Genomic DNA, 107762 nt, shown 5'->3' on the forward strand with positions numbered 1-107762 from the left:
TAATACATTATTCAAGGGTCTAGACATTTTGTTATCGTTCCAAGTTTGTATGGCGAACAGTGACTGTTTTTAGAAAGTAGATGACACTTTGAAGGGGCTTGGAGGGGGTGACTATAGGATATGTCAGGGCAGTGATCTATATACACGACAGTCATATATTTAAAGAGATCCGGTAACTTTGTCTCAGATTCTGAAACAAAATTCTGGATTTAGCTCATGCTGCAATCATAATTACAAACCTTTAGGTCAGTCAGGAACCCCATGATTTTTACAAGCCGATCGCCTGTCTGATTAGCAAGATATTTATGATTGGAATTACAAATTTTGAAAACCGTTTGCCTGACGGTTTTCATAACACTACAGTCTATGGGGAAAACAAGTATGGTAAAACCGGTCACTCAAAGATTTTTTTACTTTTTTGAGGCACTTCTTGATCATTTTGAAGTGCAATTTTTTTAGGGCTTCAATATTACACCATATCACAGACACTGATAACACGTAGGGCCCTGCATCTCAGATTTAACATTGTTAAACGATGTCTTTAAAGGTAAGGAAAAGGATCAGAGAAAGAGAAAGAGAGAGAGATGTAACGTACAGTAGAAAATAAAGGTCATAGAGATAAATGAAGAGCCCCAAAAGAAAGAAAGAATGAATAAAAGTATCAACAACAAAATAAGAAAGAAATAAAAGAAAAATTGAAAAGAAAGAAGCTGCTCTGGGTATACACATGTACTATTGAAGGAGATGGGGAAACGGAGTCCCCCTTTCCCAATTTGTTTTTGACAGGGTATATAATATTGCTGGAGTTCCAAGAGAGAGAGAGAAAGAGGGGGTGGGAGGGAGGGGGGAGAGAGAGGATGGGGGCGTGGGAGGGGGGGAGAGAGAGATAGAATTTTTTGAAGTTGTTATCACTTTAGGTATAGGCTCTTCAAGTTGGCTGAATCAGTAATGTCTCTGTGATGTAGTAGTGGTATTATTTCCCGTCTGCAACAACACACAAAATCACTAAAATTTCAATTTTTCAAAAAGTTATGACTCAGGAGGGTCTTTTCACTGTAGAGGACCTGTAATAACATGCTATCCATAATGTATATTGAATAGTTCCCGAGGGAGAAGGCGATAAGGAGAAAAACAAAAATTAATCATAATTATAGTACACAACAAACAGGGGAGTTATCCGCAACTACGTCAGAATCCACTGCCCAAACTGACAAATACAGATTCCCATAGACTTAGTGATCTCATATAGCATTCATAACTTTCTTATTAGTGGTCCGTTTTGGTTTGAAATTTTACCATTCTGTTTATTGTATTTTTCTGCTTTCATACAAACAAACTTATTGAAAGGATTGAATTGCCCTTTAAAGATATTTATTAAAAAAAAGAAGACTTGAAACATAAATAGAAAATTGAGGCAGTGCAAAAGTTACAGATGAATGTATTAGCAAAAGAACCAGTATCACAGGGAAATGATCTTACATGCCCGGTAGATATTAATCAATGTCTGATTAAGGGCTAAAACATTCTTAAGGCAAAGATAAGCAAACACCTTAGCCCGCTCCCCCCGAAGCCCTTCCTCCAAGCAAACTAAGTAAGAATATCCATTCACTCATCGGTAGAAAGGTTGCGGCTGGCCCAGGGCTTACCGAGATTGGCTGCCGGGTGATGGAGGGGATTCGGGAGGAAGCGAATATACCTGATACCGGTAGACCGGAGTAAAGTAGATGTATCTACTTACCGGCTCACATGTATTTAGTTGAGATTTGGAGTTGGGTTACCCCCCCCCCCTCACCCCTCCCCCTCCCGTACACTCCAAACCCCTTTCTATAAGCTTGAATAAAGATTAGTGTGGTGAGCAGTGCCGCATTTATTTTCTAGTGGTGGTTTACGTCATGCTCCGCTTTTGACTTGATACATGGATCAAAGCCAATATTTTAATTGGGGATCTACCTTTTCATTGTATTTATAATGAGAATATTGAAGAAATGACTTTTATGAATAATACCTGCTCTGTGAATGTAGTAGTATTAGTTAGTTGTATTATATTTTTTTCTGTTCCATTGAAAATGAGTACAAATATCAAGGGGGAAGTAAGCGGCTGAATAGCCCATATTCAGTCATGTAATTTTTAAAAGAATATGGATAAATGTTTAATCCCTACCATGCCTGAAATCAGATGACAAGTTCATTTATACTTATGAAATATATATATATATATATATATATATATATATATATATATATATATATCAATTATTTGGCATCACCTGTGCCTGGGACGAGAAAAACATAGTGCTTAGAGACTTAAGTTGGTGGTATAATATAAGCACTTTTTAAGCACCGTTTTTATGATTATTATTTTATTAATTGTGGCCCCATGGTCTCTCCTCCTGGTATAACCTTTCATTTTTTAATTTTTTACTTTAATTTAAAAAAAACAGTGTTCTGTGGTATTCAATGACCTTCACAATACATTAACCCATTTGTAATTTGAATTTAAAAGGACAAAAAATTTCCAAAAAGTATTTTAGGAACAAATGAGACTTACGGTGCAACATTACAGAATGTATCACATCGCTTGCCCAGATAACAGCTCATGGTTTCTCACTAGTCTTCAGCGTAAATGCTTACCGTAGTCCTTCTGACTATAAATGATTTAAATAATAAACTATATGACAAGTTTGTGATTATATTTTGTCTTGTATTATTGTATCTTTGAAACAGATGAAAAGCAAGTCCTCTAAGGAACAAGTGAGTAAGAGCAATGCTTCTTTCTCAAGTATGCAACAGTCTCTGACAGCCACTTCTTCAAAACAAGCTCAAAACCAAGTAAGTATATATAGGCCTTTCTATAACTTCATTTACTAAATTGCTTCCGAAAATTGTCTGGGGGATTCTCTGCATGGAATTTCTCAGAAAATTCTCAGGGCAATGTTCTCATTTGAAAATTAAATTCTAAGGATCTGTTTTTTTTCTCAGTACAACATTTTGAATAAATAAATATTAGGCTCATTTATAATATCAAAAACCTAATTTTGCAGTGTATAGTCTAAAGTATAAAATTACATAGGCTTATTTATACTGTCAAAAACCTCATTGTCTTATACCAGCAGTCAAGATTGCTTTCGATCATTTAAGCCTTAATTTAACAGAAATGAAAGGGTAATTCATAGAGGAACATCCCTCAGAAGTTGATATTCATCTACAAAGTAGACTTGTTTTATTTGCAGAATGAAAAAAAAGAGTCATACAAAGTAAGAAAAGAAATATACAGATTTTGAAGAAAAAGTTCCTCTTTCTTAAACAAATCTAGGGTGTAATTTCTAGAAAAGATATGATTGATTGAAGCTCACCACACAAATAATAGGCACAGGCTTGTAAAGCTAACAATTTGAAAACCACAAGTAATTGGAATTATACCCACAGACTCTGCCAATGGGGAATAAAGGAACTATACTCTCCTCCGTTTTGGGAATACTGGTAGCTTTCAACTCGAACTAAATCACGGTCATATGCAATGTAGATGGATTTCAACGATGCGGTGTAAACTCTCGAAACTTTTCTTAATCAGTCTCCATGATGATTAAGCCATCTCCTTGCAATACAAGATTGGATTAAACTTGCCAGGTTCCTCAAGGATATATAGGTCTTTATACTTCAGGGGAGTGTTTCACAAAGACTAAGATCGACTTTGAGTTGGACTTGACTATGGCGGGCTGTTCATGCCACTGTTTGCTCTCACCATTTCCTGGCATTGGTCTCTCAAGGGACATACAAATATTGGTCACAAATCTACAGAATTTACCTTTTTTTATATTTCATTATTGAAGGAAAAAATATTATCTAAAGATCATAATTGAGAGACCAATGATGAGAGTAACCAGTGGCATAAATGGCCTGCCATAGTTAAGTCCAGTAGTGGATCTTAGTCTTTGTGAAACACCCCCTTGAAGTTCTTTCTGGAAGTTTTATCTCTGTTCAGACATGAAAATTCATTGTATTGCTATAAGAAGATAAGTACATATATTTATGTCTAAAGTTGGATTATGAAACCTATGATGAAACAGAGCTGTGAGCACCAGTGTAGTTTGAACAAAAACTCAATAAGAATCCGGTCCGTTTCTGATGTGAACGTTCTATTGTACATAAATCGTATAACTGGGTAGGGCTTAGAGTGTGTGCATGCTGATGATTGGTCAGTTGCTATGTCAGTAAACATATTCAAAACTAGTTGACTTATACAATGTTTCTTACTTTCTTCATACAATACTGTTTTCAAATCACCTTTTTTTACCCTACGATTATAATAATAATAGTGTGTTCTGGTAAAGCACTCATGTCCATCAAACTTGACAGCTCTGGCTCTCCAAATTTATATTATTTTCATATGATACTTTATGAAACATTCATGAGTTTAAAAAAAATATTTTTCGTCCAGTGTGAATGGGCTACTATAACCACTGCTGAAGTTCCTTCTGGTAGATTAAGCTGTTGGACTTGGTGAAACAAATGTCAGCTTTGACCCCATTCTAGAGGGATTTCATGGCCATCGAGATAGAGAGAGAGAGAGAGAGAGAGAGAGACAGCTCCCTGTTGACCACGTTTGATTGATGAAATTATGAATCACGCTTTGCTCCCTGTCAGAAATCTGTAGACGTGATGGATCTGCTCGAACTTGGTTTGTTCTTTGCTCTCCTGTGTATTTCGGGGCATTCACACAGGAGAAATTTTATACAGTATGATGCAATGAAATGTTTAAAGAATCACCTTAGATTGGTATACAACTGGAATAAGAATGCTGTGTAAATTTAGGAACATCAAATTAAGATTAAAAAAGTTACTATTGAGGGAGATCAGCAAATGTTTTGTGTCAGTTCATATTGGGCATTGCTCAAGTACACAAAGTAATAAATAGCGCTGGTCATGTCGGTATGCGCTCTCGGTAAGCCCCAACCATTTGTATGGTTTTTGTTGGATATAATGATCACACCGATGATAATTCCCAAGGTGTTAAAGTCTTCTTTCAAACAACAGTGCTCAAACCTCCATTTTGCATTGCAACATTTTGTTAAACAACAAATCATTTAGTATAACTCCATATTTTTTTGTACAGTTATACAAAAAAAAATTCAAGTCCGAGTGGGGATTTGTTGGTTTGGCAGTCATATTTTTGTACCTTGTCAATATATTGAGTGTTATTTGTGGCAGTGGTGTTTGAACAATGAAATATAAAAACCTGAATTCTTATGATATATGGTTGTACTACTGAGATTATTTGTATTCATGATGATCCCACCTTGAAATGAATATGTATGGAATGATAGTTGGCCAAGAGAGATTGTAGTTAATAATGAACTTTTGTCAATTTTATTTTGTCTGACCTTTACATTCTAACAATTAAGCAAGCTTGTCAAAAAGCAGTATTTCATAATTCATGGTATCTACTATCCAGTCATAATAAGAAATCTTTAGTTGACTTTGTTTTGAAGATGGTTTCGTAATTATCACTTTTGAAACCACTGTTATGTTTATGGTAGGCCTAGTATGCCTACAAGTATGTGAAAGTGATATGAGAAGTTTGTTTTTGACAGTAATAGATTTTAGCTAGTGGAATGTTAAACAAAAACATGATAGTTTTTTTTTAATTTTTAATTTTTTTTTTTTTTTTTTTTTTTTTTTTGGGGGGGGGGGGGGGGGTGTTAGGGGCCCTTGCTGCCCTAGAATGGCCATATTATTTAATTCAGTGTACTTTGTACAGCGGGTGTTAAAGGTAAAGGGATCGTTTAACAATGTTAAATCTGAGGTACTGCATGGCCCTACATGTTATCAGTGTCTGTGATATGGTGTAATATTGAAGTCCTAAAAAAATTGCGCTTCAAAATGATCAAGAAGTGCCTCAAAAAAGTAAAAATCTTTGAGTGACCAGTTTTACCATACTCGTTTTCCCCAATAGACTGTAATGTTATGAAAACCGTTTGGCAAACGGTTTTCAAAATTTGTAATTCCAATCATAAATATCTTGATAATCAGACAGGCGATCGGCTTGTAAAATTCATGGGGTTCCTGACTGTCCTAAAGGTGTATAATTATCATTGCAGTATGAGCTAAATCCAGAATTTTGTTTCAGAATCTGAGACAAAGTTACCGGATCCCTTTAACTCAATCCAAAGCAAAATAAATGCACCAAAAGGCACATTTTCAGCTATCTTCAGGTCACCATGCAGAAGCTGAAGACAGAACTCGCCCAAATTAGACTCCAAATCTTGCAGAGAAAGTCACGTTTGGGGTTCTTTAATGACAGAGTACCTGAGCCCGTTGCCTCCAGCAGTAACAGATACGGCTCATTATGAAGAGCAGAAAAAGGAAGAAAAGAGGAGCCAAGATCAGCTCTCTCGGACAAACTGGCTCTATGAAGTGTATCAACAGGTTTCAAATCAGATTATTAGTGAACAAATCCCAGGTGCTGATAGTCACTGGGGACATGTTTTTGAAACTCCAAGCACTCTTGGGGGTGTTTCACAAAGATCCTAAGTTGAACTTATCTCTAAGTTGGACTTAACAATTATGGAAAGCCGCTAGCATCTTTGAAAATATTTTATTAAAAGATATTTTAAAATGCATAAAATATTGATTCAAATCATTCATATTTTCTATTATCAAGGAAATTCCATGTTCTTGATGTGGAATTTATGAAAAGTCTAAAATACTTGAAATTCTGCTTTTGAATATATTTCATTTTAAGGCTACAAATGGCTCTCCATAATGTTTAAGTCCAACTTAGAGTGAAGTTCTACTTAGAGTCTTTGTGAAACACCCCTGGTTTTAGTAAAATTACTGAAAAGTTACATCAGCATGATTGTAAACACTTTCAAGAAATCCCCTCAGGTGCAAGTTCCACATCCATGAGTAAAGTTGAAAGACTCTTGATTCAATTATTTGTCTGCAGGTGATCGAGATACCTGTATTATATATTTGTTGCCTTTATACATTACTTTATGTTTCACCAGCTAGATTAAAATACCTCCCATTACAATTTCTCCAGATCTTTCAATGGCCAAATATGAGTTGAAAATTTCAATTTTGTCACTGTAGTCATCTAGAGATGCTAATCCTTCACCATTTGAAGTTTCTCAGTTATTCATGGGTTTAAAAATGAAGTTTTGTCAGCAACTGTAGTAATGATAAGACTATAATCCCTCCCCATTTCATATTTCTTGCAGTTATTTCAGTGGCACAGCCATATATATGCATTGGAAATTGAAGTTTTGTCACCATAGTCATCTAGAGATGCTAATCCTTCACCATTTGAAATTTCTCAGTTATACGTGGGTTTAAAATTGAAGTTTTGTCAGCAACTGTAGTAATAATAAGACTATAATCCCTCCCCATTTCATATTTCTTGTAGCTATTTCAGTGGCACAGCCATATATATATATATATATATATATATATATATATATATATATATATGCATTGGAAATTGAAGTTTTGTCATTATAGTCATCTAGAGATGCTAATCCTTCACCATTTTAAATTTCTCAGTTATACATGGGTTTAAATTTTGTAGTTTTGTCAGCAACTGTAATAATAATAAGACTATAATCCCTCCCCATTTAAAATTTAGAGCACAGACATATATGGATTGATTAATTCATATATTGTCACTTCCCTAGTTCTCCCCGTTTATTTCAACAGAACAGCCATTTGTGGGTTGAAAAGTTTACATTTTGTCACTGAGCAGCCATGGAGACTATAATCCCTCCCTATTTCTACATTTTTTCCCTCTGGTTATTTCAGCGGCATAGCAATACTGCGTTGACAATATCCCGATACATGTTAATATTGCTCTTCCCTGGAGGAATAATTTGCGGTTGATATAATGAGACTTTTCTTGGGTGTTTTGAAGACCTTTCTGCCCTTTTAGTCCAAACTCAGAACCTCATGAGACGAGAGGTTTACCATTAGGAGCCAGACTGCTAATTATAGCTTACAGCCAATTCTTGTGATGAGAGACATGTTCTTGAGAAGGAAAAAAAAGAAAATAATTTCTGGAAGGATTTTTAAAGCTTTCTGTGAAATCTTAGCCTATCATGATGAATAAAACATCAGAATAATAGAGTATTTCATGAAAATCCTTGTTTTGTGAATTATACAAATAATGTAGGCCCATATGTGCCGAGCATCTGGCAAAAACTCCTCCTCTATGACTTATTATGTTAATAAATTCTTAGATATTGATTTTGAATTCCTTAGCATTCAAAATCTAGATTGATAAAGGTCTAAATCAAAGGTTTAAACCAGTATTTGATAAGATTTTCTATTCAGATGCCATAAAGTAGCTCAGCAACAAAGGAGCATGAAAACGTGTGTTTGGAATGATGTGCTTCTTCCTCTATGTGATAAAATTATTATTTCCAACAATTATGCATATTGCGTTCCAGACGTGTCTTTTAGTGACACTCCACTTTAACTAAGTTACCTGAATACATTTACACAATCTGACAGGGAATATGATTAAATACAGATTATACTCATAGGATTACTAACACCTATAAAAGCATAAATCACATAAACTATAATTGTCCTCCAATCCTCTAATAAGTCATCAAATCACCCCCCAAGCTATTCAGTATTCTAAATTATAGATGAATCTATCTGTTGGAGGCCAGAAAGGCATTAACTTTTATTAAGTTGGATAGGTCTAATGCCCTTTTGTATTGCAGCCAACAATTTTGAGGGGTCAGTGACACAAATACGTAACTCCATTTTGGCCATTTTGAGAAAAAGTGGTTTATATGTCACTGAGCACTTGGGCCTTAAGGAGTAAAGTTTATGTTTCACTAGCCATTGACTTTAATGGGGTGTTGGGTGAAGTCTTTGTGTTTCCTGGAAAGCCCACATTTTGCTGAACATTTTGATATCAAATACTCATTTTGGCAAAACATGGAGTTGCGTCTTTGTGTCACTGAACCCTCAATTTTGATATAAATGGAGGTGTCATGAGGAGTATGTAAAGGATTACCACCTCTTTTGAAACCGAAAGTTCATTTTGACAGGATAATTGATGAAAAGCTATAAAGTCAAGCTCATGGATAATGACATACTTGTATCGACGATTTATTGTGATTGAGATACAAAAATGTTAATCCATACAATTATTTAGGAAGATTTATGACACAGGTTTATCTGCAGGTGCGTGTTTGGATAAAAAGATATCTATCATTATATGGAACTTGAATAATGGTAGGGAAAAGAAAATAATAAGATTTGTATTTGATGATTCTGGATCAAATTTCTTTAGCTTTATAGTATTTTGGTACATGTAATTTAGTCTTATTGTGTTCATTTGTCAACCTTTGATGGATGGATGTATATAATGATCGTATATTTTTTTATTCATCTGAACATTTGGAAGATAAAAAGTAATACACAAAAGAGGGAGTAGAGATGAAAAGGGAACCGCTAAAGTTTTCTCTTTAATGTGTATCAAATTAAATCTTTGGGGAAAAAAAATTGATTGGTGTCACAAACTTTGCAGTAGTTCCTTTTCACTGAGTACAATAGTGTTTCAATTCATGACAGGAGATTTAATAATGGGGAGGGTGTGTGTGTGTGGGGGGGGGGGCAAAAATTTGCATTACAATGTAGGAGATGGCAAACATGAAAACCTTGGGATATTCTCTTGTAAAATATGAAGTAATTTGTTTGCTTTTAGATAAAGGTTTTTATGATGACAGCCTCCATGCATTGGCATTGTAGTTGACATTTTTATTGCCATGTTTTTACAACATAGCTCATAGATTTCGTTGAAATCATTTTATCTTTCATTTGCAACTCTGGGCAAATTATTATTATCAAAGTATGGGGAGGAGATTTGCATCCTTCATTCCTAGTATCATTGTGCATGAAATATTGTCACATAAGTCTGAATGTGCTGTAATTTTTAGTGCTGTGTTTTTACAAATACAACATAGCTTGTAGATTTCCTTGAAATCTTTGTACCAGTCTGTATATGAGTCATTCTGCAAAGTGGAAGCAATATTTATGTACCACTTCCATCGTAAACATTATGGGGAGGAGAATAGAGTATTCGCATTCTTCATGTCATTTATGATTGTGCATGGCATGTTTACCTACATATTTTCACATATGTCAGGAAATGTGTTGATATATTTATGGCCATGCGCATGTTTTTATAAGAAAGCACCGAAACCGAAATCAGTAGCCTTGCAGATCACCTGGGTTAATGTTGGAGTGCCCTTGCATGGTGGATATGAATGATATAATATCCACTATTATTATAATCACATGATGTCTTACAACATTCATAACCTTTGTATTCATAATTCACAAGTATTTTACTATTCAAGGAGGTTCTGAGTTTTTAGTCAAGTATTCCTTCAGATAGATATGTTTATATTAGTTATGAAAATAAAATCACAAACCCACCCAATTTACCAGTGCAAGTTTGGCCTGCATATATCCTACAATTTCACCCCTGTCTTAGTATTCTAGAGCAGGCCTAAATACATTCACAAAGCAACCATGGAGACATCAACTTCAACTTTATTTCATGCATGAAATGCCAAATTATATTAGTTCCCAATTTCTAACCCCCTTCTTCCTTCAAGTTTTGCCTGCCATAGTGTTCATGTTACATGTTATTTTATTTTAAAATGACTTGAAATAAGAATCTAGGACATCGGATGGTGAGATTAAAAAATTAATATAATGCAATTCCCCCATGCTTTGAGCCTCTGAAAAACATGCACAGGTGAAATAAGATAAGAAATTTAAAAAAATTGTAATTCACCTGATAGAATTTTGATATGCAGGATACAGGAATATCAAATTAAAGAAATGTCAAATAACATGGAACCTAGTCCCAGTTTTCAGCAAAACAGGATGGGAAACTAGCAATTTACATTAATTGGGCTTAGTATTCTAAGGTAAATACATGCACAACTTAACAAACTAGGATATTAGAGAATACCTTTTACTTCATGCCTTTAAAGACCGTCAATACTACTGGACCAGAAGGGATTAGACCACACAGCAAGGTCACTGACAGGTGGCTATCTCATTGATCAGCTCTCAACTAACATAAGAAAAAGAGGATCATGGGGGACCAACAGGCACCGATTTGGGAAGTTTTCTATATAGAGGGAACTAGTAGCTACAAGTAGGACAGTGGGGCTTTAAAGTGCATGTTTTTCAAACATGGAGGTATAAATATCAAGCTCGATTACTCCTAATTAGCCTCTCTATTCAAAATCGGACAATTTATCCGTAATTACTAGGCATCGTGGTTCTGGTATTGTGGTCTTGGTATCCTAAGCTCCGAGGCACAGCTAAGGTTTCACCTCTCTTTTCTGTATTATAAGTCTGTCATCATGAGACTCATTATATGATTGATTTCATTGCAGTATTGACATCGGTCCGCCAATTTCCTGATCTTGTGTTGTTATTCGGCATGGAGGCGTACGGGCCTTCCTCGGGATCCACATTTAACACCGGAAATTCGTCATTATTCCAGATGATCTCAAATCTCTTGAAGCCTTTATTTTGGAAAACTTTTTAATGTGTTTATTCAAGGAGGAAGTCTGGTTACGGGTATACAGACCAAAAGTAATGTTTTCCTTTTCCTTCTTTTATAGAACCCCAACAATTTTGGGTTTTGTCAGATTTCCTATAGTCAATGCAGAAAGCAAGATATTAACAAATAAACTCCTGTGGTATTTTTTTTCTCACTATGCAAAGTAACCACTTATTAGATAGGAAAAGAAGGATACAAATGGAAAGAGAGAGAGAGAGAGAGAGAGAGAGAGAGAGAGAGGGAGAGAGAGGGAGAGAGAAAGAGATTGGGGGGGAGGGAGAGAGATGACGAAAAAGGCGAAGCAGAGAACTAATTTTGTAAAAAGCCTCCATTTCAGACTTCAGTTGAAATTGTTGAAGTCAGAATCTCTTTAATAGTGCAATGACCTGGATAGGAGGTGCCTCATTTTGATCATCGATTAAAAGACTCATCTGAAATCAATCACATTTCCCAGACATTAAAACAAAACAAAAAACAACTCCAAAAGCAGGGATTGGCAGAATAAAATCAATGAAAATCTGTCAATATCCTATTATATTCACAAGAAGGAATCGGACATTGAGTGGATGTATAGATCCTTTAAGTGGATTTTCTCACATTATTTTCTTATTTTTTTTTATCATGATAACAGGCACATAATTATGCAGGTCAAGTGGGAAGATGTGTAGAAAAGATATCTCAAAAGGCCTGTCTTCATCAGCTCAAGTTTGCCAAATAACCCGCTATTTTAACTATCCCGATCGCTAATCATCCAGCTAATTTGCGTCTTCATAATTAGCCCGCAGCTGCAATTAGCGGGATATTTAGTCGAGAAATTATCTATATATATGCATGAGAGTCACGAGAAGTGCATCGATTTGTTGTAGAAGAGTTTGTTTAAAATTTCAGATATGAGTTAACACCCATGTAACTCTTAACAGATAATTGTGAATCAATTAAAGACAGATAATGTCTACTGTCGGCGCAAGAAGGGCATTGTTTCGTTTTGAATTTCTGATATGACTTTAGTGAGTTGGTAGACTTTCTGAGTGGCACTTTGAATCAATAATGTTAGCTGAAAGCCAGAAGGGTATTAACTTTTTGTACATTATGGTCTTTCAAAGGCCTCTTTTTAGCATGGTTTGTTTCTCCTCATGGTTCTTGACCGATAAAAAGATATTTTTGTGAATCGTGTGCCTATGTGAAGTGGCATTTGCGGCAGGTGACAAGGCATGGTGGGTGGGGAAGAGATTGATGTTCAACATTGTCTGCAAGAAACATTAAGAGTTAAAGACACTATTTAACTTTTAAAAGTGTATGCTATAAATCAGTCCAAAAAGTGTTGGGAAGCAAAGTGATGACACTGCATAAAACAGCTGTGAAATTACTCCTTGTGAGGATGATGCCTATGATGTTAGTTTTTCATCATTGTAGAACGATTAGAATTCAATATTGTAAACAAACATAATTTCACCCCTTATTTTTAATATTCATATTTTTAAAGACTGGATTAGAACAAGATGTTCATTCATTTCAATACACAATTTAAACAAAATTGTGAAATACCATTTGTTCAGACCGACAACTTTTTTTTTTTGGTTTTGTTCTTTCATCTAAAGAAACATGTCAGAATTTTGAGAATGTTGAAATGACACCCCCCCCCCCCAAGAATTGAATTTCTTTGTTGTAAATGTGTCTTATAAACTCAGCCCATCTATTCATTTATTATATTTATGATATTTCTCCAGCTGCTCTTTCTCAGGTTTGGAGCCGTATAACTTGAACATGACAAGGAATATGAGAGAGGTGAAAAATAACGATAGAAGGTCTCTTCTCCTGACCCTCTAGTACTCCCCAGTCTCTCATTCCACCCGTCTAATGAACTGGAAGATGCGGGTCAGAACTAACGATCAAAGGGGGACCCTTGGTTGAGGGCCATCTCATTTTTTTCTCCATATTTCAGCGGGGACAAATTATTGATAATGTTTCACGATGTGATGGTTTGATTTATTTATGATGTGGTCATTTGTCATCCTGCATCCACTGGCTAATAAGCTACCGATTGATAAGCTTGGAGCATGCATGCACCTTAAAGCCCCATTGCACTACTTATAGCTACTTGCGCCCTCTATATAGCAAACAATGCCTAATCGGTGCCTGTTGGTCCCCCATGATCGATCCCCTTTTTCTTATGATAATTGAGAGCTGATTTGATGAGATAACCACCTGCGAGTGACCTTGCAGGGAGGTCTAATCCCTCCATGCCAAACTAGTGCAGAGGGGCTTTAAAGGACATTTTAGGCCCATTTACACAGCCTGAAAACCATTTGGAAAACCCAGTTGTTCCATTTTACTGCCACTTACATTACTGGGAAATTTAAAATTTTGGGGACCCCATTTTTCTTCACGCAGAAAATATTCAGCTTGCTTGTTAGCAATTACTCCTGATGCCCCCATTTTCATGATAATTTGTTCAATAACTTATATAGTTTGTGATCTGGTTCTCAAAGAGAAAAAAATATATATTTAGATAAAAAAATTTGGTTAGAAAATTAACTATTTAAAGCCCCACAGCACTACTTATAGCTACTTGCGCCCTCTAGATAGCAAACAATGGCTAATCGGTGACCGCTGGTCCCCCATGATCCACTTCTTCTTATGTTAATTGAGAGCTGATTTGATGAGATAACCATCTGTCACTGACCACATTGGATGGTCTAATCCCTCCTGGCTAAACTAGTGCAGACAGGCTTTAAATCAAGATCTACTAATGAATAATGTGCACTACCCCTTACCCATTTCTCAGTGACACCACTGGCCTTGCATGAAGTAAGATGCAGCTTTTTTTTACAACCTTGGGTTCATAATATTGACTGCTAATTCACCTATTATCTGAAAATACATGAATAACAAACAATGTTAAAAGAGGTATACATGATTTTATATATATATATCAGGGTTATTTGTTTGTTTTGTTATAGTTATTATATAACCTGATAATGTACAACAAAAAACATTTGACAAAGCAATATTTGTCCAGCTGATACAATATGACTTTATGCTTATCCTATCAAATTCATCAATAATAATATAAGCATATAAACATCAGGAATAAACTTTTACATACAAATCTTCTCTCCCTTAAATTTTTTTCTTCATAAGCTGTAATAATTTCTAAGTTGCTTCATCCATCACTTAGAGACTAGACTTCAATAATGACAGCCTGAAGACGTAAATAGCATCTAGCTGGTCATCCCCCATCATGGGATTCCTCTGCGATGAGAATTTCCCCATGTTCCGGCCATTTCTACTTCCATTTGGATTAACACATCAAGGAAGACCCTTCTTGGTTGTGGACTTGGCCTGCATTAGAGTAGCACCCACATGCTTAATATTGTTTTGAATCATCTTCTGTTTGAGTTGTTCGGGGGATGATGTTTTTTTACGCCAACAGTGACACATGAGGTGTAAACTTGATTTGAAATAGATTGGTTTTTACTAACATATTACAATTTTATGCATCAATCAATCAATTAATTAATTAATCAATTAAAGGTTGTTTGTTATTGACAACCCGAAAGCAAGCCTGAGGCTCGCCCGCAAATCAACAAGTAATTTATGCAGATCAAATTCCAAGTCTCATAGTTTTTCAGGCCTGATAATTACCCGATTTTAATCGGTTTCCCAATTTTTAAAAAAAATTCCCCAATTTCGTTCTGAATTTTTTTGTTTTTCTTCCCGATTTCTTCCTGATTTCCTGATTTCTTCCCTGATTTTCTCTATTTCCCCCCTATTTTTTCCTGTTTCCCCCCTATTTTTTCCTGTTTTCCCCCTATTTTTTCCTATTTTTTCCTATTCTCCCCCTATTTTTTGCTATTCTCCCCAATTTTCTTACTCTAAAAAGAAAAAAAAAGGGGGGGGGGGGGGAATGTTATTACCAGTAGATGCCATTTCCCCCCCGAATCCTCTTCTTTCTTTTTTCACTCAAGAGGGGCGTGGTTGAGGGGGGAAAAAAAAATCCTTTTTTTTTTGTAGTGCTCACTATCACCCCTGAGTTTTTTCATTAATAACTCGTCACTATACTCTATAGGTCCCCAAGAAAGAAACATCCATACATTTGAATATGTTAGTAAACTGGACTGTTGGTGTGGAATATTTAAATATCTGAGCCACTGAGGTAAAGACTGTCCTTCATGGATGCATATAGATGTTGAATACTGAGTATGGGATAATTTGAGATATCACCGCACCAATTAGAAAAATGCCAGTAATCAAATGTGAAAATCTCAAACATGTTGTGTACTAAGCCTGAGGTAAAAGATATTAAACCTCTGTATTAATAAATTAATGACAAATTGATTGCCCTAAAGGGCTAGCTGTGGTTTGAACCTGATGTGTTTTCTTTTTTGATTGTTATATTAATGTACTTTTTGTTTGGATAATAAAGTTTAAAGTTCAAACTTCATTTATTTCATCCTAAGAGTTGAGAATCACTTAGTGTCACAGAGCAGTGATGTATACATTCATTTTATTTTTGATGTTTTCACCCAAAATAACCATGCATGGAAGTAGATAGTTAGATGAAGATTGGTGAAAGATCGGGATAACATGTTTTGCTGTGGTTCTAAATCAAATCAACACCCACATTAAAAATGAGAACCGATTTCAGTCTCCAGTGCCCTATTTTCTTACCAGACTCTCCACTTCTTTGCTGTGCAGACATAAATAACTAACCTCGAATTGGGAATGCAAAAACATGTCTGCACTACACTTATTGCCAACCCCCAAAGTAATCGTTCATTATGACAATTATATGTTCATCTGTCTTAGATTATTAGTTCCAAAACTTAGTCAGATAAGTTGTTAAAAGTTGTTATTCTTTACAGTGGGTCATAAACCTTGGAAAAGAAATATAAAAAATAGAAGTAGGAAATGTATTATGAAAAATGAAAATGAGTCTTAAACCTTGGAATTTATTTCCAAAAATATGTACTAGAAACACTTATTATGATGACAAAGAAGCAAGATATCACAACCCTTCCGATCATTACATTACAATTGATGGAAGAAAACAAATGGCAAGAAAATTGGTGAAAAATGACAACTTAACTTCACAGGTGGATTAAATTGGTTTAAATTGCTTCACATTAATTTCTACATTGAGAATTTGTCCTTTCATGCCAAATTCAAGATCATGTAGACCATATTTTTTTTTTAAAGTAAAGTGACATATACCGTTTCACCTCCTATAATATAAACACATTATTTCTGCTTTGCACACTCAGCCATACTGAGATTTATTTTTTCCATCTGGTGGAGAAAATGGTTTAGGAGCAGTTTCATATTTCGTTTGGTATTAAAATCATGATAAAAAAATTAGGTTCAGATGATTTAGTTATTCAAACTGATATATTCACATAATGCATGTTTCTCCAAGCAAGAAAATAATGACTTCCCTTTAATTTAATCTGCAATTTTGTAAGATATTCATTTGCTTCTGAATAATTAGTGTTGTTCAGCGCCTTAAGTTTAATACCACTGAAATGAAAAAGGTTACACTTCAGGTTTTTCTGTTTGAGTCAAAATAAAGTACAGTTTGAAAAAGTTTGAAAAGCTGAGGCCTAATCAAATTGCAAACCTTCACATTTTAAAAATTTTGATTTGGAATCACTTTCAAGTACATTGCATGACAGATTGAAATGAGATTCAGAACTTTAATTCTGCAATTGTATAAACAGAATCTGCGTAATTTCAGAAGTAATCCTCGAAAGTCTGGGGCACTCATACTTTTCCTTTTGAAATGATTTGATTATATTTATAGAAGGACAACCGCCTCTTGAGTTTTGCACATTATATCCAGAAGGCCAAAAGTAATGTCAGAAATGGGTATTTATTATTAGAATTCAGAATTCTCTCTCTCCTCCTAAGAGCTCTTGAGACTATTTTTGTTTGACTCTCAAGGGTAGGGGAAAAAGGACTGGTCTGTTACTGTTTAGGATATACCGAGGGGTCAGTGACACAAAGACGTAACTCCATTTTGGCCATTTTGAGAAAAAGTGGTTTATGTGTCAATGAGCACTTGGGCCTTAATGAGTTAAGTTTATGTTTCACTAGCCAATGACTTCAATGGAGTTAAGTCTTTGTGTTTCCTGGAAAGCCCACATTTTTCTGAACATACGAAATACTCATTTTGGCAAAATATGGAGTTACGTCATTGTGTCACCGAACCCTTGATATGACATTCGGGAGCAAAATCTGGACTTTGTCAGGTTTCTCCAGTGGTTGGTTATGGCTTGGTCTGATTTTAAATTGGGAAGGGAAGAAACTGTAGATATGTTAGTTTGAGCATAGTTTGAGAGAAGAAACAAAATACAGATGATAATTGTGGCTAAGTTGAATTGTCATTTTGAATGTAAATTTTTAAGTCGAGGATTATCATCTAGCATGTAATATTTTGTTTCAGTTTAAAATTGCATGTGATATTCAAAACCATTTTTAGAGCACTGGGAGCTAATTGTGTTGTGTTTGAAAAGTAAAGTTCTCCATTCTTGCAAATTATTCACTAACTTTTTCTGTTTACCCCCCTCCCCTTTCCTCGTTTCTCTGCCTTACTCCATCTGTCATTGTCTTCCAAACATCTTCTTGCCCTTTTACCTTCCTGCACACTCTCTCTCTCCCTCTCTTTTCTCTTCCTCTATTTCCCTTGTATCTCACCCCTTCCCCATCCCTCTCTCTTCCATTCTCTCATGTCCCTTCCACACTCACACCCTTTCTGGCACGCACACCTCCTCCCTCACCCCCCTCTCTCTTTCCCTCCTTCCCCTGGTATATATATCTTCTCACCTCTCATGCAAATTGTCTCATTTGAATTCCACATTCATACTCTTTCTCCCTCCTTCTCCTCCACCCCTCTCTCTTCCCTCCTCCATTCCATTTTTCTTTCTGTCTCCCCCTTCTCTCTCTGTCTGTCTCTATCTATCTCTTCCTCCCTCCCTCCCTCCATCCCTCCCTTCCTCTCTGTCTCTCTCTCCCTCCCTCCCTCTCTGTCTCTCTCTCCCTCTCTGTCTCTCTCTCCCTTGCACATATTTTCCCATTTACTCACCTCCCTTCCATGTTCATACTCTTTCTTGCACACTCTCATCTTTACCTCTTCCCTCCCTCTCCATCTCTCTCTCTCTCCCTCTCTCTCTCTCTATCTTCCTCCCTCTCTCTCTCTCTCTCTCTCTCTCTTCCTCCCTCCCTCTCTCTCTCTCTTCCTCCCTCTCTCTCTCTCTTCCTCCCTCTCTCTCTCTCTCTCTCTCTCTCTCTGATAGGCAAACAAGCAAGTCATTAAGAAAGCTGAATCAAAAGAACAAGTGGACATGGATGCAGCTGTGTTGCAGATGGCATCGTTATAACATCTTATGCAAGAAAAATCATCTGACAGTAAGACATCACCATGGAAACATAACTTTGTAGATGGCATCGTTATGACATCTTACGCAAGAAAACTCATCTGACAGCATATCATTGTTACCATGGAAACAGAACTTTGCAGATGGAGACTTCATGACATATTTTGCAAGGAAACTCCTCTGACAGCTCTGCATGGTTGCCATGGAAACCCAACATCGAAGTGTCAGCCCAAGTTTATAAACATATGGAAGATTATTTATGCCTTTGTTTGTCATCATTTTGACCATCCACATGTTTTTATATGCTTACTTACAATTGTCAAGGGTATAGTTTATGAACAGCATTGACATCTTTGTAAGGCCTAAAAAAATGTTGTATTGCCCTTTAGGTGCCAAAACATGGGTCGGTCGGTCAGATATCTTTTTTTTTTAAACTTTTTTTTTTTCTTCTCCCTCTTTGGGCTGATATTTCTCAATTTTGAAAAAAAAAATTCTCAAAAAAATGTTTTTAAAAAAGCAGACCATAGATTTCAAGATTTTTGGGTAGGTCGCAAAGGGTGACCGACCTCAAAATATAAATGCAGTTAAATTTAAAAATTCAATTTTTGTCTTCCTCAAATGTATAAATTTCTATTAAGATTTGTTTATTACAAATGCAACTATGTTTTGTTTACATTTTACATTGTATTCGTTATTATGTATTGTATTTTGTTGGAAATGAAAAAATAAAAATGAAAAGAAAAGGGCAATACAACATCTTTTTGTATAGGCCTAATCTAAGTACAGGATATTAGTATCAAAATCTGGTCTTCCGTTGCATAGTAGTAGTAGTAAACAAGGTTGGTTGGTTGAATATCCAGCAAGCTTGTGCAAGGTGTGGTGTATGATAGGGTGGCCATGGGTTTGTCAGTCTTCAAGGTTTCTGCAAGTTTTTACCGGGCACCACTAGCTGACCTGAGGGAAATGCCGAGATACCAGAATAGTTTAATAGCCTGCTGCTCTAACGTAAGTAGAATCTCTCTCCCCCCAACAGGACAACACATACATCTAGTTCCCAATTAGCAAACGCTGTTCTGTTACATTCATGAATCTTGTATCAAAGATTTTGGTTAACAATTTGTATTCAATGCTTTAAATGTGAAAATTGAAACTTTTCCCAATGTGTTGTCCATAGATACGAATCAACTGCTGAACACCACCTTTTTATTGACATTAGATGATAGACCTAGAATAAGAAAAACAGGTCATATTCATATTTAGGACACAAAAATAAGATGAAAGAAGAAAACAGATCATGAAAGTCATATAACCGCAGATTTCGTAGTTGTAAGCTTTCTAACGCTGTCCTTGAATGTCCATTAGGAAGTCTATAACCCACTGGTCTGTGGCACATCAGCATTCTTGTGGAAAAAGGAAGGAAAAAAAATTGATTTACTCATATGGCGCACATATGCCAGCGGACACGGACTCATGGGTTATGTTTCATTTTCTTAAGGAAACAGTAGATGTTGTCATCCTCTGGCAAGGACTTAATACGTGGGTAGAAGCACGGAAAGCTGGAAAATTAAGGTGGTTGGTTACAAGTTGTGAGATCCTAAAATGTAATCGAGAATTCTGATAGACGTGCCTTTTTTTTGTGTACAAAACTCGGGGGAAAAAAATAGCCTTTGGAAGAATATACCCAAATTAATTGTTAATGACTACAAATTTTGAGAGATAGAAATCTATACTTTCACTTTCGTTTGCTAAGGTTTCCATTAAAGTGAAAAAATTCTGGTTTTACTTGAAAGCTGGTTTTTCATGAAGCATTTCAAAAAGTGAATGGTGTACTATTATAGTCCTTGTAAATAAATGCAGAGACTAGATATCATTAAACATGTTCATTTTTGAGATAATTGTGCTTTACAGAGTGCTTCAAATTGTATGCTAATTACATTTTAATGTACATATATACTCAGTAATGGCTTTCTCCTTCATCTCTACCTCATCATCGTTTGTACATAATGAAGATCATTATCCCATTTCATTACTCTCTATAATTATATGAATGTCTTGTTTTACTTGTGTATGAGGGTCATTTCTCGTGACTGAATTGAACAAAAAGTAGGCTGCCTCCAACATTTAAAAGAAACCTGTATTAAGTATGCTGAAAGATGAGATTGATTTCTGCCTATTGATATAAAATATTCCTTACAAAAATATACAGAGATATATAAATGAAGATATTCTTGGCATGACGTAATGCCTTTCAGCATGACATGGGCGCTTGTACATCATGCACCAAGTTTTAGTTGGAAAGACTTTTTAATTCAATCACAAGACCTTAACTTTTCAACGATGGAAAATCATAGCTGCACGAGAAGGTAACAATTATATTTGATATAAAATGTGGAACAATATTGTATCTTATTTATTTAGAAATACGAATATAAAGCAGTTTCCAAAATTATTTTATTTATACACAATTTACACATACACTTTGGTTGGGAATCTTGTAGATTGATGGGCATGAATACAATAAATCTCTCGGTATAATTGCAGTTAATTCTTAGGGAGAGGTGTACCTTTGACACACATTTTGAGGCACTGATAACGGCATAATTTCTTGAGGTAATGCTATATGGAACATTTACTTGCAATCCTACCGGTATACTTATAGGAGGCCATGCCACCTGTTACTTAATTCTTCTTCATTTCAAACAAACCCTCCTACCTTTAATGACATCCTAAGACTTGTATTCGGTCTTAGTTTGAATTATGTAGAGATCTGTGTAACGAGCTCCGTTGGGTCATGACGTTATCAGATGCGCTGTCAAAGAATGTAACCCGGCACCTCTACTTACGCGTAGGATTATCAAAAGGGCATCTAGAACGTGACAGTTATCGACGAGGCAAGAGCCGGTATAGGGTTATTTCAGCCAAAAGATGATGAATGAACGTGTGGAGCTGCAAAGAATGCTCGTTATATGACTTAGTGTGCCATAAACAATTTATATAATGGATTGCTGAGATAAGAGTTGTTGGAACAGAAAGAAAATTGGTTGTTTTGTTGGTTGAAGTACATTGGTCCTGCTTCGTTATTGTGTTTTTAAATCTTAAATAGTACCTGCACTTGTAGAAAAGTGATGAATAAACACTGACTAAAATATGACTTTGGTGGAGATTTGAAAATCCAACATTCCACTATTGTGTGATTTTATTTTTATTCTTTGTGGCTGTTCAATGATAAAATGAAGCAAATGAAAATAATTGCAAAATTTTTAATTTTCTTCTTGAAGATGCACAGAAAATCATATCAGGATGACTATCCCTGTCTCCCCCCACCCCCCCCCCCCCCCAAAAAAAAGAAGATAAACAAATTTGGTCCTCTGAAAACCACCTAGGATGAGGGGGGGGGGGGGGATTTTTCCTCAGAAGATAATGTATGTTATTCAAGAGGTATTAAATGTGCCCTTGACTGGGGTTAGGGCAAATTTAAGAAAATTTAGAAAAACACGACTTTTTGGTTGAAGTGACGAGGGAGGGGTTAATCATTTTTACCTTTAAACCAAAAATATGATTTTTAAATTTCTGTCAATTTAGTTATAATGAAAGTCCGTATATATCACAAGGCTACTAATATGGCCCCCACTTGTCTTCAGAGGGGCATTTGAGAAAAATTTGTTCCAACATGTAAAATGACTAAAATTTAAATTTGTCAAAAGTTCCTGGCTCAGGGGGTCTATTCTTTTTAGAGGACCTATAATAACATTTTAGCTTTAATACGTATTTTGAGTAGTGTCCCAAGAGAGAAGGAACTTCAAGATAAACTGAAATTAGTGATATTTTTGTACACGCCAAATGGGAGAGTTATCTACGTCCTAATCCACCAACCAAACTACCAATTTGAGATTCGCATAGACCTATTAGTGATCTCATATTTCAAACAGTCCTTCAAACTTCCTTACTATAGGTCCGATTCATTTCAAACTTTTACCATTCTGCTTTTGTTATTTTTCTGCTTTCATACAAAATCAACTTATTACAAGGGTTGGATTGCCCTTTAAATTGTCTGCCCAATCTCCTCAGATGAAAACTAGAAAATATTCCTGCTTTCTCAAGCATACTGATGCTCACCAAGAACTGCAAAGTGCATCGGATTCATATACATGGGTTAGTGCAGGATATTAAACAAAATTAGACAAATTGTGCAAAGCATCAAGAGAAACTTTGTATCAGCTTTGAATTTTGCAACAAGCACTGTAAAAATGCCATTTATTACTTTGACGTTATCTAAAATATTAGGCTTTCAAAAATGTCAAAGCCTCTCAGCCACTACGATCCATTTTCTAATATTTGTAAGATTTCTTTGAAATAACCAAGGAGTACATGCAGATGCATTTAAATCACACAAGTATGAAAGTGTTGGAATGCATCAAATCCTAAATTATTTCAAAAAAATCTGTACAGCTGTATTCTATTTCTATATTTGGGTCTCTCAGTTCAAACATAGGCAGAGAATATTTGAATAAAACAAAAAACTGTTTCTGTTCGACAGGATCTAGGCACTTCCACATGTTGCAAACAAGGCAGGTAACAGCTCCCATCCTCACAAAACTTCAAATATACAATTCTATGTCGAGGGTTCAGTGACACAAACACGTAACTCAATATATTTTGCCAAAATGAGTATTTGATATCAAAATGTTCAGAAAAATGTGGGCTTTCCAGGAAACACAAAGACGTAATTGAAGTCAATGACTAGTGAAACATAGACTTAACTCCTTAAGGCCCAAGTGGACCTCTATCTTTAAACCACTTTTTCTCAAAATGGCCAAAATGGAGTTACGTCTTTGTGTTACTGACCCCTCGAAATATACAATTCTATATCTTTTGAAAAGAAAGTGTGTTTACTGAATAAGGCAGTTCTTCAAACTCCCATGAAGGCTCAAGTTGTTGCTGCGTTGCACTGTGTTTATTTTCATGTACCAAATTGGTATTTATGTAAAGATTCTTGACCCAGATCGTCTCCCTGAGATCATATGAGATTTAGATGTCTGTCGGCACTGCACTGAATACCGTCTCTTTGTAACATGATATGGTGTAAGGTGAATTCCAAGGTGAAATTCTCAATGTCTGATATACATGTATACTCAAGAGTAGGCATTTTTCTAAGATGTTTTCTTCACTTAAAGGCATCATTTAGTTAAATCTGAGATGCACGGCCCTACGTGTTTTCAGTGTCTGTGATATGGTGTAATATTGAAGCCCTAACAAAAATTGCGCTTCAAAATGATCATGAAGTGCCTCAAAAAAGTAAAAATTTTTGAGTGACCGGTTTTACCATACTCGTTTTCCCCAATAGACTGTAGTGTTATGAAAACAGTTAGAAAAACGCAAAATTTGGTTTTGATTTCCAATCATAAATATCTTGATAATCAGACAGGCGATCAGCTTTCTTACTGACCTAATACATGTACCGGTAATGCATTTGTATCTTCACTGTCCTCCCTTCTTGTGTGAAATGGGCAGGATGACAAAAGTTGATTTTGACATTTAAAAAAAACACATAATTTTGTATGTGGAGGTAGGTATCTTTAATCACCTAATGAACCTTTATGAGTATGATGGGTTTTTCAACAAAAAAAAAAAAATGAAATTTGAAAAAATGAATGAGAACATAAAATAATATTTATACATGTAGTAACATTTATTATTATTTAGTGTTTCTCATTGTGTTCACTATAAAATGGAAACAAAATTGAAATCACCTTTACTTTCTTCATGACATTTTTCAAAATGTGTTAACTATTGGTAAAAAATAAAAACAGAAATTTGAATTCAACTCATTCAAATTCAGATTCAGATTATTTCAGAGTAATGAGCTGAATTGATGAAGTTGAATAAAAGGAATACAGAAATGTAAATAAAACCATGAATACATGTAAATGTTTGTATAAGTTTATTGGTAAATGAAATAATGCATTTACATTCAAAATACTGAAGGAAGACATATAAGCATGAATTACAATATCATCAATGTACAAGTAAAGGAATGACACCAAAAAATAGCCTCTGATATTAAAGCGATATATGGATATTTACACGGATGTAAATAATTTATGAATTAAATTACTGTAACCCCTTGAAATTTCACTATCTTGTAAAACCCTTTTAATATTTACGGTAGCCTAGGCCTGTGTTTTGAGGGCCAAGACATTGCTATCGTGTATAACATAAGAGCACACCCCAAGTGTTTGTTTCTAGCTCCACTTTCAAGTTTCTCTCTTCTCTCCCTGTTTCTACCATAAAGTGCCCCAAACTACTCTGCGTCAAACGCGTTTGGCCTCTTAAAGGTAATACAAAGTTTTGGGAAATTTTGAAAATTGGGTGGATAGTGATTCTTTACAATTTTGATATATTTGGATGCCCCTGTGGATGTATTATAAGCACTAGAAAATTTAGCCCCTAAAACACTTCTGCTTTCGAGAAAAATTGAATATAAAAATTTACCGGTGCTCCCGGTAAATTATGATAAATTTCAAATAGCGCCTACGGCCGTTTAATGGTAGCTGAGACCATGAAAATCTCAGAATATGTAGTTGTGATATATAATTTTCAAATGGGAATAGCTAGTCGGTCGATTTTAGTCAAGAAACATTTTGTTTATATTTTATTGATATCTTGACCTTAAGAGGGGGCTATACAACATAAAGAGTTATTATTTTCAATTTCATAACTTCAGACTCGATTTCAACCGCGACGACGATCACTGAATATTGTCAGAGCGTATATGCTTCCAATATGTTCATTTAAACCAAATTCATGGCCCATACCAAAACTTTGTATTACCTTTAACATATATCCATTCCATAAAGTTGCAAGATATTAATAAGATGTTCATAATATTCTTACTTCATAAGCTGCAACACTTGAAACTGCCCTAAAAGAAAAGTCTGGGAGCCATTTCTCCCAAAAAAATCAAACCCCTCAAATCGGGATCAATTTTACCCCTATGTCAAACTTTGTCAGTATAAATTAGTATGACTGAACAAATCAAAACATGAAAATCTGACAAAGATTATCACCTAGATAGACTGGATTTTACCCCGAATTCCCATGGAACAATTGTCAGAACAAAGAGGTACATGTATGGTAATACAAACAATTTAAAAACCGGCGACAGCTTTGCAATAGTGATCATCATCTTAGATCCTGTATCTCAGAGAATGCCTGTGTCAATCGTCGTATCTTCTCCTCGGTGACTCTCTTCTGATTGGCCGTCTCCGCTAGCAACTGCCTCATTTCATCCTCAACATCAGACACCTACACAAGTATACAATATAACGAAAGTCCTATGCAATCATGCTTGTACATATATGACAGATATACATTAGGCACCTGTCTTACAAAGAGTTATGATTGATCCAAATCTATTGTAAGTCCTCCAATCAATCGCAAGTTTGCAGTCTCCATCTCTTATGTACAATAAGTTGCGATTGATATCAACTCTTTGCAAGACAGGGCCCTGGGGAGTGTTTCACAATGACTAAGATCAACTTAGTTGGACTCGGAACTATGGTAGACAATTTATGACCCTTAAAATGATTTAGAAATTACGATCTTTAGATAATGGTTTTTCCTTCAATAATAAAGTGTAAAAAAAAAAAGGTGAATTCTGTAGATTTGTGACGTCCCTTGAGCGACAGATGGTGAGAGCAACCCCCTGATCGATGGTCGATGTGTAACATAAGCAACCCTGGAGCCAATATTACACCTTACCCTACCCACAGCTCCAAACTAACCTTATAAACACATCTGGGACCTGTTTTACAAAGCCTTTTTTCAATGACAAATCTGCTGATAACCAATCAGAAGCAAGGATTCCAGTAGCTTATAACAAAGACTGTCATTTGTCACTGATGACAAGTTTTGTGAAACAGGTCCCTGGATTTTACATTCTTCAGGGATCTGCTTGCATGTGCCTCTTGTATATACTTTAAACTCATAGGATGCTGAAGTTGAAATTCTGGGGTCCATTTATACGAGACCACTGTTTACAAAATGCCAAGCACTGAATAAAAACAAAAGAAAGTATTTCTAAAGACATAAAAAACAATTCCCCCCCCCCCCCAAAAAAAAAAAAAAAAAAAAAAATTAACAAACCAGTATCATTATTTGGAGTATTACTAAATGGCTTTCTATATATAACTAGATGGAACTTCGAAATGATGCCTCCGTCATAGAGCAATTTACAAACCAAAACAGAAGAAATTTTTCAAATTCAAGTTCAATTGTAATCTATTAACAGGTTCTCAGAATATTGTGATTACAAGCAATTTCTCATATACATATATGACCCTTTGATCTTTGACCTCATGACCCTAACATCTACTCAGTTCATTGGCTCTGCAAGATGTCCCGAGTTAAATAGTAATCCATCTGTCAGTTCTAATGAGAATGTGTTCACAAGCTATTTTTGCATACATAATGAGCCCATGACCTTTGACCTCATGACCAAAGAATCTACTCAGTTCATTGGCTCTGCAAGATGCATACATGATCTAAGTTTGGCAGGAATCCATCAATCTGTTCTAATGATAATGCGATCACAAGCTATTTTTGCATACATAATGAGCCGCATGACCTTTGACCTTGACCTCATGACCCCAAAATCTAATCAGTTCATCGGCTCTGCAAGATACATACATGACCAAAGTTTCATCAATCGGTTCTTCGGATATCGCGATCACGAGCTGTTTTTGCATACATAATGAGCCCTGTGACCTTTGACCTTTGACCTCGTGACCCCAAAATCTAATCAGTTCATCGGCTCTGCAAGATACATACATGACCAAAGTTTGGCAGGAATCCATCAATCGGTTCTTTGGATAACGCGATCACGAGCTGTTTTTGCATACATAATGAGCCCTGTAACCTTTGACCTTTGACCTCGTGACCCCAAAATCAATCAGTTCATCGGCTCTGCAAGATACATACATGACCAAAGTTTGGCAGGAATCCATCAATCGGTTCTTCAGATAACGCGATCACGAGAACGGGACGTACGTACGGACGGATGGACGGACAACCAGAAAACATAATGCCTCCGGCTACTTCGTAACGGAGGCATAAAAAGTATGCAAAACTATTTTAAAAAAGAAAAAAGTTTGTTGTGATTTAGTGACAATGATAGCCTTGCATTCTGCTTCTCCATTCAGATAAAACTTACCCTGCCCATTGCTTCATCTATATCTCTTTGTTTCTCCTGAGCTAGCTGTTCCATGTTTTCTTCATGCCCCCTCTGGGCAGCCTCCATCTGTTTCCTGAAGGCATTGTCAATTGAGCGCAGCTTGTCCACGGATGCTCTGTGCACAAATAGGAATGGAATGATGTCTAAAGTTAGAAAAACACTATAAAAAAAAATTTATACTTAAAAGGAAGAACTCGGTATATATACATTATATAGATGCTTTCACACAAATTTGTCTATTGAATTTGATAAAAGCCAGATATAAGGGCCGTAGTCTACTAGAAATACAAGTTATAAACGATTACGTTGTATCCAATTGGTCAGCTTCAATATATTGAACATTTAAAGTCACAACCATTCACTTTCGGAATATCTTATTGCAGGTATGGTGGAAGTGGGGGACATGTCTTTAAACATAAGAAGGCACAAGGGGCAGGGCAGTGTGTACATATCTTTTAAAGGCATCATTTAACAATGTTCAATCTGAGATGCATATCCCTACATGTTATCAGTGTTTGTGATGTGGTGTAATAATGAAGCCCTAAACAACTTGCGCATCAAAATGATCATGAAGTGCCTCAAAAAAATTAAAAATCTTTGAGTGACCGGTTTTACCAGTCTCATTTTCCCAAATAGACTGTAGTGTTATAAAAACCATTAGGAAAACGAGAAATGAAATTTCGATGTCCAATCATAAATATCTTGATTATCAGACAGGGGATTCCTGACTGACCTAAAGGTTTCTAATTATGATTTCAGCATGAGCTACATCCAGGAATTTTTTTCAGAATCTGAGGCAATGTTACCGAGTCACTTTAAACATCAGGTCTTATCTTATTAAGCTGGTACGATTAACCGGTTCACCTAGTAAATGAAAGAGTAAATATCACAACAAAAATTGTAGTTACTGTTGCTTACTTTTCTGTACTAATGGCTTTATCCCTCTCTTCTCTGAGTTTCTTCTCTCTCTGGTCAAAGTTTTCTTTCACTTGTCTGACCTGGGTCTCTAGCTGACCAATGATGTCTCCCTTCTCTTTCCATTTGTTATCCAGTGCTCTGCATCAAGAAAAGTAAGATATTATATCATTCATAGATGGCGTATAATGGAAAATGACCAGTGCGAAATATGTAAAGAAACAAACTACTTTTCATGTCTTGTTAAAATGTAACAAGGTTAAAAGCGTATATTATAATTACTTTCATGAACAAATTAAATATTAATGAAAAAGCTATAGTTATAGGTTATTTTATTGGAAAAAAGGATGATCAACAGTAAATAGAAGCAACCTACATGTACCAGGGGTGATAGTGAGCACTACATCCCCCCCTCAACCATGCCCCCCTTGAGTAAAAAAAAAAGAAGAGGATTCGCGGGGGAAAAATGGCATCTAACAACATTCCCCCTTTTGAGTAAGAAAATTGGAAAAAAATCTGGCAAATTAAGGAAGACTAGAGAAATAGGTAAGAAGAAAAAAAAAATCGGGAAAAAATCGAGGAAACGGATTTAAATCGGGTTTTTATCAGGCCTTATGTACATGCTGAACAAAAAAAAGCTTGAAATGGGGAAGGTTGATCAAGGCATGAAATAAGTGATGGCCCGACCAACGGAATCCCTGTTTGGTAGCTAAGCGAAATGGAGTGGCACAAAAAAGACGCATCCACAACGAATCACAATTTTATCACATAGTATTAGAACCACATCAATGGGTTAGGGACCTGTTAAACACATGTACTATCTCGATTAGGCTTAATGTTACCTACACTTTTAGTGAGATATGTCAAATGAGAACTTTAATCAACAAACGTGGCTAACTTTTATGCCTTTTGTATTCCAGAGACATATTTTCTTGCCACAACATTCACTATTAAGCTACCTTCAATAATCATCACAGAAAAGACTATTTTGTTAATTAACCATATCTATTTGGGTTGGGTTGATGGTTTATTTTACCTGATTGCTAAGAAACAATGTGTATACTTTAAGTCCTCTCTGAGGGTTTAGGTAATGAGGATTAATGCCATACCAAAGGGCACTAGCGCATCGATTTGGTTTTGAAACCCTGACCTCCCGGTTACGAGACAACTGCTCTACCACTGAGCCATTGCGTCTTCTTTGTTAAAACTGACAATTGTTTAAATATGACACCAGTTGTGGGTTGTATATATATCAGTGAGGGGGAAATGGGGGTCCTTCTACAGCTACACACTCATTCACACAGAAAAGACTGATAGGGTATGTTGTATAGTTACACCTGCTTTAGTGACCACCTGTCTACAAGGACCACCTGCCTAAAAAGACCACATTTTTTGTTTCCCTTGAAAGTGGTACCTCATAGAAACATGTACGAAAGGAACCTGTCCATAAAAACCACTCTCTGTGTTTCCCTTGGGCAGTCACTATAGACAGGTTTGACTGTACCTGTAAGCTCGCTGACTCTCCTCCAACTCGGCCTGCAAGTCGACCACTCTCTCCTTCAGTCCGTCCTTACGTTCGGTCAATCTCTCCACCTGGACCGTCAGCTCCTGGACGGCCCGTTGCTCCGTGGCAAGCTGATCCTCCAGGCTCTGCTGGGTGCGTAGGGTCTCCTCCCTAGCTGCTTTCACATCGTCATCCTTCTCCAACAAAGCCTACCCCAGCAAAACAAAACAAGGAGTTCGAGGGTTCAGTGACACATGGACGTAACTCCATTTTGAGAAATAGTGGTTCAAGTGTCACTGAGCACTTGGGCCTTAAGGAGTTAAGTCTATGTTCCACTAGCCATTGACTTCAATGGGGGTGTTGGGTGGAGTTAAGTCTTTGTGTTTCCTGGAAATCACACATTTTTTAAAAACATTTTGATATGAAATACTCATTTTGGCACAATATGGAGTTACGTCTTTGTGTCAACGACCCCTCAGAGTATAGTTTTGGTCCTCAACAGCTTTCTGAAGGAATCCTTTGCTTTTAGATGATAAATAGCAAGATACTAGCAATAATAAGATACTGTGAAGTCCCCCCTCCCTCAAAATAAACATTGAACAAATGAGATTCCAAATGCATGTGTATTAAGCCTACAAGGGTTGTTTACACGCAATTGCTATCTCTAAACGGAATACAGACTACCGGTACAGAGATTGTTGGGCTGGTATCCATCAGGGTGGAAGGGTCCTTGCATAGGGCAGTGTATCTAGAGCTCCTTTCAGATATTCAAACTAAAGTTCACCAGAAATCGTGAATAGAATATCCTTTGATACAGGAGAACAATGATTTTCTCAAATTGACATTATAAAATGGGACATTCTTGAAAAGCCAAAATTGAACATGCTACTTGCCAAATAAGACCTAAATAGTCTTAACCATAGTCCTGTAGAAGTTCTTCAGACTTGGAAAAGTTGATAAGTACAAGGTTTTTTTTGTTGATTTGTGTTCTAGATGGGTATTGAAGTAAATTCAGCTTGGTTGCCAGGTTGGCAACCTTGGGCAACTTTTTTAATAGCCATATTAGCATAATCATCTAATTAGCATATGTGCAATATGCAATAATATTGCTAACCTTGTACCAGAGCTGCCAACCTGTCATTCTCAAAAAACATATTATTCAGCTTGAAAAAGCATATTTTTAGGTGAAAAAACATATTTTGCCTGTTTTTAATTTTTTTTTCGTTATTTTCCCTGTAAAATACTATTGCAACTATGTTTCTTTGATTAAAAATGGGTTCAATCATTGACAGCTGCTGACCTATCAATTTAAAAAAAAAAAAAAAAAAGTTAAAAAAAAAAATACATTTTCAAGGAAAAAAAAAATTGTATCTTTAAAAATATATGTTAAATATATTTACCTATTTTATCGGAAAATTTAATAATTTAAAAACATCACAGAATTTTAGAAAATCTGAAAATAAAACGCTGAGTCAATGAATATGAGGGTCAAATCAATTTGTACACAAAGTCAATGCATTAGCAGGGTCCAGTGTTTGTTTTTCATTTGACTTTTTGAAGATACCATCACATTCGAAGGGCTTGCGATAATCGAAAAAACTTGTAATAAAATCACTGATTTCTTGATTTTTAGCGCTTTTTTGGAGAAACTGTTTCTTAAAACTGGGCTAAGCCCCGCATGCTTTGGAAATATGGCTCTGATTCCGCATTTTTGACGGCAAAATTGGCTTTTAGGATGGATTTTTGAAGTGACAACGGACTTTCTTGTACTGGGTGAAGCTTTTCTTCACACACCTAATCGGAGATGAAGGTAGCCCATATAATGTGTAAAAATTGCCAATTTGATAAGTGTAAGGATCGCATTGTACACATACAACCGCTATACTACACACACGCAATATATTCTTTGTGTATTGTATCCGTCAGGCATGATCAATGCAACGATGGCTGGCTACCAATTAAAATAGGCATGGTGGTCGGATATAATGAGAGTAGATGATGGAGGGGGGGGGGGGGGGGGGGGGGGGGGGGGGGGGGGGGGGGGGGGGGTGGGGGGGGGGGGGGGGGGGGGGGGGTAAAGCGCAGTACTTAGGGGCAATCAAAGAATTATACTAAGACCTCACCTCATGTATGTTAGAAATTAAAAAGTTATTAATCTTCTTTTGAATTGCAATATATCCCCGCACCATAATTATAAGTCATGCATGAATGTTATTTGTCATATGTTATATATTTGAAAGGTGCAATTGTACACGATTCAAGCTCTATTTGCTTATGTTTCATCACGTACCTTTGTGTGTTCTTTCTTCAAACTGTATATTAGTTGCAACGTGTCTATGATAATTCATTGTTATATTCTTTTCCATGTGAAGTCAATTCAAATGGATTGTAAAATTGAAATGATTTGTTATATTATTTTATATTCATTTTTCATGTGATGTTAACTTCAATGAATTATGAAATTGTGAACATGCATGCATGCATAAATAAATAAATAAATAAATAAATATGCCTTCTCTGGGAATTTCACCACCTATGCTAACTTTTCACCACCCTAGCGTCATGTACATTGTCTATGGATAAAGTGGAATATTAACTCTTCACCACCCTACGCTAACTTTTCACCACCCTAGCGTCATGTACATTGTCTATGGATAAAGTGGAATATTAACTCTTCACCATCCTACGCTAACTTTCCACCACCTAGCGTCATGTACATTGTCTATGGATAAACTGGAATATTAATTTTTCACCACCCTACGCTAACTTTTCACCACCCTACCGTCATGTACATTGTCTATGGATAAGCTGGAATATTAACTCTTCACCACCCTACGCTAACTTTTCACCACCCTAGCGTCATGTACATTGTCTATGGATAAACTGGAATATTAATTTTTCACCACCCTACGCTAGCTTTTCACCACCCTACCGTCATGTGCATTGTCTATGGATAAGCTGGAATATTAACTCTTCACCACCCTACGCTAACTTTTCACCACCCTAGCGCCATGTACATTGTCTATGGATTATTAACTCTTCACCACCCTACGCTAACTTTTCACCACCCTACCGTCATGTATACATTGTCTATGGATTATTAACTCTTCACCACCCTACGCTAACTTTTCACCACCCTTCCGTTATGTACATTGTCTATGGATAAGCTGGAACATTAACTCTTCACCACCCTACGCTAACTTTTCACCACCCTAGCGTCATGTACATTGTCTATGGATAAGCTGGAATATTAACTCTTCACCACCCTACGCTAACTTTTCACCACCCTAGCGCCATGTACAGTGTCTATGGATAAACTGGAATATTAATTTTTCACCACCCTACGCTAACTTTTCACCACCCTAGCGCCATGTACATTGTCTATGGATTATTAACTCTTCACCACCCTACGCTACGCTACTTTTCACCACCCTAGCGCCATGTACAGTGTCTATGGATAAACTGGAATATTAATTTTTCACCACCCTACGCTAACTTTTCACCACCCTAGCGCCATGTACATTGTCTATGGATTATTAACTCTTCACCACCCTACGCTAACTTTTCACCACCCTACCGTCATGTACATTGTCTATGGATTATTAACTCTTCACCACCCTACGCTAACTTTTCACCACCCTTCCGTTATGTACATTGTCTATGGATAGCTGGAACATTAACTCTTCACCACCCTACGCTAACTTTTCACCACCCTAGCGTCATGTACATTGTCTATGGATAAGCTGGAATATTAACTCTTCACCACCCTACGCTAACTTTTCACCACCCTAGCGCCATGTACAGTGTATATGGATAAACTGGAATATTAATTTTTCCCCACCCTACGCTAACTTTTCACCACCCTAGCGCCATGTACATTGTCTATGGATAAACTGGAATTTAATTTTTCACCATCCAATTACAATACAGTTTATTGAAGTTAAAACGGTACTATGTCCTATGTGCAGGGCCAAAAATAATGACGAGGTTAAATTCCAACGTAATTTGAATGATAATAATAATTTAGAACTTCCCTCAAAACCAATTTGAAATTTAGCGAGCACGCTCGTTTAATTAGTCTGATTTTTACATAATAGACACAATGTACATTTAGTACATGTAGAGAGGCGCGGATCCAGGGGGGGGCGAGCGGGGGCCTTGCCCCCCCCCCCCGGCCGCCCCCCCCCCCCGAAAAAAAAGGAGAGAACGAAAAGGAAAAGAAGGAAAGGGAAAGAGGAGAAAAAGGGAAAAAAGAGGAAGAAGAAAAAAAAGAGGGAAGAAGGAATCGGGGGGGGTGGGGGGGGGGGGGGGGGGGGGGGGGGGGGGGGGGGGGGGGCTCGAATTGAATGCCTCCCAGGCTGCTGCCCTCTCCCCAATCAAAAAATAAAAGAGAAGGAAGGAAAGGGAAAGAAAAAAGGAAAAATGAGATAAAGGGAAGGAAAAAGAGGAAGAAGAAGAAAAGAAAAGAAGGGGGATATCAGTTGCAATTTTCCCGATCGGGGGGGGGGGGGGGGGGTGGGGAGGCAAAAGGCCCTTGCCTCCCCCCCCCCCCCCCCCCCCCCCGTCCCCCCCCCCCCCCCCCCGCGTTAAAAAAAAGAGAGGGAAGGAAAAGGAAAAGAGGAGAGCTAAAAGGGAACAAAAAAGAGGAAGAAGAAAAGAAAGAGAGAAAAGAAGGGAGATCAGTCACATTGTGTGGAGCGGAGTGGGGCCAAATGACCTTGCCCCCCCCCCCCCAGGCAAACTTAAAAGAGGAGAGAAGGGAAGGGAAAGGGAAAGAGGAGAGAAAGGGAAAGAGCAAAAGAGAATGAAGAAAGGTAAGGGATATCAGTTGTATTTTCTCATCAACAAGGTGTAAATCGGGGGGGGGGGGGGGGGCACTGGCGTACTGTATGGGGACGGGGGGGGGGGGCTTTGGGAAATAAAATCAAACGGGTTTATTTCTAATTCCATAACGGTGTTTACAAATAATGCTGAATGACATAATTTTCGAGAATTTTCATCACTTTTAAGTAATTGTACTTTGGTATGCGTTTGTTGGAAACTCCTAAATTTACAGGCAAGAAAATGCTTCTTGAGATGCCTACATGTCAGGGCCCGCGGAACTGCGGGGATCGGGATCCTCGAGCCTCCCCCCCCCCCCCCCACTTTTTTTTGAAAAATATATTAAAGAGAAATAGAAAGAAAGAGAGCAAGAAAAAAAATAGTTAACTGCCAGTGACACATTATAATGATGTATCAAAATATGCTCATCTGACCATGATTAAATTAAATGCCTAAACCACGAGGGCTCAGCCCCCTGGATTCCACCTAGGGCCCTAAGGCGGGCCCTTAGATGCTCATCTGACAGTAATTAAACGCCTAAAACCCTGAGCTTCCGGGGGCTCTGCCCCTGACCCCAACGAAAAGCCTCAAGGCGGGCCCTTGATACTCATCTGACCGTAATTGAGTGCCTAAAACCCTTGAGTTTCCGGGGGCTCCGCCCCTTGAACCCCACGCCAATTAGTGACCTGCAAATGTCACAATGGGCAGACAAGGTATCAACATAAGTTCATCTGACTGCAGGCGCGTAGCCAGGGGGCGGTGGGGTGGTCCCCCCCCCCCCCCAAAAAAAAAAAAAAACGCGTAGCGAGGGAGCGCGGGAGGGGGGAAACTGAATTCAGACGAAGAATATTTTCGAGAGCGGTACAACGAATCGTCTTCTTTCTCTAATGATTTAATGAAACGTAAAAGCTTCCGAGCTTCGCACGGGGGGGGGGGGGACTGAGGTTAGACAAGGATTAAGAGTCAAGAACGATACAACGAATCGTCTTCTTTCTCGAATGATTTAATGAAACGTAAAAGCTTCGCGCGGGAGGGGGGGAACTGAATTTAGACGAAGATTAAGAGTCGATAACGGTACAACGAATCGTCTTCTTTCTCTAATAATTTTTTTGAAATGTCAAAGCTTCCGGGGAAACTCGCCCCTACTTGCACCCACCCCCTCCCAATTACGTCACTGCTGGTCACCATAACGTACCAATATTTGGCTCGCATGATTTCAAATTTGCCCCCCCCCCCCTAAGAAATCCTGGATCCGTGCCTGCATGTAATGCTCATGTACCCCTTACAGCTCTATTTATTACCAAAGCAAGTCAATCATTCATTCAATAGCGTCTGACGGTCAAGTCTTAAAAGTAAACAGGTTTCCTTGCATAATTTGAATTCTATAGGACACTGCTAACAGATAGGACATACGTGACATATTCACAATTCCTGCAAAGTTCTTCAGACTTTCATGTTGGCTGAAAAAGAGATCATGGGGTTCAAATAAAACCTTTAAGAGATTTATTATTTCCGATCGGTGGGTTTGTGTATAAGCAATTGCTTCTCGAGGATGAACTGAAATAAACAGATGCGATCCCCTTCTGTCGCCTATATAAATTTTAAAAAAATATATAGGGCTTGATATGTAGACGGGTGAGATACTTTAACAATGAAACAGTCCTCTTCATTTAACAGACTATCAAACAAATTATAAAACTTGCACTCTCCAAAATATTATCGTCAAGAATTTAAAATTATATTGTACTAGCCTGTATATCTTTTTCTAATACAACTGTAGAGAAAACATATATTGTAACATTCTGTAATATGTGGAATATATTTTACAAATGAACCTCAATATACCTGGCAAATGCGCAATTACACCTTGTTCCCGAAATATTTTGCGGTACCGCAAGACCTTATGCAGGTACATGCAACTGGGAAACTGTTGATTCGTCGGAAGTTTGCAACTTGAATGGATCTTATTTCAGTCGTTATGAATTCAAGAGAATCGGAAATGAACGGCGAAATTGTTGTGCTGTTTATGTAGGACCTCCACACAATTCCACATTGATTCCAAGGGATGACAACATAATGAAGCACGAAGGCAAAGCTGGTCTCGTAAATGTTTTTAATAATATGTGGTTTTCATTGTGACTTGGTTGCCATGTCTAATGTTTTAAATATGTGCACAGCTGCATTTGAGATGTAAACTGACTGTACGACATTGAATTTATCTCCCATATAATTATACTAGAGAGAATGTGAATAACAACGAATTTGTTAACAAAACGCATTTTGCCCCCCCCCCCCCACAAAAACGCCCCCCCCCCCCTCATAAAAAAACCAAAAAAAACAGTAAAGGAGTAAACATGGTTTGTATTTTTAACCCAAAAGAACATAACAATAATAAAATCCTGAATTAAATCACATATACAATTCCATTCAAAGAAAAGAAACGTTCACAGGAATTAAATTTCATAAATTGCGCATGCCACCTATACGGTATTTATCAATGGAGGTCTTTATAATAGCGCATATCATGGACATATTGTGCGAAAATGGGAAAGCGTGTCTGTTTTTTTGTTATAGGGGTGAGAAGACATGAGCCCCCGAACGCTGGCGTACTGATGGGGGGGGGGGGGTGTATTTCTTATTCGATACCAGTAATTTATAAATGTTCTTGTTATGACATGATTTTCCGGTATTTTTTCTCCATTTTTTTTGTAAGTCTTATGCGTTTGTTGGACGATAAGAAATTCCTAAATTACAGTCGAGCGAAAAATACGCTTATTTAGAAGCCTTTATGTCATGGTCTGCAAAGTGGTTGGGCTCGAGCCTCCCCCCGCCCCCCCCCCCCCCCACCTCACTTTTTGAAAAAGTATGTTAAAGAGAAAAAGAAAGAAAGACGGAGAGAGAAAATAAGTGACCTGCCAAATAAGGTATAAAAAATGCTCATCTGACTGTAATTAAATGCCTTAAACCCCAGAGCTTAGGGGGGCTCCGCCCCGAACCCCACCAAGGGCCTTAAGGCGGCCCCCTTGATGCTCATCTGACCGTAATATACCTAAAACCCCTGAGCTTCCGGGGGCTCTGTCCTTTGGATGCTCATCTGACCGTAATGAAATACCCCAAAACGCCGAGCTTTCGGGGGTTATGCCCCCTAGACCCCACCAATGTCCCTAAGGCGGGCTCCTGGATGCTCATCTGACCGTAATTAAATACCTAAGCCCCTGAGCTTCCGCGGGCTCTGCCCCTCTGGAGCCCACCAGGGGCCCTAAGGCGGGCCCGTGGATGCTCATCTGATCGTAATTAAATACCTAAAACCCCTGAGCTTCCGGGGCTCTGCCCCTGGACCCACTATAGGGCGGGCTCCTGGATGCTCATCTGACCGTAGTTAAATATTAAAACCTCTGGGCTTCTGGGGGTTCCCCCTCCCCCTGGAACACGTCAATGGCAATAAGGCGGGCCCTGGATGCTCATCTGACCGTAATTAAATACCTAAGCCCCTGAGCTTCCGCGGGCTCTGCCCCCTGGACCCCACCAAGGGCCCTAAGGCGGGCCCGTGGATGCTCATCTGACCGTAATTAAATACCTAAGCCCCTGAGCTTCCGCGGGCTCTGCCCCTCTGGAGCCCACCAGGGGCCCTAAGGCGGGCCCGTGGATGCTCATCTGATCGTAATTAAATACCTAAAACCCCTGAGCTTCCGGGGGCTCTGCCCCCTGGACCCACTATAGGGCGGGCTCCTGGATGCTCATCTGACCGTAGTTAAATATTAAAACCTCTGGGCTTCTGGGGGTTCCCCCTCCCCCTGGAACACGTCAATGGCAATAAGGCGGGCCCTGGATGCTCATCTGACCGTAATTAAATACCTAAGCCCCTGAGCTTCCGCGGGCTCTGCCCCCTGGACCCCACCAAGGGCCCTAAGGCGGGCCCGTGGATGCTCATCTGATCGTAATAAAATACCTAAAACCCCTGAGCTTCCGGGGGCTCTGCCCCCTGGACCCACTATAGGGCGGGCCCCTGGATGCTCATCTGACCGTAGTCAAATATTAAAACCTCTGGGCTTCTGGGGGTTCCCCCCCCCCTGGAACACGTCAATGGCAATAAGGCGGGCCCTAGATGCTCATCTGACCGTAATTAAATACCTAAGCCCCTGAGCTTCCGCGGGCTCTGCCCCCTGGACCCCACCAAGGGCCCTAAGGCGGGCCCGTGGATGCTCATCTGATCGTAATAAAATACCTAAAACCCCTGAGCTTCCGGGGGCTCTGCCCCCTGGACCCACTATAGGGCGGGCCCCTGGATGCTCATCTGACCGTAGTCAAATATTAAAACCTCTGGGCTTCTGGGGGTTCCCCCCCCCCCTAGACCCCACCAATGTCCCTAAGGCGGGCTCCTGGATGCTCATCTGACCGTAATTAAATACCTAAGCCCCTTAGCTTCCGCGGGCTCTGCCCCCCTGGACCCCACCAAGGGCCCTAAGGCGGGCCCGTGGATGCTCATCTGATCGTAATTAAATACCTAAAACCCCTGAGCTTCCGGGGGCTCTGCCCCCTGGACCCACTATAGGGCGGGCCCCTGGATGCTCATCTGACTGTAGTCAAATATTAAAACCTCTGGGCTTCTGGGGGTTCCCCCCCCCCCTGGAACACGTCAATGGCCCTAAGGCGGGCCCTGGATGCTCATCTGACCGTAATTAAATACCTAAGCCCCTGAGCTTCCGCGGGCTCTGCCCCTTGAACCCCCTACCGAGACTCATGCCCTGGACCCTACGCCAATTTACGCTCTACCTGATCGTTAATACTCCACTTTGAAAAACGTTCCGCGGGAGCTGCATGTAACATGTAAGACTGGTGGTGATGCAGATTTTTTCCTCTGCCCCCCCCCCCCTTCCGAACGTTTTTTCTCATTACGTCACTGCCCCCTGGAAGGTGAGCCCCCTGGAATGTTTGCCACCCCAACCCCCCCCCCATCCCAAACTGTTTCCGGCGCGCCTGATCTATACAGTACTAGTAATGATTCTTTATTCTAATGTTGCCATGTATTAGGCTATGTCTACGAGAACGAAGAAGAGAAAATAGAATTGAAAGGAAAAAAAAGTCATATATGCATTGGCATTTCCTGTAATTTCTCAATAAATGTTTATTAGTTTTCGAAATATTCTGGTGTCCGCAGTCTTAATATTGTTTTCAAACTTCAGATGTGTATCATTGTGAGAATTTCATGAGAGCTTAGTTGTCCCCGTCTTATAGAGTTACGATTGATCCAATTCAATCGTAAGTCCTCCAATCAATCGCAAGTTTGTAGTCTCCACTCACTGGGGAAAAGGGGCGGCCGAGCGACTTCAAAAGTGGGGGGGGGGGCGGGGCACCAAGAAAAAAGGACACTTTCTAAAGAAAAAAAGGCACCTAGGCTACAAAGGGAAATCTCAAAAAGAAAATAGACATTGTTTAGACTTCGGTATATACCCCTACATTGTGTTTACATTATCAGGGATGATTTCAATATTTGTTTCACTTTATACACCATACAAGATATTGCATAATGCATCATGCTTTGCAGTTGGGTGTGATGGTCTGAACATTTATTTGCGAGCGAGGAAAAGTGTTAAGATTTGTGAGGTCGCAGTGCGAAAAATTACATCTTATAAAGAGGAAAAAACCCAATCCTGATAGGGTTATAAGTACATTTTCATAACGGAAGACTGAAAAGACCTTAGATAAAATAACATAAGTATATTTTGATTTGATTATATTTTCTTCTGCATTCGTGTAATCATACAGTTTTTCGATCTCAATAATAATATAAAGTACAATAAGTATTTTTCTGACAATGAATCATAAATTAGCAAATACATATATATATATATATATATATATATATATATATATATAAAATGTCATAAATACTAAGTTTCCTCAAACATTATAAAACATGATACAATATTATTATTTGCGGAAGAAGGACTGTCATTGTAAGCAGATTGCTTGATAAAACGACAACCCCAGACAAAAACTCATGAATATATTAACACATATTAAGCAGATACGGATAGGTAATTGAAAATACAAATTTCGATGATGGTGATATTGACAATGCAGATGAGGATGATGATGATGATGAAGACGATGATGATGATGATGAAGACGATGATGATGATGATGATGATAATGATTCGAATGAAAGAAGAGATGACATGATAAACAATGAATAGTTGACACAGAAATTCTACCTTGAGTATTCTGATAATAACATCGTTTAAATGAGTAGAGTGAGCAGGCCCCTAGCCCCCCCCCCCCCAAAAAAAAATTGAAATTGTTTAGACCCCTCCCCAGAACGTCGATCAATTACATGTATGTGTCCCCCCCCCCCCCCCCCCCCCTAAACATCAAACTCTGGCTACGGCCCTGAGAGGGAGCAACATGATTTAATAGATTCTGGGAGAAAGTTCCATAGGTCAGGACCATGGTGTCTTATGGATTTATTTCGGGTATACTAGATGAAAATTTGAGGAATTACGAGTAGGGTAAGAGTGAATAGCTTTATTCATAGTGTAAAAGTGTTGAAATGAAAGAGGGAGCATATTTTTTAAATACTTAAACATGATCAGTAAACATTGTAGCGAATTTATGTCGAATACTGTAAGGGTTTTCAGTTTGTAAAATATTGGACTTGTGTGCGATAAATAATGGTGAACCAGTACATAATACGAAGGGCTTTCTTTTGCAATAAATAAATAGAGTTGATTTTGATTTTGGCGCTGGTGGCCAATACTAAATTGCAATATGTTATATACTGTAATATCAATGAATTATAAAGCATAACAAGCGGATAACATGGGATTAATTTCTTCTTTCAAAATCATTTCAAAATTACAGTAAGTTCATTGGCTGCATGTATCTCTTTCAAAAAGTGTTTGAACTAACTATAACAATCCCATTTTTGTCTTGATGTCTTGATTTGAAATGTCTTGATTTGTAACTGTCCCTTATTACCTACGCATGTTGGTAATGAGAGACATTTGGTGATGACGTCATAAATTATTTTTTATCTTATTAATCAGTTACATCATGACCACAATTTTGTTTCCCAATAAAGAGAAGAAGTTACTAAAGAGAAAACAAAACTTTCTGTATGTGTAACATTTTTCATGTTTATGTAAATTATGGAAATGTGCTTATGGGTCTCCAATTCCCCACACCTACCCTAGTACTAGGGATTAAAGAGGGCACTTATGAGAATGGAAAATGGACACTTATTGCAATGGAAAATGGGAACTTGTCGAAGGAAAAGGGGCACGTGTCAAAATAAAAGGGGCACTTATCAGAGTAAAAGGAGCACTATTCCTATGTAAAAAGGGGCACTTTTCGGGTGCTTGAAAAAGTGGGGGGAGGGGGCACTGTGCCCCTACTCCCCCCAGGAGTGCGGCCTCTGCTGGGGAGTATTCCTACCATTATGGTCACCGTGAAGGCATAGGCATAACTAACACAAACTAACACGGTAAAGAGTTAATATTCCAGTTTATAGACTATGTACATGGCGCTATACAGGGTGGTGAAAAGTTAGCGTAGGGTGGTGAAAAATTAAGAGTGCAGTTTATCCATAGACAATGTACATTACGCTGTAGGGTGGTGAAAAGTTAGCGTAGGGTGGTGAAGAGTTAATATTCCACTTTATCCATAGACAATGTACATGACGCTAGGGTGGTGAAAAGTTAGCGTAGGGTGGTGAAAAATTAATATTCCAGTTTATCCATAGACAATGTACATGACGCTAGGGTGGTGACAAGTTAGCGTAGGGTGGTGAAAAGTTAATATTCCAGCTTATCCATAGACAATGCACATGACGGTAGGGTGGTGAAAAGTTAGCGTAGGGTGGTGAAGAGTTAATATTCCAGTTTATCCATAGACAATGTACATGACGCTAGGGTGGTGAAAAGTTAGCGTAGGGTGGTGAAGAGTTAATATTCCACTTTATCCATAGACAATGTACATGACGCTAGGGTGGTGAAAAGTTAGCGTAGGGTGGTGAAAAGTTAATATTCCAGTTTATCCATAGACAATGTACATGCCGCTAGGGTGGTGAAAAGTTAGCGTAGGGTGGTGAAGAGTTAATATTCCAGCTTATCCATAGACAATGTACATAACTGAAGGGTGGTGAGAACTTAGCGTAGGGTGGTGAAGAGTTAATATTCCAGCTTATCCATAGATAATGCACATGACGGTAGGGTGGTGAAAAGTTAGCGTAGGGTGGTGAAAAATTAATATTCCAGCTTATCCATAGACAATGTACATGGCGCTAGGGTGGTGAAAAGTTAGCGTAGGGTGGTGAAGAATTAATATTCCAGTTTATCCATAGACACTGTACATGACGCTAGGTTGGTGAAAAGTTAGCGTAGGGTGGTGAAGAATAAATATTCCACTTTATCCATCGACAATGTACATGACGCTGATGTGGTAAAGAGTTGAGATTTAAAAAAATATGTACATGACGGTGACATAATGGTGAATAGTTTCTGTGATTTGGTATTTAAAGAGTCAATGCCCCTTTTCCCAGACACGTTGCAACTAATATACAGTTTGAAGAAAGAACACACAAAGGTACGTGATGAAACATAAGCAAATAGAGCTTGAATCGTGTACCACCTTTCAAATATATAACATATGACAAATAACATTCATAGTGCATGACTTATAATTATGGTGCGGGGATATATTGCAATTCGAAAGAAGATAATAACGTTTTAATTTCTAACATAAATGAGGTGAGGTCGTAGTATAATTCTTTGATTTGCCCTTAAGTTCTGCGCTTTACCCCCCCCCCCTCCATCATCTACTCTCATTATATCCGACCACCATGCCTATTTTAATTGGTAGCCAGCCATCGTTGCATGCCTGATGGATACAATACACAAAGAATATATTGCGTGTGTGTAGTATAGCGGTTGTACGTGTACAATGCGATCCTTACACTTATCAAATTGGCAATTTTTACACATTGGATGGGCTACCTTCATCTCCGATTAGGTGTGTGAAGAAAAGCTTCACCCTCTTGTACTAGTTAGTGAGTGACAATGTGTGTAATGCATTGGTATGTATTTTGCGTGTGTTAAGGATATGGCAATTGGATTCGCTGGCTCGATACTCGGTACATGTACCGTACTGTATGCATGGACTGGGGAAATGTGCACGTCTTTGAGTGGTGTACATCCCCTGTGTTGTGTGCAATGCAGATGCGTGCGCGCTGCAGGAATCGCCAATACAAAGCAATAGCACAACTCTGCATACGCTCGTTCTCACAGCCGCCACGTTTGCACAGCCATACTCGAAACTTTCGAAAAACGTATTTTAGCACAGCAAAACGTACAAACGTATTTTACCCCCAAAAAACGTATTAATACGTTAAAAACGTACTACTTGGCATCTCTGTTGTACTTATCAACTTTTCCAGTTCATGTACATGGTATATGGTACCGTCTTTTGGACTACCATGGCGACCTGCTAGCTCTTTTCTTCGCTCTATATCTCTCTAGCTCTGTCCTTGAAATGTGCAGTATACTACCATGATTGCGAGAATTTGATGCATGCATACAGCTCGCTGCAAACTGCTTTTACCAACACGTACAAGTTACTTGTTTTTTTATATTTTGATATTGCAATCTTATGTTAATTTTGTAAACAAAAAGGAATAATTTAATACTATAGTATTAATGACTGCTTTGAGAGAAATAGTTGTTTTTATACGCTCAAGGGAAGGTTAGAATTGTGCTATTACCCGAGGCGTGCCGAGGGGAATAGCCCAATTGTAACCTTCCCGAGAGCGTATAAAAACAACTATTTCTCGAATATTAAAGCAGTCATTAATACTTTTATATGCCGAAAACAAAAGAGTCAACTAATGACACCACCTTGGCCTTTCTCTAGTTTATCTGCACGGTTATTTTTTATGAGTGTAACTTTGAGAGTAGACTAGATCTAGATTCTAGTCTAAGCAAGATATTTTTACATTTTGGGGGTGAGCCGGCCCTGTGGGGAATATGGAGAAGAACCTGCGCTTTCATATGACACCTCACTTATTGAGTATCACCTTCAGGATCACAACAGATTATAAAGGTTTGAATCTCGAATTGAAAAAAAAACTTGACCTTAACACACAACATGCATCGGGTGCGCGATCAGACACCTGGCCTGACAACTGGATCTATTTTCGTATCTTTGAGAGTAGACTAGATCTAGATTCTAGTCTAAGCAAGATATTTTTACAATTTTGTGGGTGGGCCGGCCCTGTCGGGAATATGGAGAAGAACCTGCGCTTTCATATGACACCTCACTTATTGAGTATCACCTTCAGGATCACAACAGATTATAAAGGTTTGAATCTCGAATTGAAAAAAAAACTTGACCTTTTTGCATGGTCGCGGAATGCACGTAGACTGCATAAGGAATGCATTGCGTACAATCTCTATGGAAATAATTTTAACACACAACATCGGGTGCGCGATCAACACCCTGACAACTAGATCTATTTTCGTATACAGTCTATACGTCTATGCTTTTTCAGCAACTAAACGAACATGTTTATGGATAATTTCACGTACCCTTTTTGTTGTTCTTGCTGTCAGCGAGTCTTGCATTTGATAAGTTGAAATCTTGGGAGAGATTCTTGAGCCATTTTTGTCTTGTTTGGAATTGTCTTGTCTTGTATGAAAATACCGACCAATTTTTCGCACACGTATGGTATCTTTGATCGCTCAAACCATTTTTTAACATGTAAACCTATGGGGTAACCATGGAGACTGACTTATTTTTTTAATAACCATGGTTATTAAAAATAGTGAAATGTTTTATGCATGGTTACCGAGAATTTTACAGGAACAGTTGAAGTTTATGAATGCAATTTCGACCAATCAGAGGGCTGGATTACTTAAGTGAGGTATATAAATGTAACTATCAACTACATATTGAAATCTATCAGAAAGAATACTTTCAAACGAAGATGACAGACAAATCTGAGTGTTTTTCTAGTTTCCGAGTGGTGAGTCAACACACTGATTACTGAGCTGGGAGACATTGCCAGGCATAGCGCCAGGTGGAGGGGCATAAATCAATTTTTTTTTTTTTTTGGGCACCGTGTATAAACCGCACCCCCGACTTTGAATTTTTTTCGGTGGCAAAAAGGTGCGGTTTATACACCGTTAATTACGGTTTTATCATCTAAATTTTTTCTTACATCTTTCAGTTTCTTGATGGTATCTGTCTGATCGTCGATGACCTTGGTCTTGATCTTGAGAGCATCGTTCTCTCTCTCCAGCTGTTTCTTCAGTGATAAAACCTCGGCATCCAGCGCTTCTATCCTGGCTTCGAGTCGTCCTCTATCCTGTGCTAGTGAGACTCCTGATGGAAGGATGAAAACACAATTAAAGTACAATAATTTTATTAATAACAATAATAATAGTAATGATTCAAATACAAATAATAATAAAATTGATAATAAATTGATAATTTTATTCATAATAATAATAGTAATGATCCAAATACAAATAATAATAAAATTGAAAATAGAATTGATAATTTTATTAATAATAATAATAATAATAGCAACAATCATAATATTATGTACTCATATCCAGAGCAACGAATGCTCAAGGCACTTTACAAAATATGTATGTAACAAAAAGTGATGAAAATTACATAAAAATGAAATGCACTTTTTACAAGTGCACTCATCACTCATTAAAAAGTGGGAAACTTGGTGCAGTGGTGCAGCTTCCCTCCACACCCTGATCAATATAGGAGTGTCGTGGTCGAGTGGTTTAAGGCGCTTGACTGGAGATGCGAAGGAAGAGGGTTCGAATCCCAACACGGCACTAATTTCCTGGGGCAAGATATTTACCTGCTCTTGCTACTCTCCACCCAGGTGTTAAATAGGTACCCGGTAGGATGCGACCGTCATTGTTGGTCAAACAGTTTTTGAGCGTCAAGTAACGCATAGCTGGAATGCTCCCAAGGTAGTGGAGATTGTGCACACAGTGTGCGCGGGCAAATATTGAATCCAATGACCGGGGTAATAGAATATCTGTAAAGCGCTTAGAGACATCATAGATGCATTAAACGCTATGTAAAAGCAGAATTATTATTATTATTATTATTATTATTATTATTATTATACACATACCTTGCTGTGCAAGCTCCTGTCCCCATAACTTTCGCTCCGCTTTAAGTCCTTCTACCACTGACTCCATGGCAACCAGCTGTGCAGCAAGTCTGGACTTCTCCTGTCTCAGAGCCTCTAAGATCTGGAGCTTTCTCTGGCTCTCTTCAACCTGGTTCTCAAGACTCCCGATTCTCATCTGCAGAGAGAGAAAGCCGGACATTCCAAAGTAGTCATGGTCAGAATCTTCAATAATTTGATATTTATTTAAAGATCAAGAGGGGTTAGGTAAAGGGACTGTTCCCATGTCTAAATTTTGGACACATGGCTGTCAATAAATCTATTTCTGATCTACGTTAGAACCTGGGCCTATATTCAATCCAATACTAAATATCTCTATCGTTCGTTCCAGATGGAATACCATGTTGTACTTGATTATTTTGAACATAAATTGACAATAAATTTGCCATTTCTCGTCACATTCAGTCTGATCTGAGCTCTAGTAGGGCTAAAAACTCAATACACTGACAAAATAATACACTAAAATCTTAGACACGGTTGGCAATTACATACAGAACACCCTTTTATAAACGTTCTAATTTCTTCAATTTATAAGTCAATGATACTGGTGTGTTGGCTCAGTCAGTAGAGCGTCTGCAACACAACCAGGAGGTTGTGGGTTCGAACCCCGGCCGCGTCATACCAAAAGACTTTATAAGACGGGAGTTGCTGCTACCTTGTTTGGCGTTCAACAATAGGGGATAGAGCAACGTCGATCTGGCGCTGCTCAGTGGCTGCTGGGCTCACGATCAATTGGGCAAAAAGAATTTCCATTTTTGGTTTAACCTAATTAAATTTGGAGTGGACATTATTATTATTATTATTATGATCTTACTCTGGTGGATGAGATAGCTTCTTGTTTTGCTCTTGACAGCTCTGTGATACGACCTTTCTGCTCCTTCACCATCTGCAATGATAATAGGTTCACATCACATCAGGGGGGTGTTAAGATCCTAAGTTGAACTTATCTCTAAGTTGGACTTAACAATTATGGAAAGCCGTTTAAAGCATCTATGAAAATATTTTGGCATACAATGTGGATTCAAACCATTCATATTTTCTATTATCAAGGAGATTTCATGTTCTTGATGTGGAATTTATGCTTTTGAATACACATGTATTTCATTATAAGGCTACAAATGGCTCTCCATAATATATAAGTTCAACTTAGAGTTAAGTTCGACTTAGAATCTTTGTGAAACACACCCTGGAGCAGATCCGGTATTTTGTAAAAGAGGGGGCACAACAGTCCTAGATTTCGGTAAGCAGACACAAAAAAGGTCATCCTGTCAAATATGAGGGGGGGGGGGGCAAGGCTGCACTCCATTCCATTTAATTATACAACTAAATATCTGCATTTACATTAAAGACAATAAAATTTATATTTCTAAAGGACTTCACACTCACTATTGCTAGATTATTCTCTCAAGTTTATACAGCTCTTGTGCATTGCTCTCTATTAAAGCTTACAGGGCAATCCAACCCTCTGTAATAACTTCATTTGTATGGAAGTGAACAAAATAGAGAAACAGAATGGCAAAAGTTTGAAATAAATCAGGCCATAAGTAAGGGAATCTCAAATTGGCAATTTGGTCAGTGGATTATGATATAGTCATGGGAAAACTCTCACGTTTGGCATGCAGAAAAATATCATTAATTTCTCTTTTTCTCTTAAGCGCCTTCTCTCTTGGGGGCACTACTCACTTCTTGATCTCTTTGAAGCGCAATTTCATCAGATTCTAAAATGGCTGCATTGTTGTCTCACAAAAAGTCTTGCTTGCAAATCAGAATAATTTGAAAGGATACTTAAAAATTTGGTTTGATTATTTAAATCTGTTAACTTTTAAAATATATGATTGAGGTTCAGTGTAGGCACTGGATGACAACACCATATGTAGTATAAACCAAATAAGGTGTAGTCGCATTTGACTTACTGAAGTGAGTTCTGTCACCAAGCCAGATGATCTCTTCTCTTTCTCTACCGATGCACTGAACACTTGTTTTAAATGAGCGGCATCTTGACTTGCTCTTTCATAAGCATCTTGAACCTAGTGGAATGAAAGTGAGCTTCAATGATTAAACGTGTCAAGGTGTCATGTTTCTATCAGACCAGAAGATCTCATCTCTTTCTCAACAATATTGATAGTGTGACAGAACCAGGGGGATGTTTCACAAAGACTAAGATCGACTTTAAGTTGGACTTAACTATGGCAGGCCGTTCATGCCACTGTTTGCTCTCACCATTTACTGAAGGTTTCATATCTAGGTATCTCCACAAACCAAAACTTATTGTTCAATACTAGGCCTATTAAAGGCAATCTAGATGTATGTACAAAACAAAATCTGACTTGGCATAAAAATGCTCCATCCTGCTGAAGAACAGGTTGGTATTTGAATGTAGATGAATAAATATGACTAAAAAGACTCGAAATGTGACTGTACATGTATGAACTAATAATTCTGGAACACATCATTCCAGAACACAATGCAATCTTCACTTTTGTTTCAAATAACTAATGTCATCATGTCCTTGGGGAGTGTTTCACAAATACTTTAAGTTGGACTTAACTATGGCAGGCTGTTTGCTCTCACCATTTACTGGCATTGGTCTCTCAAGGGACGTACAAATCATGGCCACACATCTAGGAAACTTACATTTTTTGATAATTCATTATTGAAGGAAAAAATCTCGAGATCATAATGATGAGAGCACCAGTGGCATGAACGGCATGCCATAGTTAAGTCCAACTTAGAGTCAATCTTAGTCTTTGTGAAACACCCCCCTTATCTTACCTCTTGAAACCTGTTAGACTCTATCTGCAGGGCCAGCCTGAACTCATCTTCAAGGTCCGTATACTGCTTTGTCAATGTCTCTATTCTGTTAAATGAAATGAAATAATCCATAACGATGCTGTATGTAACTACAGTCAAACCTGCTTTAGTGACAACCTGTCTACAAAGGCCACCTGTCTACAAAGAGAAAGGCCAGCTGTCTACAAAGAGTAAGACCACATATTTTGTTTCCCTTGAAAATGGTTTCTTGTTGAAACATGTACTAAAGGAACCTGTCTACATAGACTAACATGTCTACAAAGACCACTTTTTGTGTTTCCCTTGGGCAGTCGCTATAGACAGGTTTGACTTTACTTGAAGGCTTGCAGTGCAAGATTAAATATTTATTAAAGTATGTCTACCTTGTCATTTGGAGGTGTCAACCCTCTCTAACCCACATCATCGGTAGGAATACCCAGCTTGTTATCTTAAGACCAGGGCAGCATTTCACAAAACTGTCTTGAGTACAATTTCACCGACTACGCATTGAACCGTGTGTTAAATTTAATACATGCATTTCAATGGCTTGTCTGGGAAGTTGGACTGATGACGGTTTTGTGAAACACTGCCCTCTGGTCTTGAGTAAGATTTTCAAGCATTGCATTACCATAAAACAGGATGAATTGGAACATGATCAGTAAAATACAGAAACAGGGACACCAACATGTTTTCACAAAAGATATCTAAGACACTTTTCCAAATTTTGTTCTTTTTCACCCTAACCTATTCACAGTTGTATGGTTTACAAATACAGTAAAAAACTAACATATTGAGACCAGGGAATAATTTTCCCGGTATCGCATCGCAATTTGCGACGCATTTTCAGCCATTTGAGACACATCTTCTTTTATGAATCTCAATTGCTGCGATGCAAACATACATGTTTAAGGGCAGGCTCATCACACCTCAGTACAAGTGCGAGTGAGTAGCCCGTTTCGCGATCGCCGGCCCTGTAATCTGAATTAGTAGGCTAGCTAGCTGTAAACACAGCGTAACTACTGTGCGTGAAGTATACTGCAGTCACTCTCTAACCGTGAAGCTTATACACATACACCCATTGTCACACAAGCACATGGCGTGCTACGATCACCTTCTAACCGCGATTGTTGTTTTGAGGCAAGGTTCGCGCGATCATTGCACAATGCAATGCATGTGGGATCTAATTACATGCATTGCATGTGCTCAATGGTTGACCTGGGAGTTGTTTGTTTACTGTCACTGCAGCAAGCAACCATATCCATTTGAGGACTAGAAATGTGAGTACACCCACCATGTTTACATGTACATTCGTCTTTTTGTAGTGGGCTGAAAATGCGCGCTTTGCTTACATGAGAAAAAAATTGAAATACAAATTTATCCAACTGCCATGCGAAAAAAAAATTGTATGGCAGTTTTGCTATGCAATTTTTTTGCTGAAAATCATTCCCTGCAGACTATATAAATACCAAGTTTTGTACTTTTCTAAATATGTAAAAATATAATTTGTTTATATTTGCTTCTCAAGAATGTGACATATTTTAAAGCTTATATCTAAAGTTATAACAGAAAGGCCCTAATTCTACCAGTCCTTCTTTCATTTTCCACTAACAAAACAAAAACAAAACAACATTACATTTACAAGGAGTATGAATAATTCAGTTGTTAAATTATATGATGGCACAAATCGACTGATTTACATTCTGGAAAAAAAATCTCATCCTGTCCCTTTTTCTGTCACAGATCTAGTTGTCATGGAAACAGATTTACCTCTCTTTGTAGAAAAATTGCCCATGTTCATGCTTTTCTCTCTCTTTGCCCACTTCTTTTTCAAGCATTTCTTGAATTTCTCTGCTCCCAGGCTTGTAGTAGTTCTGCAGTTCATTTCTATAGAATATAAATGCACAGAATGGAATCGAAGTTTGACATATCAAATCAGTATTGTTCCGTCGATAGGACAGACCACATAATAAGTAAAGAATAATAATAATAAGAAAGAAAATTCTGATGAAATTAAAAGATGGACCACCTAATGAGAAAAATCCTTACAAATCATTTGCTAACTGGCAGATGAACAAAAGGAAAATAGATAAAACAAAGGATAGAACACATAGATAGTAGATGGGCCTGAAGTGGAAATAAAATGAGAAAAGTTGAGATGGATGTTGGAATTTTTTTGCTTAATATACTATTCCAATAGGGTTTATGTTTACAGAGTATCGAAACATAGGGTAAAAGTTTAGAGTTAGACTTAGCTAATAAACTTAAGTTTTAGGATTTAGGGATCTATTGGGTTGGTTAGGCAATGGAAATCTTGGGGGGGGGGGGTGTTTCACAAAGATTTCTAAGATGGACTTAAAAATGATGTAAAACTATTAGCATCCTTGAAAATATTTTGTAAAAGTTATTTCATAAGGATTAAAAAGTTGATTCAAATCATTCATATTTTCTATTATCATGGGGGATTTCATGCTCTTGATGTGGAATTTATGAAACATCTAAAATACTTAAATTTTTGCTTTTGAATATATTTAATTATAAGGCTACAAATGGCTCTCCATAATATTTAAGTCCAGCTTAGAGTTAAGTTTGACTTAGAATCTTTGTCAAACACCCCCCTGGTCAACTTTTCTGGTCTTGTATTCTCAAGTTGTTCCGAAATTATGAAGGACCAGTAAACTGAAGAAACATCTCTCCTTCCTTACCTGTGTTCCTGTTCTCTTGTAGCCAGTAACTCCTGCAGCTGACGGACCTTGCCCTCCTGCTGTCCAGACTTGACCCGGACTAGCTCCAGCTCTCGCTGACCGGCTGCTGCCCTAAGCTGGTACTCCTGTAAACGTTTAGCCTACAAGAAAGAAAGAGGGGGCGATTCATGACTTAATTCACCTTAGCTCCATTTCTCAATAGAAGACTGTTGTCTTGCAGCAGCAGGACATCAAAAATACTAGATCGAGGGATGCCAGTTAGAATTGATCAGAGGTCCTGGAAATCACCTAGAATGAGCTATTTTGAACACAAAAAAGCCTAAACTATGGTCTGAAAATAACTCGCCAGGGCCTGAATTAAGGCTGTTGCCTGAACAATACGGCGTAAATATTCATAATTGAATGACACACGCATTTAAAACTAAAACAACAACAATAACATGTAGCCAGTGGTGTATCTAGGTATCTGCACCCGGTGGCAAGCAATGCACCTGCACCTGCTTTTTAGTCGGCCCTCCTTCCCTTTCAATTTCATGTTTATTTTTTTAATGTATTGTATTATGCAAATTGATCTATATGTATATAAATATGTGAATATGTTAAAATGTACCATCATTGTAAATATGAACGATTGAAAGAGGAAAAATAAATGAATTGAATTGAAATTGAAATTGAAAAAAAAAATTAAAAAAAATGATGAAATCCTGGAGCAACACATGCGAGGGAGGAGGGAGCAAAATGACTGAGCTTTTGATATTTTGGGCACCTTAAACCCTCAAAAACAATTTCTCATACAATTTACCCTTCATATTAGGGAAGCATGATCCTAATTAAGGATGGTCACTTTTTGTTCCTTTTCACCTTATTCTCTCTTTTACATTTTCTCTCCCCCCCCCTTAGATAAGCCACTGCATGTAGCATTTACCAGCCATTCTCTAAATACCCCCCTTATTTGATAGCCAGCTTGATAAATTCAAAAAATTTGGCATTTAAAACATTTAATTTTGCCTTTGTTGATTTTTTTCCCGGTAGGACATAATGACCCTGGCTATGTGCTGACCTAGCTCCTGTTGCTGAGAGAGGAAAACTTGGTTTGTTTGTTGCTGTAAGCAGCAATAATAAGTTCTCATCAGGCGCGTTTTCGTCATCTCGAGATTACCAAATAGCCTGCTATTTCTGATTTGGGAAATAATCCTGAAGTTACAAAATGCGTCTTCATCAGCTCGAGATTCAACCTCGAAACTTGAAACTCAACTTTGAGAAATTAGCTCAAGATATTTTGCCCAGTGTTAGCGCATAGTGCGAGTCTTCGGTCTGGTGAAGACGCACCAGACAAATAGCTGGATATTTTGCCAAATAGTGTGATATTTTGCAAACTATCCCAAGATATCTTGGGATGACAACCCTGACCAAATATACTTCTAATTGCTACTTCGGTCTGATGAAGACGCAAATTAGCTGGATAGTTTGCAATCGGGATAGTTCAAATAGCTGGATAGTTGGCAATCTCGAGATAGTAAAGACAGGCCTATCATGACCATATTGATTTGGGAGTTATGGGGGCTTGGGGGTTATATTATAACCTCGTACATTAGATGCAGGGGTGATAGTGAGCACTCAACCTTTTTTTCCTTTTCCCTACAGAGAGGGAAAAAAAATGGCATCTAACAACATCTCCCCCCCCCCCCCCTTTTGAGTAAGAAAATTGGGGAAAAATAGGGAAAATAGAGAGAAAATCGGGAGATTTTTAAAAAATTTTAAAATGTGGTGCTTGTAACCTCTCGTAGCAAACAGTCTAACTCGGGCAATGCTCTGTTGGCATCTGAAAAGTCTTACTATCAAAAAATGGCAACACGATTGTATTTATAAAGGACTTACATCATGTGCTTGCTGCTTGAGCTTCTCAGATTCCATTCTCCTAGCCGTCTCTTCCATAGCTCTCAAAGTCTGCCTTTGTTCTTCGTCTGCTCTCTGAGTTACTGATAACTTCTGCATGGTTTCTTTTAATCTTCCCTGAAAAATACAACGTCGCACAATTCAATTCAATTCAATTCAATCAAGGTTTATTAAAAACATGAATGGCAGTCTTAAACTGAATTATACATGCTTTCACAGTGAAGGTAAAATACAATGCATAATGCAAGCATAAAATAACAATATGAGATAAGAAAAAATGGAATTAAATATAATATGTACAAACATAATTTAAAATTTGATTGGTAAAATTATAGTAAAATATATACAAAATTTAAAAAGACTGATTGATATTAATAATAATAATAATAATACTCAGTTTTTATATAGCGCTTATTAGAATCACTAAGCGCTTCCAAACTTGGAGATTATTACCCCGGCTTTAGCTGTGCTGCCATTGCGGCGCTCTAGCATTTCAAAAATAACATAATATTGCACGGTTGTTAAGGCAATTATAAGCTTGGATTTGCATAGTGAAAGTTTAACATACAGGTGAGCTTGGGAAGAGCACTGTTTTTAAGCATGAAATGAACATTTCCCTTTTCAGGATAAAATAAAGATTACATACATCATTTTGTCCAGGTAAATCTGTGGAAAATAAGGATGTGAGAACCCGACGAGAAATTACCTTGAGTATACTAACGTCATCTTCTAATCTTGATTTCATCTCTTTCTCATTCATGACGGCCTGCTTGAGACGGCCGCTTGCTTCAACAACCACCTCCTGTAGCTCTCTTTCCTCATTGGCTGAAAAAGACACAGGACATACAGGGAGGTGTTTCACAAAGATTCTAAGTCAAACTTAACTCTTAGTTGGACTTATACATTATGGAGAGCCATTTGTAGATACAATATATTCAAAAGCAAAAATTGAAGTATTTTAGACTTTTCATTAATTCCACATCAAATCTCCTTGATTATAGAAAATAGGAATGATTTAAATCAACATTTAAAAAAAAATATTGTTTCAAAGATGCTAATGGCTTTCCATAATTGTTAAGACCAACTTAGGATCTTTGTAAAATACACCCCCCAGATAGTTGAATTCAAGTTCATTTTTATTTACTATTTTTTCATATAATAGTGCACAGTATGAAGAACATAACAAAAAGTACATTTCTGGTAACAATGAAGTTTTACATAGATAACAGTAGTAAGCAAATATTGATCGACTACGAGGGTAATGGTGCAAACTATCTTCGCCGAGGTGATCTTGGGGCTACTATCGAGGGATGATGGTAGCCTCGAGATCACCGAGGCGATGATAGTTTGTATCCATTGCCCGAGTAAAGGAGGTTAATATTTGTTTTATATCCCACATCGGCAATAAGGTCTATTTAAAGTGAATTTTACACAATAATAAAAACTGATTCTGCAGACAGTTTAGCTTCAGCTAGATTTTACAAAGTGCAACATGCATATATGTAATACAGTCGATGCGCGCTCATTTGACATTGACATTGACTTTGACATTTCGCGTAACCTACTTTGCTATGCGTAGTCAATGGGCAAGGGTGGGCAAGTGGGGTAGCAGCAAAAAATTACTTTACAAAAGTACTATCTAAGGTAGATAGTACTATCTATATTTTATCATGTGACCTCGTTTAGACCCATCAGATTGCAAGATTCTTAGTATGCGGGATATAATACAATTTATATACCTCACTTAAGAAATCCAGCCATCTGATTGGTCGAAATTGCATTCATAAACTTTAACTATTTCTGTAAAATTCCCAGTAACCATGGTTACCGGGAAAATAGGTCAGTCTCCATGGTTACCCCATAGGTTTACATGTTAAAAAATGGTCTGAGCGATCGAGGATACCGTACGTGTGCGAAGAATTGGTCGGTAATTTCAATACAATTGAATCTTGATCAATCTTACCGACAATTTTATCTTGCATTGTTGACATGAAGACGAAAATAAACTTCCAAAAACAAAAAAGCATCTGCCGATAGATCTTGATCTAAGTTCGTGCCAATATGCATTGCAAAAGTAAAAGAAGGGCCCGTTTAGTGGAGCAGCCGCGAAGCATCCACCACGCGAAGCCGTTTTCAATCCATTTTAATGTATATATTATAAAAAACTGCTTAGTATAGTAACAGAGCGCGATGGCCGAGCGGATTAAGGCGCTTATTTTAGATACATCACCTTTTTGTACGCAAGAGATCGAATCCCATCTTCGACAAAAGTTGTTTTTTTTATTTTTTTTTATTTTTTAGTCTATTTTTTGGGGGCATATAAAAGTATTAATGACTGCTTTAATATTCGAGAAATAGTTGTTTTTATACGGGAAGGTTACAATTGGGCTATTGCCCTCGGCACGCCTCGGGTAATAGCACAATTCTAACCTTCCCTTGAGTGTATAAAAACAACTATTTCTCTCAAAGCAGTCATTAATACTATAATATCATTCCCATGTTATAACCTTCAAAAAAAAAATTGGAAAAATAGTAGGGCATGTTTAAAAGCTATGCTTGTATATCAAGTGCCCCAAAATTGATAAAAAGGTAAAGAACAGGATGCACATTGAAAGTGTACCAATTACTGAAAGACACCCCCCCCCCCCCCACCAAAAAAAAAAAAAAAAAAATCATGCAGCCATTTAACGCACACAATACGTGAACTCTCAAATCACGGCACATGATAAAAAAGCTTAATATGGATTAGCAACAATAGCAACAAAAACTAAAATTAGAATATTCAAAATGTTAAGGTCCTGAAAATCAGAACATTCCGGATTATTCGGAAGGGTTGGCAGGTGGAGCACCGACCGACTGACCAGATACATTGAACTTGCCTATAGACTTCCTGCTATAAAGGAATACCTTTAGTTTGTACATCTTGGATGTGGTCAGCTAGCCTGATCGCTGCTTGTTCTGCTTTCCACCGTCTCTCCCTCTCTCTGTCAAGTTCTTGAAGCAATGACTGAAAGAAAAAAAAACACACATCAATCGCATTTAATTTCATTTTGTGGTGGCCAAGACAATGCAGAAAACATTGTCTCTGTAATACTTTTTTCGCCTGTTGAGACATAAGGTTTGCTTGCTGTGTGCTGCCGTCTCATGCTGAGATACAGAGTTGCATTGATATGTCTTCGAACACAGTAGTGCAGCGTAGAGGACAGCATATTATTTGTTTTCGTCCTGGGGCTATTCTGAAAACGACGTTATCTTTTATGTTTATTGTCATAAACAACTCAAAATGTACAAAATTAAAACTTGACATTGGTGCTTGCGCAGACTTTAACTAATACTTTTTCATAATTTTGATTGTAAGAGGTTACAATCGAGCTAATGCCCTCGGCAAGCCTCGGGCAATAGCTCGATAGTAACCTCCCCTTGAGTGTATAAAAACAACTATGTCTCTCAAAGCAGTCATTAATACTATATTACAACCTTGTACTCCTTAACATAGAGGAGGCGCGATAGCTCAGTAGGTAGAGCAGTGGTCTCGTAAACCGGTGACCCGGGTTCAAAGCCAAGTTGATGCGCTAGTGCCCTTTGGTAAGGCTTTTATCCTCATTACCAGGCCATCGGAGACCACCTAAACAGTCGGCCGTCTGGTGGCTTACTTACAAGCATTTATGCTTTCTTAGCAGTCAGGTAAAATAAACACCACCATTCATTCACATATTGGATGAGTGCTACCTACCAACTTATCTGCATCTTGTTCCGGTGTTGTCGGTACTACACGTCTCGATGCTGCAGATGGCTCGACTGTCCTCTCCAGGCCACTAGATGGCGATGTTGAGACTCCCTGGCTACTTCCTGGTGAGGGACAAGACTTTGTTTTTGTTCTTGTAGGTCTGGAAATAGAAAAAAAAGAAAAAAAAAGAGATGTGTTGCAGAGATGCCAACTTTTGGAAATCAGAAATAGGGAGGATTTGTAACCGACATCAAATAATGTGCGCATAGCGCACATCCCGTGCGCAGAGCGCCCGATCCATGCAGCCAGGGTCCAGCTCTGGGGTTCTAGATGCTCTCTTGTGCAATCTGAGCCTTATTTTGGAGCATTTTATATTTTGGTTATAATTCCCACTTTTTTTAAAAATAACATGCAAATTGTACAAAATGCATGATGAATTCCTCTTTCAGACTTCCGAATACACAGGTACTTGATACTGTATTCTGTCTTATACTTCTGAGACCATTTCTTGGTCTTCTTTTGCTGATTTTCCGCCATTCAGATTCTGTGTCAATATTCATGCATTGGTTACGCCGAACCATATGATGAACCAATCTTTCGCTGCTCTTAATTTTTCTTTTACGTAGAATTTGGTACCAGGGAACATAGTGGAGTTACTACATGCTAAAGTTAGCAGACGATATTTCTCATTCAATTCGCAGATATATATACTGATCAGCCCGAAAAAAAAATCATAATTAAAAAAAAAATCGGGAGGATAAGGATGGTGATTGTAAGATCAGGAGTTGGGGTGAATTATCGGGAGCCCCCCCCCCCCTATGAAATCGGGAGAGTTGGCATCTCTGGACTGTTGATCTATCATAGAATGAGGAGAGAAACCATGTGACAAAGAATATGGACTACAAAAAAAAAGGAAAACAAAAAGAAGAAACATAAAGAAGTGAGACAACCTGACAAAAGAATGGCTTTTGTTCCCCATTTTTTTGGTCACTAACTCAAAATAAGCTGAAAACACGTTAGGTATTTTAAGTAAAGATCTTGTTAAATCTTACATTTTGCTGGTCTTTGACACCCGTTCTTCAGATTTATTCCTCTGCCTCCCAGTTGCTGGCTTTTTCCCTCCATGCTTTCTTCCTCTTCTTCCCATCTCAGAATCACTGTCATCAGTTGGATCTGTGTCTGCAAGCAATAAGCATATCATTATCATCACCATAACCATCATCATCACAAGCATCTGCCCCAACCCCCTCCCCCTCCCCCCCCCTCAGTTTCAACTCCACATCATTCATCACTTATGAAGGAAAATAATTCAAAGCAGCAGAGCTTCTCCAGAGTGACAGAAAATGTGTCCTCATGTCTAGGCTGGTTATCATAGCCTTACAGGCTTTAAAGGGATTGGGTATCTTTGTCTCAGGTTCTGAAACAAAATCCTGGATTTAGCTCATGCTGCAATGATAATTCTAAACCTTTAAGTCAGTCAGGAACCCCATGACTTTTACAAGCCGATCGCCTGTCTGATTATCAAGATATTGCTGATTGGAAATCGAAATTTCAAAAAACCGTTTTCCTAACAGTTTTTATAACACTACAGTCTATTGGGGAAATTAGTATGGTAAAACCGGTCACTCTAAGATAATGAGGTATGGCACCACCTTCAGTGGCTGAGGCATTGTTATGAAGATTTTATATTTATGCTTAACAAGATAAGGAGGGACTAACCTTTCCTTGCTACATGTATTCTGCCACTGGACACCCTTTTTCTTGCATGTCTTCCAGGTTCCTCATGACTGTCTGTGCTAGGTGATGCCTCAGGAACCTAACACACAGAATGAAACAAAATGTGGGTCTATCGTGAAGTAGGAAACTAAAGATGTGCACCTATGGTTATCTGCAAAAAACCTTACACCCCTGCAAAGAGAAGATTAACATTATTATCTAAGCTTTCACGTTCAACTTTCAATCCCCAAAGTTGAAGCAGAGTAATAGTGCCTGAATCAGATATTTCTAGCAAAATTCAATTAAATCAAATCTTGCTTGGAACGATTTTGGTGCTTCTTTTACACTAGTGGAGCAGTGAATTTACGACGCAGTCCCACATTGGTTTAGTCACACAAACTGGTGTGCATCCAAACTTGCATGCCAAGCCTATGGAGGTGGAAAGAAGACACACCACGATTAGTGTAAAAAGGCCTGTGCTATTATCGTGAAGTAAGTATCAAATTCGCAACGCAAAAAACAGGTGTTTTCATGTTTACCGGTGTATTTGCATTTACGACAGAACCGACATCGCATGCTCTCGTGAATGGTCAGCGGTTTTGTAATGTAAATCACATGTTAGCTCATTATCAACAGGAACATGAAGAAGGGAAGCAAATTGCTCTCACTCCTGAATCAATCTATCGGGGATGGGTGATTATTAATGCATTTCAAGTTTTGTTTACATCATTCTTCAGGCAGGGGAATGAGAGCCAATTAAAGCTAGGTGATATTAATATCATATTTCACATGATCGCCTAGCCCTTAAAGGGGCACGTTGCCGCCATTGTAGTTATCGCTGCTCTAGTCATCGCCATCTTGGTTCCGAAGATCATCTTCTAATTTGCATACAGCTGTTAATCAAAGTACGCGCGGCCTGGCCTGCCTTCGTCAAGCCAGCTAATCGCTGCCGATCCTGACGTCACGAAAGTGGGGGGAAACAGCAGCTGAATCTTAGAACCGAACTGCGATTGGTATTACTTCGGCACATGTATGCGATGATCCGCATTGTGCGGGCATTCGGAACATGCCATCTGCGTAAGAGCTGTATTCTGTTGGTGTCAATAGGCAGCTAGCACTGTCCGCCAGCGGGCACGTATTTTGAACGCCCTCTGGACTATGGGGAACATGCCACTTTAAAGATACTACCGTATGTCCCTTTTGCAGCCAACATCAAATTCTGTAGAACTTTGCAGGAATTATGGATATGTCATGTATGTCCTATCTGTGAAGTATAAACATTAGCAGTGTCCTAGTATTCAAATTATGCAATGAAACCTGTTTACCTTCTAGACTTCCCTCTAAGACACTATTGAGTGACTGACTGACATCTTCTTTTCTTTGGTAATAACGTACATGAAATGAGCTGTAACACATACCTGAGCATTTGTCTACATTAATAACCCACTACTTGTAATGGTCAAAATTAAACTGACTGAATCTTTGTGCAGCGCAAAACATAAGACCATTCGGTAAAAGGGTCTGAAAATCAGACTCTTCCTTACGTGATTGCAATCACTTAAGTCTATTCGACAACTAATGGTCGTTATTTTCAGATAATCAGACAGGCGATCAGATTGTAAAAGTCATGGGGTTCCTGACTAACCTAAAGGTTTATAATTATCATTGCAGCATGAGCTAAATCCAGGATTTTGTTTCAGAATCTGAGACAAAATTACCCAAACCCTTTAAAGGCAAGCCTCACCTGTGGCCTTCTAGTCATGATGTCCACGAGCTGTTGTTCCAGGATCTTCAGCCTTTCCTCATGGCTGGTGGACCGAGTGTGGGCAGCAGGATATGCTTGACCTATCTATGTATGCACAAACAGATGAAGCTAGAGATAATAGGCCATGTTTATAACAACCAGCATTTGCTTGGAAGCCAAAGCTACTTAGTAAAACCTTACAGGGGTGCAAGCACAAGTAAATGCCTAAAGCTCCACTGTCCTACTTGTAGCTACTTGCTCCCTCTATATAGAAAACTGCCCCCATCGGTGCCTGTTGGTCCCCCATGATCCTCTTTTTCTTATGTTAGTTGAGAGCTGAGTTAATGAGATAGCCACCTGTCAGTGACCTCGCTGTGTGGTCTAATCCCTTCTGGCCCAGTAGTGTTGACGGTCTTTAAAGGAGTCACCCGAAGAGTCAAAAGTGTTTTGAATTGATGCAAAATCCATATCATTGCGAAGGGGAAGCCTTACTGATCATATATAACAATTTCCCTCTTCAACAATATGTTTGGGGCCCGCAGTAATCATCTCTCAAAAATGTTAATTTTGAGTTCCAGATTTTCTGCCTTCAGCGGTCCTCTGTTTCACGGCAAACTGCTGCACAATACAAGTGCATACTGATGGTGGGGGTGCAGGCGCGCACGCGTGCCTGAAGTTAGGGACTGTAATCTCAGATCCTCATTAAATTTATGCAACTAATTCACATCATGAATTGATGATGTTCATTACGGTCGCTAACTTCACGCAAGCGTGCGCACCCGCCTGAAATCTACCATCGATATGCACTTTATTTGGTGAAAGATGAGTCACTCTTTCACCTCGTGCAAAATCTTGTACCATTGCACTCATTCACCGTTCACTATTTGCATAATAATTTGATTATAAAATAGCAACCACATAGTTTTTCATTTATTGATGTATCAGTCTCTACAATATCATTGTACCATTGTTATGCATCTTTTTGTATTTGTGTTTGAAATCCAACCTTTTGGTTGCAATAAAAGAATAATAATATAAGTTATTATTACATGTGACTCTTTCAAGGCTGTTATTCTGACGTTATTTTCATCCTCTTTCTCGGTCGTGCTGGCTCCAGATGAAGCAAGGGCTCGCTGACGGAATTTCTCCAAGACTTGGTCTATTTTAGGTGTAATGATTTGAAGTGGAGTTTCCTTTTCCTTTAAGAAATTAAAAAAGGAGAAGGAAAAAAAAAAATCATAACATGGAAACCAGCTGGGTTTATACTTCAGTCCTACCAACAAGACTCACCATACTGACAACAGATGGAACAAAAAGATACATTACTGGACTGGGTCTATTGTTCTGGCTTGTTGGGGTTAGGAGTGTGGCCGGTGGGTGCTGGCTGGCACTGTGACGTACATTATTGGCATCTTACCCGAGGTCCTCTTTCAATCTTTTTAATAAGGCCTTAAAACAAAAAGATGTTGTATTGCCCTTTAGGTGCCAAAACATGGGTCGGTCGGTCAAAATTTTCTTTTTTAAAATTTTTTTTTTTTCCTTCCTCCCTTCTTGGGCTGATATTTCTCGGTTTTAAATGCTTTGATACATATTTTTTTTTATTCATTAAACATTTTTTTCTCTAAAAAGTGGTTTAATTTTTTTAATTTTTTTAAAGCCAACCATAGATTTCAAGTTTTTTGGGTCGGTCGCAAGGGCAATACATCTTTTCTTTTATAGGCCTAATGTGAGTTTACTGTCAGTGGCATATATAAGTAGACAGTAATAGTATGTGTCATATTATTACATGTTCAATGTTGCATCCAGTCATTGTTATTATCACTCAATAAAAATAAATTTAAAAAAAAAGTTACATTAACCAGAATTCGCCAAGAATTGGTGGGTAAGGAGTCATTTTGGGGGTGTGTAAGGCAGTGCCCAAGGATGAAAAGAGACCATATTGTTAGAACCCAGCATGTTCTGTACAATATAAAGCGGAGAAAAGCCTGAAACTGAGGGGTGGCAAGACCTGAAATCAGGCACCGACTTGAAAAATAGAATATCATTCTAGTAAGGACTTAGGCTGTGCATAATCGTGGAATAAAGGTACTCGAGTACACTCTCAGGCTTACAGATGAATACTCAAATACTCGGATGCCATATTTTTGTTGTAATTAAAAAAAAAAAAAAAAAAAAAAAACACCACCATGAACGGTGGGAAAAAAAATGGCGGCCGAGTATTCAAAATCATACTCAAGTAGTTGTCAACACTGCGAGTACTCGAGTCGCAGCCTTAGTAAGGACTGTAGGTTTTCTCTTATTTGTTATGTTATCATTAAAGGAACAACATAAGAAATCAATCATAAAAGTTCATCTGTGCTGGTAATATGTACATGTATGTTTGAAAGTTTAACTTTTGAACTCAATACAAAATTATCAGCTGTTAAGCTCCAAATGTCTATGACCTGATTATTGCCAATTAAGTCAGAAAGGCCAAGTCAGGTCAAATCATTGACAAAAGCTGAAGCTGAATAGAGGTAAAGATTTTGTATTGAGATTTAAAGTTGAACTTCAAACATACGTGAGAAAGTAAGTACAAGTAGATATGCATAATGATACATGTATGTATTCTTTGCTGTTAATTTCTAGGTACATGTCTACCTGTTCAGCACCACTTCCTACATCAGACGAAAGAAGGTATTCCAAATATTGTTCCAGACCTAGGACAAAATAATAAGGAAACTGGATGTTAATGAGTACACACCATTGAATAAAATGTTACGGATTACTTTCTCCATATAAAAAAAAAACACCATCATCTAATACATAGGAATCACTTATTTTAGCATTTCTAGCATTCTTTCTCTGTTTGGTATCTGTCATGATTCTTGAATGATAAAGCAGTGAAGAGATGAAAACAGCAAGTACATTAAACAGCTGGTCAGACCTCTCTAAAAACAATGATAACATTTTCCCTAATCGCCTTCCTCTTGTTTATGAGCATTGAAGTTCAGTATCGTAGTTAAAGCCTCGGTCACAAATGCCATTACGAACTGCTACGAACACCATACCAACGATTTTCAGACAATAGAAACTAGGGAAGACAATGGAAAACCATGGAGATTTGTACGAAATTATCGTTCGTACGAATCTTTGTGATCGTAGCTTAAGACCTCCACAAGTTATGCTCATGAGCCTTCCTCAAAAATTCTAGTTTCTTGTTAGAATCGCTCAGAATTGCAACCATGATATTGGAGAGCCAACATTTTACTAATTTGATGTGGCATCAGTCCAGAAGAATTGATGTGGGCAATGCTTTGACAGGATCCCAATGATTCTATCTATACATTATTTTCCATACAATTTATCACTAGTGTTCTACATGTACAACTAAATAGGGAATCTCTCAGTCTCTTAGGGATAAAATTGTATTTTACATGCCTTTACAAATAAGTTTTCAGAAAAAGAGATGAATCTTAGGTTCATTGAATACCATTAGTTCGAATTCCCCCCCAAAAGGTGCAATTTCTCTAAAATAGTAATCATTCATAATTTCAATATCAATATCTGATGAATAGATCAAACTTTCAAGTAAAACTATAGATTTTCACACCAGCTGATAATTGAATGACCTTGCAAAACTTAGCACAAGCCAAACAGCCTGTCCACACACAAAACAATTTATCCTGAAACTCTATAACAAAATTTTGTATAAAGAATCATCATATACAGTAAATTCCAGGGTGTCCACACACAAGAAACGTTGTATAGAATCAGCGTATAAATTCCAGGGTGTCCACACACACAAAAAAGTCATCCCAAATTATGGAAAGCCAGTTAGCATCTATGAAAATATTTTGTAAATGTTATTTTAAAATGCACAAAATGTTGATTCAAATCATTCATATTTTCTATTATCAAAAAGAGTTCATGTTCTTGCTGTGGAATGTATAAAAAGTCTAAAACAATAGAATTTTCACTTTTGAATACAAATGGCTCTCCATGATTTTAAAGTCCAACTTAGAGTTAAGTTCGACTTAGGATCTTTGTGAAACACCCCCCTTACCTGGAATATCAGATAGACCATCATTGGTCTGGATGGTGATTCCTGTTCGATCCGCACCATCTAATGAGATAAGCTGTGGCAGGGAGTTGAATAAAGCTGTTCTATAGCCTGTGGATGAGAAGAGAATTATTACTGGATAGTACACCACGGCTATACCGCTTTTGCTCCAGCAACATTAACTCAATTTCCCACACTAACCAAACATCTCAACATCAACCGAACACTGTACCTTATCCTAGCCCAAACCCTGATCCTATTATACCTAAATAACCTGATTGCAACCCTATCCCTACACCTTTGAAAAAATAAATCCTGGAGCAATCATCACCAAAATAAATGTCACATTGAAATAAATGAATGAAACAGAAACTGTAGCACTTGACACAATATACAATACAATAATTTCCCCATCGACATGCATACTTGTGCTAATACATATATCGGAGTTTGTTTCCAGCACTGTAACAGCTGCAAAAGCAGAATAGGTGGTTTTTCTTGCATAAATAGGGTTACTGATCATAATAGAAACTAGTGCTGTAGTCAAACGTTTAACCGTCCGGTATCCGACCGCCCATGGCGGATTCCGTTTTCAATTGGACGGTTTCGTTTTCCCGTTTTTTTTTTTTTTTTTTTTTTTTTTTAATTTTTTTTGTTTTTTTTTTTTTTTTTTTTTTTTTTTTTTTTTAAAGTTTCGATTTATGCCCCTCCACCTGGCACTATGCCTGGCAATGTCTCCCAGCTCAGTAATCGGTGTGATGACTTACCACTTGGAAACTAGAACAACACTCCAATTTGTCTGTCATCTTGGTTTGAAAGTAATCTTTGTAATAGATCTCAATATAATATATTCATCCAAGTTTAACACATGGTGTACCACAAGGTTCTATCCTAGGTCCTCTACTGTTTTTAATTTACTTTAATGATCTTACACATTATTCTAAAACGACATTGTTACTATTATTTGTGACTAGTTCACAAGCACAAATCGGCGCCTTCAGTTAAATCACCTTCCTGCTTTTCACACGGCCAAAAAAAAAAAAAAAAAAAAAAAAACGATTTTTTTTTTTTTTTTTTTTTTTTTTAAATTTTTTTTAATAATTTTTATAAATAAATCGTTTAACCGAAAACCGTCCGGTTTTGACAGGCGGTTAAACGGAATTGGAGATATCCGTGATGTTACAGCCACATTTTTTCCTTTTCATTTAGGACATGAGCTTGTGTAATACTTAATTGTCTGCGATAAGACAAATAATTTTCACTGACAAGTAATACAAATGAAGTCACACATACATGTATATAGTGTCATGTGATCATCTATTATAAAAAATACATGCCAATTTATTCAGCTCCATAGGGATGATTCACTTACGTAATAATAGAACAAATCTCCCTTTTACGACTGATTATTTTCACCCGAAGTATGTTACTGTGGAAGAATATCATAGTAGAAACTAGAAATGTCTCCTGAAAAGGAAAGCTCTTGAAAGGCCCTCATATATGAAATGTGTCAACAGCTGAAAAGTTTACACTAACCCTTTGTGTGTAGTGATGTAGTTTTATATGTGCATCCATTTCCATCATCTTCATCAAAGCATGGCCAATTGAATTTCTTTATATTATTTTCATGATTTCAAAACTTCACAGTATACAATAACTAATATGCACTACATAATCAACCCCACCAAATTACTTTGAGACTGTTTCCTTTTCGATGTAAGTACACTAGCACAACTACGGCCCTGTTCCATGCAACTTGTTATCATTAACAAGTTACAATGGCTGTTATAAGCTACTGAAATAGTGGCATTTGATAGGCTGAGAGCAGACTTGTCATAGAAATCTATCATTTGTTATTGATAACAAGTTTTATGAAACAGTGCCCTGTATCATCTTTATTTTTACACTCCTTGCACTATGAATATGACGGACAAAGAAAGAGGACAAAATATACAGTTCCTCAGGTAGACAAAGGAACATCCCTTAACTGCTATGATGTAAAAATGTGTAGAACAGGTGTCACATGCATATTCACCTGTTCTACACATTTTTACATAATAGCAGTGAGGGGATGTTCCTTTGTCTACCTGAGGAACTGTATATTTTGTCCGCTTTCTTTGTCCGTCATATTCATAGTGTTGGGAGCTTGAAGGAACAAGAGAAAAGAGCTTGAAACTAACCAGGTAATCTACACACTGGATTGTCACTCTGCTCGTGGAGGAAGGTCACATGACAAAGGCGTGACAAACCAGCCAGACACCCAATCAGATGCTCTGCTGAAGACAGCTGGTTACCGTGGAGATGAAGGTGTGTCAGGCTGTAGTCTGAGCCATGAAGTTCCCTCAGACCTGAGATGTCGTGGATTTGATTGTACGAAGCATTCAGCTTCAAAAGTGATCTGCATGCAGATATCAATAACAAAAGCAAGAGAGAGAAAGAGGGAAGGAGGGAGAGAGGGGAATAGAGAGAGAGAGAGAGAGAGAAATAGAGAGAGATATAAAGAGAATTGTATTGAATAGATTGAACTCTCTTAGCACCCCCCCCCCCCCCCAAAAGCAAAATATAGTTTTATAATAAAAGCCTAGGTGGTAAATACGGCAGATGAGACATGTATGTACATGTACGGTATATACTATACGGTATATTCGGTGTCCACGAATATAAGCATGACTTCTTATGCGTATTTTGACGGGCTGGAAGTTAAGAACCTGTCAATATGTTTTGGGGTCGCTCAGTGCGAAGAATTTGATCACACGAAAACAGTACATGCAGTAGATTATCATTGATGATGAGCTTACTTTAATGATCGAAGGCCTGTGATGGTGGAAAGCTGATTGCAAGCGACATTTAGCGTCCGCAGGTTGAGGAGTCCATCCAGCCCCTCGATCCTGGTCAGGTGATTGGAAGACAAATCAAGGTGGCGCAGGTGCCTCAGGTTTTGGAGATTCTCAATCTTTGCTATCTGGTTACAATGAAGGTTGATGCTTTGGATGTGGGCAGTGAGAGGCAGGTCCTTCAGGTTTTGAACACCAGCATCCATGAGGCAAAACTCATCTGGTGCTCCAGTTCCTGCTAAGTCATCATCTATGTGTTGTTCCGATGGACTCGCCACGCCAGAGAATTTGACCCTGAAATTCCCTCTGCCATGCATTTTGGGTACTGTGGGTAGATCTTTAACAAAATAATAATAATAATAAATCTTAAATCTGGATTTCTGTAGCGCTTACAGATAAAGGTGAGTTCTGGTCATCCGATTACATTGTGAAAGAAAATTTGTGAAAGAAAATGTGTGGAATGGATCAGAAAAAGTTGATCATGTAGCATGTAAGTATTGGTGTGTACTGCAAAGTTCTGGAGGCATCAAAATCATAATAAATTTGGCCCAGTCTTAGTAAAGTAACAAGCACTGTACACAGAAAGATGTATATGGGACTACACAAATAATGTCGGAGCTACTAACCTTGATTTCCTAATCTTTCTATGCCCATTACTCAGCCAGTATATATTTTCTACCAAAATTGTTTGGCAAATTACATTTATTTGTAATCTTGAACATTCAGTGTAAAGTTTCGTTTGATTCTGTGAGAATTCATTTCCTTTTTTTTAACCAGAACTCACCTTTATTTTTAATACGAAATACTGTCTCCAAGTGCTTTACAGATGTTGTTCGTTTTCACTGGCTGCCTGTCATAGCAACAAGCAGAATTGACAAAAGACTCAACTCCATTTTATTGACAATCAGCCATGCATGAAGTCTTTCGTCTATGTCTGATCGTCAACAAAACGGAGTTGTCTTTTGTCAATAGACCAGTTCAAAGGTTAGCACATTACTGCAATGACCCTAGCCTATAATCTAGGCGGAGTGCCGAGCTTTTTTCTTTGCTGCTAGACTAACCTTAAGCTGAACGTCTGATACGGCGAGACTACGAACCGTGCGGCTCACCGCCTATAATCACTGGTCTAGCTAATCAATATTCATATATATTCAAAATGGCGGATCTATGAATCATTCAACAGCCCTACCAAATAAGGTACACCTATGTTACGTTCGACCAATCAGATATAAGAAACCGCAACGAAAAAAGAATCCGTGGTCGCGTAGAAAATCACAGCACAAGGGGATTGCTTGGTATATTGCACTCTTTCCAAAACCAGTAGGTAATGCAACAAAAATATCCCTGCCGGCTTCAATAACGCTACGAATAGCGGATTCCTGCAGTTCTCTGAATTTTCCATTAGGAATGCCTACAGTGTAGTTTGTTGGCCGCATATGATAAACTTTCTCGCAGAAGATCGTCGTCGCATGAACTACCCGCCATCTTGGATGAAGAAAATGACGTAATGTCACGTGATTTATAATATGCATATGCATAGACTCTTCTCCATACGTGTTTCTGATTGGTTGATTTCATTTCGTATTCATGAGGTTTTTTCGTACGAAAAAACTGCCACGGATTCATGGTCGATAATAAAAAAACAACGACTAAAGCTAGACCAGTGATTATAGGCGGTGAGCCGCTTCGCGACTCACGGTTCGTAGTCTCGCCGTATCAGACGTTCTGCTTAGGGTTAGTCTAGCAGCAAAGAAAAAAGCTCGGCACTCCGCCTAGATTATAGGCTACAATGACCCCGAATATCCACAGATCTTCAAAACATGAAGAGGTCCCACTTTGTACATTTTGAAATAATCACTCGTACAGCAATGGAGGTGCTACATAAATATCCTTTGTTTCCCCTTTTCAAAGAATACTTCCACCTGTGTATCATGGAGTGCACTGCTTGTGCTACATGAATAATGATTACATAACTTTCATGAGTACGTATCCAGTATTTCCTTTCCGTGTATTTCAAAATTTGTTCTGCAATGACCCCGTCTGGTAGTGGTACATAATGAGAATGATTAAGACAAGACTCTAATGAGTACAAGAAGATAGACCAAGATTAAAGAAGATAGCCTGGAACAGTGGAAGCTCGACTGCTGTCTCACCATTCTTCCAGTATTAGCGCGCATGCGCGGTACAAACTTGCAAGTTGTACTTAAATGTTCGTTGAGGTCCGAGAATGAGGATCGTCCTCATAAACGAGGATATCCTCATAAACGCGGACAAAATGCGTCCTCATATTTCATAAATAAAGATCGTCTGCATTTTCCGCCCGCCCGCTGGCAATGCCAAATTTGGATTCCCCAGGGGAAAATAACCCTGGTTGACCCGTCTACTTTTATGGGTTGTCCGTCTTCCCAAGGATTCATTGCTCATAATGTGAAGGTCTCTGTACAAAGTCAAAGTAAAATGCATCAAGAAAATCATCCCGGAATCCGTTTTTTGCATCGACAATGTGCCGATCAAAAATATGGAACATGTGCTTTATTGCAGACGATCCTTGTCAAGACATTTGAGGACACATTGGTCCGCATTTACAAAGACAATCTTCGTTTATGAAAATGATCCTTATTCTCGGACTGCTCGATCACTCAGCATTGGATTTGGATAGTTAAAAATCTGTGGACGTAAAGTATGCAATTCAAACTTACCGCCGCCGCCCTACCTCCAGCTCCAGCATCTATCACTGCACTGACGCTAGGCTGTGGAACAGCGCATTCGTCAATTTCTTACGGGAGAAAGTTTAGCATGTACCTTGCTAACAGCAGTATTGATTTACTATCATAAATGTTGTGCTGTCGCATCATATCGGGGTTAGTAGCCCGATAGAGCTCTCAAACCCTCAAATTTTGTGCAGCCTTGGCGGTTTAGAAATCCTAGTAGAGGTAGGTACGAGGTAACGCAATCGAGTCCGGTAGTCTGTGTACAAAATTAGTCTTACTTCAAAGCGGTTTCATTTCTAAATAATAGAACGATTACAAAAATACCCGTTTTTATATTATTGCACCGAGTTTGTAAATAACTAAATACCAGTATGCAGTAGCGTACGCATAATTTTTTTCGAGGGGGGGGGGGGGGGAAGGGGCGGAGGGGGGTTAAAATGTGAAAATCGCGCCGAAATTTCGCAACGACTCAGCCAGGGGGGGAGGGGGGGGGGGGGTGTAAGAGCACATATTTTATTTTTTTTGTCCCGAAAAAATATGCCGACCGATATATCGTTCAGTAGGGGGGGGGGGGGGTGACTTTTAGGCTTTATTTTTGTTTTTACCCCCCCCCCCCCCCCCTTCCTGCGTACACGTCTGCAAGTATAATTAATTTGAAGACATTATGTACTGTGTTTTAAACTATATTATGTATTTCGGAGGGATGTACAATTTTATGCTATCTCATTTTCATAATACATATGTATATATATATATATATATTATATATACGAAGTAAATGAGACAACCGTATATGAGACAAGAATAAATTGAATTCTCGCTCATACGGCTTCATCAGGAATTGATGAATTTATTCAGTTCAATCAACAGCATCATAGAAATGCAGTGCTCCAAATGCAAAGCCGCAGCGTTAAAAAGCAACGAGCAATATCTTAAGCGCGAAGCGCAAAAGTAGCAATCTGCAATTAATGCACATCAAACAATTCTGGACAGTGTAAACATAGATGAACTCTGTGACGAATTCGTGATTAGATCGGAGACAAGGAGAAAGATTTTCGGACATTATTATGACTTATAAGATAGTTCACTAGTTGCTAAAAATAACATCCAACCATGACTTGTGTTCACTTTGATTCAAGTGATTTATAAACGTTCGTGATATCACATGATTTTCAACAAAATTTGCGTTTCTCCAGTTCTGTTGCAAACTGACACATTCCCAGATAGCCAAGAAGAGCATATATTTTGTATGGTCACTAATGGGCCTAATTAGTGACTGATATTCCAGAAGCTATTGCGACAAGCACTGCCGGGAGTCATGATACCCACCATTCAGGCTGTGCATGCAAAGATTTGCGAACGAACGTTCCATACGTACATCATAATGGGGAAACGGAATTCAGACAAGGATTAATATAGAGAACAGTACAACGAATCGTCTTCTTTCTCTAATAGTTTAGGGAAACTGCAAAATTTCCGCGCTTTGCGCGGGAGGGGGCAATTGAATTCAAACTAGGATTAAGAGCTATAATTAAATGAAACGTCAAAGTACATGATACAACGAATCGTCTTCTTTTTCTAATAATTTATGGAAACGTGATAGCTTCCGCGCTACGCGCGGGATGGGCGAAAATGATTTCAAACGTGAATTAAGAGTAATAATTAAATGAAACGTCAAAGCTTCCGCGCTTTGCGGGGGGGGGGAACTGAATTCAGACAAGGACACGATACAACGAATCGTCTTCCTTCCCCAATAATTTAATGAAACGGTAAAGCTTCCGCGCTTCGCGCGGGATGGATCAATACAGACAAGGATTAAGAGTAATAATTTATTGAACCGTCAAAGCTTCTGCGCTTTGCGCGTTAGGGAAAAAACTGAATTCAGACAAGGACACGAGACAACGAATCGTCTCCTTTCTCTGTTAATTAAATGAAACGTGAAACCTTCCGCGCTTTGCGCGGAAGGTGGGGGGGGGGGAACTGAATTCAGACGAGGATTAAGAGTCGAGAATGGTTCATCGAATCGTCTTCTATCTTTAATAATCAAATGAAACGTCAGAGCTTCCGCGCTACGCGCGGATGAAGGGGAACTTGATTCAAACAAGGATTAAGAGTCGAAAACGGTCCAACGAATCGTCTTTCTCTAATAATTTAATGAAACGTCAAAGCTTCCGGGGGAAACTGCCCCCTCCCTGCACCCAACCTCCTAGGGAGAACCTCCTAGCGAAATGATTCGCGTGCTCACTACCGCCCCCTAAAATGAAATCCTGGTTACGCCCTTGGGGAGGGGATGCAACCTGCCACACGCTTCTACCTCTTGGTTGCTTTGATCCATTGCCGAAAAATATTTTGGCACTAGCTATCATCCCCCCCCAACAACGGATACAAATCGACACCCTTGGGGCTGACCCAATGACGACGCGGATCATCGTCCACGAGCTAGCCGCGTAGTGGCGAGGCGTTTTTTTTTTATGCTGGCGTTTTTCTATGCACATCATATATTCACTTGGCAGCCAAGGGGGGGGGGGGGGGTAAACCCCCTAACCCCCCATAGATCCGTCCTTGATGGTACTCTCTCTCTCTCTCTCTCTCTCCCCTCTCTCTCCCTCCCCCTCCCTCTCTCTCCCTCTCTCTCTCTGTGGACCCGGGGGCTCAGTCTGCAGCCTCAGACTTTTGTCAGTCTATATACCACATTTTGTATACCTTACATCTATACGATAATTTGCCTATATATAAACTCTGGAATGCATCGTTCAGTACTCCAAAAATAAAAATGATCTTGCTTGGTCGCTCGATCCGTTCCCTCGCACTAACATACACCAACGTGCAAAAAAAATACTTTTTTAGCGTTGTGATTTTTATACTATAGGCAGTAGCGTACGCAGAATTAAAAAAAAAAAAAGGGGGGGGGGGTTAAAATTTGATGGCATATCTTTTAGTGACCTGGCGAGGGAGAAAAGCGAAATTGGGGGCCCTGCTTTTTCGTGGGGGCACACCGGGAAATACGACTTTATTTTTCTTCCAGTGGTGGTGGTAGTAAAAGAAGCATAAATTTTACTTTGTTTTCCACTGCGTCAAATTTTTGACGATTCATATTACAGTTATGACATTGAACATGGACAATAATGTCTTTAATGAATTAATTTGGTTACCTGAAGTGTTTCGTTGTAGCATCATGCAATTTCAGTGCTTTTCTAGAGCAGAAAAATTCCTACTTCTGGGGGCGAAATTTTGATTTTTCAGGGGGGCAAAATTGCCCTTCTAGAGCCAAAATTGCCATATTACGTTACAAAAAGCCAGTGGCGAAACTTTAATTTCTTCAAGGGGGCAAATTGTCCTTTTAGAGGGCAAAGTACCCTTCTATCACTGTCAAGCAAGGCGTGGCTTTATTATTTAGTTTGTGTTTTTTCCACTGTGTCAATTTTTTACGATTCATTTGACAATTGACAATAACACGAATGAATTTGGTTACTTCATATGTTCCATTAGGGAAACATGCATTTTGACCCCCAAGGGAACGAAACCTAGATCAGATACTTTCCTACTTAGTTACATAGAGTGCCCCGTCATTTTCATTTTTCTAATGGGACAAATGTGCCCTTGAACAAAAGAAAATTGCCCTATTCGGCCCATTAGGGATGACATCATTTTCAAGTGGCGTAAAGTGCCCCGTCATGGTCGAAAAATTCTCAGATCCATTATCGAGCCAATATCGCGTTTAATAGTTCAATGCAAACAAGAGTATCCTTCTAGAAACGAAATTGCCCAATGTGTTAATATAAAATGCCCCGTTATTGTCGAAAAAAATATTTTTCAATTCTAGCAAAGTGCCCCTTTAAAAAGAAGGTTGAGTTCTGGGAAGAGGTGAAAAATAATTTGTGAGTGTTATCATTGAATTTTGCAAGTGTGGAAGAACATCAGATAAAAAATGTTCCCTGAAAAGCATGGCTCTTCAAATGCCTTAATATTCTTAATATGGCATGTAACATCATAAAAACCGGGACGGAATTTTATGCCACATGTTCAGTTCAGTTCAGTTTAGTTCAGTTCAGTTCAGTTCAGTTCAGTTCAGTTCAGTTTTATTTTTCATTTCCAACAGAACAGTAATTTTGACAGGAAATCAGATATACAATTCAATAATATAATACATTTGACATGGTTTAAAGTTATGAAAATAGAAATTGTGCATAAATATCCAGTATAATGGTTTTTAAGAGTGTTTTTAAAAAGATAAACCTGTGGAATTAATGGATCCACTGAAAAGTAAAGCTTGTAGAATGTGGATCCCTCAAAATAATAACAAACATAATTGCTAAAACATGTAAATATATTGACTTGAAGAAAAAAAATATATACATAGATTACCAAAAAGTGGCAGAATAATAATAATCCAATTATAAATACGAAATTTGAAAACTTGTTACGACACGTATTATAGTCCCATATCATGGGTGTCGATCCGTAACTGAAACCTATTCATCAGGGGGGGGGGGGGATGATCTATTCATTCATCCCCCTGATGAATAGGTATTACGTAAGGATCGACACCCATGTCCCATATACATATTTCTGTGTACAGTGCTTGTAACTTTACCAAGACTGGGCCAAATTATCATTTTGATCATTCCAGAACCTTGCAGTACACACCTATACTTATATACTAGATGATCAACCTTTTCTAATCGATTCCACAACGTTTCTTTCACAATGCACCCGCATGACCAGAACTCAACTTTATCTTTAATCAGGGGCGAAATATCAATTATCAAGGGGGCAAAAGTGCCCTTCAAGAGCCAAAATTTCGCGGCTCATTTTGGTTACTCAAAGGGAGGGTTGAGTTTTGGGAAGGGTCAGAAAGTTCAAATAATCTAATTGAGAAATTTGATTTAAGTATTAGAAGATACAAAATATGTAAAATTACACTATTTAAGAAACCCCTTCAAAACAATTCAACCTAAAACTGCACAAAATCAAGTTTTTAGCCACATAATATGTTTTCATGCTGGTCCACCATCATTACCCCCCCCCCCCTCAAACCCTTTTTTTTCTGTGCGAAAACAGAGCAGTAAATCACAATTTCCCAAAAATTAATATTGATTAATCTTTGTGAAATTAAAAATAGCCGGGTTGAAAAATAAATTTGCTAACCCAACAAACCCACCCCCTAAAAGAAAGTAAATAAATTATATCGATGAATTTCTCGGCCCACGATTTTTTTTGATATTGGGCGCGGTCCGCGTTGTGGGTCCATTTTGGGCCATTTTGAAAAAGGGTACTTTTTCAAAATGTTTCAAAATCCTGCTATACGCTATATGGTATACTCATTTAGGGCTATTTTTCGAGCCCGCAGGGCCAGACCGGGGAAGAAAAAAAAGGGGGTAATGCTGTTCTGTGGTAATAATTGCCCATTGGCGAGACTATACCGGCCTTCGCCTGCGCTCGCCAAAGAAAGAACTTGAAAGAAAGGACTGGCTGTGCTGCCTGTGCATTAAACCCATTTGGAAGTGTACAGGTTGATGTTGTTGCTTCTCTATTGAAATAACTTTTTACATTTTAAAGTTTACATCAGAATCACAATTTGATTCATTTTACATTGTCAACAACTTAAATGGTAATCCCTATCGCACTTCAAAATGCTCAAGGGGTTACAATTTTACAACACTGGAATGTTTAGGATTCATTTTGAAACAACCGTTTAGGGGGTGAATTCGGGGTAAAACCGCGCGAAATCCTCGTTTAGAGTGTATTTTGGATTTAGAAGATGGGTGTCTGGAACACCTGTGGTCACGCATGCTTTACTATACAGTATTTCTACATGACCCCTGGGTGTTGAATACAAATGTTAAAATGGCGTACCGCACTACAAAAGCCAAGACTTATGACATCATTTAAACCCTCAAAATCGATCGGATCGATTTTAAGGCTTGATGAAACACTGCTAGTCTGTTTCCGTGTCGTTCGCCCAATCAGCTGAGAAAATAACACACCCTCAACTCTTAGACAGAGACAACCCTTGCATTATATTCATTCTTATCCTCGAAAAATAGTAGTTGGACTTGGCTAATGTTTGACTATATATGTTTATAATATTTGACTCAGTCAAAGACTGACAGAGCTGGGGGTGTTTCACAAAGATCTTGAGTTGAACTTATCTCTAAGTTGGACTTAAAACTTATGGAAAGCCGTTAGCATTTATGAAAATACCTTTTAAAACTTATTTAAAAAGGCATAAAATGTTGATTAAAATCATTCATATTTTCTATTATCAAGGAGATTTCATGTTCTTGATGTGGAATTTATAAAAATTCTAAAATACTTCAATTTTCGCTTTTTAATAAATTTTATTTTAAGGCTACAAATAGCTCTCCATAATATTTAAGTCCAACTTAGAGTTAAGTTTGACTTGTGTCAATTCAGAGTCTGTACCTGCAGACTGGTGAATGTTTGATAATATTGTTTATTATTATTATCACGGAAGTTATATATATTTTTAATCACTCTTTAGGTTTTCATGATGATGGATTTACTAATGGTAAAACGGTGGACCTTATACGAACAAACCTCATTCATGAAGCACCTCTGGTACGAGGGAGAAGATTAGCGGCCATAGCCTGGCTTGCTAACTCTAACCAGTGGTAGGGTCCATCCCTGCTCTATATAAGGATAACTCCTAGCTTACTCTGATCGATATGTCGCGAGGAAGACAATGTACTGTGATCGGAAGAACTCGACGCACACCGCTTCTACACATTACGAGCCTTACCTGTCTTAGGAATCTTTCAATTTGTACCACATATTTTCGTCGTTTGAAAAAGGTGAATATTATTTTGCAAATTAATAAGTTGCACGCATGCGTCGACTTTCAGCTATCAATATGATATGTTATTAAACACAGAACACGTTTCAGTTCGAAAAGACGACCTACATAAAATTGAAGCTTGGTTAAAATGTGCCTATTAAAGTAAGGGCATATGATTATATATATATATATATATATATATATATATATATATATATCAATTAAACAAAACAAGTTCACATAAATTCATATACTTGCACTGATATAATTAAAAAAAAATTTTTAGAACACACTAAAAAGATTTTAAGATTTTAAAAAATTCAAGCCGGACTGAAGGATTTAATGAAAAGTGTAGCTACAGAGAAAACGGCAAATTAAAGTGGATTACACAATAGAAATACAGTATAAGCACAAAATGGACAGTTTAACAAGACTAAAAGATAATGACACAATCAAACAAGCAAAAGAACAAACATAATGGGCCGGCCCTTGTTGAAAGTTGAGGAGTCCATTATATATATATACATCAGGCGCGTACGCAGGATTTTTTCAAGGGGGGGGGGGGGGGGAGGTTAACTTTTAAATCGGGCCGAAAATTTCGCAACGACTCAGCCAGCCGCTGAATAAGCGGGGGGGGGGGGGGTAAGAGGACAATTTTTTTATTTATTTATTTTTTTTTTTTTTTTTTTTGGGGGGGGGGGGGTTCGAATTTGAAAATTTGACATTTTGCTCCGTTGGGAGGGGGGGGGGGGGGTAAGGTCAACTTTACACTTTTTTCAAAGAAGAATGTCGGGTTTAATTTATGAAAACTTGCAAAGATGATGATAATTGAATATCAAATGGTAATGTATTAAGCTGTGGAAATTCAAAGTAAGACAACGAGCGTTAAAAAAAATAATAAGTTAGGGGTTTGTGTATAAATAATGGGCTATTGAGATGAGGGCATATTTGGATACAAATGTATTTAAATACTAAGGAGCAAGATTGTTTACAATTGTCTGAACATTTACACAGCATTGGTACATTACTCTTTCTTCAACATTTTGCCATCTAAGGTTATGCATCAAAGTAGCACTCGACGTATTGAAATCAGCACTTTAAACTAATCTTGCATATTTATTTTGACTTCTTTGTAGTTTTGTCATGTATTATTGCGTACACGTACCCCATACACGTCAACAGTAGTCTACATGAGGTAAAAGACAAGTGAAAAGTACAGCTGAATCATGTTTCGCCTCGTCAGACATGATCTGATTCTTCGTACGCATGCTACAGTACGCGATATTTTCCGGACTACTTCATTAATATGCAACTACCAATTAAGACTTTGTTGAAGAACAACACCAAAATACTTAATGTTAGTTAAAAATTGTACATACTGACCTTGTATTTCTAACTTCAACTCATAATTCTGTACTTTTCTTTGAGAGCCAAATAATGTAGTTTTAGTTTTACTAGAATTTATCTTATATATATATATATATATATATATATATATATATAAAAAATATATATTCTCTTTTTTTTCAAGCAACACTTAATGATAATAATATATTTTTAATACCTTCAATAGGTAATATATATTATGTTTTCTCTATCGTTTTGTTTTATATTCGAAGTATAGGCCTTGAAAATAGGTTCCAGAATACTAATCTCACAATATCTGCATTTAGATGGTCTATTGAATCTGATCATCATCAGATTCTCATGTCACTATTTTACACTTGAATAAACACTGGCTGCTTTAGAAAAGCTCGCAAAAAGAGCTTTTTTTTTCCCGCAAAAAACGACAACAAATAAGACGAAACGAAATAAAAGAGTAAGGGGTAAGAGCAATTTTTTTCCCCCGAAAATTAGAAAATTAGGCTGGCCGATATTTCGTACAGTGAGGGGGGGGGGGGGGGGGGTTATCCTCCAATACCCACACATTAAACAAAATTGAGGGGGGGGGGGTTACCCTCCCCGTCCGCGCCTGCACGTACGTACGTTAAGCGTCGCATATTATGATTTTTTTTTTCTGCACTAAATTTTCATTTTCATCTCAATTATATTGACTTAAAATATCGAGGAAAGAAGATGTACGAAAGATGTTCAATTTTAAAAGAGAGAGAAAGAAAATATTTTTTGCAATTTGGTTCTTTTGTTTTTGTCACATCTCTTACACAATTTTCATGAGTTGCTGTTTGGAGCAAGAGGAAAACATGGAGTACAGTGAATGTCGAATCTTTTGCACCTCCACGTTTATTAGAAAAGAAAGCATTACTTTTGTCGATGAATATGTTTCCTTTCCTTAAAGGGAAAGTGCACCCCCAAAATAAGTTTGTTTCGATAGAGGCAGAATAATAAGAAAATCAGGTGAGTGAAAGTTTGAGCAAATTCTGAATGAAAATAAGAAAGTTATGAATTATTGAAGTTGTGATCAATCAAATACAAATTGGCAACTCTGTGACTTATTATACGAGCTCTCCTTCATTTGCTTTGTGCATAATATTCCATAAAATCATGTTTTCTTCGTTATTGATGACGGAATATATATTTGTTCCTTGCAGGGGGAGTATAGAAACATATTTGCAATTATTATATTTAGGGTGCATGTATGGTTGAAATTTTTCTTGAGGGAAAATGAAAATTTTAGATTTTTTTAGTACTGAGCAAATGGAAGTTGAGCTCGCATGATACGTCATAGAGTTGCCAATTTGTGTTTGATTGATCACAACTTCAAAAATCCTAACTTCCTTATTTTTAATCGGAATTTGCTCAAACTTTCACTGACTTGTTTCTCTCATTTTTCTACTCCTATTAAAACTAACTTAATTTCAGGGTGGACTTCCCCTTTAATTTCTAATTCACCATGCATCACTTTGTTTCTTGTGTCTTGAGACTTTAAAGATAAATTGGAAATATGAAGAAAAAACAAACATGCAAATGATCGGATCTCTAATTCCTGTCACTGCATTCAATCATTCCAACACTATCCAGACAAAATTATAGTGATGCAGATCATCTGCAATGATGGATGGGCTGGTAGTGATAGCTCAGTGGCGTATCCAACATTGGGTGAAGGCAGTGTAGATTACTTCTTGAAGGGCCAAGAAAAACCTAATGGAACTTGCTATAGGGGTGCAATAAATGAGCAGACCAGATACTTTAACTGAACCTCTTGTCTCGGGAGGATGCCATCCCTCTTCTTTATCAGTTTCTGGATATGCCACTGGGGTGAGGAGCGTACGCGGGGGAGGGGGGGGGGGGGGGGGGGGGGGGGGGGGGGGGGGGGGGAGGACACTTTTTTTTTGGCCTCGAAATTTGGAAATTTGACATTTTTTTCCGTTGGGGGGGGGGGGGGGGGTAAGGTAACCTTTTTTAGGTCAGCCATGGGCATAATTTTTTTTTTTTTTTTTAAATAATTAAAAAAACACAAAAACAAACAAAAACAAGGGGGTTTAGGTTTTTGTTTAGGGGGGGAAGGGGAAGGTTCAACCCCCCCCCCCCCCCCCGTGTACGCGCCTGACTGGGGTAATGCACAGCTAGGTTTAGGGCTAAAGATCAAAATGTTCTACGCAATTATTGATAGTTAACAGAGCACATGAAATAATCGCCTGATTTCTACATTTATCCAATCCAAGCCTGAAAGATATTTACGCAAATACATTTTCTCCTTTCAGAATCCATTGCGACTACACCATGAAGCGGAAGTGTCTATCCCCCAGATCGTCGGTGGCAGCCATCTGTATCTGCTTCATTCTGATTATGATCTTCGCTTTGAGTGGCAACAGTCGACAAGGAGAACAGTTACTGGGGAGTCCAACTCACCGTGTTTCAGGTTCTCGCCATGTTTCACAGTTGACCCTGAACAGTCGACAAGGAGAACAGTTACTGGGGAGTCCAACTCACCGTGTTTCAGGTTCTCGCCATGTTTCACAGTTGACCCTGAACAGTTCACAACATCCTTTCACTCTCTTTCAGAGCAGATGGAGCTGCAAAAATGAGAGAGCGATCAAGACAAGAAACCTGGATTGCAAAAGCCGGTTGCCTGATGTGATCGGTATAGGTGCAAAGAAATGTGGAACCGGTGCGCTCGAATTCTTTCTTCGCGGGCACCCAGCTCTACACATAGCGGCTGTTGTAGAGGCCCATCAATGGGATTGGCACCCGACAAGGAGTATCGAAAAGTATCGACAACTAATGCCCAGAACTTCACAGTATCAATTGACCATGGAGAAAACGCCAGCGTACTTTGTTGCAGACGACATACCTGCCGCGATAGCGCGGGACGTTTCACGCGATATCAAGCTCTTGCTTATCCTGCGAGACCCCGTAAAACGCGCCATTTCTGACTACACTCACATCTTGGACGTGTTCCCGAAAATGGCGCGTAAACAACGGTACGGCACCAGGAGACGGGGAAGGGTACCAAAGTACCCTCAAGCAAACATATCTTACGTCATAGAAGACACATTTGAAACCAGCGTACTAAACGAAGACGGTACAGTGAACGCCGATAATGCCATCATCTTTACAGGGTTGTACTCACGCCATCTCCGTAATTGGTTCAAGATTTTCCCTCGCAAACAGATACTTATACTGGATGGTGATTTGTTTTCTAAGAATCCACTACCTCAACTCCAAGCCACCGAATCGTTCTTGGGGCTGCCAAAATACTTCGACGCCGACAAAATATATTTTGATAAAGCCAAAGGGTTTTTCTGTCTGGCAATGCCATATAAGCTCTGCATGGAAAGAACTAAAGGCAGAAAGCACCCTAAAGTGAAAAGAGATACTCTTAGAAAATTGTACACATTTTATGAACCATATGATAAAGAACTTGAGATTCTAACGGGAAGGAATTTTTCATGGATGAATCTCAACAATGATGAAGTCACTGGTTGATAATAAACTTTTTAAATCTTTCAGTTTCCAAGCAGCTTGACAAAATTATATAGGCTATATATTTATTTATTCGCTTATTAATTCGTTTATTTATTTAGTCTTATATTACCAGGATGGATTCAACAGTGACATGGACACTGCTTACAAGAATTCTCTGCAAATTAACAAATTATGGACAGTATTATACAAGATATAGACTTTATAACAAAAAAATTGATCCCAAAAAATAATTTATTAGTCACACAAAAATATACGAGACCAAAAAAAAAAACAGATTCTAACTCAGCCAGTATAGATCAAGTGTCAATCATATTTTAATCATTTTCAAAATCAAACTCGGGTTCCATACACATTAGTGTAATATCTGTCTCTTCAATGCAAATTTTTAGACTTTTATCATTTGAAATCATACAATCTTGAATAATGTTAGATAATCATGTCATTCAAATTTAATAGATAATATAAAACCATAGCTTACAATGTTGATGCAGCAATTTACCTTATATCTCTGAATCTTCCCATTATATACATTTTATTGCTATATGTATTTGAACTCTTTTCTCATTTATACTTATGGTAGACTAGATGTAGTAAATAGCAAAATGGTAGAATGTAATATGCTATAATTCTATGACCATACAATGTCATGTATATAAATATATATATATATCATATATATATATATAATGATGATGTAAACAACGGTTTAAAAAAACAAAAAAACAATTTGTTCACTATTCATCTGTTACAGTTATACTTGATATACTATGCAGTTTTTTCATTATGAAATGATCATGCAGAATACTAAAAAACAACATATTTTTCTTCTTTCTTATTAAATTGATTTTGGTTTCTACGTCCATTTTATTTTAAAGGACAGACATGAATAGAAAAATCTTAAATACATTTAAAAACAAAAAAATTTAAGTATAATAAAAGTTGAAATCATTGTATTCAAGAGGTAGTATGCAATTAAGTGGAGAACTTGTAATTTTTTTACTCTACGCATCTACTTTTATTTCATCTACGAATTCTGCATTTGGGTAAAATCACATCATCAAATGCTCTTCAACATTTTACTCCGTTTTTTTATCGGATTGATTTTTGTAATATTTCTTTTTCAATGTAAAGTAAATGTTTATGAATTATGTATTATAATCCTCTTGACGTTATCATTGCTGTTGAATGTTTATATTCATTTTTATAAATGAATCTTGAATATCAGAAATGAATTATTGATTTGTTAGTTTTCTGTGAACTCAACAGTTCAACAATACTTGTATCTTGAGAAGCCAATTTTATTTATGTTATAAATGTAAATTACCTTGAATATATATATTTGTTAATTTGTTTCAAATGAAAATCAATAAAATCCTTGTGGAGGGAAATATCTGAAGAGGAAAATATCATATTTTGTTACAAATTCCGTCATAGAGTCCATACTACCTGCTTGTTACAAACTCTTTAGATAACCGGTGCAACAAGTCTGTTTGGTTTGGACATTTCAGACTTATCTTGGCTCGCAGTCGGGTTAAGGAGTAAAGGATTAAGGAGCATCAATTTTTTTTCCAGAGAAAAAAATTTGATGGGGGGGGGGAGGGGTTTAACCCCCAAAACATCCCCCTGTGTACGTGCCTGAAATGAGGTGTAGTGATCGTTTCCAATCACTATATTAATTGTAATCAGTTTAGTGATAACCAAAATTACTTATGTCTATGATTTCATCCTGTTCCACTCCTCAGCATCGAATTTTAAAAGGGATAACAATTTGATATTTTTGTCTTCTTCCAGTTTGTTTGTAAATTATAGAATGACCCAGAAGAGCTTCAGTGGGTTTGTGCTATTTGACATGCTATGTTACTCCAACTTACCCACCTGTCACTTCTACAGATAGGTATTTGAGCTAAGAATAATATTGTATAGGGATCACTGTCATTCAGAAATAAATATTTTTGACCAGTTCTCAAATATGGAAATATCAATTTTCACTTCAGGATGATAATATTGCACTGTAAAACCCATTGACAATCTACATACGAAAGCTGGGGGTGAACCCACTTATGTTCCTACCAAATTTTAGAAATATCCTTAGGTAACTATACTCTTGTTATGTAATAAATGTTTTTTCTGATACACATGTCACATAATTTGTTTTCGTTAATTTTTGAGACCTCCACAGGCTATTTATTAATAATCTTCACACAAATAAACAGATCAAATATGTATGTGCATGTTTAAACACATTCAAAATAATCTTGCTATACAAACAACAATTGTAGAAACTGCCACTTTACAGCAAAATGTCTTTCCATTCCAGATAGATGTACAATATATTTCTCCTCTTTATAATATTGTAAAACTTTCTTTTTCAACATATCAAAAAGTGAAAAAATTCAAATTTGAGCTCTATCATAATAAGAATAATATAGTGCATAGTAATCATTGATGACAATCTTCTATGCGCTTTACATTGCTACATTCATACAACTTACATTATCACATACAAATCACATATTAGGCCTACATTATTACATACAAATCACATATTAGGCCTACATTATTACATACAAATCACATCAAATGATATTCTACTAAAACAAATATTCATACTTTGAAACTAGATAAGTTTTGACAGTAGTCTTAAACATTGCAAGTGAGTTAATTTTTTTTCTTCTAAAGTTAGAGAATTCCAGAGTACAGGAGTGGAGACTGAAAATGCTCTGTTGTGACATACCTCTTTGTGTTAGTAGGCGTAACAGAAAGAAGATATTGTGAGGACAATCTGAAGTTGCGTCTTTTAAATGTTAAATGAAAGGCACTGAACAAGCAAAGGCTAGATACACCATTTATACAAATATTTTAACTAAAACAATACGATTAGGAAAGAAAACTTACTTTATGAACCAGTTAACTTTATATAAGAACGATATTCAAAACACATGGAAGATTTTAAACAAGCAATGAACTTATCCAATAACAAATCAGATATTACTAAAATAAAATTATTATACTTGTTGTTTTTTATGAACCACATGTGGAAATAAACTTTGAACTTGAACTAGGTATTATTATTATTAATGATGATATTGTCGAAGATCCTGAAAATTTAGCTAATACTTTCAACAATTTTTTTCCTTAATAGGGACAAATTTGGCTGATGGTATTCCTACTTCTACCAAACATTTCTCTGATTACCTAGGCACACCCCACCCCAATACTTTTTTCTCACTCCTATAGTTAAAGAAGATATCATTGATACTGTATCTAATTTGAATAACAAAAACAGTCCCGGCTATGATGATATTAATAATGTTATTCTAAAAGGTGTAATATCTTCTATTGTTAATCCTTTAGTACACATTCTTAATCTATCGTTACTTTAATGGACAAGTCCCAGATAACATGAAAATCGCAAGGGTCATACCAATGTACACAAAGGTGATAAGTTGAATGTCAATAACTATCGACCAATTTCTTTACTACTCTTCTTGTCGAAAATTCTAGAAAAAGTTGTTTATCCTAGAACTGTTAACTTTTTAAAAACTCACAAGATTTTTTCCAACTTTCATTTTGGATTTAGAGAAAAACATAATACAGAACATGCCTTATTGAATTTCATTGACAAAGTAGCGCATGCTTTAGACAAAGGATCTCACCCGGTTGATATCTTCCTGGACTTCTCCAAGGCCTTCGACATCATCAATCATGACATCTTATTATTCAAACTTTCTCATTATGGGGTGCGTGGGAAGGCCTTGGAGTGGTTCAGGAGCTACTTATCCAATAGACGACTATACTTATTCTTGAACTTCCAATATGCAAAACGTAAATTGTGGAGTACCGCAGGGAAGTTTGTTGGGGCCTTTATTGTTTAGCATTTATATAAATGACTTTTGTAAATCATCCGATGTCATTTCATTTATACTTTTCGCAGACGATTATTATCTATTTTATTCCCATAGACAATTCAAATAATTTAGTCAATGTTTGTAAATTCTGAACTTGAAAAAGTCCCCCGATGGATGAGAGCTAATAAACTATCCCTTAAAGCCCCACTTTCCTACTTGTAGCTACTTGCTCCCTCTATATAGAAAACTTCCCTATCGGTGCCTGTTGGTCCCCCATGATCCTCTATTTCTTATGTTATTTGAGAGCTAGTGAGTTGATGAGATAGCCACCTGTCAGTGACCTCGCTGTGTGGTCTAATCCCTCCTAGCCACACTAGTGTTGATAAGCTTTAACCAAAAAACCTAATATATGTTATTTAGTAATTCTATAGACACACTGCCCATGACTATCATTTTTGACGATACCCCCTTGGAAGTTGTTTCATTCATTACATTTCTAGGCCGAACTGTTGATAACAAACTTTCGTGGAAATACCATAAAGATAATACATATAAGATCATTTCACGGAATATTGGCATAATAAATAAATTTAAATTTCATTTTCCGACATCATCCCTACTTATGCTTTATTCAACTTTAATTTTACCATATCTGAATTATGGGATACTTGCTTGGGGCAATACACAGCAAACTCTACTTAAATGAAGTCTCTCCGTATTATCTACAATTCTGCAATACTCTCACACACAGACCCGTTATTTGTTAATAGCAGACTATTAAAAACAAATGACCTGTATCTATTTCACTTAGGACAATTCATATACAAGTACAATAGAAAGACCCTTCCACAAATATTTGATGCCATGTTCCCCCTGAAATCGGTCATTTCATGATTACTCAACTAGACGGTCAAACGAGTTTCACCTACCACTCTTTAGAACTTTATTAGCGAAGAAGTCTTAGGATTGATGGTCCTAGATTTTTGAATTTTCTAAGTAAAGGTATTAAAAATAGCTCATCCCTAGATTCTTTAAAGAAAAAACTACAATCATTTTTGCTCAAATCTTATAGTAATATACGAGCATAATCTGATAACAGTTGGTATAAATCATTATTTAGGTCTTCATCATCTGCTCGATTAATTCAATATTTATTTGGTTTAAAAGACCGTCAATACTACTGGGCCAGAAGGGATTAGACCACACAGCGAGGTCACTGACAGGTGGCTATCTCATTAACTCAGCTCTCAACTGAAAAGAGGATCATGGGGGACCAACAGGCACCGATTGGGGAAGTTTTCTATATAGAGGGAGCAAGTAGCTACAAGTAGGACAGTGGGGCTTTAAGATCTTACCTTCCCAGAATCACCAATATAACTACCTCTTCTTCGGTCATGATTTATCCTGCTTCTTCCTTCTTCCTCCTTCCCCCTTTTCCCTATTCCTTCTTCTTATCTGTTTTACTTCTCCTTGTCGTTTTGTGGTTGTTTGTTGTTTTATAATATTGTCTTGTGTTTTCCAAGTCCTCGTAGGCATAATTTGAAACAATTACATTTTTTCTGGGGGATCCACGAACTACAAGCACTGCTTTTTAGTGGACCCCCCCCCCTTTTTCTCAGAAATTAAGAATTTCTTGTAATAATTTTATTATGTGCAAAGTGTATTTCTATAGTTACCAACAACAAAAAAGAATTATGTATGAAAAAAATGTAATACCTTTGTTTATATTTCAATTCCATTGCCTTTGTGTATAACGATTTGTACATGCCAATTTATACTGGCCTTTACATAGTATATAACTAATGTTTTTATTTTTTCTTCTTCATTTTTGTAATTAATTAATTTAAAATTTTGATATCCTATTTGTTATTAGCTTGTCTAGTGGTACCTCTGTCCTATGCCTCTCTCTGACTATTTTCATCAGAATAATGCATCTTATCTATTAGAAAATCAATTTCAGGAATATATGAGTAATGTTGACAGCATGTCGACTTTCTCCAGCATTCATTTTAACTGTCGAAGCCTTCGGAAAAATTATGGTGGAACATTTGATTACATTGACACACTTTCACACAATTTTGATATTGTTGGTTTAACTGAAACCTGGATAAACGAAAATGAAGATATTTCTATATTCATACCAAAAAAGTATTCGTTTGTACATTATGGAAGACCGATGCGTCGAGGAGGTGGTGTTGGAGTTTTAGTGAATGAAAATATTAATTTTTTTCAAAGGTCAGATTTGTCATTTACTTGTGAAAGTCTTGAAATGGTGTTCATTGAAATTCCAAACAAACGTGACAGAAATGTGCTAATTGGGGTTATTTATAGACCACCTAATCAATCTATCAATTCTTTTCTGGAAGTAATAAGTCCTGTTTTGTCAAAAATTCTTAGAGAAAAAAAAATGTTATCTGTTATCTGTTATAATGTTGATCTTATGAAGTTGGATTCAACCCCAAACATAAATTATTTTCTTGAATTGATGCTCTTAAATTGTTTTTATCCTGCCATTTTAAATCCAACAAGAATTACTACAGATACAGCATCACTTATTGATAACATCTTCTCAAATTCTCGAGATAATATCTTGAAGGCTGGAATTCTTTTGACTGATATAACCGACCACCTGCCAATCTTGGAATGAACCTCTACACGAGTCACAGGAATCTTTTTACCGTAGGAAGATATCTGAACTTGGTATACAAATGTTCATTGCAAATTTTCATGCAATAGATTTTAATGACTTTTATGATGAACCTAATATTAATGTAAAATATGATATATTTCTACAATCCTTTATGAAACTGTATAATGAATGCTTTCCTTTGAAGAAAGTCTATGTAAAAAGGAGTAGTTGCATTAGACCTTGGTTAACTAATGATTTGAGAAAGAGGTGTAAAAAGAAAAACAGGTTATATAAGAAATTCATTCTGAATCCATCTCCTTACCGTGAGAGCAATCATAAACACTTTAGAAATTCTTTGAACAACGACATTAGGCATGCAAAGCAAGAATATTTTTATAAAAAATTCCATACTATAAAAAGTGATATAAAAAAAGACTTGGAAATACTTGAATGAAATCATAAAGCAAAAAAAGCAAAACAATAGTCCTGACTATATTATTGAATATAACATAAAGATAACTAATAAACTTGAAATGTCAAAGGAATTTAATGAATATTTCAGTACAATCGGCAGTTCTATTGGGAATCAGTCGATACCTTTGCTGAGAACAGATTTTAAACATTATCTCACAGGCAATTATGTTAACTCTCTATTTCTTAAACCTGTAACTGAATCAGAAATAATTAATTGTGCTAAAGAATTGAAAGTGGGTAAAAGTGCGGGATACGATAATATAGATCCAACATTTGTTAAAAAGACCATATTTTTGTATACAAAGCATTTGTGCTGTCTTTTTAACGAATCCTTTATCTCTGGAACAATACCAGACCAACTAAAGATTGCCAAAGTAGTTCCTATATATAAAAGTAAGGGTAAAGAGTGTTTAGACAACTATCGATCAATATCTATCTTGCCAGTATTTTCCAAAATTTTAGAAAAACTTGTCTACAGAAGACTCATTGACTATATTGATAAAAATAATATATTGTTCTCAAAACAATTTGGATTCAGGCAGAAATATTCAACCTCGATGGCTTTAATAGAATTCATGAATTATGTATCCCGTGCCATAGAAAGCAAACTGGTTTTAATTGATATCTTTCTTGATCTTTCTAAGGCTTTTGATAGTGTCAATCATTCATATTTGTTACAAAAACTTTCATTTTATGGTATTAGAGGTATTTCCTTGAATTGGTTTGAAAATTATTTGAATAATCGTAAACAATTTGTTATTATTGATCAACAGTCTTCTGATTTATGTAACATTGTGACTGGAATTCCTCAAGGGAGTATCCTTGGCCCCCCATTGTTTCTATTATTCATTAATGATCTTCATTATGCTTCTAGTAAACTGTCCGTTATATTATTTGCTGATGACACAAATATGTTTTTGTCTGGTAAATCTGTTCAGCAACTGAATAGGGATTTGAAAACAGAATTGGAGAAGGTTTCATGCTGGTTTTATGCTAATAAATTAAAGGTCAACATGACTAAAACTAATTATATGGTGTTTAAAGGTAGAAATATCAATTTCGATGTTGATGAATTACATGTGCAATTAAATGATGAATATTTATCCAGAGTCTGTTCAACAAAATGTTTAGGAATATATGTAGATGAAGGCTTAAACTGGAAGACACATGTTAACCACATTGCCTCCAAGATTTCAAGTGCTATAGGTATTCTTTATGTTGTACATAAATTATTTCCTTTGCCAATCTTATGTAACCTTTATAATACATTGCTGCTCCCTTACTTGTCGTATGCAAATATTGTTTGGGGTAACTGCTCAGTAACCCTTCTGAATAGACTTTTAGTTCTTCAAAAGAAAGCCATACGCTTGATAACCAAATCTTCCTACCGAGCACATACTGCACCCCTATTTAAACGGATGAATATTTTAAATGTTAATTCTATATATATTATGCAGCTTGGTCAATTCATGTTCCAGTACAAACATAACAACTTGCCAGCTGTCTTTGATGACCGTTTTATTCTGAACTCTTCTATTCATTCATATGCTACAAGAAATGCAAATAGTTTCCATATACCCATAGCTAGGACTTCTTTTTTTTTTACAAAAACGGATACCCTTCAATGGAGTCATCTTCCACCTGACATCAAGCATTGTTCTTCATTGTATTCTTTTAAGGCTAAGTTAAGATTATTCCTGTTAAGTAACCCATCCTTTACATCATTCACATATAGGTAGATGCAACCCCCCCCCCTGTCTTTGATATTTTTCTCCCTCTTCTTTCTTGTTATTGGTACCACCTCATAATTTTACCTTATATTTACTTTTAAGTTTTAATTGTATATATATATATATTTTAAATTATTGGGGGTAGTCCTCGACAAATCATTTTTGATTTTTGACTACCCCTTCCACATTTGCTGATTTGTTTCTTTTTAAAACATACATTACTCCAACTGGAGTCTTTCTATATAATATATTGTACATGTTCTATTATTGTATTGTATGTATGTATTTTATTCTATGTAGCTCCCTATGTTTTGCATTTGTGGAGAAATAAATTGAACTTTGAACTTTGAACTATATCATCATTGTGTTTATTGTTATTTATATGTTTTATATTTGGTAAATAAAATAAAATAAAATACAATTAACACCATTAACAATGTATCACATTTAAATCTTTTAAAAACATACTGAGAGGTTTTACCAAATAAAATTGCGACTCCCCTTGCATTGGATGATTAATAAGAAAAAATACCTTTCCTCCCCATTCTTTTAAAATGTCTTCTTCTAATTCCAAAACAAAATTAGTATCTTGTAAACAATAAATGTCTGCCTTTTAAAAAAAATAATCAAATACATCTTTCCTTTTTCTTAAATCCCTTAGTCCACGGACAATTCAGAGAAAGGATTTTAATTTGTTCCTTACTCATAAAAGACGAATTTGACGATTAGCATAATGATTAGCACAATATTTAATACATATACATAATCAACATACTTTGAAAAGAATTATCATCTTGAGCTAGTTGTGGAGGATTTTTTAAACACAATAACACAACACAACACTTCACATACATGTGCAACAAAAACACAAATTGATTTCCAGCTCTGAGTGCAACATCGTGCTACTCCCGAGGAAAAATGTTAACATACTACGCGAGCTTTCCATACTTTCAATATACATTTATTATATTGAGGATTGTTCAGTCACATAATGACTACTCTATCATTGATGCATGCACGGCTTATGCTAGTATCCTTTTAGTTCAATTTTGTTTGACTTTAGATTTTTTCTTTAGATCTCCGTTGACGATTAAAGCATGAACATTATTTTCATGCTCTTTTTCCGTGGAAAGTAGTCGTTATAAGGCCTATACCAAATCACTTTGAAGGCGTATGTATATACGAAACAACATGTATGAACAAAATATCCTCAAAACAGGGGCAGCTGTATTCGAGCAGTGGATGGAAAATGAGTTACGTTAGGGTGGGTTATATTGCTGGTAACTTCTTGGTTATATCCAATAATTACGACCCAGCAGGGCATTTTACAGCATCGAATCCTGGATCGTATGCGGTATAGGCCTAATGATCTGTAAGCAAAATTAACATGCATCAGGCCAAATATATATAATGTGAACACAATTTTACGATTCCGTAAAGATACAGTCTGTGGATAAGGGCCAACATCAGTGCACATATGGTTTGCAGACACAAGCTAGGGATCTTCCTACACAAACCCTTCTCAGTCGTAATGTTGACACAACTAGAGACTAACAGAGCAAAGCTCTGCTCATATCAAGACTGAATTGGTTTCAAATCAGAGTCTTTGTTTGCTTACTGGTGAATGTTTGCTCAAGGAAGTTATATAATCACTCTTTAGGTTTTCATGATTACTCTGGGTTTCCTATGGGTAAAGCAAACTTCATTCATAAAGTGCGAGTGCTAGTACGAGGGAGAAGAAGTGTAGCGGCCATAGTTAGCTTTTTTGCCCTACAAGTCTACATGATAACTCTCTTGTAGTCTAGCTAACTCTAACCAGTGGTAGCTAGGTGTAATTATGCTGTAACTATGGACCTACCACGGATAACTCCTAGCTTGCTCTAACGCTTCTAGTTCTACACCCGGATCGTGAGCTAGCTACATGTAGCTTAATTGTCTTATTATTCTAACTTTGGAATCTTTCCATTTTGTACCACATATTTTCATCTTTTGAAAAAGGTGAATATAATATGCAAATGAATAAGTTGCACGCGTGCGTCGACTTCCAGCTATCAATATTCAATGCGTTTTAAGGACAGAGCTAGCTATAAATCAGCTGGAGAGATACTTTAGAGCAAAGGAGATAGGTTTATAGCAGCTCAGACCGTCGTCCAGCCTCTGTATAAACAATAAAACAGGCTATTCAACAGATAATTCGGGATCGTTGCATAAAATAAACTGAACTGAACTAAACTGAACTGATCTGGACTCCTTTACCCGAATGAAGCTGCTGCTGTTTCTGAAAGAAAACCAAGAAGCTCAACATCACATGTATGTAAGTGGTAAGTAAAACCTCTGCAAATGGCAAGCCAGGTGCAGGATAGTTTTCCATAGATCCGAACTTGGTCCTGGGTAAAAGCACATTTTTTTTTTTTTTTTTATTTATTTATTTTTTTTTGGGGGGGGGGGGGTTCCTCCAAAACACACATTATAACACAAATTGAGGGGGGTTCGATCCCCAACGCCCTCCCTGCGCTCTCACCTCAGCATTCTTGTACGCGCCTGGGTGAGAGGGATGTACGTCGAACATGTAGAATCTTCTCGTGGTGATATATTGAATAAGGCAGACTAATGGGACATGGTTGCTACTCGGAGTTTCACACCTTGCAAGCGATCATCAGGCAACTGATAGAATTCTTAAAAATACATGATTACTCTACAATCTGGGTACAAATACGCTCAACATATTAGACTTAACTCATACTTTACTTTAATACACGATGTTGTAGGTCTAAGCTTGTTTATCGATCCAGGATCCATCCATGGTTACTGATTTTTGTGGAGGGAGGAGATAGTGTGTGCTAACATTAGACAACAAAACAATACAAAACAATAAGTATTAGTCATGGGGGAAGGGGCTATTGTAATTACTCAGGTACTGTGCTGGATTTCTAAACATGTAGGTAATGGGAGGGGGTATCGCAGAAGAGTCTCCACTAAGATGCTAGTACATAAATATGTATTTATTTATTTAAGTATAGTCTCTTTTGAAGTTGCAGAGATAGAATTTGTTTTCATGGCGGCATATGGAGATGAGTTCAGGTATTTTGTTCAAGAGTTCAGTTTCTCGTCGTTGATGAAGCTTCTCGGTTAGGCGCAGGTTGCATTTCTTCGTTCCACTGGAGTACGCTTGGGCCTTGTTCGAGATTGACCAATCGATGGTGAATGGGGCGCTTTGCTGTTTAAGTTGGGAGATGTAAGAGTTCTGTGCTGTACCTCAGCTTGAACGGGGGCTCGGTGAGTCCAATATACTGCTTAGGGCTTTCTCTACCGGAGACTTTGGAACTGGAGATGATGCTGCCGGCCTGGCAGTTTCCTTGTAGGGGGGTACATATTCTTTTTTCGGCAGTTGCAGGTTTTCGGCTTGGTTTGGTCGTCCGTGGATGAAATTTGCTTGTTGTCAGGGGCGTCGCTAGACCTTTTTGGGGGGGGGGGGGGGGGGGGGGGGGATGTAGAGGCCAACGATCACCGACAAAACTATATTTTAGCCACCAATTACCGACACAATAAAATGTCCCAATATCTACAAATTTAACCATAGAAATCCGGGGCCGAAGGCTAAATTGTTTTTCCTATGAACTATCTATAATACTTGCATATGCGCAAATGGTCATTTTCCTCGACGACATAAAAATACGAATTATTTAGTCAGCATCATAGCTTTATATTTGAATGCAGGCGCGTAGCTAGGATCTAATTTTAGGGAGGGGCGGTAGTGAGCAACCGAATCACTTAAAGGGGCCGGTGGGTGAAAGGCCTCCCGCGCGAAGCGCGGAAGCTTAGACGTTTCATTACATTATTAGAGAAAGTAGACGATCGGTTGTACCGTTCTCGACTCTTAATCCATGTCTGAATGAAGTTTTCCCCCTCCCGCGCGAATCGCGGAAGTTTTGACGCTTCTTTAATTATTATAGAAAGCAGATGATTCGTTGTACTGTTTTCGACTCTATATCCTTATCTAAATTCGGTTTTCCCCTCCCGCGCAAAGCGCGAAAGCTTAGACGTTTCCTTAAATTATCAGAGAAAGAAGACGATTTGTTGTACCATTCTTGACTCTTAACCCTAATTCTCTGAATTCAGTTTCCCACCTCCTGCGCGAGGCGCGGAAGCTTTGACATTTCATTTAGTTATTATAGAAAGAAGACGATTCGTTGTACCGTTCACAACTATTAATCCTGGTCAGAATTCAGTTTCCCCCTTCCCGCGCGAAGCGCTGAAGCTATGACGTTTCATTGAATTATTATAGAAAGAAGACGACTCGTTGTACCGTTCGCGACTCAACCCTAATTCTCTGATTTCAGTTTCCCCCCTCCCGCGCGAAGCGCGGAAGCCTTGACGTTTCCTTAAATTATGAGAGAAAGCAGACGATTCCTTGTTCCGTTCGCGACTCTTAACCCTAATTCCCTGAATTTAGTTTTTGCGCGAAACGCGGAAGCTATGACGTTACCTTAAATTATGAGAGAAAGCAGACGATTCGTTCTACTGTTTTCGACTCTTAATCCTTATCTGAATTCAGCTTCCCCCTCCTTCAATTTCCTTAAATTATTAAAGATAGAAGACAATTCTTTGTACCGTTCTCGACTCTCAATTATTGTCTAAATAAAGTTTTCCCCTCCCGCGCAAAGCGCGGAAGCTTTGGCGTTTCATCAAAATATTAGAGAAAGGAAGACGATTCGTTGTAACGTTGTTGACTCTTAATCCTTGTTTGAATTTAGTTTTCCCGACAATTTTAAACCTCTGATTTCTTTAGCTAATATTATAGGAAAGTGAAACTTCGAGAAAATACAAGTATTGTAGTTGTAGTCACTCTCGAAGTCGTCACAGCGGATAAAAAGTCAAAGTTCGTGGGGATAAAAAAACTTGTCGGCCGACCGTCGTTATCTATCTCCCCGACCTCAAACTTCTGCATTTATATAGTACACGATGATCGAGCAAGAATACCGACACAGCTGACCCGACACAGCAACGTATTTACGTGTATGCGTGTCTTTCTTGCTCCCTCGACGAGACGACTCCACCCAACAACCCCCATCTCTCTTTTACTCCCACTCCTCCTCTCTCAGGCTCTTACCTCCCCCTTTCTCTCTTTTCTTTCACCCCCGCCGTATCTTTTGTTTCCCTTTTCTCTTTTTTCCTTTTATTTCATTTCTTTCTTTTCCTTTCTTTCCTTTCTTTTCCTTTCTTTCCTTTCTTTTCTTTCCCTTCCCTCTCTTTTTTCCCTCCCCCTTTTCTCTTTTTTTCCCGACGGCAGCGCAATTTTACCGACAATATCCTGACAGTATGGGGGGGGGGGGGGGTGTCGCACCCGACATCCCCCCCTTTGGAGACGCCCCTGGTTGTGCGCCTTTATGATGCTAGCGACATTAAGCATACAACTGTAACTGATTTTGAGCGAGCTTCTATTGAATATTTTGTTGAATTTTGAATTCTTTGGGAAGTGCTTGTCAACAAGCCTCAGGAACGATCTGCCGATGTTGGTTATGACGCTTTTGTTGAATGGAGGGTTGAACCAGATGATGTTTCGCGATCGTTTATGGTTTTGTCTTCTCCTTGTCGGACGCTCCTTTGTGAAGGTGAGAGTTTCAGTAAATTCACTGGATTTTAGGGCATCGTTGAAAGTCTCTTCATCGCATGAGATGTCTGCTATTCGGCGGCTTATCGACGCTGGGAGGTTCTTGATGATGGATGGTGGGTGGTTGGATAGCTTGCGGATGTACATTGAGCAGTCAGTCGCAAGCTATCCGGGTACGTTACGTTTAATAGCGTACGTTAGCAGGACATTTTCGTGTCCTGCTCACGATTGAACAATAGCATTACTGCCCTCTACGTACGTTTGCAGGCAGAGGAAACTTAAAGGCCTCCCAAGAAACAAGAGGTTTAATCATTAGTCATTAGTTATATTAGGTTTAATGTTTTGAAATAATTAGGGTAAGAGTTAGGGTTAGGTTTAGCATTAGTGTGTGTATGTGTTAATGTATAATATATACATGTGAATAACAACAATAACATGCTAATAACAACAACAATTAAATTTGCTTATAATATTCTCTGTTTTTCAACCAAAATGTTTAAAGTACTAACCATCACTCTGTAATCTATTATTATATTTCCTTTGTCATTTTTTTTTATATTCAATTATATACATGTACTTTGAAAATATGTTCCATATTGATAATCACACAATATCTGCATTTATTATTATGCAATCATGGTTTAGGGTCTATTCATTCGGGTGTCACAAGAGAAGTATATCAACATTATTTTACACCTGAATGAGCACTGGCTATACTTCTGACAATGTTGTAAAAAGAAGTTTTCTCATATGAACCAGAAATAAAAATAAACGGTTCAGTCTAATAAATTTGCGCAATTTGAGTGCATAATCAGGCATCAATGACAATTGCATTGTTAAATATCTATTATTGATTTGAAATTAACATGAGCTTGTTGATCTATGACCTTACATCTGTACTCATGCACCCTCATTATACCTCCTCCCATACACACCTCGTGCACGCCACGGAAACACACGTACGTTCATTAAGCATCGCCGATTATCATTTTTTTTTTCTGCACTAAATTTTCATTTTCGTCTCAAGTATTTTGACGAGGAAAGAAATTGCACGATAGATGTTCAATTTTAATAAGAGAAAGAAAAGAACAAAATAATTTTGAAACATGCAATTTGGTTCTGTTTTTTTTGTTTGTATCCAGCATTGGGTGAAAGCAGTGTAGTTAAATTTCTGAAGGGCCACGAAAAACTTAATCGAACTTGCTATAGGGGTACAATAAATGAACAGTCCAGATACATTTACTGAACCCCTTTGTCTTGGGAGGATGCCATTCCTCTTCTTTATCAGTTTCTGGATATGCCACTGGAGTAATGCACAGCCACGTATAGGGTTAAAGGTCAACATGTTCTAAGCAATTATTGATAGTCAACAGAGAACATGAAAAATCGCCTGATTTCCACATTTATCCAATCCAAGCCTGAAAGATAATTGCGCAAATACATTTTCTCCTTTCAGAATCCATTGCGACTACACCATGAAGTGGAAGTGTCTATCCCCCAGATCGTCGGTGGCAGCCATCTTTATCTGCTTCATACCAATTTTGATTATCATCTTCGATTTGAGTGGCAACAGTCGGCAAGGAGAGCAGTCACTGGGGAGTCCAACTCACCGTGTTTCAGGTTCTCGCCATGTTTCACAGTTGACCCTGAACAGTTCACAATATCCTTTCACTCTCTTTCAGAGCAGATGGAGCTGCAAAAACGAGAGAGCAATCAAGACAAGAAACCTGGATTGCAAAAGCCGGTTGCCTGATGTGATCGGTATAGGTGCAAAGAAATGTGGAACCGGTGCGCTCGAATTCTTTCTTCGCGGGCACCCAGCTCTACACATAGCGGCTGTTGTAGAAGCCCATCAATGGGATTGGCACCCGACAAGGAGTATCGAAAAATATCGACAACTAATGCCCAGAACTTCACAGTATCAATTGACCATGGAGAAAACGCCAGCGTACTTTGTTGCAGACGACATACCTGCCGCGATAGCGCGGGACGTGTCACGCGATATCAAGCTCTTGCTTATCCTGCGAGACCCCGTAAAACGCGCCATTTCTGACTACACTCACGTCTTGGACGTGTTCCCGAAAATGGCGCGTAAACAACGGTACGGCACCAGGAGACGGGGAAGAGTACCAAAGTACCCTCAAGCAAACATATCTTACGTCATAGAAGACACATTTGAAACGAGCGTACTAAACGAAGACGGTACAGTGAACGACGATAATGCCATTATCTTTACAGGGTTGTACTCACGCCATCTCCGTAATTGGTTCAAGATTTTCCCTCGCGAACAGATACTTATACTGGATGGTGATTTGTTTTCTAAGAATCCCCTACCTCAACTCCAAGCCACCGAATCGTTCTTGGGGCTGCCAAAATATTTCGACGCCACCAAGATATACTTTGACGAAGCAAAAGGATTTTTCTGTCTGGCAATGCCTTTTAAGCACTGCATGGGAAAAGGTAAAGGCAGAAAGCATCCTGAAGTGGAAAGAGAAACTTTTAAGAAATTGTACAAATTTTACGAACCATATGATAAAGAGCTTGAGATTCTAACGGGAAGGAAATTTTCATGGATGAATCTTAACAATGATGAAGTCACTGGTTGATATTGTTAAACTTTTAAATATTTAAGATTGCAAGAAGCTTGACAAAATGATATATTCATGTATATTTATATATTTAATCGTTTATTCATGCATTTATTTATTTAGTCTTATTTGACCAGGGTGGTTTCACCAGTGACATCGACACTGCTTACAAAAATTCCCTACAAATTAACAAATTATGGACAATATAATACAAGATATTAACTTTATAAACAAAATTTGATCAAAATAAATGATTCGTTAGTCACATAAAACTATACAGGACGAAAAAATAGCCAAATTGTAACTCAGCCAGTATAGATCAAGTGTCAATCTTATTTTAATCATTTTTAAAATCAAACTCGGGTTCCATACACATTAGTGTAGTATCTGTCTCAATGGAAATCTTTAGACTTTTGAGATAAGAAATAATACAATCTTGAATAGTGTTAGATAATCATGTCATTCAAACTTGAATTAAATGCATCATAAGTTATATTAATGATAATATTCTATAGCATATATAAATATAATCTAAGCATCAATGTTGATGCAGCCATTTACTCTTCTTACATGAACAAATATTGAATATAATATAAATTCAGAGAAAATATCTATATAATATAGTATTAATGACTGCTTTGAGAGAAATAGTTGTTTTTATACGCTCAAGGGAAGGTTAGAATTGTGCTATTACCCGAGGCGTGCCGAGGGCAATAGCCCAATTGTAACCTTCCCGAGAGCGTATAAAAACAACTATTTCTCGAATATTAAAGCAGTCATTAATACTTTTATATGCCGGAGAAAAGAAGAAAAAAAATAAATAAATAATAAAAAAAAAAACTTTTGTCGACGATGGGATTCGAACATTTGCGTTCTAGAGGTTATGTAACTGAAGTCAGCGCCTTAAACCACTCGGCCAGCGCGCTCTGTCACCATATAATGTAGTTTTCTTTAATATATACATTAAAATGGATTGAAAACGGCTTCGCGTGGTAGATGCTTCGCCGCTGCTCCATTAAAGAGAAGGTTGAGTTCTGGGAAGAGGTTAAAAATAATTTGTGAGCGTTACTCATTCTTATTATGCAAGTGTGGAAGAACATCAGATAAGACATGTTCCCTGAAAAGCATGGCTCTTCAAATGCCTTCATATTCTAAATATGCATGTAACATCGTAAAAATCGGGGGGGGGCGGTTTTTTACGCCACGTGTTCGTGTAGTCCCATATACATCTTTCTGTGCAAGTGTTTGTAACTTTACCAAGACTTGGCCAAATTTCTTATCATTTTGATGATTCCAGAACCTTGCAATACACACAAATTCTTATATGCTAGATGATCAACCTTTTCTGGTCGGTTCCACACCGTTTCTTTCACAATGCAATCGCATGACCAGAACTCAACTTCATCTTTAAACGGGCCCTTCTTTTACTTTTGCAATGCATATTGGCACGAACTTAGATCAAGATCTATCGGCAGATGTTGTTTTTTTGTTTTTGGAAGTTTATTTTCGTCTTCATGTCAACAATGCAAGATAAAATTGTCGGTAAGATCGATCGAGATTCAATTGTATTGAAATTACCGACCAATTCTTCGCACACGTACGGCATCCTCGATCGCTCAGACCATTTTTTAACATGTAAACCTACGGGGTAACCATGGAGACTGACCTATTTTCCCAATAACCATGGTTATTGGGATTTTGAACTGTTTTTTAACCATGGTTACCGGGAATTTTCGGGAACAGTTAAAGTTTATGAATGCAATTTCGACCAATCAGATTGCTGGATTACTTAAGTGAGGTATATAATTTGTGATGGTGGTAGATATATATATACGGTTAAATCTTAAATAGAAGTAGTGAATGATTAGTGGATGTTACTTGTTAGATTAGATGGGTACCAAATCGTGCAATATGTAATCCTATCATAGCTTTTTTTTAATTATCTAAAATGATTACAATACTTAAATTATTTACGTTAATGTAACTCGATTTAACTGAGTAAAAATTTATTCAGCAAAATAAGTTAATTCTACTTAAAGGGGAAGTCCACCCTGAAATTAGGTTAGTTTTAATAGGAGTAGAAAATGAGAGAAACAAGTCAGTGAAAGTTTGAGCAAATTCCGATTAAAAATAAGGAAGTTAGGATTTTTGAAGTTGTGATCAATCAAACACAAATTGGCAACTCTATGACGTATCATGCGAGCTCAACTTCCATTTGCTCAGTACTAAAAAAATCTAAAATTTTCATTTTCCCTCAAGAAAAATTTCAACCATACATGCACCCTAAATATAATAATTGCAAATATGTTTCTATACTCCCCCTGCAAGGAACAAATATATATTCCGTCATCAATAACGAAGAAAACATGATTTTATGGAATATTATGCACAAAGCAAATGAAGGAGAGCTCGTATGATAAGTCACAGAGTTGCCAATTTGTATTTGATTGATCACAACTTCAATAATTCATAACTTTCTTATTTTCATTCAGAATTTGCTCAAACTTTCACTCACCTGATTTTCTTATTATTCTGCCTCTATCGAAACAAACTTATTTTGGGGGTGGACTTTCCCTTTAAGATGCCGTAGGTAGACTAATATTTACTTAATAAAAATAAGGCAATTCTTTTCCTCAATTTTATTGAGTTATTTCGACTATTATTTTGTTACAGTGTAGATGCGGGGTTAAATGCTGTTTATACTTAAGTGCTAGATCTAGACTAGACCTAGGCTCTGCTTAATAGCCCGAATGTTTCTGTCTCTTTCGTTCGTTAGCCTCTGAATTCTGATTTGGGTAGGATCGGCTCCTCTCTTTAGCCGACCCTACCCAAATCAGAACTCAGAGGCTAACGAACGAAAGAGACAGACAATTCAGGCTAGACTATGCTATGAATACTAGCCTAGGCTTTACAGTAACACACTGTAAAGTTATAGCTGCGTCAGCTCAGGAAACGCAGTCGCTTCCTGGTGGAGTGTTACAGCCGGCTAGCACCGGCGAATTGAAAATCATAAACCGCTCGACGAGATCTCATCGGCTTGGACTAGCAATGAGCCATTTGCGCAGTCTACAACATGTCCACATCTACGACCGATTACTATCGGTAATCAAGCTATGAACTGAACTTAAAATTATGAGATGTGCTCTAATGAAATAACCTACGGTAAAATCCTGATTGTTTCTAAAAATATTACCGTCGATGACTTAAATTAGAGTTCATTCAATCAGTTAACATTCTTTGGTCAGAAGAAAGAAAAGAGGATGGGGTAGGGGTTAACAGGGTAATTGTGACAATGCGGAGAGCCCCTCACTGCAATGACGAACACATCACAATCATTTCAGAGACCTTCACACAAAATGGATCTTTACTTACTTTTCTTGATATCATAGGGTATCACTTCGATGTCAATGTTCGCCTGAAGATTTTCTGTTTCACTGAGATTTACTTGACAAACATCTATTATAATAGAAATTCACTTAAAAGAAAAATGTTTCATTGTTTGTAATTGAATAACTTGAAAGTTGCAGTTCATACAACCGCCATTTTCGTGCTTAAATCGTAGGGAATTCTGGGAATGAAAAAAAAAATTTATGCATGACCTAATACATAAATTTTTTTGTCGATGGCCAATCAACAAACAGTAGTTGGCGTATTTTTTACGTCATTGCTCATGAATATTCATTGACCCTCCAAAACCGTCGTTCAAATCGGACAAAACCCCCATAATGCATCCAATGCAAAACCTATGGAATGTCAAAGGTCACGATTTTAGTTGGCCCTCTAGTCCTCCCACGGAGGACATACTGTGTATGATCGAATCTCTTTGCAAACTATACAACAGAGCACACTCTACCACATGGTACAGTACCATTTTAACTTTACATCACTGCAGTCAGACACGTACTGACATGAGTGTCGTGGCCGAGTGGTTTAAGGCCCAAGACTGGAGATGCGGAGGTCGAGGGTTCGAATCCCGACATGGCACTAATATCCTTTGCAATATATTAACCTGCACTTGCTAATCTCCACCCAGGTGTTAAATGGGTACCTGGTAGGATGCGACCGTAGTTGTTGGTCAAACAGCTTTTGAGCGTCAAGTAATGCCTGGCTGAAATGCTCCCCAGGGAAGTGGAGATTGTGCACACATTGTGTGCGGGCAAGTATTGAATCCAATGACCGGGGTAATAGTATATCTGTAAAGCGCTTAGAGACTTTTGTATTTAGCGCTATGTAAAAGCGGAATATTATTATTACTTTTCCTCATTCAACATATGTGTTTCTGTAAAATAAACAAAAAATTATACTAAATTATATCCAATTTGACATGGTTATCTCTCTCTCTCTCTCTCTCTCTTTCTCTCTCTAAGTGCCATATCGATTGACTTTTGCGATCATGCTGTTCCACAACCCTCGGTTTCTAGATTTCTGTATTAGTACCACCCCCAGTTCGTTCACTCCTCTCTCTCTTCCAGTAATTTCTGCAGACTGTCCATCCAAAGTATCCTCCTTCCCCTGCTCCTTCTTCCCACAATTTTCAAAGCAAGATTCTCTAGGCCTTCTTTACGTGTAATGTGACCCATGAACTTCAACTGCCTAATCAACATCTCACGTATCATTTTCCTTTGCACTCCAGCTCGACATGGTTATAATGCATTTAATGCTTATCACCTTTATTAACACTGGTACACACATTTGAATATAGCCGAAATGGAAAAATACCAAATACATTGCATTTCTCCTCATAATTCATTAAAATTATTAAATGTACAGATATTGTAGTTTATTCTAACTTATTATCATTATCACTATTAACATTATCATTTGAATATCTGACCCCCCAAGCAAGCATTACTGCATTACCATTTGCCATTAACATGTTTTTATTTTATTTAACAAGTTTTTTATGTGTGGAGAATTCAGTCCACATGAACACCTGATAATGCTAAATATGAATACAAATTCTATCATCAAATAGTACAGTCGGTTTAAAAAAACACACACATAAGACCTGAAATTCAGGAGTGTTGATCAACCACTTGCGTGAAACTATTGAGGACTGGTGCATATGGTTAGGTACACTTGGAGCCACTCTCTGTTTGTAGTGTCTAGCATCAGTCATTTTTTTCTCCACGTAAGCAGGCTAATGTTTACAAGCTTCATATCAATCATATTCTGTTTTTGTAATACATCCATACACAATGATCTGGAAATTGAATGACAGGCCTATATTAAAACACGGTAGCGGCACTAACTTCAAATCCAAATTGAAAAAAGGAACATCAACTCTCCTGTATCTCCTTTGTGTCCTGAAATGAACAGAACATGTACGGTTTTCAGTATCATCTTTGTTTGTGTCCAATCTATAATAAGACCCAAGGATTCAAACTTTATAAAACTAAATTTACTCATTAAATCATCATTACAAATCTGGTACGAACAATGATATACATGTGTACAACACTGTAGATGAATAATCCAATCAACATGTTATATACATTTATTTTTCAAGATATCGAGGAAATGGTACATGTAATTCATAAGATGTAATAAACACTTAAATGAAACTGAGATGACAGATAAACAATACATCGCACGTTTTCCTCATAAGTCATTAACAACGCTAGATTATAATTATATCTTTAATCTAATTTATCAACTTAAATTGGGCATTCAACTGCATTATATAGTTGTTTACTTTTGATTTGCCTTGACTTTTGCCATGGATTGCCTCTTCATGAAATTTCCCAGGTAGAAAAACTATGCAGAGGAATTGAAAGAGCACAATATTTTTGAACAAAATTCGTCCAGATTTGGCTGGAATATCATTACATAAAATCATAGAATAAGTGTAGCGGCCGTTGACATTTAAATGACATATTGATTGATTGATTGATTTTTATTCGACAAGCTTCCAATATACAACAATATACAATAATAACAGATCAAAAATAAGTCAGCTTGAACAGGATAACCCACGAAAGCTCGAGAGCTTATTTCCAGTGGGGTCCCTTACAGACATGTATACAATTAATAAATTAAAATAGTAATATTTACAGACAGATAAGAAAATTAAAAGAACTACTTATTAAAGATAATAATAACAACATTAAACTGATGATAGAAATGATATTAAGTACAAGAAGAAAAAGAAGAAGGAGAAGAAGAAAAAGAGGAGAAGGAAGAAGAGGAAAATAATGATGAATTTGTAGAATTTCTATAACGTACGAAAACATAAGTATATACAACATGAAAAAGTATGAACCGACAGAAGAATAACAATTTCAATCATATAACATGTCATTCACTTCTCTTCTCTGACTGTCAAGTATTAGGTATTCCTTTAATTTCCTCTTAAAATGATCATAGTTTCCTATTTCTTTTACACCATTGGGAAGGGAATTCCAATGTTTTATGGCATTGTAATAAAACGAATTTCCAATACTACCTACTCTTTCTGGTAAGTTAAAGTTGAATCGTCTATTTCTTGTATTATAATCATGTACGTCAGTAACAAGATCGAAGTTGGATCGAATATAATGATTCGCCCTAGTATGATATATTTTATGCACGTGATGCAATGCGAGTTGTTTTGATCTTTGGTCGACTTCAAGAAAACCAGCTTTAGAAAGTTCGCTATAGCCAACATGAGTTCTTGGACCAGAACAGTTGATAAATCTCACCATTTTGTTCTGTATAATCTTCAACTTCTTTTGATCTGACTTGTTTATGTTACTGTACCATGCAGGGTTAGCATAGTCAAATAAACATTGAATAAGAGCAAAACAGAGTGTACGTCTTGCTTTTAAATCCATACAACTTTGATATCTGTACAAAAATTTCAGACGAGAATTTGCTTTTTTTACAACTGATTCTACTAAAGATGAAAATGAAATTGCGCTAGCCAACTCAATGCCTAAATACTTCACAGACTCTTTTCTCTTGATTGCTTGATTATTGTGTGTCACTTTGAATTCAAATGACTTTTTAGAACTACTTTTAGAACAAAATAAAATGCTTTCTGTTTTTCCCAAGTGTAACGAAAGCTTATTATCAGTCATCCAATCGACACACGTAGACAGCTGTTCACTGAGCTTTTCCTCAATATATTTAGGATCAGGATTTGAATAGAGTAGTACGCTGTCATCTGCGTACAATAATAGTTTGAAGTCTTTTATACAAATACACATATCATTTATATAACTTGAAAATAGAATTGGGCCTAAAATACTTCCCTGAGGAACACCGCATGTTATAGGCATTAGTTTGGAACGAATATCATGAATGGCCACTACTTGGTGCCGATTAGATAAGTAGGATCTGAACCAATCTAAACTTGCCTTATCAAAACCCATTAGTTGTAACTTCTTCAATAAGACGCA

At 37.5% G+C, this 107762-nt stretch overlaps 3 protein-coding genes and 1 long non-coding RNA gene across 5 annotated transcripts; 3 read left to right on the top strand and 1 right to left on the bottom strand.

Moving 5' to 3' along the window:
* Positions 1-2729: 2729 nt before the first annotated feature.
* On the top strand, positions 2730-18984 carry LOC115920373. Its single transcript, XR_004062368.1, has 2 exons — positions 2730-2829; positions 18889-18984. It is a non-coding gene; the product is annotated as an uncharacterized LOC115920373 (long non-coding RNA).
* Positions 18985-24887: 5903 nt separating this feature from the next.
* On the bottom strand, positions 24888-72044 carry LOC589182 (leucine-rich repeat and coiled-coil domain-containing protein 1). Its single transcript, XM_030975579.1, has 25 exons — positions 71806-72044; positions 69071-69443; positions 68453-68670; positions 66276-66383; positions 64871-64929; positions 63280-63429; positions 62231-62335; positions 60490-60586; positions 59823-59949; positions 58777-58930; positions 57951-58050; positions 55750-55868; positions 55026-55160; positions 53148-53287; positions 52213-52329; positions 50428-50512; positions 49569-49682; positions 48470-48541; positions 47599-47773; positions 46654-46817; positions 30621-30829; positions 29120-29257; positions 28181-28316; positions 25801-26274; positions 24888-25297 (listed from the first exon to the last, which is right to left on the bottom strand). The coding sequence occupies exons 2-24, from the start codon at positions 69421-69423 to the stop codon at positions 26152-26154; spliced, it is 3198 nt and encodes a 1065-aa protein (XP_030831439.1). The 5' UTR covers positions 69424-69443; positions 71806-72044; the 3' UTR covers positions 24888-25297; positions 25801-26151.
* A 6207-nt stretch (positions 72045-78251) lies between these two features.
* On the top strand, positions 78252-84758 carry LOC100887841 (heparan sulfate glucosamine 3-O-sulfotransferase 1). Its single transcript, XM_030976005.1, has 2 exons — positions 78252-78632; positions 82279-84758. Exon 2 carries the CDS (start codon positions 82298-82300, stop codon positions 83501-83503), a length of 1206 nt encoding a protein of 401 aa, XP_030831865.1. The 5' UTR covers positions 78252-78632; positions 82279-82297; the 3' UTR covers positions 83504-84758.
* Positions 84759-93911: 9153 nt separating this feature from the next.
* On the top strand, positions 93912-101025 carry LOC115920365 (heparan sulfate glucosamine 3-O-sulfotransferase 1-like). Of its 2 annotated transcripts, none has more exons than XM_030976034.1 (2): positions 93912-94505; positions 99252-101025. In XM_030976034.1, the coding sequence occupies exon 2, from the start codon at positions 99271-99273 to the stop codon at positions 100399-100401; it is 1131 nt and encodes a 376-aa protein (XP_030831894.1). In that variant the 5' UTR covers positions 93912-94505; positions 99252-99270; the 3' UTR covers positions 100402-101025. The 2 variants fall into 2 exon arrangements, with proteins under 2 accessions (XP_030831894.1, XP_030831895.1); XM_030976035.1 differs by having other exon boundaries at positions 93912-94498.
* Positions 101026-107762: the final 6737 nt, after the last annotated feature.

The sequence above is a fragment of the Strongylocentrotus purpuratus genome, unplaced genomic scaffold (assembly GCF_000002235.5).
Source record: "Strongylocentrotus purpuratus isolate Spur 01 unplaced genomic scaffold, Spur_5.0 spur5_scaffold_8, whole genome shotgun sequence".
In the NCBI taxonomy this organism is placed as follows: Eukaryota; Metazoa; Echinodermata; class Echinoidea; order Camarodonta; family Strongylocentrotidae; genus Strongylocentrotus; species Strongylocentrotus purpuratus.

Excerpts from the sequence above, each read along its gene's own strand:
- LOC589182 (XM_030975579.1), bottom strand. The coding sequence starts at position 69,423 with ATGCATGGCAGAGGGAATTTCAGGGTCAAATTCTCTGGCGTGGCGAGT. Across the intron at positions 66,384-68,452 it reads TCCAGTGTGTAGATTACCTG|GCTATAGAACAGCTTTATTC; the intron begins GTTAGTTTCAAG and ends TCTCATCCACAG. Across the intron at positions 46,818-47,598 it reads ACAGGAGCTTGCACAGCAAG|GAGTCTCACTAGCACAGGAT; the intron begins GTATGTGTATAA and ends TCCTTCCATCAG.
- LOC100887841 (XM_030976005.1), top strand. The coding sequence starts at position 82,298 with ATGAAGCGGAAGTGTCTATCCCCCAGATCGTCGGTGGCAGCCATCTGT.
- LOC115920365 (XM_030976034.1), top strand. The coding sequence starts at position 99,271 with ATGAAGTGGAAGTGTCTATCCCCCAGATCGTCGGTGGCAGCCATCTTT.